Source organism: Lolium rigidum, chromosome 2 (genome assembly GCF_022539505.1).
Source record: "Lolium rigidum isolate FL_2022 chromosome 2, APGP_CSIRO_Lrig_0.1, whole genome shotgun sequence".
Lineage (NCBI taxonomy): Eukaryota > Viridiplantae > Streptophyta > Magnoliopsida > Poales > Poaceae > Lolium > Lolium rigidum.
Genome location: NC_061509.1, coordinates 239,442,797 through 239,545,834, shown reverse-complemented (window position 1 = coordinate 239,545,834; position 103,038 = coordinate 239,442,797). Strand labels below are relative to the sequence as shown.

Here is a 103,038-nt window from a genome sequence, read left to right as displayed (position 1 = left end):
TTTTGGGGCCGATCACAAGGATCAGACTTGCCACGTTCGTCCATCGACGTTTGCTTTGCTACACGGTCAGGCCGGTGGATAAAACTAGCCTAACCCCGTTCTTTGTCACGTCGATGCGCTCGCGATCGTCCAAATTGATGCTCGAGAGCGGCTCTTGGCCTGATGTCTCCCAAACGTCCATGCCGGCTGTTGAAACCTCGGCTGAATCATACTGCGTGGACGACTTCTACTTCATCTCCATCCCATTGTATTAGGCATTGGTGCATCGTGGATGGGATGCAACAGTTGGCGTGGATCCAATCTCTCCCTAGTAGGACAGCGTAGGTACTCTTGCTGTCGACAATAAAGAACATCGTAGGGACAGTTTTCCTTCCTACGGTCAGATCCACATTCAGAACACCTTGCGCGTCAGATGCTTGGCCGTTGAAATCGCTCAGTGTTACATTGGTCTTGATCGGATCCGAGACTGGAGCGTCCCAACCGACGTAGCATGGAGTATGGCATAATGTTAACTGCCGCTCCGGTGTCCACCAACATCTTGTTGACAGGCTGCCCATTGATGTAACCTCGCAAGTACAGGGCCTTCAGATGCCTGTAACTTCTTTCTCGTGGCTTCTCAAAGATGACCGGCCGTGGGCCGTAGTCCAATTGCGCCACAGGTGCTTCATATAACCTTGGAGCGCTAAACTCCGTTGGAAGAATGAAGACCATGTTTGTGCCAGCCGATGTATCATCATCGGCTTTCCTTTGCTTGGGGCGCCACTCTTTTCTTTGTGGCCGACCTTCTTCGTCCAGGGTTCGCTGAATTTTGGCGGCCAGATCAGGCCGTGCCTTCCTCAACGTGTGCAGGTACAATCTTTCAGCTTCTTCCAACCCGCGCAGACGCTGAACCCTTCGCTTCTGGGAACGGCTGAGCCCATCAGGGCACCACACGGGCCGATGATATTTGTCTTCTTCATCATCGTCCTCTAGTTCCTCGAGATCTTCCACCCGAGCGGACTCGGCATGCTTGTTCCGAGGCGGGAGAGGCCCTAGACGCTTGAACACGGACACGTTAGCGGCATCCTTTTTCCTTTGTTTGCATTCGGGCAGTTCTCGATTGTTGGCAATCGGCTCATTCCCGAGTCCCGGCAATGTTTGAAGAAAGGACAGTCCCGAGTGCCTATCCATGTCATCCTGCCCCCTTGACCTTCCTTCGGCGCGACGATTGCACCCGTCGTTGTTTCTATCATGCCTGACGGTACCTCCTCGTCCCTCTGCATCAGACCGACAATTTCTCTCATCATTTACGTCGTAGCGCCGACGTCGGCCGTACTGCTGCTCGTATTTGTTGAGGAGATGCTCGGAGAGTGGACGTTGATACCGCACGCTTCTCACTTCCTCCTCTGTCAGGTACCGTCTGTCATCATCTTGGGGCCGGTCGCGTGGATCGGCCTCCTCTTCATCCTTGCCACGGGAATGGCTGCTTTCTGCTTCATCTTTTCCATGGCGGCTTGCAAGCCCTGCCATGTTGACACCAAAGGAGAACTCTGGCTGGCATATGGAGTGGCTGAGACCCACCATGCTGACGCCAAACAACGGACGTGAGTTTCTATCAAGCTTGATACCGTGCGGACGGGTCTTCTCAAAGGAGCCGATGAGTTCGGCTTCGAGGGTTGCCTTGATCTCGTCATGTTTCTTCTTGAGTTCATCGGGCAGATCCTCGTACTTGACCGGAGTGCCTTCCGCCATCTCGGATGTAGATGGCGATGTTGTGGATGTCGAAGGTTGTCCCACCGGGCGTGCTGAGAATGTGTTGACGTCGAAACCCCACGGCGGGCGGAGACGGGCAACACGGTAGAGCCGGGAACAACTAGGGCTGCGGCTGGCCCCGGTCCCTCGGAGCGACGGCCCGCAAAGCCTCCCGGTCGCACGTCCGATGCTATCGCAAGGGCGTGCCACCTGACCTATACCTGGTCGGGAAGGTGTGGATGATGCCTCGCTTAGTTTCCTGCATGGCATACACGTAAACATTAAATACGAGCCTCGATCGGCTCTCAGGTTATCCTGTGAATCGGCTCAAAGAGCCGATCCACCCATGATTCGAACGAGGTGTCCGAATATATGGTGGTACTGCTTGATCAAGATAAAGCTAATTAGATCTACGACGATTTAGGGTTTTCACCGCATAATCGGATCATCCTACTCACGATTGGGCCTCGCGCTCGCGCACGGTGACCGTAAGCCGATCCTAGACAGGGCCTAAAAACCAACACGAGGTTGATCCCGGAACATCCTTTCTAGGGCTAGCAAACGTCACCCTACACGCCGCTGGATCCTCCAACCCTTTGTAGGGCCTAACTAATGCAGATGTTAAACTAATCCTTGATGAAACAAGGAGCAATCGTAACGGATCAGATCTACTAAACTATGATCAAGCGGGGTGCCGCCCCTACACCTAAGATAGGTGTAAGGGTGGCTAGATGCGCAAGGGTTGCATAACGAAAGCATGTAATTCGAAGAACAATGCTAACCCTAACACATCTAAGATAACTACGTTGCTCGCCATCAAAAAGGCTTCGGCACGAGCAACGCATGAACAACGTGTGCGAGGCTTGTCTTGCCTAGATCGCAAGATGCGATCTAGGCAGCATGGTGCTTACCGGAGAAACCCTCGAGACGAAGGAGTTGGCGATGCGCCGAGATTTGTTTGTGTTGAACGTTGGTTGTTGTTTATTCCATAAACCCTAGATACATATTTATAGTCCAGCGGACTTTCTAACGTGGGAGATCCCCACCGTGTACGAGACAAACTCTAACTTTTAACCTAGATACAATCTACTGTAATTAAAGATACACGGGCAATCTAGCCCAAACTCTCCGTGCAAGGCCGCTTCAGAGATCTTCCACGTGTAATCTTCCAAGCCCATCTTGTTCGCGGCCCACCTCCTGATTTAACCAAAATATGGTGATAACACAAACTCAACAATAAAAGTATCACATAAAACATCTTTATTCACATGCATAAAAGTATCATTACCCTCCACATAAGCATAGTCAATTTTATTGGTAATAGTGGGAGCAAATTCAACAAAGTAGCTATCATTATTATTCTCATCATCAAATATAGGAGGCATATTGTAATCATAATCAAATTTATCCTCCATAACAGGCGGTACTAAAAGACTACTATCATTATAATCATCATAAATAGGAGGCAAAGTATCATCAAAGTAAATTTTCTCCTCAATGCTTGGGGGACTAAAAAGATCATGCTCATCGAACCAGCTTCCCCAAGCTTAGAACTTTCTATATCATTAGCAACAATGGTATTCAAAGTGTTCATACTAATATGTTCCATGGGTTTTTTAATTTTCGCATCAAACCATCCATGTCTTAAATCAGGAAATAGAATAAGAAGCTCATTGTTGTCCATTATGCCAAAATAGTGTAAACAAGAAACAAAAAGATGCAATTGCAGGATCTAAAGGAAATAGCTTCGAGTACTTACAACGGTGCCGGAAAAGTGCTTAGTAGCCGAGATCCGGAGTGTGAGTACCTTTTACCTTTCCTCCCCAAGCAACAGCGCCGAAAAAGTTCTTGATGTCTACGGGTGCTTCTATTCTTGTAGACAAGTGTTGGGCCTCCAAGAGCAGAGGTTTGTAGAACAGCAAGCAAGTTTCCCTTAAGTGGATCACCCAAGGTTTATCGAACTCGGGGAGGAAGAGGTCAAAGATATCCCTCTCAAGCAACCCCGCAACCACAAAGCAAGAAGTCTCTTGTGTCCCCAACACACCTAATAGGTGCACTAGTTCGGCGAAGAGATAGTGAAATACAGGTGGTATGAATAAGTATGAGCGAGTAGTAACGGCGCCGAGAAAAGTGCTTGTCTGGCGTGTGGTTGATGGTGGTAATATTGCGGAGAAGTACAGATGCAGTAAAAACGAGTAAACAAGCGACGATGGCGGTATTTAGGAACAAGGCCTAGGGATCATACTTTCACTAGTGGACACTCTCAACATTGATCACATAACAGAATAAATAGATAAATGCTAGACTCTACACTCTCTTGTTGGATGATGAACACCACTAACTGTGTAGGATTACACGAACCCTCAATGCCGGAGTTAACAAGCTCCACAATATTCGATGTTCATATTTAAATAACCTTAGAGTGCATGACAGATCAACATAACCAAACCAAGTACTAACATAGCATGCACACTTGTCACCTTCACACTACGAAAGGAGGAATAGATCACATCAATACCATCATAGCAATAGTTAACTTCATAATCTACAAGAGATCACAATCATAGCCTACGCCAAGTACTACACGATGCACACACCTGTCACCATTACACCGTGCAGGAGGAATAAACTACTTTAATAACATCACTAGAGTACCACACATATAAATTGTGATACAAAACACATTGCAATCATAAAGGGATATAAATAAGCACTTCACTATGCCATTCATAACGGTGAATAAGTATTCTCGTGAAATATAGCCTAAGAGACCCACACGGTGCACACACTGTCACTTTTACACACGTGGGACAAGGAGTCTCCGGAGATCACATAAGTAAAACCCACTTGACTAGCATAATGACATCTAGATTACAAGCATCATCATATGAATCTCAATCATGTAAGGCAGCTCATGAGATTATTGTATTGAAGTACATAGGAGAGAGATGAACCACATAGCTACCGGTACAGCCCCGAGCCTCGATGGAGAACTACTCCCTCCTCATGGGAGACAGCAGCGTTGATGAAGATGGCGGTGGTGTCGATGGAGGAGCCTTCCGGGGGCACTTCCCCGTCCCGGCGGCGTGCCGGAACAGAGACTCCTGTCCCCCAGATCTTGGCTTCGCGATGGCGGCGGCTCTGGAAGGTTTTCTCTGGTTTCGTCGAACGTGATAGGGTTTTCGCGACGGAGACCTTAAGTAGGCGGAAGGGCAGCCTCGGAGGGGTCCTGTGTGACCACACACTAGGCCGGCGCGGCCGGGGCTTGGGCCGCGCCGCCCTACCGTGTCCCCACCTCGTGGCCCCACTTCGTTTCCCCTTCGGACTTCCGGGAAGCTTTGTGGAAAAATAGGACCCCGGGCGTTGATTTCGTCCAATTCCGAGAATATTTCCTTACTAGGATTTCTGAAACCAAAAACAACGTAGAAAACAAAGAATCGGCTCTTCGGCATCTCGTTAATAGGTTAGTGCCGGAAAATGCATAAATATGACATAAAGTATGCATAAAACATGTAGATATCATCAATAATGTGGCATGGAACATAAGAAATTATCGATACGTCGGAGACGTATCAGGCGGCTCTGGAACTTTTCTCGTATCGTGGCTTATTACCCTCGAAGTTTTAGGTCAGGACGGCTTAAATAGGCGAAGAGTCGGAGTCGGAGGGGGTCTGGAGGCTCCACACAACAGGGGGGCGCGGCCCCCCACTTGGCCGCGCCGCCACCATGTGTGGTGGCCCTGGGCCTCCCCCCTGGTCCCTCTTCGGTGTTCAGGAAGCTTCGTGGAATTATAAGATCGTGGGCCTTGATTTCGTCCAATTCCGAGAATATTTCCTTACTAGGATTTCTGAAACCAAAAACAGCAGAAAACGAGAACTGGCACTTCGGCATCTCGTTAATAGGTTAGTTCCGGAAAATGCATAATAATGACATATAATGTGTATAAAACATGTGAGTATCATCATAAAAGTAGCATGGAACATAAGAAATTATAGATACGTTTGGGACGTATCAAGCATCCCCAAGCTTAGTTCCTACTCGCCCTCGAGTAGGTAAACAATAACAAAGATAATTTCTGAAGTGACATGCTATCATAATCTTGATCAATACTATTGTAAAGCATATGAGATGAATGCAGCGATTCGAAGCAATGGTGAAGACAATGAGTAAACAAATGAATCATATAGCAAAGACTTTTCATGAATAATACTTTCAACACAAGCATCAATAAGACTTGCATAAGAGTTACTCATAAAGCAATAGATTCTTAGTAGAAAGCTTTGAAACAACACAAAGGAAGATATAAGTTTCAGCAGTTGCTTTCAACTTCAACATGTATATCTCATGGATAATTGTCAACACAAAGTAATATAACAAGTGCAATAGGTAAACATGTAAGAATCAATGCACACAGTTGATACAAGTGTTTGCTTCTAAGATAGAAAGAATAGGTGAACTGACTCAACAATAAGGTAGAAGATAGGCCCTTCGTAGAGGGAAGCATGGATTACTATTTTTGTGCTAGAGCTTTTCATTTTGAAAACATAGAAACAATTTTGTCAACGGTAGTAATAAATCATATGTGTTATGTATAAGATGTCCTATAAGTTGCAAGCCTCATGCATAGTATACCAATAGTGCTCGCACCTTGTCCTAATTAGCTTGGATTAACATGGATTATCATTGCATAGCATATGTTTCAACCAAGTGTCACAAAGGGGTACCTCTATGCCGCCCGTACAAAGGTCTAAGGAGAAAGCTCGCATTGGATTTCTCACTTTTGATTATTCTCAACTTAGACATCCATACCGGGACAACATAGACAACAGATAACGGACTCCTCTTTAATGCATAAGCATTCAACAACAGATAATATTCTCATAAGAGATTGAGGATTGATTGTCCAAACTGAAACTTCCACCATGGATCATGGCTTTAGTTAGCAGCCCAATGTTCTTCTCTAACAATATGCATACTCAAACCATTTGATCATGAAAATATCCCTTACTTCAGACAAGACGAACATGCATAGCAACTCACATGATATTCAACAAAGGTGTAATAGTTGATGGCGTCCCCGAAACATGGTTACCGCTCAACAAGCAACTTATTAAGAAATAAGACACATAAGTACATATTCTTCACCACAATAGTTTTTAAGGCTATTTTCCCATGAGCTATATATTGCAAAGACAAAGGATAGAATTTTTAAAGGTAGCACTCAAGTAATTTACTTTGGAATGGCATAGAAATACAATGTAGTAGGTAGGTATGGTGGACACAAATGGCATGGTTGTTGGCTCAAGGATTTGGATGCACGAGAAGAATTCCTCTCAATACAAGGCTAGGCTAGCAAGGTTGTTTGAAGCAAACTCAAGTATAAAACGGTGCAGCAAAACTCACATATGAACCTATTGTAAGTATTATAAGACTTTACATCGTCTTCCTTGTTGTTCAAACACCTTAACCAGAAAATATCTAGACTCTAGAGACCAATCATGCAAACCATATTTTAACAAGCTCTATGTAGTTCTTCATTAATAGGTACAAAGTACATGATGCAAGAGCTTAAACATGATCTATATAAGCACAACAATTGCCAAGTATCAAATTATTCAAGACATTATATCAATTACCACATGCAGCATTTTCTGTTTCCAACCATATAACAATTAACGAAGCAGTTTCAACCTTCGCCATGAACATTAAGAATAAAGCTAAGAACACATGTGTTCATATGCAACAGCGGAGCGTGTCTCTCTCCCACATAAGCATGAATTTATTCAGAGAATGAAAATAACAAAACGAAAATAAAAGCACACGGACGCTCCAAGTAAAGCACATAAGATGTGACGGAATAAAAATATAGTTTCACTAGAGGTGACCTGATAAGTTGTTGATGAAGAAGGGGATGCCTTGGGCATCCCCAAGCTTAGATGCTTGAGTCTTCTTAAAATATGCAGGGATGAACCACGGGGGCATCCCCAAGCTTAGACTCTTCACTCTTCTTGATCATATTGTATCATCCTCCTCTCTAGACCCTTGAAAACTTCCTCCACACCAAACTCAAAACAAACTCATTAGAGGGTTAGTGCATAATCAAAAATTCACATATTCAGAGGTGACACAATCATTCTTAACACTTCTGGACATTGCACAAAGCTACTGGAAGTTAATGGAACAAAGAAATCCATCCAATATAGCAAAACAGGCAATGCGAAATAAAAGGCAGAATCTGTCAAAACGAACGATCCGTAAAGACGAATTTTTTAGAGGCACTGGACTTGCTCAGATGAAAATGCTCAAATTGAATGAAAGTTGCGTACATATCTGAGGATCACGCACGTAAATTGGCAGATTTTTATAAATTTTCTACAGTAGGGGCGGCTCAATTTCGTGACAGCAAGAAATATGTTCCTGCGCAGTAATCCAAATCTAGTATTGACTTTACTATCAAAGACTTTACTTGGCACAACAATGCAATAAAATAAAGATAAGAAGAGGTTGCTACAGTAGTAACAACTTCCAAGACTCAAATATAAAACAAAATTGCTGTAGTAAAATAAAAACATGGGTTATCTCCCAAGAAGTACTTTCTTTATAGCCATTAAGATGGGCTCAGTAATTTTAATGATGCACTCGCAAGAAATAGTAGTTGAAGCAAAAGAGAGCATCAAAAGCAAGTATGAAACACTTTTAAGTCTAACCCACTTCCTATGAAAGGGAATCTTGTACACAAATAAATTCATGAGGAGCAAAGTGACAAGCATAGGAAGATAAAACACAAGTAACTTCAAAATTTTCAGCATATAGAGAGGTGTTTTAGTAACATGAAAACTTCTACAACCATATTTTCCTCTCTCATAATGATTTTCAGCAGCATCATGAACAAACTCAACAATATAACTATCAAATGAAACATTCTTATCATGAGTCTCATGCATAAAATAATTACTACTCCCAACATAAGCATAGTCATTCTTATTAATTGTAGTGGGAGCAAATTCAACAAAGTAGCTATCATTATTATTCTCATCATCAAATATAGGAGGCATAGTATAATCATAATAAGCTTTATCCTCCATAGTAGGTGGCACCAAAATACCACTATCATTATAATCATCATAAATGGGAGGCAAAGTATCGTCAAAGTAAATTTTCTCCTCCATGCTTGGGGGACTAAAAATATCATGCTCATCAAAACCAGCTTCCCCAAGCTTAGAATTTTCCATAGCATTAGCAACAATGGTGTTCGAAGCGTTCATAATAATATCATTGCTACTAGCATGCAAATAAGGTTCCATAGGTTTTTTAATTTTCGCATCAAACAATCCATGTCTTAACTCAGGAAATAGAATAAAAAGCTCACTGTTATTTTCCATTATGCCTAACTAGTGAACAAGAAACAAAAAGATGCAATTGCAGGATCTAAAGGAAATAGCTTCGAGCACTCACACACCGGCAACAGTGCTAGGAAATAGCTTAGTAGTCGGAGGATGTGAATACCTTTTACCTTACCTCCCCGGCAACGGCGCCGTAAAATAGCTTAGTTGCCGGGGTCCGGAGTGTGAGTGCCTTTTACCTTATCTCCCCGGCAACGGCGCCAGAAAATAGCTTGATGTCTACGCACGCTTCTATTCCTGTAGACAGTGTTGGGCCTCCAAGAGCAGAGGTTTGTAGAACAGTAGCAAGTTTCCCTTAAGTGAATCACCCAAGGTTTATCGAACTCCGGGAGGAAGAGGTCAAAGATATCCCTCTCAAGCAACCACTGCAATCACGATACAAGAAGTCTCTTGTGTCCCCAACACACCCAATACACTTGTCGGATGTATAGGTGCACTAGTTCGGCGAAGAGATAGTGAAATACAAGTGGTATGAATGAATATGAGCAGTAGTAACGGTGCCGAGAAAATAGCTTGTCTGGCGTGCGGTTGATGGTAGTAATATTGCGGGAAGTAAAGATGTAGTAAAACGAGTAAATAAGCGATGATTGCAGTATTTGGAAACAAGGCCTAGGGATCATACTTTCACTAGTGGACACTCTCAACATTGATCACATAATAAAACCACTCTACACTCTCTTGTTGGATGACAAACACCATTAATTGTGTAGGGATACAAGAGCACCTCAATGTCGGAGTTAACAAGCTCCACAACATTCGATGTTCATATTTAAATAACCTTAGAGTGCATGATAGACAAACGCAATTATACCGAGTACTAACATAGCATGCACACTGTCACCATCAAGCTATGAAAGGGGGAATAGATCACATCAATACTATCATAGTAACAGTTAACTTCATAATCTACAAGAGATCACAATCATAAACTACGCCAAGTACTACATGATGCACACACTGTCACCATTACATCATGGAGGAGGAATAGACTACTTTAATAACATCACTAGAGTGGCACATAGATTAATAGTGATATAAAGCACATTGCAATCATAAAGGAATATAAATAAGCACTTCACTATGCGATTCTGAATTACTCTTTGGCAAGATAACGAACACTAATTCATCATGTAGGCAAACCTTAAAGATGTATTCCCAAGTACTAATAAACACCCCACGCTGTCACTGTGAGCATTCATAGGAGGTACTAACACACCACAATTTCATAGAGACATCCAACTCAAATCATAACTCGGTGAATAAGTATTCTGTGAAATATAGCCTAAGAGACCCACACGGTGCACACACTGTCACCTTTACACACGTGGGACAAGGTGTCTCCGGAGATCACATAAGTAAAATCCACTTGCATAGCATAACGACATCTAGATTACAAAGCTCATCATATGGATCTCAATCATGCAAGCAACTCATGAGATCATTGTATTGAAGTACATGGGAGAGAGATTAACCACATAGCTACCGGTACAGCCCTTAGCCTCGGGGGAGAACTACTCCCTCCTCATCATAGGAGACAGCAGCGTCGATGGAGATGGCGGTGGTGTCGATGGAGATGCCTTACGGGGGCACTTCCTCGTCCCGACGGCGTGCCGGAACAGAGACTTCTGTCCCCCGAATCTTGGCTTCGCGATGGCGGCGGCTCTGGAACTTTTCTCGTATCGTGGTTTATTCCCCTCGAAGTTTTAGGTCAGGACGGCTTAAATAGGCGAAGAGTCGGAGTCGGAGGGGGTCTGGAGGCTCCACACAACAGGGGGCGCGGCCCCCCTCTTGGCCGCGCCGCCACCATGTGTGGTGGCCCTGGGCCTCCCCTATGGTCCCTCTTCGGTGTTCTGGAAGCTTCGTGGAATTATAAGATCGTGGGCCTTGATTTCGTCCAATTTCGAGAATATTTCCTTACTAGGATTTCTGAAACCAAAAACAGCAGAAAACAGGAACTGGCACTTCGGTATCTCGTTAATAGGTTAGTTCCGGAAAATGCATAATAATGACATAAAATGTGTATAAAACATGTGAGTATCATCATAAAAGTAGCATGGAACATAAGAAATTATAGATACGTTTGGGACGTATCATCGTGGCAGGCCTTTCGTAGGTGCCCCTGAAGTGCTTCTCGAAACCGTTCTTCAGGTCGAACCAGCAAAAGATGGAGTTTTCCTCGAGGTCGCTGAGCTAGATCCGGGCTGGACCCACAAGGTACAGCTGGAGCATGCGGCAGGCTATGTCAGGGGTTCCTCCGGCGAAGGTTACTGCATTGTAGTAATCCTCGATCTAGGTATCCGACCTTTCGATGCCGTCATAATGCTTCAGGTTTCCGGGTAGCTTGAGGTTCATCCTTCGCTTTGGTTCCTCTCGGGTCATCCTGCCAAAGCACTTTGGGCCTATGTAGTCAGATCTGTATTCGTTGAGACATTCCCGCGCGTCACGGGAGCCATTGCGGGGGGGATTTTGTGTGTGAGCGAGATCTCCGGCCTCCGCCTCCGCCTCCACCTCCTCCTCCACCGCTAGGTGGTGGGGAGGGAGACCTGGCGAGGGGGCCGATGCGATCTCTTGCTTCCGCCTTCAGATTCTCCTCGTCCCTCGCGTTGCTGACTCTGGCTTCGGTGGCTGCCTTCACCATGGTGACGGTCGCCTCCGTCGTTCCGGCTTCTGCGAGGCTCCGGCTCGCGCTCCTCGTTCCGGCTCCGGCGAGGTTCCGACGTGCGCTCCGTGTTCCTGTTCCTCTGAGGAACCACGTTGTCGCGGATGTTGATTCCACCAGGCCCATGGGGCCTAGTGTTTCCGACTGGACTACGGCGGCGAGGAGGTGGAGGACGCGGGTACCCGTTGGGTGGGGGCGACGGGTTTCGGTACTTGTCCCTGCCAGTGTACATCGCATCCTTTCCCTTCTTCGGGTCGGACGGAGGCATCTTTGACGGTACGGGGATCAGATTTGGGTGTTCTCTGGTTCTCCTTCCGCGCTCAGAGGATCCGGTGTGTGATTCGTCGTCACGGTGCTTGCTTCCGGAGGCGTCCTTCTGCGCAGTGGACATGCATAACTCTGGGTTAGATTCCAACTTGCGCGAAGTGTCTGCCTTGCTCTGCTGCTGCATTCCTGAAGCGACGAGTGTGCGGAGGTGGTTGATGTTGATTTCCTCATTCTTCTTGGTCAAAATCTCCGCAGCCTTCTGCATGTTTTCCTTTGGAGTAGTGAGTGGCTGCTGGTCAGAGGTATTCGCAAAGGTGATCTTGCGGGGGTCAATGGCATCCCGTCGGATCTTGTCTGCTTCCTTGTGAGCATCTTTCATCATGGACTCCCAGTGTTCTCGGAGCTTTTTGGCTTTCTGCAAGGAGTCAACAGCTTCGCGCTCTCTTTGGAGGAAACCATCCATTACTCTTGAGCCTCTTGCCTTTCTTCCAGCATTGCCGCTGCGGTGGTGGAAATTCTCTTGGCGGTAGCCAGCATCTCCTTCCTTGCTATCTCTAGAGCTACTGGATCTGCGGCCTCCTCCGGAGTTATAGGCTTATTGAGGACTTCTGTGTGAATTAAGGCTCCTATGCCTGCTTGCTCCACGAGCTCTTCCGGGGTCAAGTAATCCTTGCCCCCGGATTTGGAGGGCCCTGCCTCCATGGGGTCGGAGGGAGTTGCTTCCTCGTCGGTTTCTTGCTCTAGCCCAGTAATGGTTGCAAAGACCTCCTTGGGCGGAGCAGATTCCGCTTCAGCTTGTTCTTCATCCTCCAAGTCCTTCATGGCGCGATTGTACTCTTCCGTGTCCATAGTGGAAGCGTCGTCGGAGATTGGGCTTAAGTTGCCTAGGATCGATTCTTCTTCGTCTCCGGCATCCTCTTGCTGATCCGGTGCGTTGCTATCTTCGACATCCTCTTGCTGTTCCGGGGCATCGCCGGCTCCGGCAGCCTCATCCTGCATAGGTCCGGCTTCTTCCTGAGGAAGAGCGGTATGTGCGAGGAAGTGCACAAAGTGACACCTTTGCTTCTCTAACACCTGGGAGACCCAGGCGGATCTGCATTGGTCTTCCACCGTTGTTTCCTGCTCAGGGGCGGATTGGGTGGGTTTCGAACTTTCCAGATCTAAGGCGGAATCTTCCTTAGGAAGTTCCTGCATCTCAGATCGGATCTTCGCGACTGCGTCCTGCTCAGCGGCGGTCGCGTCAGCGTTACTTACCAGTGCGTTTCCGTCGGAATCGACGGTCTCGCCGATGAAGATGTGTATCCCGCCAATCGGGATGATGGAGAGCTTGACGGGGTTTGTCTTAGCCAGAATCCAGCACTTGTCCTCAGGGACGATCGAAAGGTTTCCGGCGTACATGACGCGCCCCATGGCGATGGTGTCGCCGATGCCTCCGAAGGTAGAACCCTCCCGGTTCCGGCCTCCAGGCGCCACAGGCCCCACGGTGGGCGCCAACTATCGTTGCCTATTCGACGGTACCTCGGAGGAGGGATCCTCACGAGGGGGAGAAGAAGTAGGGGCCATAGGGCGGAGAGTCCTCGGGACGGTGGTACGCGATTTACCCAGCTTCGGAACACCTGCTCGAGGACAGGGCCTACTGCTGCTTGTCTGGAATTATCTGGGTGCTTTCGCGTTGTTACAATGAGTTGTGGTTGTCCCTCTAGGGCTCCCGGGATCCGGCTTATAAAGGCGCACAGATCTAGGGTTTACATGGAGAGTCCTAGCCGGAATACAAGTTTCCTAACTACGGTACAATGTCTTGCCGTGTACGTCAAGGATCCGCCTTCCATCTATGTCGTACTGGATCCGGATACCTTATGGGCCTCCACGGATCCAGCCTCCTTCGTAGGTCGGTTGGGATCCGGCTCCCTGCTCCTGGGCTGAACTTCATCCTTCATGATATACACAGAACTGGGTCGCCCGATGGGCCACATGCCACATCACCATCTGTGGGCCACCCGGGATCGACGGATCTAGGTCATGCCGTTGATATACCCATAAAGTATACCCACAACACAACTTCTTAGTAGAATTGGTGAATGTCATTAGAAGCTCCACATATCCTATACTAATCACTGGAGATTTTAATATGACCAGAAAAGAAAGTGAGAAAAATAAGCCAGGGGATATAATAGATGGAGCCCTATGTTTAATGTTGTAATTGAACAGGGTGGTTTAATGGAGATAAACCTCTCAGGTAGGAAATTCACTTGGTGTAATAACCATGAAGATCCCACTTATGAATTACTAGATAGAGTCGTTGTTTCTCCATCACGGGAGGAAAAATTCCCACTGGTGTGTAACAACTCTACCCAGTGAGTTATCTGACCATACTCACATTTTGATCAAGTCAGGGGACATGCGCAAGAGACAGTCTATTTCCAGATTTGAAAATTGTTGGTTCTTGAGACCTGACCTCAAAGAAATGATTAAAAGGGTGTGGAACAAAACATACTTGGGGGACAGGAACATTGATATTTGGCAAAAAAAGATTTGAATGCCTGAGGAAAACTTTGAAAGGATGGAAATTAAATATTGAGGGAGAATATAAGAGGAAGAGAGGAGCTTTAGCAGTTCAACTAGATGAAATTGATAAAAAGAGGGAGTTGTATGGTTTATTACATTCAGAGATAGAGGTTAAAAAGATGTTACAGAATCAATTAAAGACCATTATTAAAGAAGAGGAAATCAAGTGGATCCATAGAGCAAAAGAAAAAGAAATACTAGCAGGAGATAATAATACTAGATATTATCACTCCAAAGCAAATGGGAGAAGGAGGAAAAGTTTGATTATAAGTTTAAATCAAGATGAGGGTTTGATAGAAGGTCAGGGAAATCTTAAGAGATATATCACTGACTTCTACAAAAACTCTTTGGTAATCCAGATTTAAATCACATTCGTTTTAGTGATATAGGAATGGAAAATTAAATGAAGAAGACTGTGAGCTTTTAATGAAAGAATTTACCATGGAGGAGCATAAAACTGATGTGTTTGAAATGACAGCTAATAAAGCAGCTGGGCCAGATGGATTTAATGCAGAATTCTACCAGAAGAATTGTGAATTGGTGAAGCAAGACCTTTTTAGTCTGCTTAAAGATTTCAAAAAAGGAGAATTGGACATTGCAAGATTGAAATATGGGTTAATTACCTTAGTTCCAAAGGGGAAATATGCAGATATGATTCAGAAGCACAGGCCCATATGCCTCTTGAATGTTTCCTTCAAAATTATAACAAGGGTTCTAGTTAATAGGCTCTTTCAAGTAATTTGGAGGATTGTGCTCTTGAACCAAACTGCTTTCATTAAGGGGGGGTATATAATGGAGTAAATATTTTGCATGAGATTTTGAATGACACACAGAAGAGGAAAAAGTCGGGTGTCCTTTTCAAGATTGACTTTGAGAAAGCCTTTGACAAGGTCAAATGGCCTTTTCTCCATCAATCAATGGTAGCAAAAGGGCTTCCATCCAAATGGATAGATTTAATAATGAAAACATTGACTAGTGGAAAAGTGGGGATCAATGTTAATGGTGAGATAGGGGCCTATTTCTCCACACATCAAGGAGTAAGACAGGGAGACCCACTCTCACCCATTCTCTTTGACCTTGCTGTAGATATTCTTGTTGTTCTTGTTAAAAGAGCACAAGAGGAGGGTTTGTTGACTGGTCTAGGTACAGATCTTGTGGAGTGGGGTGTGGCTATTCTACAATATGCAGATGACACCATCCTCCTCCTAGAATATAACCTTGACCAGGCAAGAAACCTGGAAATAATTCTCTATCTGTTTGAGAAGATGTCATGACTGAAGATTAATTTCCACAAAAGTGATATATATTGCCTGGGGCAAGCTTCAGATAGGGAGGGAGACTTTAAAAGAATCGTCACTTGTAAATCTGGTTTACTCCCAATGAAATATTTGGGAGTACCAATTAACAAAAAAAAAGGTTGAAGAACTCTGATTGGGATTCTACTGAGGAAAAAATGAGAAATAAACTAGGGCCTTGGCAAGGGAAAATGTTGGTGATGGGAGGAAGATTTACCCTGATCAAATCATCCCTGACTAGTGTCTCTCTATATATGCTCTCCTTCTATAGGATGCCCGCTGGTGTGAAAGAGAAAATGGACAGAGTTAGAAACATTTTTTTGTGGGATGAAACTGAGGAGAAAATGAAATATCACTTGGTAAACTGACAGACACTGTGTATGCCAAAAGATCAAGGTGGTTTAGGGGTCCTAGATTTGGAGAAAATGAATATTGCCTTATTAGCTAAGTGGATATGGAAGCTTTTTAATGAAGATGGAATTTGGCAAAAAATCTTTAGGAAAAAATATCTCCGAAAACAAACTCTTTGCCAGGCAGTAACCAATAATGGAGATAGAGCAAAAACAAGTTCTTGGGAGGACTAATGGATAGGTTCTTCCTGTCTGGCTAAGGCCTTCCCAAGATTGTTTTTGGTATCTATGAATAGGAATGTAACAGTCAAAGAAGTTTTTGATGTAGGTGTGGAAAGGCTTAGATTTAGGAGAGCAATGGTGGGAGGACTTAGAGAACAATGGCTTGATTTAAAAAAAAACTGTTAGAGAGGGTTACCCTGAATAATGAACCTGACAAGTTAATTTGGAAATTGACTAACTCAGGGGAGTTTTCAGTTAAATCTCTGTACCAACAATGCAATTTAATGAAGTAGTTCCTTATAATTTCATGTGGAAAGTTAAGATACCCCTTAGAATTAAGACCTTATTGTGGTTGATGCTAAAGAAAAGCATACTAACAAGAGATGTGTTGTTGCAGAGGGAAGGTAAATGTGAGAAAAAATGTCTTTTCTGTGGGTGTAACTATCCAGTCATCTTTTCTTCAAATGTCCCCTGACTAGATACATCTGGAATATGGTACTTTTGGTTTAAAATTCTAATTTGATTCTGGTGATCATTGCATTTCCAATTGGTTGAAAGGTTTTAGGGGGGAGAAAAAGAAATTCTTGCTGTAGGGATTGCAGCTGAAATCTGGAGAATTTGGAAAACAAGAAATTTGGCATGTTTTGAGAAAAAATGGCCTGATGAACCTTATGTTGCCATTTTGAAAATTTGTTACTATATTAACTGTTGGAGTTTGTTGCAGGTGAAGGAGGACGCTAGGAGCAGGCTGGAATTCTGTGCAAGGGTACTAGAAAGAGTAGCAATGGAAGTGTTTGGGTCAAGAAGAAGTTGGATCTCCTGGACCCCAAGGATGATGATGTAGGAATACAAAAGGAAGGAAAAAAGGGAAGAGAAAGTTGCATTCTGATGCAAAAAGAAGGAGTAGTTTGGTCTTGGATAGTGAGGGTGTGAGGAATTGGCAGCAATGGTTTCTCCCCCTCCCTGTCTTGATCTCTATCCGTTTGTATCTGCATTTTCTCCTTCTTTTTCTCTCTTCTACTGTCAAGAACTAGGGTTTCAGTTTAAGACCTGGTATGTAATCTATCTAAGTACTTGCTTGTGTTGTGTTGTGAGGTGTGGATGGTACTCTGTAGCTTCCGATTTCCTTAATGAAATCGGGGAATGACTCCCTTTTATCTAAAAAAATCTAGCTTCCGTTCCACCTCATCGTTTGGTTGGTGATTATAATGTCGCGAATCAAAAAGTAGTGAAATTTCGTCGGAACTGTTGTAGCTCCGCCTTGACCGGTGCAGAGTATTGGATGATGAACTGTTTTCACCCAAATCCCCGTTGCATAATGCTCAACAAAGCACCAGCGCCGAACGAGGCCTTACTAGACAGCCGACCATGGAAGATTTGGACCATTTATTTAAGTCAATGTCGCACATGTGGACAACACGTACTTACTCCAATCGCCAAGAAAACGGGGGCATGCAACTGCGTAGCACGGCATAGCTGAACAGCTGATGCAGCCATGCATCCAGGGGTTCATAACACCCTCCTGCTCTTCCGTATCAAGAGCGGAAGAGCACACTTGTAGTCCGGGAGTAGCATGTTTCGGGTACTAAATATAAGTCCCGCTCAAGATTACGTCTTATACACACAACTTTCTCCAATTGGGCAGTAATAAGCCCTGCAAGAGTAGCATGTTTTAGTGCTGTTATTTTTACCATTCTGTGCTAATGATCATTCCAACTAAGCTTATCATTCTCAGCCAATTCTTTTTACCATTCGCTTCTCTTCCATGTATTGTAGTGCAGACATGTGGTTCAATTTACTTCTCTTTCATGTATTTCTTTTAAAAAACAGTAGGTTTAAGGCATGCGTTAAATTAATAACGCCCGAAAGGGCAGACAGTTACAAGATGATGATGGATCAGCTTACAAGACAACAACCACACAAGCCTGGAGGGAGCCCGCCGTCGAAGAGATACCATCTCAGGCATACTCCAAAGTGCCAGTTGCCATGATCCATCTCCAAAGCCGAAGAGAACCCCTGCTCCATCGCCCTGGATCGAAGGGCGCCGCACCGGCCGGAGTTGCTCACCCTAGAGCTCAGACGGAGATCAGGGCCATTGAAACCAGAGAGCAGAGACCAAGCATGACCACCAAAACAGCTCCACCACCAGACCTGAGAGCTCATCCGGTCTAACGCAGGCATCTGGTGCCACGAAGGAACAACAGCTCCAACAAGATATAGCACCCTCGCCCTGCCTCAATTGCCGAGTCGGACACTCTGCCGGGGGTGGTTTGCCATTGAGGCCTTTTTCTTTTGTTCACTCAACCTAAATCTAGAGATGAGTTTGTTATTGAAGGGCCCGTTTGGTACCCTAGGCCAATTTGTTGCCTCACTGCGCCATTGAGAAGAACACCCCTACGTGTTCACGACGGGTCACAGTCCAGAAATGGCCTGTTTTTTAGTCGTCTGGGCCACCTATTTCTGCACCAGGTAGGAAAGTGAGGCCTCATTGTTTGGTTCCTCGTATGATTTTCCTAGCCTCACCTATATAGCAACATGGTGAACTTACCTCACCCATCACAAGCATTCGCACGTCGCCGACCACGAAGCAAGCGACCACCATGGCACCGCCGTTCACGTCAGTCACAAGCATCACCATGACGCCGACCACGAAGACGACGACCGCCATGACACCGCCGGTCACAAGCATGGGCACGTCGTCGACCAGGAAGATGCATACCACCATGGCACCGTCGTTCACGCCGGTCACAAGCAACATCACGGCGCCGACACGAAGACGAAGACCGCCATGACACCGCCGGTCACAAGCATGGACACGTCGTCGACCACGAAGATGAAGACGACCATGGCACCATCGTTGCGAAGGTGAGGCCACCAAACGTGCCCGAAGTTGCCCTAGCTTGCTCGCCCTGCCTTGATTGCCGAGTCGGACACGCTGGTAAGTAATTTACGTGGTTGTCCAAATTCAACGAAAGCCAAGCCGTCATAGTTGCATTCTTGAGTGACCACGTTTGGCCCCGAGCCTTCAGGAAGCCCGAAACTTTCAGAGATACTTCAAATGCGTTTTTTAAAAACTGAACTTCGTTCTCACGTGCTCAGTTTGGTTTTCAAAATTTTGAAATAGTCGCGGGCTGACGGGAGCCGAGATCTATTTTTCATACATCTTACTACAGACCGAAGCATCAGATTGGAGTATCTGAACTGTGATGCAAGGTGCACACATGGGAAAGATGCTACAGACCATCAGAGTAGTGCGTCCATTCCAGGACACCTGCAAGCCTTTACCACTGTTATTTTGTCTGCTTCGTCACCTGAACGAGAAGTACCTGCATTCTTCTTCCTTTTTGCCGGAGAAAAGTACCTGCATTCTGCTCACAAGAGCCACTCGCAGAAGAGAGCAGATGACATCACCAGCACAATTCCAGATGACGATCTGCCCCTGATAAAAACCAGATGACGATCTCCATCACAATGCCCAAATTGGGAATTCAAAACACATGTTACTGAAAACAAAACAGGAAGAGACAGCACTAAGCACAGTTCAGGACACTGGTCATGATTCCAAAGAGCAAAACCTAACACAGCCACACATACCTAAACATGTTACAGTACATTCGACTGGAGGGACATCGTCAATATCACAAAATCACATCACAAATACAAAGAGGCAGCTACAAGTTACTATGGGGCTTACCCATCACTCTGCTCCTCCTGGGTGCTAACATGACTACAACCTAGCAGCACTAAATAGTCATATCTTGCTCCGAGACCAACCTAATTAGGAGCAATTCTAACCAGGACAATGCCAATTAACAGATACAAATTCTCGGATCAACGTTACAGTGAGGGAGGTTACTGGCTCTCTTCGTCTTCGTCTTCCATCTCCTCCTCATCTTCCTTATTGTCAGAGTCGCTGCCACTCCCGGTGCCCGTCGCATCAGGGCCGACATTGTTCTGGTTGTACTGGTAAGAAGGGCGTTGTGAGGCATGAGGATCCTTAAAACGGTACCGGACACGATGATTGCTGCTGGTTGCAACTTCGGTTGCCACAGAGTTTCTCCTGGAAGAACCGTTGCCATCGGCAGCACCGGCGGCCGCGGTGGGGACTGAATTGCCAACCATAGCAGCCATGGCAAGTGAGATAGGGAGTGTGGCACCGTTGTTGGCCTTGGAGAATTCCGTCTGCATCTTGAGGAAGAACTGCACACGTTGTTCCTCCAGCTCGCGTGCAGCTTCCAGGCGGTCCTGCTCCATCCGGAGCTCATGCTCCCTTTTCGAGGACTCCACACGCTCATACACCTCCCCAAGCCGCCGAATGGCTTGCGCCAGGTCGCGCAGGCCCTGCACCCGGTTGCTGCTGTCCGCTCCATTGGCCGACTCCTCAACGCGATGCCTCTTGCCGTTCACGGCCTCAGCCACTGGTTCCGGCGGGAACCCGTCAGAAGACTCTGACGACGCTGCATCCTGTTGCGGCGATGGCATCCTCCGCTTCATGGCTGACGAGGGAAAGGCCGTGCGGGTGCGCTGAGGGAAGTTGACACGCAGAGACATGGGTGCAGTGCTCCGGTTGCTGGGGTTGGAGGAGCCGGAATTCCCCGCCGCCCCGCCAGAATTGCCGGCGAGCTTCTGCAATGGGGCGAGGAGGTAGTCGAGGCGGTCGAAGAAGGGCCACGAGGAGTCCGACTTAGCCTTCTCGACCTTGTACTTCTTCTTGAGGGTGTCGATGCGGTTCTTGCACTGCACATCGGACTTGACCGGCTTGGAATAGCCGTCGCGGGAGGAGACGACCTCGGCGACCTCCTGCCACTGCGGGTGGCGCAGGCTGCCGCGGCCGAGCGCGACGAAGCGCTCGCCCCAGGCGTCGATCAGCGTGGAGGTGGCGCCGTCGCTCCAGGCGTCCTCCCTGCCCCCTCCGCCGCCGCCGCTGGAGGAAGCATGCTTCTGGATGGGGATCGCGAGGGCGAGGTGGCCGGGTGGCACGGCGGCGACGGTGACGGGCTCGGCGATCGGAAGCGGCGAAGGAGAGCGCGACTGGGAGCGCGACGGCGAAGGCGAAGGCGACGGGGAAGCGCCGCCGTCGTCATCCATGGTGCGAGATCTGGACGCCGTCGGCGGCGGCGGTGGGCGAGGGTTTGGGGATATTTCCGGGATGTGGGTAGTGTGGGATGCGGAATTATTCGGGGCTGCTTAGCATTTTGTGGCGTGCGGTGGCCGTCGTGTCCGGCGGCGATGGGAGCTGCTTACCTGGTGCTGCGACGGAGCGGGGACGCCTGTTGGGCTGTTTCTTGTTCAGAGATGGGCCTCTGGGCTGGCCCGCTTCTCGTTATAATTGGGAGACCATCCGTAATCTGTAAAAAAAAGGAGACCACCGCCGCCCGCCGGCCTCGACTAGCTCTGTTCCATCGCACCGGAGATGGCCGGGGCAACCTCGTCGGTGGTTCCCGCTCTCGTCATCTGCTTTCTGTCGCTCGTCCTTTTGCTGCACAGGTTAGACTCTAGATCTCCCCCTCTGAACCTATGGGGGATTCGTATATTGAATTACATTCTGAAGAGAGAGTGGCTTCTTAGCCTTTCTCTGTCATAAACATCTCTCAGATTTCATGGACTAGCATGCTCGCCGCGACAGATCCGAGCAAGATTTCGCTCCTAATCATCACCTTCATACCTAGGTCGCCGCGCCGCTTGCTTACTTGGGATAATTTTGGTGGGGGTAATGATTCTAAATGTTCTCGGGGCTAGCCATAGTAATTCTTAAAGTTGAAGCAGGGTTCATACTTCACTGGAATCGAATTGAATCCAGTCTCATTTTAGGAATGCTTTTGTGGCGCATGTAGTCGCTGGAGGAAGTGCATGTGTACTCTTGTGTAATCTGAATCACGTCCACATGAATGTGTGGTGAACTGACAAGTGATGTGGGGGACTTGGTTTCTGATCAATACAGGTGCCGGATCTGTGGGGCTGTGGATAGAGAGAGGACGCTGGCGATGATCAAGCCGGATGGTTTGTCTGGTAACTACACCGACAAAATCAAGGAGGCCATCTTGGAGTCTGGATTTGACATCATCCAAGAGGCTGTCGTCCTGCTGGATGCAGAGAGGGCATCCCTCTTCTATGCTGAGCATGCCGAGAGAAGCTTCTTCGACAGCCTATTGAAGTATATGACGAGGTATGCTGTTCAAACGGCTTGTGTATTTTGTTCCTCTCCTATGAAAACGAAGGACAGTGTGAATCATATGATATGTTTTCTTTGTGAATGAAATGTATCAAGATGCTTAACTTAATGTGTGATGACGATTATCGTAGGAATTTTTTATGTATTTTTCCATCTCATAGCATGGTAGTTAGGAAAATGCCACTCAGAATGTTGGAAATAGTTGTTTTATTGTGCAACTTCTCTTTTAAGGTGTGCTCCATCAGTACCCGGCACTGAGCTGAATTTGTTTCTTTAGTTGCTTTGTATGAGAAAACCAAGCAGTATCTGAAAACATGCCCACTTCATCCTGATGGTTCTATCTGGACGAGCATTTCGTTGCATAATTCGGTAAGCATGCTCACATTGCATCATAGTAAAATCAGACAGTAGTTCACATCAGATCTTGCTTCACTGAAGTCTGAGCATTTTGGTTTCTTGTCTCATTTGACTCTCTGGCCTAACATCCCTTAACAATGCAAGCAGCCCGTCACATGATTGTTTATGTTTGTTCTGATATTCAGTGGTCCAGTTCATGCTATGGTTCTGGAAAGACATGATGCGGTCTCACACTGGCGAGCTTTGATAGGGCCAACTGATGCAACAAAGGCTAAAGCTTCACATCCTAACAGGTTAAGAACTACCGTCTTCCTTTATTTGTTGATAGCACATTGTGTGAGATCAATGGTAACTCCAGTGCAATATTATTAGTAACTACTAGTAGCAATGTTCCATGGAAACCTTACCGTACTTTTTCATCACCCAAGTGTCTGTGATACATGTCTCGTAGCACTGAGATTAACCTACTGGCAAACCTTAATGTGTTCACTCTTCTTTCTATGCTGGTGCCTTTTATGTTACTCACGAACACCACACTTCTCATTACAGCATTAGAGCAATGTGTGGATTGGACTCTGAAAAAAACTGCGTGCATGGCTCAGATTCACTGCATTCTGCAGCCAGAGAAATTTCATTTTTCTTCAGAGATGCTAAATCTGGTAGAGTCTTTGCTTTTGTATCAAAAGTTATGGAGGTCACCTTGAATTTTCTGACCTTTATTACTATAATAATGCAGAAACCGTGGAACATGACGAGCTGTAGACAATAGAGGTGTGTCCTCCAGAGGCATGTAACTTTGAAAGTTTGAGCGGCCCTTCAAACTGTTAATCGATGAAAACTTCTGTGCATCAAAATGAGGCTAGTCCACATCAAACTTCTCCACTTGGTAGCTTCATGTCTACAGACTGGTTGCCTAAAGCTACGAAGTTGAAATCACCATGAAGAATCTTTTTCGAGCATCCCCATCCATCTGATTGAAGTGCCCCCCATGAAAAATGTAATCGGCTGTACTAGATTCTATGCATTTAGTATTAATGCTGAGCGGCTTGATCATTACAGTGTTGTTTATCAAATACTGTCACTTGTTGGTGCTCAGAATGCAAGTCCAGATGCCATTTGCTGAAAATAACATGCTTCAGTACCATCAAATTATCTCTGCTGTAGATTATCCAAGGGTACTATTTTACCTTGTCCTCATTGATAGTACTGAAAATAAGTGAACTAGTATGAGTGTATGACCTGTAGCTAATGTTGATGAACAGTCTGGGCTTTACTGGTCTGGACTGGTATCAACGAGCTTGCATCGTTACCTTGTTGATGATGTTTTCTTCGTCCCGATGTTCTGGCCTTGATTGGTTGGTCTTGACATCTAGCCAGAAATCAAGGCCACTTGATCTTGACATAATTAAGACCACTTGATCTCGGGAGCCAAAAATCTCCACTCTACATTTAACATGCATTTTGCAATGGACTTGGATATAACCAACAACTTTAGATTAGCATCCCACCAAAAAGAGCCAAAAAATTGGCCCTCAGAAACCCAGAAATATTGCCATTTGAATAATAGGTGTTCCAGCCAAGATTCACCCAAGTTGTGTTCACCGTATTGAGGAATTTATGTAGGTTCTTTAGCTTTGTTGATGTTAGAGCATCTCCACCGGCAGCCCCCAAATAGGCGCCGGCAGGGCGCCGGCGCCCCGCCGGCACCTCCGTTTGGGGGCGCCGACAGTGCATCTTCCATTTAGGGAGGCTGCTTCCACACCGACGCCTCCCAAACGGCGGTCCCCAACTTTTTTTTACAATATTTTGTAATAACGTATCAATCACATTTTATTCATACAATCACACAAATAGAATTAAATTATTCATACAATCAATCAAACAAATATAATTAAATTATTCATACCATCAATCAAATAAATAGTACTTCAATTATTCATACAACCCAACAAACAAATAGTACTTAAATTATTCATACAAGCAAACAAATATTATGCATTGTTGGCTGCTCCTCTCCTCGCCCACAATGCGCAGCTAGATCCGTCTTCAGATGTGCATGGACACCTGCATCTCGAATTTCATTGTGCATATGAAGAAAAGCAGCAAATTCTTGGGGTACATGCTCTACCTCAGCTAGTGACCCTTGATAATCAAATGGATGATCATCCTACACAGGTGTGTCGCGCTCGCTCTCAATGATCATGTTGTGGATGATCACACAGGCGTTCATCACCTCCCACATCTGTGCCTCATATCAAGTGAGAGCAGGGTACCTAACAATGGAGAAATGTTGCTGAAGCACCCCAAAAGTACGCTCAACATCCTTGCGTGTTGCTTTCTGTCATGTTGCAAAATAGGCTTCCATCTCGTTTGATGGAGAGAGAATTGTCTTCACAAATGTAGCATACGTCGGGTAGATACCATCAGCTAGATAGTACCCCTTGTTGTATGCGTGGCCGTTTACCTCAAAGTTCACGGCAGGAGCTTGTCCCTCAGCTAGCCTAGCAAACACCGGAGAGCGCTGCAGCACGTTGATATCATTGTTTGGTCCTACCATGCCAAAAAAATGCATGTCAAATCCAAAGCTCATGGTCTGCAACCGCCTCAAGACTGACACTGCACTCACCAGTATGCCCCTTGTAGATCCCCTGCCAAGCAAAAGGGCAATTCTTCCAGCCCCAATGCATACAGTCAATGCTTCCGAGCATCCCAGCTGCATTTTTTTGCAGGATCCGAGCTGTATCATCTTCTCTTGGTGCTCTCAAATAGTCTTTAGCAAACACCGCTATGACGGCTCGGCAGTTGTAGTCTGTAGAGAGTCTCTGTACATCTCGACTCTGCCATCCGTAGGTAGTCATTAGTTGTATCTGGAGGAGCTCCGTATGCAAGACAGCGCATTCCAGCAGTGCACTTCTGAATTAAGGTGAAGCCCCACAAACCTGTGCAATCTTTCTTGGCCATGAAGTACTTATCGTACTCCCTGACGCCGTGGACAATCTTCAAGAACAGCTCCTTGTTCATCCTAAACCGGCGCCGAAATTCCTTCGGCGAATGAGTCGCGTCGTCGTTGAAGTAGTCGGCGTCAAGCAGCATTGCACCGACTTCACGATGCCGGTTGATGTTCCTCCTCTTGCCTGGCTTTGAGCCGCCGCGCCGAGGCACGACGAAGAAAGGCTGGCGAACGCGCATCATGTTCGTCAGAATCAGCTGTTGCTGTTGCCGCCGAACAACCTGAGCGTTCTGCTCCTCCGTGAACAGCTGCACCATCATCTCGTCATCGCTGTCCATCGCGACAATCGGACGAACACCTTGCGGGCGGGGCGATACTATCGCGGTGGCGGCGAGCTCTATTCCGGGCGAAACAGTGGCCGCCGATCGAGGGGGTGGCGGCCGTGTCGATGGACGACGGTTCCTAGACAGTCGGCGGTGTCTATTGCAAGAAGGGGGGCCGCAGCGGCGACGGCGACGGTGGCGATCTAGAGGGGTGGGAGTCGGCTCGGGCGTGTGTAGGAGGTGGAAAATCGATGTATCTGGCTGCCGGCGAAGGGGCCGGCACGGGGTTGCCGGCGATTCTATTGAACTCCAAAATTGGCCGGCGCTGTATGGAGCACGCCGATGCGAGCCCATTTTCGCTCCCGATCTCCAAATTGCTATCAGGACCACTATCGGGAGGAGCGCAGGTGGAGATGCTCTAATGATTTATTTCCGTACTATGTATATCTAGCAACATGTCGCTTTGAGTTGGATTCGGCCACTGTCTCAGTTCGATTTGAAATTAGGAGTAGAAAATCTGAAAGTTCCGACTTCAGACTGGCGGACGCAACACGCGCTGAACGGCTGAAAAGGAAGTGGAAGGAGGAAAGAGGAGCCAAAACGACCTAGGCCACGGGAGAGGAACTAACCCTAGAATAAATTTCCCCATCGATCCGCCGCGGGGGTTTATCTCCCAGTACCCGAGGATTGCGGCCATCTGATACGATCTGCCTAGGTGAACCCAGACTTCACGCTATGTCTTGGGCCGGCCCGGATGAGCTCCTCCTCTCCACCTCCCTCGCCGGCTTCTTGGACAGTGAGATCCTTCCCTTGCAGTTTCTTCTTCGATTCTCTCCCCGTGTCCCTACTGCTGGTTCTAGGCTGTGTTGCGGGAGTACTTTTTAGCAAGATTTAGCCTTTGGGGGGTATTTTAGTGCCAGTTCGTCTAGTTGAAATCGATAAGATCTGATTGGAATATGTGATGTCTATGGTTCCATGCCATGGTCTGTGCCAGCATTTGATTTTGTTGTCTTGCTCGAAACGAAATTTAGGTGCTGCCTACTTGTTGAAGGTTCAAAGCATCCAGCTAGTTGCGCATGTACCACCATACTTGAAAATACAAAGATCTTGATACACAATCTACCCTAGTAGCAGTTAATTACCTGCACCAGTTCTTCAATTAGTTTCAGGTGATATGAACCCGTCCAGTGGGCGGACCATATCAAATGAAACTAGTAGCAGCATGGTCAAATAGCTGATCGAAGCATAATCTACGAAGACCAATTTGCCTTTTGACTGCTATGTGATACAAAACAATAATGGGAACATTAATTTTGAATTCTGATGTGGAAAGTGCAAAGGATATTATTTCTAAGAGAGAAGCATTTGCTACAATTTCTTATGCATAATATTGCATTGTAAATTTGTAATTTTCTGTATGAATTTGATCAATTGCGTGGTTGCTACGCCGAGTACATCTTGCTATTTGTGTTTGCTATTCTGTTGCCAACTTATGCATATTCCTTCTTACAGAGAAACTCATAGTCCTATTACGAGACGGAAGGAAACTGCTTGGCACCCTGTGTTCATTTGATCAGTTTGGTATGCCACAATGAGATCCATGTTCCTAGTGATTCTGATCCTTAAAATGTCGGCCACCAAGATTGTTTTTACTTAAATTGTTACATCCACAGCAAATGTTGTTCTCCAAGGTGCTTGTGAACGAGTGATTGTTGGAGAACTATATTGTGATGTTCCTCTTGGTCTTTATGTCATCCGGGGAGAGAACGTTGTTTTAATCGGTGAATTGGTAATGATCACTTTTCGCACAATAGATGACCCTACATAGAGTTCATATATCTAATATTCATGTATTCGATATTGAATTGAGCAGGATAGTGAGAAGGATGAACTCCCTGCTCACATGACTTGTGTTCCGGAGGCGGAAATAAGAAAGGCAAGTTATACTCTATTGATAAAACTCTTGTCTGAAAGATATTCAAGATACAATATTCTCCTAGTATTGTTTTAGACTAAGTTTTTTTTGGGCCCCTTGCTGATTTTCGCAGGTACTCTGCTCTTTTTTCCCTCTAATGTTCTCACCTCAGTTTTCCTTAGATCTTAACTAGTCTTGATGATAATCTTTTATCTTAGAAATACTCAGTTTTTTTACAATAATCCTCCAGAAAAACGGTCATCTTAAAATGCTCTTCTAGTCCCAAAGAATCTTGTGTATCATCATTGGAAAAAAAAGAGTTGCATTGCATATAATTTTAGGTAGTTAATTAATAGTCTGAGGCAAATGAAAATACAAAATTTTTGATGTGTTAATTGGACTGTCTTTATTGCCTCTCTTTGGATTGCATGAGGCCATCAATCATATATGATTTTGCATCAATGGCGGCATAAACCATATGATAAGTTTTCTACCTGGTCAGCCTGCCAGTAGTTCAGGTTGGCATCATATAAGATCCTTGATAGATAAACCTACCAGCTCTTAGAAAAAGGTCTAATCAATATTCTGAAATGTGCCTAACCTGTAACCTAGAGAAATTATACCATCCGTAATGGGCTTTAGATTCACCCTTCAACTTGTGCCTTTTATCTGGTCTGAGTAATTTTACGTAGTTGTTTGGTAAGACCATGGGTCCTTCTCAAGTACCCATGACTTCATTGTTTAGTACTACCTCTGTTTCGATGACTAAGGGGCACGCGTATTCCAATACGAACTCTGACCGAAAGAAATGAGCAACAAAATCTTGATTTAAGTGTACGTAATGAGTATTGTTGGATTCGTATTGAATTTTTTTTCTAATGATGCTAGTTTTATACCAACAAAACTTTCTAATGATGCTAGTTTTATACCGAAAATATTTTTATATTTAGATTAATTCTTGGTCAAAGAAAAAATACGGAAAAAGAGGGTGCCTTATTCATTGGAATAGAGGGGGTATATGATCATCAGTACTAACCTAGAATGTCTGTTTTCCATAGTTCCAGTTCCATTATCAACCAAGTACATTTTTTTGTTCCTTTATTTCTGCAAGTGTATTTGCTATTGTTCCTTATATTTTTTTGTATGCTTAAGCAGAACGGTGTCTCTTTCTGATAACCGTTTCCTATTTTTGCTAATATTATCTCTGCCTCCACTCAGGCTGAAAAGGCGGAAAGAGAAGCAAGAGACCTCAAGGGCTCAATGAGGAAACGTATGGAGTTCCTGGACTTTGATTAGAAGCATCCCATTGAAAGGTAGATCGAAGCTGTGATGTTTTTAACTGGCGGCTTCTGCTACATGGAAACATAAACCTTATTTGACCCTGTAGTTTTCGGCCTCGGATCCAAAGCTTTTACCTGTCAAATCCTCCTTAGTAACTTGATGGTGCTGTACAACTCCTGAGCCATGGGAAGTTTCTATTACAGTTCGTAGTTTGCAGTTGTAAAATGGTAAATTGTTTCACATCTATAACTTAGAGACTGATGCTTTCCATTTCCATGACTGTTCAATGTTAACGACCCATGTACATCTCAATTTACGAAGTGCATGTTCTCTACAAGGTTGTGAGCCAAAGGAAACTGTGTTTGTGGTTCTAGACTGCTGCCTTCTTCAGTGCTGTCATGATGCTTGGGTTTGGACTTGATGGTCTCCGTTGGCAAGTGTTCCGCCAAACTGTTGATATGCAGGGTAGGCAATTGTGTACTCATTTTACCAAGCCACTTTTTAATTTTGGCAGTTTTTGTAACTTCTGTCAAAAAGTTGTTCAAAACTTTTAAAAAAATGTAAAAAAATCTGTAGTTGAAACTGTATCTAGTGAGTAAAATGGGAAAATTGTAGATCATTTAGTCGTTTGATTTTTAAATTTTGTAGTTCTTGTAACTTTTGGCCAAAACCTAATCTTACGGAAGGTATCAAGAAAAAATCTGAAAACAATGACAACAGCTCAAAGTTCACCGGCAGAACGAAATGCTACAATTTTTCCTGCTTTTCTTAATGGCTTTGAAAATGAAAACTGAAAGTTGCAAGGACTGCGAAAATTGAGAATTACTTGGCAAAATAAGTTCTGAAAAATCCAGTTTACTCTGTACATGTAGCTTGAATTAATATTTTTTCTTTTCCTAAAATTCTATATTATATGTACGAATTTTGGTTGAAAGTTTGGAAAATGTAAAATCTTTCAAAGGCCAGAGAGCAATACAGTCTTCTCAGCCACGTGGCACATGACCGGTGGGACCGAGCTGTCTAACACGCTGTCAATTTGACCAAATTTCAGCATTTGGAATAACTTACCCCAAAAAATTGATGTTTATTAAACAAACCGCGAAACGAATTTGACAGTTGAGTTGCAGGTCCAAAAGCGAAACAGTAAATTTGCAGTGAGCGCCCACGAGTGTGGAAACTGCACCAAGAAGACTAACGTCCTGCAGATAAGGAACCGCTCCCACGAAAAGACAGCGGGCGATCTCTGCCGGCAAACTACACCGGCCAGCCGCCGGTCCCTGCCTCCTTCATCGGCCATTTTGGCGACGGGAGGGGGTGGAGACCCCGGAGTATCGGCTCCGGCCAGTAGTTAGGGTTGGCAAGTGTTTTCTTGGGGCGTCGTTCTATGGAGAAGATTGCGTCGCGTCGGAATAATTTGCCTCTGCTTTTTCTCCATCTCGGCGTCGCTCTAACCGGTGATGTCGGAGGGCAGGTGGCCTGGTCTTCTCGCCGGTCTTCGGATCTGGTGAGCTTCGTGTCTGGCGGTTGGCGTTCGGCACTTTCGCGGGTGACGATTGCGTTGGCTGTTGCAGTTATGTCTGGCGTCTTGCAGTTGGGTGTGAGGATGACGGCAGGCGGCAGCATTTGTCTTCTTCGACTGAGCCTGAAGAAGATGACGGTGTTGGGATCTGGTGACCACGGGGAAGATCCTCGGCCGACGTGCCACAAAGTCTCGGGCTCGTTCTCTGCGACAATCCAGTTCATCGGCTCAAAAAGCATCATTGAATGCGATGGTGCTCTCCCAGATCTAGGTGTGGTGGTTGTTCGCCTCTTTTTTTCCAGCGCTACCATGGTGGCAGTGGAGGAAGATGGACGATGTTTCGGCGAGGCACATGTTTCTCCAAGGGTGAACTTGTAGTTTTACTTCTTGTGAGTATTCTTATGCAAAGTTACTTGATGCAAATGTTTGTCTTGTGTGGTGATCATATGTGTAATCTCAGATTGTCTGATGAAATATATGGTTACATAAAAAAAGACTAGAAGCGGTTCTTAAACCATTTCCATCTGCGTCCCCCCTCCCCCAAAGCGTGTCGCTTTTAGGGAGGGTCTGCTTTCAGTCGTGTTTTTAAATAGAAATTTAAATTTGAACGGAAAACTTTAGAAGTCATTCTAATTTATTATATATTACAAGAATTTAAATAAACTTTAACTAAATTTAAACTAAAATAAACTAACGGTGCTTGCGGCAGCGGAAGCGGAAGCAATCGTAGTACTTGAAGAAGTTGTAGTCCTCGTCGGCGGGCGGCTTGCCGCGAGGGTCAGCGGGCTCGTCGTTCACCGCGCCGCTGGTAACAGCTTCGTCGTTGTTGCGTGTGAGGTCAACGAGTGGCCTGCCAATGTCACGGATGGACATGGCGATCACGTCCTCGATGTTGCCCTCCCATGCGTTGTGTTCGTTCAGCGACGACAAGTACTAAGCGTTGTGTCGTCGGGGTCATCGATGCTTGCGATGCGGCGTTGGTGGCAGAGGAGCGATGTCAGCCCGTCCTCTTCCTCCTTCACCTCTAGCTTCGGGACGACAAGGGTGGCTACCACGGCTAACCCGTTGCGTCGGCTCGTAGATCGATATGCCGACGCCACTGCCACTTCCACGTCTGCGCTGGGGCACCGGCGTACTCCTCCTTCACCTCGCGCATCGGCAAGGGGTAGGGGAGATGCGGTAGTACGAGGAGGACGACGTCGAGCGCGCCAGCCCAGACGATGAGGAATGTGAGGAAGAGGTAGCCAACCTTCTCGGAAGCCAGCGCGATGGCGATGGCGGCGGGGACAGCGGCATCTCCAGCCTAGGGCCACCGTTGTGGATTCCGTCAAGGAGGACAGAGATGTTTTTAGACTTGCAGTGTCTAATATGTTTTCCAATCTCTACAAGCATTGTGATGCCCTCTACTAATAATTTTTGCTGGAAGAAGTTCCGAGGAATTCCTGATTGCTAGAGCGAGGTATCGAGAAAATTTAGACGATAAGAGAAACATATGAGGATTGAGGACACACACGAAAGAAAAACCGAAGAAGAAAGGAACCATGATGGTTGGAAGGGAAGAACACATACTCATACATGCGTTGATTTTACTAGTATCTTTTCTCTTTAGACCCACACGAAATTAGGAACACATTGACACTAATTATGCAGTTTGCCTGAAAGAAAAAAGAAAAAAGGGCAAGACAGAGTTTTATGCATGCAGACGACGCGAGAAGATGAGCGCTACCGGCCACCGCGCTTCGGCGGCTACTACACCGGAGCTTGGCGCGTCCTGGCTGATACCGGACTACCGGGAAACGGAAGGGAGTTCCTGCCACGTCGCCGCCTGCTGAGCCGAGAGCGCCCTCACCAGAAGGGGCGGGCGTTGGGCACGAAGGGGGTGGCGAAGCAGGGCTCGATGCCGATCCACGGCTGGCATGACGACGACGCGCCGTGCGGCCCCGGCGGTGGCTGGAGCGCGGCCATGTAGACCTCGGCCAGCTTGCGGACGGCGCGGAGGAGCCAGCGCAGCCGGAGCCGGCGCAGGAGCCCGCGCCCGCGGACGCGGCCGCCCCCAGCCCCTGCTGCCGTGCCGCCGCCGCCCAGCCGGACGATGGGGAGCCTCCGGCGCCGGCCGAGGCCGCGCCACAGCAGCGCCCCCTTCTGGCGTCGGCGCGGCGTGACGTTGCATGGCGCGTCCCCCATCCTTGGGCGCGCGGCTGCTCTCTCTCTCTCTCTCTTGTGCGCTCGGTGGCCACGGCTATGGCTTGTATCTTGCCTTTTGTTTGGGCGTCTTCCGTCGAGTATCGGTGTATGGTGGACATATGTCCATACATGCTGACCCTCCTTTGCCTCTGGTCCTGGCATATATGGTGGCATATGGACTTGGTCGATCACGTGTAGTACAAGGCTACAAGCACACCATGCATCAGGGCTCCATGAGTGAACCGTTTACGACGGAGTCAACTTTAGGTTTAGGAAGAACCGGCCAAAACCCCAGGTACTGCTACCGATAGAGTTTGCGTCATGCAAAGCCTTTCCCACCGGAAGTAGAGTCACTGATGACGACGCCTACGTGCTCTATCTATCTATCTATCGCTAGCGGCATTGCGTGCCTCACCCTGCGGTTGCAGCCTTTCTCGACGGGAGTAGTGACTGACTATCATCCATCCACCTTTGGGTTTGGACGCTTTCCCTGCTCATCACGTCGACGGGGCGGCCATTTATGGCGCATTCCTACGTGCGTGCGTGGTTCACCGATGAGACGCGCAGGGCAGGGGATGCCAAGCCCGAACCGAGCCGGCACGGCGGCACGCGTTGCGCTTGTGGCTATGCGTGTGAGTTCTTTTGGCGTGAAAGCCTAGTGCTACTGCGAGCTCTGGTGCACTCGGGCAAACGTTTCTGTTTCTCAAGGTTTATACATCACTAGTGGAAAACGGGGCTATAGGCCCGGTCCATTTGGGCCTTCAGTCCCGGTTTTCAAACCGGGACCAATAAGGCAGGACTAAAGGGTTCCGGTTCAAAGTTGCACCGGGCCTAAAGGCGGCGCCACGTGGTGTGGCCAGGAAGCTCGCGGTGGATGGCCTTTGGTCCCGGTTCGTGGTACGAACCGGGCCTGTGAGTTCTCGCCGCGGCGCAGAATTGCTATTTCTCTGCCGCGGCACAGGTTTCGGCTGTAGCAGCGTTTCTCTGCCGCGGCAGAGAAACAGGGCATTTCTCTGCCGCGGCAGAGTTTCATTAATGCATATATATCATTCAAAAAACCACAAAATATCGTCGTGAATATATATATACATCGTCAACAGTACACGTAATGCATGCATATTTACAATATAAAGCTAGTCGGATCTCTTTACTAAATCTATTAGCCTCTACGGAGTTCCTCCATATCTATGACCTAGCATAGTGCTCTCCACCTTGGGTAATGACCTCGGTAATAAAGAATCCCGCGATTTCCTCTTGAATTGCTCGTATTTGGGCATCCGTTATGAGAGTGTCCCGCAGGCGTTTCATCTATATTTAAAAAAGGGAGATCAATATATGAATGGAACTCAATACAATAGATGGTACTAATTAAGATAATTGTGAGGATTTGTTATCGTACACGAGTGTGGTGTATACGGGCATCCCCACCCTTGGGACAGGCCATGTCACGAATGAAGGTGCAGACGTAGTATCCACATAAGTTATTCCCGGGTTCCTGCCTCATACACTTTTCCAAAAAATAGTTCCATCAAACTAATAATCAAGCATCGTATTGAAAGTAAATATCATATATATAGAGTTTCACGGACATAGATATATAGTACTACTTACAGGGTAATCTTGAAATGTAAGCTCCGGTTTCCATGTACCCGGAACAGTATTGATGAGCCGTTTCCAGGCCCTGCCCGGCAAGAAATAATGAGTAAATGAGTTATTGATTAGTTGATGAAATCGTCGAATTAGAACAGATGAAGATGCCAATACGAAATTGATTGAAATTACCTCTGGAGGATGGCAGCCATGTTCGCCCATTCCGCATATTCTTTACGTTTCGAGTCCATGACATTTACGACTCCTTTGTGAAGATCAATGATTAGGAGAATAAAGTGGAATCTGCACAAGCATAGCTCAATGATTACGAGAATAAAGTGGAAGGTGCACAAGCATAATGTATGTTATATATAACACTCACTTGAAGTTGTAGGGAAAGAATATATCCTGTTTGTTTGCTTGCTTCACTAAAAACATTAACATGTTGTCCTCTGTGTCCTTGGGGTAGTCTCGAACCGTAACTTCATGAACTGTGTTTGGGTCTATGAACCCCAGCGGTAGGAGCTTACCTCTTTTGTATTCGAGCTTCTTCATTCTGCATAATTAAATATATAGCGTACACAAAGAATATAGTGAGGATAATTGTTAGTGCAAATGAATGAGCGCTGAGCTACAGACTTAATTACATAAATAAATCACTTACAGGCAGTAGCAGCGATGACGGCTTTGTCGAGGGCGTCTTGATTGAATAACTGAAACAGTTCTTCTAACTCAAGGTTTATCTCCTCGACCCCCGGAAGTAATGCTCATCTCTAAGATACACCGTGAGGTAGCGATCACCTCTTCGACGAGGCTTTCAGGTACCGGTCATGCAACCTTCGCATCCGAGTCCCTAGACGCGCGAGCTCGCCGGGTTTGACGAGATCTTTTCCGTATTTATACTTGTTTACCACTTGAGCCGTTGGATAGTAATCTTCGTACTCAACCGATGCTCCCCGAGCTCTAGCATCCCGTTCGATCATCGATGCCGTCTCCGGATCATGATAGGGCTCCACGACGAAGTGGGCTACGGCCTGAATGTCCTGCTTGTCCAAGGCCGGGCGACTTTTTTGCTTCTTTGCTCGCTCTAGAGGACTGTCCAAAAGAGCGGTCATAATCAGCTCTCAGCTCAGGTCTCTTCATTCTCGTCTCGGCAAAGTGCTTCACTTTATGCGGTGGAATAAACATCTTCTTCGGCGCAAGAAACGCCTTTTGCTCTTCGATCTGCTCATGTGGTAACAACTGCGGAGTCCGTGCCCTCATCGGAGTTGATGATCTCTTCGGAGGCTGTAGGAGGTGCCGCGGTTAGCTTCCTCTTTTGCTTAAGTGGAGGCGGCGGAGTCTCCTGACGAGGAGGAGGCGGCGGAGTATTCTCACGCGGAGGAGACTGCTCATGCACATGGGAATAATCATCGTGCAGAGGAGAATCATCACGCGGAGGAGACTGCGCAGGTGGCGGAGGAGGCGGACAAGTTGGCCTGCTTGGTGGCTTCTCACCTGGAAACACAATGTTCTCCTTCCGCCATTGCACGGTGGTTCTACGGGCTTCTCCCAGTTCTTTGATTTCCCCATCTTCACTGCGGGGTGCTCAAGCACCAACCCCTCATAATCTGTCAACACTTCATCCACCATCACAACAGACAAAGTCGTCTTGGACCGGACGGCAATGGTAAGACCTTGTAGGTAAGAGGATGCCGACCGCCGCCTTGAAGGATAGGTTGAAAACTTTAACATGCAGCTCACAAGGACGGCTCTCAGTGAGATCATTCACGGGGGGGGGGGGTAGCGAGGAGGCTCGACCACCTGGTCATCATCATCTTTATCCACCTGCTGACTGGAAGCCACGCTGCTTTTCCGGTGTTGTTGAGATTGCAGCGGGACGAGGGCATTGAGCAATGCAGGATCTACAGCCTGCCCCTGAGCCATCTGGGATGTAAGTACTTGGGTTACCATGGTTAATTGGGCTTTCATGGTGCTCATACCCTCCTCTAAGGAGGCTATGCGGTCTGTTTCCCTTGCCTTTCTCCTCTCATGGCTTTTATCAGGAAATCTCTTCCTTTCCGCAGGAAAGCCATACTTCCACGGAACGGAGCCTTCCGTGCCTCGTGTTCGTCCGCCGTGTTCTTTGTTCCCAAGGGCGCGTGTCAGCTCATCGTTCTCTCTTTCGGGCTGGAACCTTCCCTCCACCACGTCCTTATGTGCTTTTTCCAGGGCTTCAATGGGAAACTTCAGATGAGCTTTCTTATAGATGCACTTCCCTGTTTCTGGATGCAACGTTCCCCCAATCCCGTAGAACCACTCCTTACACCGTTCGATCCAACCGTGTGTCCCTAATCTGATCCCTTTCCTGGTCAGTTCCGCCTCAGCTGCCTGCCACATAGGACGGTTAGCTCTGTCCACCTGGACCCAGAATTTGGTGATATAGCTTCAACGCAACATTTGCCTTATTTGTTTCCGACCTTTTCAGAAATTCTTCTGACTCCGTGCTGTACTTCACGAATTCGTCCCAGTGATTTTTTACCTTCTCACTGTCCGGAGTCTTCTTTTTCTTGATAAGGCCGCGCAATCTTTTCTTGTGGTTCTTGAATAGTTCGGCCATCTTCTTCTTGGCAAACTCGCGGAGGGCCTGCTCCATCTTGGCCTTTTCAGCGTCATCCGCCTCTTCGGGTACTATGTTGAAATGTGCCATGAGCTTGGTCGAATGTTGTTTTTGGCTACCTCATCGATATAAAGACCTTGAGCTTCTTCCTCTGCGCAGACAGCACTAGTCCCTTCGGCTTGTTCCATTCTCGAACGGTGATCGGGACGTGGTCCCTAACAAGCACTCCGCATTGAGCTATAAATGCCTTTGCACCTTTCTCCGGAGCAATCGGTTTACCATCCTTAGCGATGTGGGTGATGTCGTGCCTAACACCGTCGTCCAACTTTTTGGCCGGGCCTCGCTTCCTCGACTTTACGGAAGAAGTGCTCGATCCGGAGGGCTAAAAAAGAAATAATTCATAGTCGAGTACAATTTAATTAGTTAATGCATCTAGTCGATCAACATCGGCTTAATTAATTTATATACCTGGGTGGTAACTACGGTTCCGGAGCCATTATGATGATCTTCTTCCTCACCGGCGCCATTAGGATCTTCTTCCTCAATATTCTCCGCTCCCTCACCGGAGTCATTCAAAAAAGTTGCGGTGACATCGTCATCGCCATCTGGAATAACGTCGTCGTCGCGATCATCCAGAGTACCGTGGGCTATGAGGTTCTTGATGTCTACGGGTGCTTCTATTCTTGTAGACAGTGTTGGGCCTCCAAGAGCAGAGGTTTGTAGAACAGCAGCAAGTTTCCCTTAAGTGGATCACCCAAGGTTTATCGAACTCGGGGAGGAAGAGGTCAAAGATATCCCTCTCATGCAACCCCGCAACCACAAAGCAAGAAGTCTCTTGTGTCCCCAACACACCTAATAGGTGCACTAGTTCGGCGAAGAGATAGTGAAATACAGGTGGTATGAATAAATATAAGCAGTAGTAACGGCGCCGGAAAAGTGCTTGCCGGCGTGTGGTTGATGGTGGTAATATTGCGGGAAGTACGGATGCGGTAAAACAAGTAAACAAGCAGACGATAGCGATATTTAGGAACAAGGCCTAGGGATCATACTTTCACTAGTGGACACTCTCAACTTTGATCACATAACAGAATAAATAGATAAATGCTAGACTCTACACTCTCTTGTTGGATGATGAACACCACTAACTGTGTAGGATTACACGAACCCTCAATGCCGGAGTTAACAAGCTCCACAATATTCGATGTTCATATTTAAATAACCTTAGAGTGCATGACAGATCAACATAACCAAACCAAGTACTAACATAGCATGCACACTGTCACCTTCACACTACGAAAGGAGGAATAGATCACATCAACACTATCATAGCAATAGTTAACTTCATAATCTACAAGAGATCACAATCATAGCCTACGCCAAGTACTACACGATGCACACACCTGTCACCATTACACCGTGCGGGAGGAATAAACTACTTTAATAACATCACTAGAGTAGCACGCAGATATATTGTGATACAAAACACATTGCAATCATAAAGAGATATAAATAAGCACTTCACTATGCCATTCATAACGGTGAATAAGTATTCCGTGAAATATAGCCTAAGAGACCCACACGGTGCACACACTCGTCACCTTTACACACGTGGGACAAGGAGTCTCCGGAGATCACATAAGTAAAACCCACTTGACTAGCATAATGACATCTAGATTACAAGCATCATCATATGAATCTCAATCATGTAAGGCAGCTCATGAGATTATTGTATTGAAGTACATAGGAGAGAGATTAACCACATAGCTACCGGTACAGCCCCGAGCCTCGATGGAGAACTACTCCCTCCTCATGGGAGACAACAGCGTTGATGGAGATGGCGGTGGTGTCGATGGAGGAGCCTTCCGGGGCACTTCCCCGTCCCGGCGGCGTGCCGGAACAGAGACTCCTGTCCCCCGGATCTTGGCTTCGCGATGGCGGCGGCTCTGGAAGGTTTCTCGTACCGTCGCTTTTCCGTATCGAAGTTTTAGGTCAGGGACCTTTATATAGGCGAAGAGGCGGCGTCAGAAGGTCAACGAGGCGACGACACAACAGGGGGGCGCGTGCCCCCCCTTGGCCGCGCCAGGGTCATGTGTGGTGGGCTTGTGGCCCCCCTCTGGCGACTCTCGGGTGTTCTGGAAGCTTCGTGGAAAAATAGGATGATGGGCCTTGATTTCGTCCGATTCCGAGAATATTTCCTTACTAGGATTTCTGGAACCAAAAACAGCAGAAAACAGGAACTGGCCCTTCGGCATCTCGTCAATAGGTTAGTTCCGAAAAACGCATAAATATGACATATAATGTGTACAAAACATGTAGATATCATCAATAATGTGGCATGGAACATAAGAAATTATCGATACGTCGGAGACGTATCAGCATCCCCAAGCTTAGTTCATGCTCGTCCCGAGCAGGTAAACGATAACAAAGATAATTTATGGAGTGACATGCCATCATAACCTTGATCATACTATTGTAAGCATATGTAATGAATGCAGCGATCAAAACAATGGTAATGACATGAGTAAACAAATGAATCATAAAGCAAAGACTTTTTATGAATAGTACTTCAAGACAAGCATCAATAAGTCTTGCATAAGAGTTAACTCATAAAGCAATAAATCAAAGTAAAGGTACTGAAGCAACACAAAGGAAGATTAAGTTTCAGCGGTTGCTTTCAACTTGTAACATGTGTATCTCATGGATATTGTCAATATAGAGTAATATAACAAGTGCAATATGCAAGTATGTAGGAATCAATGCACAGTTCACACAAGTGTTTGCTTCTTGAGGTGGAGAGAGATAGGTGAACTGACTCAACATAAAAGTAAAAGAAAGGTCCTTCAAAGAGGAAAGCATCGATTGCTATATTTGTGCTAGAGCTTTTATTTTGAAAACAAGAAACAATTTTGTCAACGGTAGTAATAAAGCATATGTATCATGTAAATTATATCTTACAAGTTGCAAGCCTCATGCATAGTATACTAATAGTGCCCGCACCTTATCCTAATTAGCTTGGACTACCGGATCATCGCAATACACATGTTTTAACCAAGTGTCACAAAGGGGTACCTTCATGCCGCCCTGTACAAAGGTCTAAGGAGAAAGCTCGCATTTTGGATTTCTCGCTTTTGATTATTCTCAACTTAGACATCCATACCGGGACAACATGGACAACAGATAATGGACTCCTCTTTAATGCATAAGCATGTGGCAACAATTAGTGTTCTCATATGAGATTGAGGATATATGTCCAAAACTGAAACTTCCACCATGATTCATGGCTTTAGTTAGCGGCCCAATGTTCTTCTCTAACAATATGCATGCTCTAACCATTAAAGTGGTAGATCTCTCTTACTTCAGACAAGACGGACATGCATAGCAACTCACATGATATTCAACAAAGAGTAGTTGATGGCGTCCCCAGAAACATGGTTATCGCAACACAAGCAACTTAATAAGAGATAAAGTGCATAAGTACATATTCAATACCACAATAGTTTTTAAGCTATTTGTCCCATGAGCTATATGTTGTAAAGGTAAAGAATGGAAATTTTAAAGGTAGCACTCAAGCAATTTACTTTGGAATGGCGGAGAAATACCATGTAGTAGGTAGGTATGGTGGACACAAATGGCATAGTGGTTGGCTCAAGGATTTTGGATGCATGAGAAGTATTCCCTCTCGATACAAGGTTTAGGCTAGCAAGGTTATTTGAAACAAACACAAGGATGAACCGGTGCAGCAAAACTCACATAAAAGACATATTGTAAACATTATAAGACTCTACACCGTCTTCCTTGTTGTTCAAAACTCAATACTAGAAATTATCTAGACTTTAGAGAGACCAAATATGCAAACCAAATTTAGCAAGCTCTAGGTGTTTCTTCATTAATGGGTGCAAAGTATATGATGCAAGAGCTTAAACATGAGCACAACAATTGCCAAGTATCAAATTATTCAAGACATTTTAGAATTACTACATGTAGCATTTTCCGTTTCCAACCATATAACAATTAACGAAGCAGTTTCAACCTTCGCCATGAAAAATAAAAGCTAAGAACACATGTGTTCATACGAACCAGCGGAGCGTGTCTCTCTCCCACACAAGCATTTATTCAAACAAAAACAAACAGACGCTCCAAGTAAAGTACATATGATGTGACCGAATAAAAATATAGTTTCAAGAGAAGGAACCTGATAATTTGTTGATGAAGAAGGGGATGCCTTGGGCATCCCCAAGCTTAGATGCTTGAGTCTTCTTAAAATATGCAGGGGTGAACCACCGGGGCATCCCCAAGCTTGGAGCTTTCACTCTTCTTGATCATAGTATATCATCCTCCTCTCTTGACCCTTGAAAACTTCCTCCACACCAAACTCGAAACAACTCATTAGAGGGTTAGTGCGCAATAAAAATTAACATGTTCAGAGATGACACAATCATTATTAACACTTCTAGACATTGCATAAAGCTACTGGACATTAATGGAGCAAAGAAATTCATCCATCATAGCAAAAGAGGCAATGCGAAATAAAAGGCAGAATCTGTCAAAACAGAACAGTCCGTAAAGATGGATTTTATTGAGGCAACAGACTTGCTCAAATGAAAATGCCCAAATTGAATGAAAGTTGCGTACATATCTGAGGATCACGCACGTAAATTGGCATATTTTTCTGAGCTACCTACAGAGAGGCAGGTCAGAATTCGTGACAGCAAAGAAATCTGTTTCTGCGCAGTAATCCAAATCTAGTATGAACCTTACTATCAAAGACTTTACTTGGCACAACAAAGCACAAAACTAAGATAAGGAGAGGTTGCTACAGTAGTAAACAACTTCCAAGACTCAAATATAAACAAAGTACTGTAGCAAAATAAACACATGGGTTATCTCCCAAGAAGTTCTTTCTTTATAGCCATTAAGATGGGCTCAACAGTTTTTATGATGCACTCGCAAGAAATAGTATTTGAAGCAAAAAAAAAGAGCATCAAGAGGTAAATTCAAAACAAATTTAAGTCTAACATGCTTCCTATGCAAAGGAATCTTGTAAATAAACAAATTCAAGAAGCATAATGCAACAAGCATAGAAAGATAAAACAAGTGCAGCTTCAAGATTTTCAGCAAAAAGAGAGGTATTTTAGTAACATGAAAATTTCTACAACCATATTTTCCTCTCTCATAATAACTTTCAGTAGCATCATGAGCAAACTCAACAATATAACTATCACATAAAGCATTCTTATCATGAGTCTCATGCATAAAATTATTACTCTCCACATAGGCATAATCAATTTTATTAGTTGAAGTGGGAGCAAATTCAACAAAGTAGCTATCATTATTATTCTCATCATCAAATATAGGAGGCATATTGTAATCGTAATCAAATTTATCCTCCATAACAGGCGGTACTAAAAGACTACTATCATTATAATCATCATAAATAGGAGGCAAAGTATCATCAAAGTAAATTTCCTCCTCAATGCTTGGTGGACTAAAAAGATCATGCTCATCAAAACCAGCTTCCCCAAGCTTAGAATTTTCCATATCATTAGCAACAATGGTGTTCAAAGCGTTCATACTAATATGTTCCATGGGTTTTTTAATTTTCGCATCAAACCATCCATGTCTTAAATCGGGAAATAGAATAAGAAGCTCATTGTTGTCCATTATGCCTAACTAGTGTAAACAAGAAACAAAAAGATGCAATTGCAGGATCTAAAGGAAATAGCTTCGAACACTCACACAATGGCGCCAGAAAAGTACTCTTACCTGGGACCGGAGTATGAGTGCCTTTTACCTTTCCTCCCCGGCAACGGCGCTAGAAAAGTGCTTGATGTCTACGGGTGCTTCTATTCTTGTAGACAGTGTTGGGCCTCCAAGAGCGAGAGGCTTGTAGAACGGCAGCAAGTTTCCCTTAAGTGGATCACCCAAGGTTTATCGAACTCGGGGAGGAAGAGGTCAAAGATATCCCTCTCATGCAACCCTGCAACCACAAAGCAAGAAGTCTCTTGTGTCCCCAACACACCTAATAGGTGCACTAGTTCGGCGAAGAGATAGTGAATACAGGTGGTATGAATAAATATAAGCAGTAGAAACAGCGCCAGAAAAGTGCTTGCTGGCGTGTGGTTGATGGTGGTAATATTGCAGGAAGTACAGATGCAGTAAAACAGTAAACAAGCAGCGATAGCAGTATTTAGGAACAAGGCCGGCCTAGGGATCATACTTTCACTAGTGGACACTCTCAACTTTGATCACATAACAGAATAAATAGATAAATGCTAGACTCTACACTCTCTTGTTGGATGATGAACACCACTAACTGTGTAGGATTACACGAACCCTCAATGCCGGAGTTAACAAGCTCCACAATATTCGATGTTCATATTTAAATAACCTTAGAGTGCATGACAGATCAACATAACCAAACCAAGTACTAACATAGCATGCACTACTGTCACCTTCACACTACGAAAGGAGGAATAGATCACATCAACACTATCATAGCAATAGTTAACTTCATAATCTACAAGAGATCACAATCATAGCCTACGCCAAGTACTACACGATGCACACACTCGTCACCATTACACCGTGCAGGAGGAATAAACTACTTTAATAACATCACTAGAGTAGCACGCAGATATATTGTGATACAAAACACATTGCAATCATAAAGAGATATAAATAAGCACTTCACTATGCCATTCATAACGGTGAATAAGTATTCTGTGAAATATAGCCTAAGAGACCCACACGGTGCACACACTTGTCACCTTTACACACGTGGGACAAGGAGTCTCCGGAGATCACATAAGTAAAACCCACTTGACTAGCATAATGACATCTAGATTACAAGCATCATCATATGAATCTCAATCATGTAAGGCAGCTCATGAGATTATTGTATTGAAGTACATAGGAGAGAGATTAACCACATAGCTACCGGTACAGCCCCGAGCCTCGATGGAGAACTACTCCCTCCTCATGGGAGACAGCAGCGTTGATGGAGATGGCGGTGGTGTCGATGGAGGAGCCTTCCGGGGGCACTTCCCCGTCCCGGCGGCGTGCCGGAACAGAGACTCCTGTCCCCCAGATCTTGGCTTCGCGATGGCGGCGGCTCTGGAAGGTTTCTCGTACCGTCGCTTTTCCGTATCGAAGTTTTAGGTCAGGGACCTTTATATAGGCGAAGAGGCGGCGTCAGAAGGTCAACGAGGCGACGACACAACAGGGGGGCGCGTGCCCCCCTTGGCCGCGCCGTGGTCATGTGTGGTGGGCTTGTGGCCCCCTCCGGCGACTCTCGGGTGTTCTGGAAGCTTCGTGGAAAAATAGGATGCTCGGGCCTTGATTTCGTCCGATTCCGAGAATATTTCCTTACTAGGATTTCTGGAACCAAAAACAGCAGAAAACAGCAACTGGCCCTTCGGCATCTCGTCAATAGGTTAGTTCCGAAAAACGCATAAATATGACATATAATGTGTACAAAACATGTAGATATCATCAATAATGTGGCATGGAACATAAGAAATTATCGATACGTCGGAGACGTATCAGTTCTCCATGAAATTTTCTTGAATTTCATCTCTGTCCATGCTTTCTACAACGACCTGCAAGCTATATATAGGAACCATCATATGATCAAATTAAGGATAATGCAGAAAACTGAAAATGGAGTTACATATGTAGTTCTTAACTAAGGATCGATAATATAGTGCTAAAAGCGAGATAGTGCAGTTACATGCATACATAGATCGGGTTCATGTTTATTTAACCCTAATACATCAATCACTACTACAACCTCTCAACCGCGCCGACCGGGTCCTATAACGCGCCGACCGGGTCCCGAGCCGCGCCGGGTGAACCCCCAAAGCCACGGAACAGGTCACGGGAGCATAGCTAACATGAGATCCCCGCATAACGCTCCATCCGGTCCTATACATGTTGTCTAACGCATACATGTAACGGCGAACGTGCTCGTCCTCCGCCGCAATGCGCTGAGCTACCTCCTCTGGCGGGGCCGGCTCCCTCTGAAACGACCATGGCCCATAAGACCTCCACCATAGAATATCCGGGTCGACGACGGGACCCGGATTCCGCACCAAGGTGCGCGACCCGGAAGCTAAGACCTCCCGAGTGCCACCCCGGCGGAGCCCGGTCCCGGACCTCCCCCAGCCGCTCGCAACTCCTCTAGAAGAGTCAGACCACGGCGCGGCGGCTGTCGCGGCATCGTAGCTACGAAAACAAATCATATATATATGTACCAACGTTAACATATATAAATTAAAAAATAACTTCACTACTTTTATGTTAGTCGGCGCCGGCACTACCATTTGGGGGGCGCCGGCACTACATACTCTATTTTGGGGGCGCCGGCAGGGGCGTCGGCACTACCGTATTTTAGGGGCGCCATCGCGAGCGTGGTGGTTACCGGCGCGGCGGCCCTCATAAACACTAACTATATTTTTCTAACACTAACACTAACTATTTTTCTAACACTAACACTAACTATTTTTCTAACCCTAAACACTAACTATTTTTCTAACACTAACACTAACTAACTATTTTTTCACTAACACTAACTAACTAATTATTCACGAAATTTCTAACTATTTTCACTAACACTAACTAACTATTTTACTAACTAACTATTTTACTAACTAATCTAACAATTAACCTAACAAATTAACTAATCTAACAATTGAATAAAAAAAGGAGAAGAGCGGGGTGGGCGGCGCCGGCGCTTACCGGCGGATCGAGGTGGCGGCCGGGGGCGCGGCAGACGGCGAGGAGGCGGCCGCGGGGGCGGCAGGTGGCGGGGGCGGGCGGTGGGCGGGCGCGGCTCGGGCGCGGCGGCGACGGCGGGCGCGTGGTGAGGCGGCCGCGCGGTGGAGGCGGCCGCGGCGACGGCGGGCGTGGGCGCGGTGGAGGCGGGCGCGGCGACGGCGGGCGCGGGCGCGGTGGCGACGGCGACGGCGGGCGGTGGCGAATTGGGCAGCCTGGCGGCGTCGTCCGTTCGTCTCCGCGCGATTGATCTCCGTGTGGAGACGAAGGAGCAGTTATATACTGCCCCCCTTTGGTCCCGGTCAAACCGGGACCAAAGGCCAATTTTTTTTAAAAATTTCATTCCCGCCTTATTTCAAATATAAAAAAACACGTACTGGCCACCGCCATGCCACACGTGTCCACCGCCGCCGCCGCCATGTACTGGCCACCGCCGCCGCCGCCACCGCCGCGTGCGGCCACCGCCGCCACCGCCACCGCCGTGTGCGGCCACCGCCACCACCGTCACCGCAGTGTGCGGCCACCACGCGTGCCACACGTGTCCACCGCCGCCGCCGCCATGTATTGGCCACCGCCACCGCCGTGTGCCGGCCACCGCCGCCACCGCCACCGCCGTGTATCGGCCACCGTCACCGCCGTGTGCGGCCACCGCCGCCACCGCCACCGCCGTGTGCTGGCCACCACCATCACCGCCATGTGCGGCCACCGCCACCGTGCCACACGTGTCCCTTCCCCGTGCCACGTGTCCCTCCGCCGTGCCACACGTGTCGCTCACCCGTCGACGCCGTCGTGCGGCGTGTAGCCACCGCTTCCACGTGCCTCACCCCGCCGACGCCGGCGTGCGGCGTGTGTAGCCGTGGCTTACACGTGCCATGCCCCGCGTGCGCTATATAGAGCGACGAGTGCGGGCGCAACCACACGTCGCCACCGCCTCCGCTCATTCATCTCCGGGATGCCTCCACGTCGTCGAGGAGCGTCCGGTTTCCGTGGCGTTCGAGTGCGTCCGAGCGGTAGGTTCACCGCCGAGATACGCGCCGGTGGCTTCCGCCTCACCCTCGGCACGTACAACACGCCGGAGCTGGCGGCACGCGCTTACGACGCGGAAGCGTGGCGCTTTCGGCGGCCAGGGCGAGACATGAACTTCCCGGATGTTGAATCGCTAGAGGAGGCGGAGTTCCTCGCGCCGCCGCCATGCCTCATCCACGACGAGGACCATCGCCGGCACCGCCAGGTGCAGCGCAGGATCGCCATCGCCGAGCGCGACGAGCAGTTGATGCGCCAGTGGAGGGCGCAGTTCCCCAACGATGCCGACAACACCGACGCGTTCTTTGCTAACCTTAGGGCACAACGCAGGTCCGACGGGCGCCACCGTCGGGCCGTCGCCGCCTTCGAGCTCGAGAACCCGAATACAACTTGGACCGAAAACGACCCTCGGTGGGAGGACATTTGGACGGAGACAACCTCCGACGACGAGTAGAGACTAGACTAGTAATTTATCTATTTTATTGTAATTTCAATAAAGTCGTTGTCGGTTCTATTAGTTTAAATTTAGTTTATAAAGTCGATGTCGGTTGGTTTTGTTCAATAAAGTGGTTGACACGAAATTTATTACGATTGAACTGAAATTAAAGTACAGAGCTCCTCGGAGAAAAGTTTCCCGCCACATACATGGAATTAAAGTACAGAGCTCAACTGAAAATTAATTAAGATACATCGCCAGATTCGACTGTTCTAGTCATTCAGTCATACTCGAGCCTAGCCCTATAGTACTTGCCACTGTAGTCGTCGTAGTCGCCGTCATCATCATCGCTGGCATCGGGGTCGCGGTAGTCGAACCTCGACGGGACAGCACGCGTGGGCTAGGACTGAGGGTAGCGCAGGCGGGGGCCACGGTAGGCCATGACGCCCTGGAGAGTCCGGCCGCACCACCACAGCCGACGGCCGGCCTCGTTGAAGTCCGAAGGAGGCGGGCCGCCCTCCTCGTGCCTGGCAAGCGCCCTCTCACGCCGATTGATGAAGAAGCTTTCCCAAGTCGGGAGGTAGTCGGGATGCCACCGGGGATTCCTCCGCCGCTGCGGCGTGAGCTCGAAGTAGTAGTGGTTCGTGATGGCCATCTCGCGCGCCACACCTAGAGGGACAGGGAGGGACCGGTACGCCTCCGACGCTCGAGCAACCAGCCGGTCGGGACACGGTAGCCCGGCGGGCGAGGGGTAGTTCGACGCGCAAAGCGCCTCCGCCTCCCGGAGGGTTAGAGATACGATGGAAGCCATGGGACGAGTGATGAGGTTTGCGAGATATGAGTCTAGATGTGATATGTAAATGGAGGCCAAGCCTACATATATATATAGTGAAAAAAATGGCGGGAGGACAGAGGCGGGAAGCAGTGGAAAGCGCGGGAAGAAAAATAAGGTGGGAACGCAGTGGAAAGCGCGGGAAGAAAAATAGGCGGGAACGCAGTGGCGCCGAAAACATTAGTCCCGGCTGGTGGGTACAACCGGGAGTAAAGATCATTTTTTTGTCATATCTAACAAAACTGTCGGTGGGATAAAGACGTGTGGGTCCTTTAGTCCCGGCTGGTGGGTACAACCGGGACGAAAGATCCTTTTTTTGTCATCTAACAAAACTGTCGGTGGGATAAAGACGTGTGGGTAACCTTTAGTCCCGGCTGGTGGGTACAACCGGGACGAAAGATCCTTTTTTTGTCATCTAACAAAGCTGTCGGTGGGATAAGGACGTGTGGGTAACCTTTAGTCCCGGCTGGTGGGTACAACCGGGACTAAAGATGTCGGCGAGGATAAGAACGCATGGGTGGACGCACCTGCTCGATGAGATAAAGCATGTAGCGCACGACGCCCGTCGAGTAGAAGCGGTGTTGTGCCTATAAAAGGAGCATCGATACGGCTTGCCAAGCGGATCAACAAGCCAAGCGAGAGATTCATTCCCATGGATTGGAAAATCTCCCGTGGCGCAGCTTCTCGAAGATGTTGTTGGTGCACACGCCCTACGGCATCTTCGGAAGCCGCGCCTCGGAATTTTTTCCCCGCAAGCCCGTGAACGACTACATCTCCTCTAACGGTGTTGGGGAAAGGGTTGGGAAATCTCCCGTGGCGCAACTTGTCGAAGATGTCGTTGGTGCACACGCCCTACGGCATCTTCGGAAGTTGCTCCTCGGAATTTGTTCCTGCAAGCCCCTGAACGACTACATCTCCTCTAATAGTGTTGGAGAAAGGGTTGGGAAATCTCCCGTGGCGCAGTTTCTCGAAGATGTTGTTGGTGCACACGCCCTACGGCATCTTCGGAAACTGCGCCTCATAATTTTTCCCCTGCAAACCCGTGAACGACTACATCTCCTCTATATATATGGTACAAAAAGCCAACCACATCTCCACTTTTCATATCTTACATACAGTTAAATGATTACACAAAAATAAATGGGAAATTGATTGCCATGTTGAGATACTCATTTGTGCCATGGAGCATCTTCATCATTTAATCTTCTTCAGCCTTAACCATGGAGCATCTTCATCATTTAACTTGATGCTTGGATCAATGTTCACTCTGAAGGGTGGAATTTCATCAAACTTATTATAATCTTCTGACATGTCTGTCTTGTCCTCCACTCCCACGATGTTTCTTTTTCCGGAAAGAACTATGTGGCGCTTTGGCTCATCGTTTGATGTATTTGTTTCCTTATGTTTCCTTTTTCTTGGTTTGCTAGACATATCCTTCACATAGAAAACCTGGGCCACATCCTTGGCTAGGACGAATGGTTCGTCTCTATACCCAAGATTGTTGAGATCCACCGTTGTCATTCCATACAACTTGTCTACCCGAACCCCGCCTCCTGTTTTGTTGACCCATTTGCACCTAAACAAAGGGACCTTAAAAGAAGGTCCATAGTCAAGTTCCCATATATCCTCTATGTAACCATAATATGTGTCATTTGGGCCTTCATTCATTATTGCATCAAATCGGACACCACTGTTTTGGTTGGTGCTCTTTTTATCTTGGGCGATTGTGTAAAATGTATTCCCATTTATCTCGTACCCTTGGAAAGTAACTACGAGTCGAAGATGGTGTCCGGGACGACAAGTACGAGCTGATCTTCAATATCTTTGTTATTCAGGGAGATGTTTTTGCAACCAACCGCCGAAAGTCGACATGTGTTCACGTCTAATCCAATCGTTCGACCGCCCCGGGTTCTGGGAGCGTAGAAAGTTCTTGTGGTCACCGATATACGGAGCCACCATGGTGGAACTTTGTAGAACTGTGTAGTGTGCTTGAGTCAAAGAAATCCCGTCCCTACATATCATTGATTTCCTTCCTAGCGTGCCTTTTCCACTTAGTCTCCCTTCATGCCGCGATTCAGGAACACCAATCGGCTTAAGGTCGGGAATAAAGTCAACACGAGAATTCAATGACCCCTCTCGTTCCATAGCCCTTGGAGATGCTTCCTTCCGGCCTAGCACGGTTATGAACATATTTCTTCAAGACTCCCATGAACCTCTCGAAGCGGAACATATTGTGTAGAAACACAGGACCGAGAATGGAAATCTCATCGACCGGGTGAACGAGGAGATGTGTCATAATATTGAAGAAGGATGGTGGGAACACCAGCTCAAAACTAACGAGACATTGGACCACATCATTCTGCAACCTCGGTAGAATTTCTGGATTTATTACCTTCTGAGAAATTGCATTGAGGAATGCACATAGCTTCACAATGGGCAGTCGAACATTTTCCGGTAGAAGCCCCTCAATGCAATCGGAAGCAACTGTGTCATTATCACGTGACAGTCATGAGACTTCGGGTTCCGGAATGTTTTCTTCTCCATATTTATTATTCCCTTTATATTGGAGGAGAAGCCGGACGGGACCTTGATACTGCGTGGACATTCAAAAAATATTTCCTTCTCTCGCTTTTGTAAGAGCGTAGCCGGAGAAATGACGTCCTTTAACTCTCTCATGCAGCTTTTTGGGGTCTTTCCAACGTTGTCTGGTCCTCCCGTGCTTCCGGTGTATCTTTTGTCTTCCCGTACACGCCCGTAAAGCCTAGCGAGGTTAACGCAAAGATTCTTCGTCACGTGCATCACATCGATTGAAGAGCGGACCTCTAAGACTTTCCAATATTCTAGCTCCCAAAAAATAGATTTCTTCTTCCACATGGGCGCGTGTCCGGCATCGTCATTCGGAACTGCACCGTCCGCCGAGACCCTTTCCAAATATTACATCTAGATCATTGACCATACCAAATATATCAACACCATCACGATGGGAGGCTTCCTCCGGTGATCAGCCTCACCGTTGTAATGCTTGCCTTTCTTTCTTACGGGATGGGTAGTCCTAAGAAATCGACGATGCCCCGTGTACACGACCTTCTCGACCTTTTTCCAAATAATCACCTTCGAGCTCATGTAAACGGTGCGTGCATGCATTGTATCCCTTGTTTGACCGTCCCGAAATGTTACCAAGAGCAGGCCAGTCATTGATGGTTACGAAAAGCATTGCTCTTAGGTCAAATTCCTCCCGCTTGTGCTCGTCCCACACACGTACACCTGCTAGGGACCACAGCTTGTAGAAGTTCTTCGACTAATGGCTTCAGGTACACATCAATGTCGTTCCCGGGTTGCTTCGGGCCTTGTATGAGCACCGGCATCATAATGAACTTCCGTTTCATGCACAACCAAGGAGGAAGGTTATATATACAAAGAGTCACGAGCCAGGTGCTATGGCTGCAGCTCCGCTCTCCAAAAGGATTCATGCCATCTGTACTTAGACCAAACCTTAAGTTCCTTGCATCGTGTGCAAAGTTTGGGAACTCTCTATCGATTTTTCTCCATTGGGATCCATCAGCAGGGTGCCTCAACATCACGTCTTTCTTACGGTCTTCTTTTTGCCATCGCAACAACCTAGCGTGCTCTTTATTTCTGAACAAGCGTTTCAGCCGTGGTATTATAGGAGCATACCACATAACCTTGGCAGGAACCCTCTTCTTGGGGCGCTCGCCCTCAACATCACCAGGGTCATCTCGTCCGATCTTATACCGCAATGCAGTGCACACCGGACATGCATCCAAATTCTCGTACTCACCGCGGTAGAGGATGCGATCATTAATGCATGCATGTATCTTTTGCACATCTAATCCTAGAGGGCGGACAATCTTCTTCGCTTCGTACGTACCGGCGGGCAATTCGTTACCCCTTGGAAGCTTCCTCTTAATTATTGTCGGCAACTTTCCAAATCCCGAGTCGGTGACATCGTTCTCTCGCCTTCCATTGCAACAATTCCAAGTGTGTTGCCTAGCTTTTTATGGCCATCTTCGCAAGTTGGGTATAACAATTTGTTGTGATCTTCTATCATCTTGTCGAAGGCCAACCTTTCCTTTTCAGTTTCACATTCTCTCCTTGCATCGGCAATGGCCCGACCAAGATCATCATCGCAGTGCTCATCCGGTGCCTCTTGATCTTCTACTTCATTGTCTTCATTGCCTTCTCGCAGTATCATCGTATTCAGGGAAATTGGGATAACCGTCATCATCCTCTTCCTCTTCTTCATTGTCTTCCATCATAACCCCTCTTTCTCCGTGCTTGGTCCAACAATAGTAACTGGGCATGAAACCGGATCGCAGAAGGTGGCTGTGAATGAGACTCGAGTGAGCGTAATTTACTGTATTTTTGCAGTTCACACATGGACAATACATGAAGCCACCATGTTTGTTTGCCTCCGCCACGGCCATAAAATTATCCAGGCCCGAAGTGAACTCGTCAAACCGTCGGTCAATGTACATCCATTGCCGATTCATCTGCATGATATAATTTAGCTGATCAAAACCATTACGGAACATCACGATGTATATATACACATGCATTTTATCAATTACAGATGAAAAGGATAAAGTTGTTAACCTCGATGAAGAAGAAAAAAACAAGTTAAGTGTGGCTTGATTTGTGTAAACTCAAGTGGCAAATCCTCTTAAGCATTTCATCAAACACCTCTTGTGCATGTGAAGAAGAGAGGAGAGCAATACACCCCTCTTGTGAAGAAAGTGAAAAAATGGCCAAGTGTGGCTCACACTTGGGCAGGGCAAGGTAATATAGCCAGATTGGGGACCTTGTCCCGGTTTGTAACACAAACCGGGTCCAGAGGGGGGGGCTTTGGACCCGGTTTGTATTACAAACCGGGACTAAAGGTTTCCCACGCCTGACACGGCCTGCCGCGCCCTGCCGTGGACCCTTTAGTCCCGGTTTGTATTACAAACCGGGTCCAAAGGGCCACTACCGGACAAGCTCTGGGCTAGTGGGGTCGCCCTGGGCAAAACGAACCGGGACCAATGCCCACATTAGTCCCGGTTTGGTTCTGCACTGGGACATTTGGTTGGGACCAAAGGCCTCTTCTCCACTAGTGCATGCTGCGAACTCTTATATATGCAACATTTATTCTTATAGTTTTGGATTACTTCTTCAAATTCAAATACTTTTCATGTTTAAAGTTTTGTCTGATTCGAAAGTTCAGTTATTCAAACTTATACATATTTTAAAAAAGAACTTAGTTTTTGCGCAAATAAAAGATCTTTAGTCCCAAATGTGCTCGGCTTGCCGGTCCCACCGCTGACCCTTTAGTTTCAGTTGGTCTCATCAACCGAGCCTAAAGGTCTTAATCGAACCGAGATTAAAGGTGGCCGCTCGTCCTAGCCGTTGGAACCGGAACTATTGCTAACAATAGTCCCGATTCAAAACATGGCAGGGACTAAGAGCATCTCCAGCTGTCTCCCCGACGAGACCCCCGGCAGTCTTTTTTTTTATACATCCGGACGGCGTTATTCGGCCCAGCCGCGCTCTCGACTCCTTGTGTTCGTCAGACACGCCCTACAGGTGTTCGTCCAATTGTCTGGCCGGACATGGACTCCGACGAGGAGGAGCAGATGTTCGCCGAGCTTTTTGAAGAAGAAATGGCCGCCGCCGCCCAAGACGGGGAGCACATGTTGATCCTAGCTTGCCTGTCCGGCTTGTACGCCGAGTCGGCCATTGGTCGCCGTGGTGGGTTGGCACCAGGTCGCCGGAAGTACAAGCCGATGCAGCGAACGGAGGGCTACTGCATGCTCTACGCCGACTACTTCGCCGATGACCCATTGTATGGTGAGGCTGTTTTTAGGCGTCGTTTCAGGATAAGCCGGAAGCTCTTCCTGAGAATTGTGTATGCCCTTCGGGAGTACGACTCCTATTTCAGATGCAACTTGGATTGCACTGGCATGGCAGGGTTTTATGCCCTCCAAAAGTGCACGGTGGTTGTGCGGATGCTGGCATATGGAGTCCCTGGTGATTCTACCGATGACTATCTTTGGAGTCCACCGTCCTTGATTGTTTCTACCGGTTCTGCAGGGCGGTGATAGCAGTGTTCGGGAACATCTACTTGAGATCACCCACTGTCGAAGACACTGCTAAAATCCTCGCTGTCAATGAAACTCGAGGATTTCCAGGGATGCTTGGAAGCATTGAGTGCATGCATTGGAAATGGAAGAACTGTCCACTTTCCTGGTAGGTAATGTACAAGGGTTACAAAAAAACTACACTGTGATACTTGAGGCAATGGCTACCCATGATCTCTGGATTTGGCACTCCTTTTTTGATATGCCGGGATCCAACAACGACAACAAAATTTAGGGGTTGTGTTTGGAGGACACGACTGGCCAGAACCAGCGCAGATGCGTTGTTAGTGAGTCGAAAAAATTAAAGGCCAGGCGACACAATTCGTTGCCAAGGGGATTGTTTCCATGGTAATTGCCAAGGCTAGCTAGCACCTGGGGAAGACCCCTTTCAGTTCCGGAAGCAAACTTCCTCGCCAAAAATACGCCGCACTTTCTCGGCTCGGTGTGCTGAAAGTTGAGCGAGCGTGCGTCAGGTTCTGTTCGTCCCAAGAACCATACCTGAAGCGCCTATCCACTCATTCCCGGCATGCTCGAAGCAGCCAAGAAATATCCACCAACCACGCGAGCTGCAATGGTGAGCCTGCGACAGATATGTCTCGCAGTGAAAATCGGCGTCAGTGTGTTTGTAGCCGTCGAACCACATCAAACTATGTATTACATCGGTCGTAAATTTAGAGGTTGTATAATGTAACCTCGAATTATTTTCACTAAAGGGGTGGTGGCGCAGTTGGCTAGCGCGTAGGTCTCATAGCTATCAGCGAGTGATCCTGAGGTCGAGAGTTCGAGCCTCTCTCACCCCACCTCATCTAAAGGTATGATTGTTGCACCCCCATGGGGCTCTCACAGCGATTTCAGCTTCGTGGCCGTTGGATCTTGCTAGCTGGGTTCACTTAGTCGATCTCGTCCATTCATTCCGGGCCAGACCTTCCTAGATGAAGCCATGTAACAGCCAATTTCTACCCGCCTCCTTCTGTATTTGGGACCCGCAGCTCGTCCGGTCCACTCGTCAGTCGCTTGGGTGGGTTTCCAGTTAGTTACGTGTGGCTGCGGGCGTAAGTCTCATAGCTATCAGCGAGTGATCCTGAGGTCGAGAGTTCGAGCCTCTCTCACCCCACCTCATCTAAAGGTATGATTGTTGCACCCCCATGGGGCTCTCACAGCGATTTCAGCTTCGTGGCCGTTGGATCTTGCTAGCTGGGTTCACTTAGTCGATCTCGTCCATTCATTCCGGGCCGGACCTTCCTAGATGAAGCCATGTAACTGCCCAATTTCTACCCGCCTCCTTCGTATTTGGGACCCGCAGCTCGTCCGGTCCACTCGTCGGCCGCTTGGGTGGGTTTCCGGCTAGTTACGTGTGGCTGCGGGCGTAAGGGGTTGGCTGCCCACCCAATCCCCACTCACGTTTCTCTCTCCCCCAATCCCCACTCACGGTTCCTCTTCCCCAATCCCCATGGTTCTTCTCCCAATTCCTCAACCCTAGGCCAATCCCGACCCCGCCGCCGCCGCGCTCCTGCCCCTCTCTCGTTCCTCGGCTCCAATGGAGCGAAGCCGGCGACGCGACGCCTCCTCCCCTTTCCACGGTTCCTCGAGCAGGCGCGCACGCGAGCGTGCAAGGGCATGCGGGGCGGGCTGGTGACCAAGGCGAGGCCAGCAGGTGACGGTGGTGAGGGGCCTGTGCGCGGCGGGCTGCTGCTGTGCTCCGCCTCTCCATCCCCCCATCGAGGCGGAGGACGACATGGCATCTCGCGCGCCTCTCCTCCCTCACGGCGCCGCTGATCCCCGCTCCGGCTCCTCCCCTGGCGCGGGCGACCTCCGGCAGGCGCCGCCGGCGCGGGCAAGGGGCGGCGCGACCGGTCCTTGTAGGGGCGGCGTGGGAGGCAGCGAGGGCGACCTCCGCAGGCCATCGAGCGCGCGGGGAGGGCGTCGACGTGCTCTCTCGCGCTCCCAGCACCTCCGAGCTCGTCAGGCAAGAGGGGCTGCTGGAGCTCCGCCCTCGACGGCGATGGCGGACAGCGACGGCGATGGAGCGGCCTGCGAAGGCGCGCGGGGGCGCTGGCAGCGCCTCGACGTACCGCCTTCCGCGTCGAGCTTCACCTTGATCTTGCGCCGTCATCCTCACCGGGAGCAGCGCCGCCTCCGCTTCGCGCGGCCAACCTTCAAACCCATCCCTTTCACCCTCTCCCCGCCAAGGTCATACTCGACCAACACAAGCCAGGTAAGGGCACTCGTAGCCTCCTGTGTAATTTTTCTGCTGTTGATTTGTCTCCTCCCCTCTCCCATCCACTCCCCATAATTTCTCAGATTTGCTTGTGTAGATGTTTTGTATCTATGCATATAAGGTATTTGAGTAAAATCCAAGCACTGCAGGTACAGATTGGTTCTTTTTATGCCATATTGTATACCGTGAGAGATTATCACTGTCATCATGGCCCCAGCTTCTACAAACAGGAGCTCCTCGACGCCTCTCTTAGTCTTTGATACCATGTCTCGACATGACTTTTGCATATGCAGGTTACATACTCTCGTGATAAGTTTTTAGCTCCATTCTTTCTCACATGTCATGAATCCAGATTGGTTATTTGGCTGTTTTTTTGTGCATGATTTTTGTTCAGAAGTTCCTAATTGTTTGATCCAAGTGGACCTTTTCCATTTGTATTTGAGAGCTTCATTCTTCTCTGAAATTTGTTGCAAGTATCATTTACATCATGTCCCATACAGTTTTGTTGTACCGCTTAATGTGTTGGAAAGTTTGGCTCGTGAAATATATTTAGTAGTCATATTTTCACGTGCACGGATGAATCTCTCTCCTTTGAAGATGGCTATGAAGAAAAGAACTAATCAGTTGTAGGATGGTTACATTACCACATGGGAGAGAATATGTTTGTTGTTGTGATGTGCGCAAGTCCAGCGTTAATTTATGATTATGGTGAGTTCCATCTTTTCAATGCTTGTCATCTCTGAAATTACATACAATTTGTTCCCTAATACAGTAATACTGTACAAATTTAGAAAGCGGCTGACATATGATTTCTTCCTGGGTGTTTACATAAGATTATCCATGCAACTTTGAGGATTGTTTACCTTTTGCAGACCAATTTATATTTGTTAAAATTTTAGATCTAATTTTATTGTTAATTCTCTCTGCTATATGGCAGGTATACATGCATGATCTATTTAGAAAAATGGTTATTTGCTTGGCCACCGAGGCCATGCTGCTGCTGCGCTCTATCTTGGTGATATTTAATTTTGTTAAAGTATGATAATTTTTCCCTCTTGGTGGATATTTAATTTTGTTCGGGTCATTTGATTACAGAGACTTATTTATTATTGTAAAGGATTTTCCCAGAAATTTGCCCTCCAAAGTGATAATTTGCCTTGAATGTAATTAAATATTGTTCACCATCTAATATGTTTTGTACTGGATATGGCAGATACACATCTGCACAGGAGATAAATGATAGCCTTATGGACTACCCCCTATGAATGTATGCTCTAACTCCAATCAATGATCTGCCAAGGCCTTCTGACCTGCTGACATGTACTTATATGGTTTCAGAAATATAATGTCTATACCTGACCTATTCTTTATATTTCTGCTGATGTTTGCATCAAGGCCTTCTGACAAAGATTGAACTTATATTTCTGAAGTTTATATTACAGTATGGTCAGGTATAGACAGTAGATGAGAGCATGCACATCTAGATGAAAGTTTCAGGTTTGGTCAATAGCATGAATTACAATCCGGTAATTCAATCATTAAGATTCGTGAATCATGGTTGTTATTTTGTACAAGTTTTGCATTCTCCAATTTATGGGGATCCCCTTTGAGAAACTTCTTTGCCCTATTTTATTTTTCAGGTGCATAAAAAGAATTACAATGAATGGTTATTCAGATATGACCCTTCAAAGCTATTGATATTCGTATAGGTAAATGGGCGACCTAATTATAATTTTACTTATATGTTATTATTTCTTCACTTACGAGCTTTATGAGCTCTTCCTATCTATATGCTAGCTTATCTGTATCACGAGTTTGTTACTAGAGCAATTTCTGACCTGTTTGTATAGTTTATATAAGTAGCTCACGCCTTAGTTTGAATTTTGATTGAGAATAAGTTGGCATATAATGTATTTGGGGTTAGTTGCGCCTCTCTACCGCTGCTGCTCCCCAACCTGTTGTCCCCCTTGACTGCAGAGACAAATAGCACATCTCTTTCACCATTCCCCTCATCTCTGATTATTTTCAGACCTGATTTACCTGGTTGTTACCTAGATATGGTTATTGGTTGCCAAAATCATTGATTGTTTGTGTTCTAGATCATACATAAATGTGGGCTCTATCAGCTGGATAATACTGAACTGATGGATCTTCCATTTCTCTATCGTTTTAGGTACGTTGTTTAAGTACGTAAAGTGTTTTAAGTACGAGAAAGTGGTTGGTATTTGTTTCCTATTTTGGTACAAGAAAAATCTTCTAACTAATTCTCTCGTACAATCTTGCATGTTGTGTATTACATTTCAAGCATATATAATGTCAATGATATACTATGTTTTCGGGACACCATATTTCTTTGTATGCCATGCTCAAAGGCATATATTATTTCTCCGACTTGGTTTCGACATGGTGGAAGCAAAGTCAAGCTAGATATGCATGTGTCGACGAGGTGACAAGCTATCTCTTGGTTTAATGCAAATATATTTTCTCCTTTCCCCCTACTATAATCGACTCAAAAAATACATTCAGGCTGCCGTTGTTAAACTGAGACACCTCATGCAATTTATCGGGAGGATGAACTATTGCCTAAATTATCTCGAGACCAACTTAAGTACAGGGAATGATCCAAGTTTCCGTTGCACACGTAATTGAAAATCTATCATGGAATTACTGGAACTGACCATGGGTCTTTCTTCCTATTTTCCAACTCCATTGGCTTGCTTATTTCTTTGCCTTCTGCCTTACACTTCTTTCTTAGTTTGGCTCTATCTAGCTACTAGCCAATGCACTCGATTTAGGTTGTTTGTTCTCGCAATGTTTTCTCTTCTTCTATTTACTTTTTACCTCGCATTTCTTTTGTAATTTGAATCTTTTCGGTGGCTTATGCGTAGGTTTAGGTTAGTCACTCTAATATGTCGATTCTCCGCATTCTCCAGGATGCAATTTCTACCAGTTGTTCATGCCTATTGGAACCGATCGAAAATATTATGCTGTCAAAACCTAGGAAAGTGGCAATGCAAGCAATCTGAGTGAAAGAATTCATACCTCGAGGGTCTCGGAGGAATGTTGTTGTGCGCATATCCCGGATCCGGGAGAACATGGATCAAGAACAAAATGTCTCTGAACTAGGGTTCATTATTGTGGAGCAAACTGGTACCTTCTGAACATTGAGATACTCGATCCCTCCATCATTACCTACACATGAGGTCCATGAGTTAGCAACTTAGCATGGCCTTATCATCAAATTATTTATCCATACTAACTCATCCTTTAGATAACGAAAACTATAACAAGCATATATCATCAAAGCTCCTTTATATATCATCGAAAACATGGATGAAGTGCAAATTTTTCAACATGGACAATTTACTCTAGATACTGGATATGAATGGTACAAGAAAGGTACATCTCATTTAATTAAATAGTGGATGAGCAAACTATTTGTTTTCATATGTGGTAGGATGTCCGTTAGTTCATATTGGAAAGATGTATATAAAGGTTGAGTGTTCTACTCCGCACTTCATAAGCTAATCAAAGGATGCATACTTATCTTTGGAATGCTAGCTTAATAGTTAGTGTCTTTATGCGACCAGTGTATTAGTATGTCCTGAAAGAAGAGCAGAAACCACTCTTATTTATGATTTTATTGTTTTTACTCTGTAATGTCTTGCTTGGTTTGCGAAGTAACAAAATTCTTTATGGTTAAAAAAAGAATTCATCAACTCTGTTTTTCCACACCTCGGTCTGCTTCATATGAATACAGATAAATGGGATACACACAGTTTTGGATATTTAGTTTCTCCATTTTGTTGTTTGCTAAATTCTGGGTTGTGATTTTGTTGTCCAATAAAGCGTATACTGATGCATGAAATACTTATGCTCCAGACCAGGGTTCTTGCACATCAGTAAGCACTAAGAATTATTCATCTTGTTCTCTTCGAAGAAAAAATACCTACTTATTTCGTGTACCTGCGTATTACCTGCTTATATATGTGCTAAAATTACAATGGATTTTGTCGGCCATTGCTGAGTGTAGTAGAGTTCTCTACATTCTCTAAGTATACTTGTTCGTTGACCGTTTATCGTCGATTCTCTAAGATGAATGGACATCCCCAAAATGGCCATGAGATTTTGTCTAATCGGGTGGATGGAACAACCGGATGTATTTCATAAGTATGGAGGGAAGAGTAATAGCTTCTTTCAACAAGTTTGCCTAGAATGCAAAGATAAAGTTAGATCCCATGTGGATGACGAGGCTCTAAGCTACTCCTCGTTTCCACCTGGTAACTTATCTTTTACCGAACAACTATTATGGTTCCTGCATTGGATGTTTATCTATTATTTATCATAAGCATTCCATTAGTTTACTTACGGGATTGTATTTCCTTCTATATTTATACTTGTTTTTCATGTGTCGTGCAATGATAGGTTGAGAAGCCAACCTTACAATTTTATGGTCTTCTAAAGGGGTTTTTGGGCACTTGTTTATGTCAGCAGAGGCTGTTCACATATTCAGACTACGCAACTTTGGAGAAGAGATGAATGGTACTTATCCGGTATATTTTTTTCAGTTCTGAAAGAAGAAACTATCCGACATGATTTATTTGCAGACTGTGCATGTCACTTGAAGCATTGGTTTATCTATAGGCATCTCCACCGCGTTAATCAAGAGAGGTTTGAACTGTAGGTATGCGTTTTACGTTGTTTTCTTACCGGACTCATGGTGTGCAAGCTAGGTATCAAGTCCTTGTAGTTCCACACTTCGCTTGACGGCCAAGACCCAAAGATAGTCCAAAATTTCTTAACAAACCAATGGATCAGCTATCACTCATGGTCAACATTGTATGTTATGTTCAAATCAACATGACCAATTATGCACAAAAAGAAGTAAGAATAGAACTGTCAGCTAGAGCTGCAACACAAGAAACAAAGGGGAAATACCTGATTAGTTTCACATGTTAATTACATTGTTTTAGGCTACACTGAAGTTGCAAATACTATTAGTTTGTTGACTTAGACTTTGATTTAGCAAAAGTGGTGTCAGATAATTAATAATACCTTGTCATGGAAGCCATAATTATTTGGCAAATGATTCTGCATATAATTTTTTTGTTTTCCTATGTGAATCGCTGGTTTTAGTGCCATCCAAATGTCAACTATCATTGTTTACCTATATTTGGAGCTATACAGTTTTTATATGTTTTAGTGTCCTTTAAATTGTAGCATCGTGTTCTTCTAATGCCGCCTGAGTTATTCAAATTTGTTGAACATTACTGTTGTGCTATTATATTGATTAGTCCGCTTACGGATATATCATGCAAGTGAAGATATGGCTGATGACCTAGCTAGAATGTTGGCGTTCTCGGCCTCGTCGACACCTGTCGGAACCGAGGAATATGGCCCGAGAAATCAGAAATGGATAAACATATATGCCACAACGTATGGCAATGCTGGTCACACAGGGCGTCCTTGACTATGCAAGTTCAAATATTCATTTTTTGCTACTACTCGAGTTGTCTCCTACCGCTTCATACAATAAATCAGAGAGGATGTTGATGCTGGATATAAGTGAGTCACTATTGTTTATCACAAGTCACCAGATCTATATGTATAATATCCCCACTCTGTAATAAAGTATGGGATGCTTTTCCATTTACTGCAAATTGACCTTGTGATATCACAAGGTTGAAACGTTGTCGACTGACTAATATTCAAGCAGAGGGGTTTCTGCAGACAATGAATCACTTGGTACATCTTTTCTGGAACATTGTTGTACTATTTTCATGTTTGAACAGACTGTTCTTGACACTGCAAGTGTAAGCAGTTTTTTAAATTTCATCTTTGTTCGTTTAAAGAAGCAGATTGGTTTCATAAAAAATAAGAGTGAGCTGGTTTGCATTGATACATATGATTGTTGATTTCGTTTTATCTTCCAGGTTCTAACGTCGTGGAATTTTGAGCATATTTTCGTGAAAACTTGGTTCATTATGTTATGCATCTACTATGCAGATACTTGTGTCTTGCGGAAGTTTCAGAGAAAAAACATACTTTTATGTCTGATCGTAGCTTGAGACGCATCTATAACATGTGACATCAATGGAAAGAACAAGCCTGTACCTGTAGTGTTGCTGCTGTAGCCAAGAAATCTCTGTATTCATTAAATGTAGTGCTTTCTTTAGGAGCAACATCTGAAATCCGTGTACCCGAGTGTGTAGCCTGTAACTTCAGATCACAAGTTAATGGTTACACATCTGAAGGTTTCCTGGAAATGCTTAACTGCCAAACAGGGCTGTAATTAATGCATAAGTCTAAATAGTGTACAAATTCATGATACACTAATAGGGGATCAGTGGTCGGTAATACAAATACATGATCAGTGTGTGAATTAGAGTATAACCTTATTGGTGAGCATGTAAAGACCAACAACAGCAATATAAAATGTGGAACGGAAGTTGCGTTTCATGTTCAGGTAAAGACATGACTCTGGCAAAATCAGGATACTACGAATAGAGAAAGCTTTGCTCATCTCGCATCAACAAACCGATTTATCAAATCAGTGAAAAAAATTATGAAATATATAACAAAACTGAAAGGTCTAGAAAGCCTTGCAAGGACTGAACAGACTGCTCTTCCTCCAGAGTCTAACCAAACCGACTGACGACAGTTTAATCTCTAGACTCGAGATGCGCCAGAAAGAACTATCAGCACTCACCCGGTGGTCTCAGAGGAGGCGGAAGCGGCGGCCAGGCAGAGCGGCATCCTCTTGGAGGCTTGGGAAGGGATCATGGCGACGGGGAGGAGGACGGCTGGGCGGATCTGCCGGCCCCAGACGAACTAGGCGCGGTTGTGGACGGGGCTGACGCTTGCAGCCACTGGCAGCAGGGACTTGAACGGGTGACCGTGATAGAAGCGGAGCAGGCCTGGAGACACCACCATTGGTGCAGCAGCGTTGGAAGCTTTGGATGGGAGGAACGATGCAAACCCACCATTAGAGCAGCTACCTCCGCCCCAGCACCCTCACGAGGCCGCACGGCGGCGCAATTCCATGGCGGCCTCGGGAAATCGGCGCAATGCCGCTTCTCCCCGCATATTGCTCCCCTTTCGCTATCTTGCCGACGAGGCCAGGCCTTGAACATGGCGACACGAGTTCTAGAGAACGACGAAAAACACATCGCCAAGGAGATGGGAAGCATTGTCGGTTAGCTAGAGAAAAAGAGGGGATTCCCTTCCCAGTATTTGTCGACAAGCTGCAACACTTTAGTTCCTTTTCTACGGCTAGCTCTTTTCGATTCTCCGGTGCTGAACGCAAGAAGAAGTGAATAGTGACCAAGCAAAAAAAGAGGAGAACAACGTATAGACTATTTTATTCAGCCTGCCCCATCAATATGGCCTACCAACGAGAGAAGAAGGCCCAATATTATTACTATAGCTAGGCCACTTTATTATAGATAAAGAATAAAACTGGCCTCCTCCTGTTTCTTTTTCTTCAATTAGTTATTTTTAATATAAACATTCAGCATCCACCAGGCCGACTCACACTTTATTACATGCATGTTGCTTTTTTTAGAAACACACTTCAGACATAGATGCTCACATACATGCACATACACTCACCCCTATGAATGCACACACATCCTACCTCTATGAGGATTGAATCTTGAAATTGACGAAGTCACCACATGCATCTCGCATGTCGACGGGAACTTCGCCTCCCACTCGAATGAATATTTCCGCCTTATGAGACACACGGATGTCAAACCGGGGTTTGAATTCCGGTGCTGCTTGGGGTACAACCACCGTTCTAACCACCCAACCTCAGGTTGGTTCTCTACATGCATGTTGCTTTTGGCATTCTTTTGTGCTCAATTGTCCGTGTACTTCCTTCCATTGAGTTCCATACGACAAAGTTGTTCTTCACTTATAGCTTACATTCACTAGATTCTCATGCACGATTAATATAACGATTTCTGAATCGTTTTTTCGGTGCGGAAGTTAGGAAACATGCGCCAAGGTTGCTAGAAGAAGAACACTATAGAGAAAGAATCTTACTAGAGGCGGGTTTCTTGTTGTGAGGTGCCAGGGATGAGACCGCATTGACCCAATTTGGAACAAATTCCTTATTAACTTGAAGACTTGAGTTTCGGGCTTAAACATTCTGGAAAGCATTTGGAGAAAACAAGAAAGAATTACTTCTCTCAGATCAAGAGCCAACGTAGATAATCGTGATTTTATTGTACCGAACATGAGTTAATCTTCTACTCTTACCATTTTTTATCTTTTATTTTTCGCACATTTAATTGTTGGTTAATTTATCTTCTCATTTGCAACCGTGTTAACATTTGGAGGTGCAAGTATCTATTAGAACTACATTTTGTAAGTGTCGTGGCCTCTAAAGACCATGCTGCAATAATCTTATGCAGATGTTGCTTTTGTTGTTCTTTCCTTACTTCTATTGCTCTTGAAAAGAACCATCCTGTGTTAGTTAATGTAATATATTCCTAAATTCCTCCGATTGTATAGAACCGTTTGCTGCTTCGTTCGTAACTTCATGTGTTTTATCCTAATTTCAACCTATTAATTTTGTTTTGTAAAACCTAAAAAAAAGTTCTATATTTGCACACCTTATTTTCATCGTTGTTAAACTAACTGTAAATCAGCGTGAATTTTACGGGGTCGTGCGCCAAGGCGCACATCTAAATCTAGTTCCAAGTAATGACGAAACGCTCAAGTGGCATCTTTGGGTCGCCACTATGTAGCCTGTTCATTCAGATTCATAGAGCACATCTGAACTTGGTTTTTTTTTATTTAATCCAGCTTCATGTGCAGCGCCGTCATGAAGGTTCCCAGACATTACCTTGTTTCTCCCTCTCTTCGCATACTGGCTCAATGTTTTCAAAAAAAATAATTTGCAAATGATTTTTTTTTCCAAATGAACTTGTAGTTACTCAAAAGAGTTACAGGGATGAGTTCTAGCATAATTACACACAAATGACTGTTTTTAAAATCCATGACAAGTCCTTTACTTCATGCGTTATTATTGATACTAGTAAATAACCGTGCTTCGCCACGGCTCCTAACCTTACACTTGATGTCATCCATGTTATACGGGTGAACAATGCATGTAAATATTGGAGGTATATATAAAAAATAATCTTGGTAGTATTTCAATTTTTTTCTCCAAATGAACTTGTAGTTACTCAAAAGAGTTACACGGATGAGTTCTAGCATAATTACACACAAATGACTGTTTTTAAAATCCATGACAAGTCCTTTACTTCATGCGTTATTATTGATACTAGTGAATGACCGTGCTTCGCCACGGCTCCTAATCTTATATTTGATGTCATCCATGTTCGGGTGAACAATGCATGTAAATATTGGAGGTATATATAAAATATAATCTTGGTAGTATTTAAAACATTTATAGAATAAAACGTGGAACATATATTAGATAAAAACTCAAATACAATACTTTGTCGACGGAGAGAGTAATATTAATATAAAAATAAAGGAGAAAAGTCAATACTTTGTCAAGTTCATAGAGCACATCTGAACTTGGTTTTTTTTATTTAATCCAGCTTCATGTGCAGCGCCGTCATGAAGGTTCCCAGACATTACCTTGTTTCTCCCTCTCTTCGCATACTGGCTCAATGTTTTCAAAAAAAAAATTTGCAAATGAATTTTTTTTTCCAAATGAACTTGTAGTTACTCAAAAGAGTTACACGGATGAGTTCTAGCATAATTACACACAAATGACTGTTTTTAAAATCCATGACAAGTCCTTTACTTCATGCGTTATTATTGATACTAGTGAATGACCGTGCTTCGCCACGGCTCCTAACCTTATATTTGATGTCATCCATGTTCGGGTGAACAATGCATGTAAATATTGGAGGTATATATAAAATATAATCGTGGTAGTATTTAAAACATTTATAGAATAAAACGTGGAACATATATTAGATAAAAACTCAAATACAATACTTTGTCAAGTCATCATTTGTGCGACGGAGAGAGTAATATTAATATAAAAATAAAGGAGAAAAGTCAATACTTTGTCAAGTTCATAGAGCACATCTGAACTTGGTTTTTTTTTATTTAATCCAGCTTCATGTGCAGCGCCGTTATGAAGGTTCCCAGACATTACCTTGTTTCTCCCTCTCTTCGCATACTGGCTCAATGTTTTCAAAAAAAAAATTTGCAAATGAATTTTTTTTTCCAAATGAACTTGTAGTTACTCAAAAGAGTTACACGGATGAGTTCTAGCATAATTACACACAAATGACTGTTTTTAAAATCCATGACAAGTCCTTTACTTCATGCGTTATTATTGATACTAGTGAATGACCGTGCTTCGCCACGGCTCCTAACCTTATATTTGATGTCATCCATGTTCGGGTGAACAATGCATGTAAATATTGGAGGTATATATAAAATATAATCTTGGTAGTATTTAAAACATTTATAGAATAAAACGTGGAACATATATTAGATAAAAACTCAAATACAATACTTTGTCAAGTCATCATTTGTGCGACGGAGAGAGTAATATTAATATAAAAATAAAGGAGAAAAGTCAATACTTTGTCAAGTTCATAGAGCACATCTGAACTTGGTTTTTTTATTTAATCCAGTCTTCATGTGCAGCGCCGTCATGAAGGTTCCCGGACATTACCTTGTTTCTCCCTCTCTTCGCATATCGGCTCAATGTTTTCAAAAAAAAAATTTGCAAATGAATTTTTTTTCCAAATGAACTTGTAGTTACTCAAAAGAGTTACACGGATGAGTTCTAGCATAATTACACACAAATGACTGTTTTTAAAATCCATGACAAGTCCTTTACTTCATGCGTTATTATTGATACTAGTAAATGACCGTGCTTCGCCACGGCTCCTAACCTTATATTTGAAGTCATCCATGTTATACAGGTGAACAATGCATGTAAATATTGGAGGTATATATAAAAAATAATCTTGGTAGTATTTCAATTTTTTTTTCCAAATGAACTTGTAGTTACTCAAAAGAGTTACACGGATGAGTTCTAGCATAATTACACACAAATGACTGTTTTTAAAATCCATGACAAGTCCTTTACTTCATGCGTTATTATTGATACTAGTGAATGACCGTGCTTCGCCACGGTTCCTAACCTTATATTTGATGTCATCCATGTTATACGGGTGAACAATGCATGTAAATATTGGAGGTAATATAAAAAATAATCTTGGTAGTATTTAAAACATTTATAGAATAAAACGTGGAACATATATTAGATAAAAACTCAAATACAATACTTTGTCAAGTCATCATTTGTGCGACGGAGAGAGTAATATTAATATAAAAATAAAGGAGAAAAGTCAACTCTTTCCGCCTCCTCGATCATAAGTCTGTATGATTGAAAAAATATAAATGCCATAATGAAATGAAGAGATAAATATTTATAAGCACAAAGTAATAAGACCGAGAAAAAATAATGTGAGATAATAGTACACTTCTCGCGGTCAAATCCATGGTGAACAACTCAAAAAAGTATCCATGGTGAACTATCACAAAGCCTACATGCTTTTCTGAATCAACAACGAAGGAATATAGTCCGCATTTGCCACCACCTATTATACCACACCTCCCCTATTTGGCGCTCCCCTGGCCTCGGTTATCCATGCCCCATGCGCTCGGATCGGACCTCACGAGTTCCATCTTCCGGCCGGTACGCCCTCCAGCGCCGCACCGTCAAGAAATCTCGCGCCTCCCTCCACCAACTCCCACGTACCCCATCAACTGCGCACCCAAACCAACGCTAAAAACCGATCCCAAGGCAATAGAAATAACAAAATCGCACAAGTTTAGACAAAATTTTGTGGGCCACGTTCATGGGCAGGACCCATCAAAAGCTAGGGCCATGCTCTCTCTCATCATTAATGTTCTGCTTGTTCACGCGCCCGCAAACCTGCCTCAAATTTAATCTCGGTTTGTGGTCATGCGAACAAAAAAAAAAAGGACATTTATATGTTTGACGATCACCGTTAGATCTTATTTTTAGACCACACGAATCCCGATGAATACGATCTGTTTGTATGCGATTCTCCGTTGGAGATGGACTAAGCTCCTAGGGAGGGCTTTGAAGCGCTATGGTTGCTCCATGGTTCGGCCCTTCTTGCCGGTCACCCCGTGCGTTTGAGCCTCTATGTGCCTACATATCGACGCGGCTCAGGGTCAGTTTTGTTCTCTCCTTTCGCAGTCTTTCCCTTCTTCTCGCGGCCTAGAGCGTGCGAAAACTCTTTTTTACCGGCAATCGACATCCAGCAAAAATTATGCTTTGAGATTGGTGACACTACATGTTCCCTTTTTGACAAAATTGAAACACAATCGAAATAAATTTGAACAACAGAAACATGTGAGAAAGATATGTGAATTTTAGTGAAACATACTTTGAATAGTGAATAATTTTCACAAGTTATAGACATGTTTCACAAATTTTAGATATATTTCATAAAGTTTTAGAACCTATAGATCAGAACACTCCAAGTACCTACCCTAGCCGGTAAAATCGCTGCTTTCCTCGAGCACGTCCCTGATGGCCGCACCCCCTTCCCTGCCGCAGCCCGCAGCCGGCCGCCGGACGCCGGTAGCTACGCCGCCCGCTGCTCCACCCCGGACCTCATCTACGCTCCGCTCTCCACGCTACTTGAGTACTCCTCAGGCCTTCTTCGCGCCCAGGCAAACGGCAACGGGCTCCCGTTTTCTTCCTCACGCGCGACTGCGCGAGCAGCCGCCGGGCCGTGCCGGCTCGCGCAACACCAAACCACTGCCTCCCTCACGCCCTTCTCCTCTGGTGAGGCACGAACCTTCCGCCGTCCCCTTTCCCAGTCCTCTCTCTCGATCGTGTCTGGATCGAAATTTTCCTCCGTTGGCGACGCTATCCTGTCCCTTTGGTACGACATCCCCGCCCAGCAGGCCCCCCTCCCCTCCTCCCCCGCATTCACCCCATCATCCCCCACACTATAGCGGCATAGAGCCGGTTCACCCCATGACGGCGTGATCCCTATTCCATCGACTGTCCGCGTTGAGGTGGTTCCCCTGTCGAACCCCATTTTTTTCGACAAAGAGAGGTCGCATCCCATGTGGGCACGCTCGCTCTTACTCTATTCCTCGTCGACAAGAGCGCGCCACTGCGCCATGTCGATGAGCAAGTGAGTTGTCCGTCGAGCTCTTCTCCGCCCTGTTCCATTTACATCGGACCACATCGCTGCCTGTCAGTCTTTGTCGCCGCTCCCTGCATGTCCATAAAGGTACACAAAATCTTATCCAACTCTGGGACGAAGCTCTGCTCGGCCAGTCTTGCCAAACAATGGTATCACTGAGGGATTAGCTTAGCATTGCGGTTTAGTGGGGCAAACACTGGACACTGGGCACTGGGCAGAGTCCAACTAAATAGGCCTTGCCTAGGCTATCTGTTTGGCTCCATTACTGATCCAACTCCATGACGCCTGAATGAGTCCTGAATGCATTAGAGTGTAGCTTAAATACTGCAATTCATGGTTGCAGCTGAATGTGCGGATGAGACAGAATCGTGAATCCTAAGGCTAGTGCTAGAGTAATGTGAGGCACCATTGGACAGTGGTCTAGTGCTAGAGTAGTGCCCTGGCACGCGACGCGGATTCTCTGATTTCAAAGAGCACATTCAGCGGCTAACTTAACCTTGTTGGATGCCGTCCATTTCTCATCCAGAGGCTGATTTACCTCTCAGCTGAAATCAGACTTAAAAAGTAAGTTCCATTGGTCGTAAATTTAGAGGTTCTATAACTTATGTCGAGATCAAATCAACAAAGGGGTGGTGGCGCAGTTGGCTAGCGCGTAGGTCTCATAGCTATCAGCGAGTGATCCTGAGGTCGAGAGTTCGAGCCTCTCTCACCCCACCTCGTTCCAAGTAATGATGAAACGCTCTTGTGGCACTTTGGGTCGCCACAATGTTGTCTGTTCATTCAGACTTTAAAAGAGCACATCTGAACTTGGATTTTTTTTGCAGATGATTACATTGCATGGGAAAGAGGTTTCAGTGATTTATTGCAGGTTTCAAATGTTCGAGAGGAGTTGTCTCAAAAACCCGTTGACTCAACCGTTTAAAAACATTATTTTCTTCGCTCCACGGTACAACCGCGCAAGTAAGTAGAGTTTGCTGCAAACTCATTCTATAATTTCTAGTAGAGTGTATGGTGAAGTCATTTTTACGTTGATTAGAAAATCCGCACATCATTCATTGGTTTTGACTTTTGAGTCAGTCCAAGTTCAATCATATAGATATCCAACTGAATTCCTTTGCATTTCCTGCTAACTGAATATGAAGAATACATTCTATCATGGACATATGAAATTATGAATGATCTTGACAGTAGCGCTACAACACACCAACATTCTCCTAGTGATGATTTTGTTCAGATTAATCGGCATCTTTCTTCTATTGCTAGTAGGAGTATATATGCAGTGTCTCAACTAATTCTGGCTGACCAAACCATGAAGGCGATCGAGGCGTGCAGTCAGTTGCTCACTTCATTACCTGTTGGAGAAGATGGCCTCCAGATCCTTGTAGAGTGCATTGGACTTGGGCCTCCACTCTCCCTTGGCCTTGGCGTCCGCCGACTGCGACGTCACGGAGGAGCTCCGGCTTCGCTTCCCCTTGTAGGCGCTGCTGGTGGACGGGTCCTCGCCGTCCCTGCTGAAGCTCGCCTTGGCCATCTCCCGCAGCTGCCCAAGCCAGGACCGCTCGTTCGAACTCCTCAGCGCCTCGCCCTGCACCCCCTGCCCACCACCCGAGCCGCTATCCGGCGTCGACTGGTCCGTCGCCGTTGTCTGCAGGCGGTCGCCCAGCGCCGACGAAGGGAGGACCAGCAGCAGCAGCCCGACGGACGCCGCCTTGGCTCCCTCCAGGAAGGAGCTCCGGTCCGCGCTGAGGTACTGCACCTGCCGGTACAGCGCGTTCCACTCGTTGCACACCTGCGCCGCGAACGCCAGCGCGAACACTCCGAGCATGGCGATCCCCACGGCGCCGCTCTCCTCGACGTCCTCGAGCTCGCCGCTGTTCCTGTCGATGAGCACGAGGCATGCGGCGAAGACGAACACCTCGCTGGCCACCGCCACGATCTCCACCAGCTGCACCCGCTTCTTGATGAATGGCTTCTTGAGCAGGATGAAGAAGAGCTGGAAGGAGGCGAGCGCCAGCACCACCACCGCGTGCGCCCGCGACGACCGCCCCGACGACGCGTGCGCGCCCGCCACGATGCCCAGCGCCACCCGCTTCACCGACTCGATGAGCGTGTAGTAGATCCTCAGGATGCCGAACACCTTCTGCAGCAGCGGCGCCTCCGCGTCCTCGTTCTCGTCCTCCGACGCCATGATCCGCTGGTCCGCCGCCGCGCGCTTCCCGCTACTGCCGACGACGATCTGCGTCAGCATGTACTTTGGCGGGCCGCGCAGGTCCTCGAACAGCGGGCCGAGCTTGACGAGCCGCGCGGCGCGGGCGGGGTCCTTCCACGTCCACTGCCCGCGCTTGCCGGGGCCCAGCGTCCTCCTGATGATCTCCTGGTACCAGTGGTGCTCCTGCCCTTCCTGGTGCACCTCCTTGTACTGGAGGAGCCTGCCCGTCGTGATGCCCAGCGACAGGAACAGCAGCAGTGCCACCAAGAACGCCGTCAAGACGCCGATGAGCACGATCCCGACGGCGAGGCCTCCGGTAGTCCCACCTGATCGATCGATCGATTATCCGGTTATCCCAGGAAACCAGTTAAGTGCTCATGTACTGGATCGGAGGTCTGAGCGAACATTGGCAACGATGAGCTTGTTTATGTGTGACGTGGCATACCTCTGATGAGTGCAGCAGACGCCTGAGATATACATGGCATTGCAAGAAATGCAAGCATGATCTCAAACCTTGGGTAGGACGAGCGCTCCGTAGCTTCCGGTGCCTCCTCTGAATCGTATTCTCAAGTAGAGGAGGAGAAGAAGATGTAGCAGGATCAGGCCTCCCCCAATCACAGCAAGCCAAAGCATGTTTCTTCCAAAGTATTTCCACCTGTACCATCCACATTTCAAGAGTATAATTCAGTCAGTATCTTGTCACTTCGTCAGTTATAGAACTTGTCATCAGTGAGCATTACCCGTCCAAATCTTGCAGCTTCATGATAATCTGTGCTTCAGGCTTCATGTCCTGATTCTGCATTTTCAGCCATGCCGTGCTCATTTAGTATATGTGAGTGGGGGTAATCAGAATCGAATACAAGGAAAAGGAGGAAACCAGTTGGTGTATGTGACCTCAAAGAATGCTCGGTACTCCATGGCGGTCAGCGGCTTCCCATCCAACGCCGGGATCTGCAGCGGGATCGCCCCGTCTGCCGGTATCTGCATCGGCATAATCTGCTGCTGAGCAGCTGGTGCAGGTCGAGGGTTGTAGGCATCAGCCTCTATACCAATCCTGTCCACCAGCTCCGAGTACGCAATGGCAGGCATGGTGGAGTACCCCACGAATGGATCTGCAGACGGGCCTTCCCATGGAAGGCGAATGTAGGGAATGGTCCACTCGATCCCCTTGGCCAGCTCGTAGTACTCGACCGGCAGGTTTATCGACAGCCATCTCGACAGAGCGAAGATCTGGATGTGGCAAGCCATTCTCTGAAGAAAATAACACAAACATCGATTATCGGATCATACGCATGTTGAACTCTGATCTGTGTGCTACTACTAACAGAGATACTGCATGCCCACGCTGATTACCAGAATGTTTCTTGATGGTTCGGAGATCGAGTATGAAGAAGGCCTCGTTATGCTCCCGGACGCAATGAGCGATGACGTAGAGACGGTGAGGAGTGTGGCGACGGCGGCGGTCGCCGCGAATACCACGGTCGCAATGATCGCGATCGATGACGACGATGCAGGGACAGAATCTGCATGTGCAGATCATAGTAAGAGACTACATTTGTGATTCCAGCCGTACGTTTTATCAATAAATGAGCAGCAATAATCACAAAATGAACGCTCGTACTAGTACATACAGTGTCTCACTTGGAGGCGGTCTGACGCCAAGTTGAGATTCCCGGCGACGTCCTGAGCTGAGCTCTCAGCGACCTGGACGGAAACCAGGTTGTCAACTGCCTGGATCTGCACCGTGTATATGCTCTTACTAGCTTCATGGAAGCTGAAAGCAGCAAAAACAAGAGTATACACGTACAGCAAGCATTACATAATTATAAACCTCCTAAGATAAAAGTAATTTGGTTTATTTATTCAGATGTTCAGGTACTGGAATAGGTTCTTGCCTCAATAGTTTGCCCCCAGAAACCTGAACCGCGGAGGAACTGAAGTTGAACACGGGCTTTTCGAACTTGATCAACACCGGGATGTTGTGAGAACTTGTCCTCACGGTCGATGTCGCGAGTTTAACGGAAGGCCTTTGATTATCTGTATATATGTGATGCATCAAACTGAAGAACATAATTTTTCGAGATCAATACTGTATTAAAATGAGTGTATACATAACTGAACAGGCGTACTATACAGCACTGCAGTGAGCATATACCGTAGAGAAATGTGAAGGGTTCTGCAGATGAATAAACCGGACTCCCCTGTCTGCTGATTATGGAACTCGCATCGACCGCAACGGTCACAACGGCGGTGTCTGATATCTTGCTCACCTACACAGAAATTGAATGAGAGATCTGCAGAGTTGGGTCCAATGAAGCAGGTTTTCTTTTCCTTTTTTGAACAAGGCAGTGGCCCAGGAGGGCCTAGCTGCAGCTAATAACTGAACCATCGACAATTAACTTACGACGTAGCCGAACCGACGGTTGCCGAGCGTGGCCCTGTTGGTCGGCGTCAGCACGGCGCCGGTCGCGCTGAGCGCGGCGAGGATCTCCGCGGAGGAGTTCATCACCGGCTCGGCGAAGGACATGTATATCCTCAGCTCCCTGTCGTCGTTGGTGGCTTGGACCAACCTCGTGGCGCCCTCGATCTGCAGGAGCTTCTCGGGGATGGTCGCCGTGATGTTCATCGCGTCGTTCCTTCTGTCTGAAAATCAAGTTTCGGGTTCAGGTCATGGCATTACGATGTGAGCGGCAGAAGGAGGAGGAACGGAGCACGTACCGAACCGGAGTGTGAAGCTCGAGTTGGAGGTCCTCCTGAAGTGGTGGCCGGCGACGTCGGTGCAGAACCCGCGGCGCATCACCAGGATCAGGCGCCCGTATTCCACCTCCGGCGACGCCGACACGGCGACGGAGTACTGCAGCCCCGGCACGACCTCCTCCAGCGTCGACGGCTCCACGCGGCCGGGCCCGTAGACAAGGAGCTGCAGATGCAATGCAGACATGAGACATTAGAACGTTTCAGTCGTTCAGGTGCAGAACGGAGTCTGAAGAGAGAAGAGTGGCACGACGTACGTTGCAGTAGGTGGCGTTGCAGGTGAAGCCGCCGGCGCCAGGGCACGGCTCGCTGAGGGTGATGAGCACGGAGACGTTGGACGCGCTCGTGAACGCCGACTCCGCCGCCACGGCCGCCGTCGGCGGAACTGTGTCTGCGCACGGCACACAATCGCGGATCAGATTAGCTGGGGACTACAGATTACAGAGTGGAGATTTTGCAGCTGGGCAGGGTTTAATGCGTTACTCAACCAACATCCCAGGCGTAGGTGGCGCAGGTCGTGTCGGCGCTCCCTGATGCCGGCGTCGCGCACGCCGAGAATGTGTGGTTGCCGTCCTTGAGTCCTGCGTAGCTCACCACCTCCGTGCCGTTCCCGTTTCCGGATCTTCCCCCGCAATCAGATGCAGTTTCACCGTCCAACTGCGTGCATGCAACAAATATAACTGATTAACTATGACAAGGAGCAAGCAACATTTGGGAGCACCTGAATTAGGCTGCGTGCAGACATGTGGAATCCAGTTGGTTATGTTTTTGTTTTGTTTACCGTGCCAGTACCAGTAGTACCTCCTCCTATTGAAAATGTAGTATGTGTCTTAGACCATTGGGTCAGTCTTCATCATACAAATTTTGACCATTAGTTCCTAATCAAACATATTGCCTCATACAAAAACATTGCTACAACATTTTTTAAGTAAATTCCAGCGATAAATAAATTTGATGATCTATTTTTCTTTTGAAAAGTGGAGCTATCCAGTCCCAAGTTTCGTTTCCATCAAAATTGGTTTTATGTTTTGAATGCTAAACTTTCAAATGTTTAACAAGTAAAACTTCTAAAAAGGCTCATTTGCCACGTGTCAATTGCTGGAGTTAGTCCACGGAGATGAATTTGTGGACCAGGTCCCATAAAATTAGTGTCCTATGTTTTGGACTAGAGATGGCATTTTTCTTTGGAAGTGCCTAAGTCTAGGTATATTTTATAATTAGTTCATACAAGTCTAGAAAAAAAGTCAGGGTGATGTAATAATTTGTTCATATTTTTTTGCATGAACCTCAACGTTGGATCGTCGGCTCTTTGTGTCAATAGAGTTTAATAAATTCTCAGTGAACCGAGGATTATCAAAACCATTTTTACTTTGAACACACAACATGTGAAAACTGAAAACACAAATGCTTCTGAAAGACAGCCCCAAAATGCAACAGTCTAAACTGTATCAATCAGTGTATTTCTGTACCAGTAGTACTCCGTTGTAATGGATTACATGATATTCCAGTCCTATGCAGAACCATTCATCTTGTACTGTTTAATTCAAGGTCATCTTTATGAAGTACTTAAACCACACTATTGCAAAGAATGTACTTCGAATCTATCCAGTTTATTCACTGAATTTTTTTGCTTTGTTTGAAAGAGGACGCACAAGCTACTTTTAAGTGTGCGTAACACTTTTATCAGCAGGGGCGGCCTAAATGACATGAGCATTGAGCATGACCATTTGAAAATGAGCTGGATTTTTTTTGGAAGGCCCGTCCCCGGTGCCCATGATGCTAGAACAGTAGGAGCATGGGCGCTTGGAGGTACTGACCTTGCAAGTGATGGCGCAATCTCCGCAGGTCCAGCCACTGCTCTGCATAGCTCGGAAGGCGAACACCGCCGCCGCGGACCTCGAGATGCGCGGCGGGGCGCTGGTCAAGGTGAGCGAGACGTCGCTGGCAGCAGCAGCGCCGGGGCAGAGGAGCGCCGGTGACGCCGCGAGGAGCAGCGCGGCGCTCAGTAGCAGCCTCCATCCCCAGCTCTTCCACACCATCGATGTCGATCCTTCTATGTCTACCTTGGTAGATTCGGCTAGCTGCACCAGCCGTTGCAGAAGCAGGGAAGAGGACGGCAGCAGACGCACTGTGCTGAACTGAATGCGTGCGTGAGGAGGGATGGAGGGAGGAGGGGGCGCTGGGCAGTGAAGTGAATGCACGGCGCAGTGTGCATGTGTGCAGGCTACTAGCTGGGGAATGGCGAGGATGGCTTGCTATTAAGGCTGCCCCTGGACACTGGTAGTGAGCAGTACGCACTGAATACTTCACTGAGGTATTATCGTGTTAGCTAGCGAGAAGGTAACAGTGGAGCTGGAGCTCAAGTGAAACTGGGGACAACAATGAGGGACAGGAGGAGGGAGAAGGGGAGGAGGAAGGGGCCGGATCGAATTAAGGCAAACCAAACCGGCAGTGGCATGTGATTGTGGCCGTGAGGGCGGTTTGTTTCGGGGTGGAGGAGATGATGCACATGAGGACCAGAACAGCCAAACTGTCCCTTGTTTCTACTAGCAAGTTTTTCTGCAGGTGGGAAGAAAATAAAGATCGCTTCCCTTTTGCATAGCCATAATCCGCTTTGTATGATCTCGTGGCTGTGACTGCGAGGCTTAGCTACTCGCTTGGATGCGGTTCTTCCTCGGTTCCTCCCCGTCTCTGTCTTGACTCTTGAGGTGGCATCAACTCTTGAACACACGACGAATGACTTTGCTGAAAGAAACAGATCCATGTACAGAGACTGATGCTGCGATAGTACATGACAACACCTGCTGCGGACAAATCCTGAGCAATCACGGGGGTGCTCGAGTTTCAGACTTCCAGTGTTCACCTGCCATATGATCCAGTGATTGAGGATATGATGATGATGTGTGGATCATATGTTTCTTATTCTGAGTGTAAATAACCATCTGTCATTTAAGCTCCAAGCCTCGAGCAGTAACGTTCGTGTTAGTAGTACATAGAAGAGGGCACGCATTAATTACAAAGTGGGGTACAAAACCTGATGGTGCCACATGCTGAAAGGAATAAGGAACATACCTGTATGCTGTTAATCCTAAATAAAACTACTGCAGGTCCTGAAGCAGCTCAAGTATAAAAAACAAAAATCCTTTTGGGAATCAACTTGCACCGGGAACTGAGATCTGTCTCTTGCACATGCACATGCACCAGCTGCCACACCCCATAACCACATTGCAGGTTAGCTAATTCCCTCTTGTATTACTCCCTCCTGTAATCACCCTCCGTTCCAGGTTTAATCAAACCTAAACCTCTTCAAGTTTGGTAAAATATATAAGAAAAAAATTAACATCTATAATACTATGTGCATTTAATAGAAAATATGTTTTATGATGCTTCAAACAGTATCTATTTTATAGTGTGAATGTTGGTATGCAGTTTAACTTTGACTAAACCAAGAATGCAGAGAAATTACGGAGAGATAGAGAGGATCCACCATCACCTATATTGAATGTATAAGCATATTACCATATAATTTAATCCGAAATAACAGTAGATACAACATGATCATAAAAAACAGTAATTAAAGTAATCATACAAACTAAAATAATAGATAAAAAAATTATATCTAAACATCATAAACTGATCACATCTAATCCAAATGCCAGAACTAGAAACCCTAACAAGATCTGACATAGAGAGGGCTGAATCACATGCGGTGCAGTTTGAGCATACCACCATAGGTCGGTGTTGTCTCCCATGTTGAGGTTGCCTAAAATGTCGTCGACGTCCGGCATAAAGTCATCATTGGGGAGCTTGTCGTGGGACGCCATCATGTTGCCACTAGTCGCACTAGAGCGCTCCCAAAAACATTTGGAGATAGTGCCCTAGAGCATATAATAATGAGTACTCCCTCCGTTCTTTTTTAATTGACTCGAATTTAGTACAACTTGTACTAAATCCGAGTCAATTAAAAAAGAACGGAGGGAGTATTTATTAGGGATTTCTATTTTTCAACCCTTAGTTTCTTAGTTGTAATCAGTTTTCTCCATGCTTTGAACTTTTCGTCACTTTTGCCTTTACGCTTGTCTTTACTGTCACAAAGAGCTCGAACGACAGTTGCCGTCAGGTTGATCGATATGCTGATGTGTGGGGCCGCTTCGTTTGGGATCATGTGGGGCCGGTAGGACGGGACCGCGTTCGGTAGTTAGTTATGTGCGCATGAGTGGGTTATATCTCTCTCGGCCAAATTGGTAGTTTTAGAGCGCCTTTTTCCTCTCTCTTATTAACAATTTTATTTCTTTTTTGCCCAAATTGGTAGCAAATCTAGAGCAACTTCTCTTCCTGTCCTTCTTCACTCATTCGTTCCTTTTGGCCCTCGTTTTTGCCCAATCTGGTAGCAAATCTAGAGCAACGAATCTAGAAAAAATCACACCAACAACATAAACTCAGAAAACAAAACAAATGTAGATAAGTTGCTTACAACAACTAATCTAGTATATAGATATATATACACAATGATCCAACAATAGTATTTAAATGAGGTTCACCGGAATCACTTCCAATCAACCAAACACAACATAAAAACATAATATAAAAGTAATGCCCACAAGTATAGGGGATCGCTGAAATCTTTGATGGAAAGTAGTACCCAAATTTATAGTTCGATTCAAGGAGAACACAAGAATACCAATAAGACTTTAGCAATTGAAACATCACTCTCAATCACACCTGTATATCAATAAACTCACAAAGCAAGTGGTGATTTTATAGAAAGTTGATTCAAATAGTAAAAATCAAATAGTAAATAGTATCAATAGATTTCCAGTTTTCACCAGAAATAGTATTATGTAACTTTCAGTAGCTAAAAGCGTAGGCATGAGGTAGTAGTGGGGTGTTGTATGAATGATATTGATCATATAATGTAATCCAACTAACATAGCATCCATCTCTAATTCATTTGTGTGTAGGTGTGTGCTCCAAATATAGCTACGCATACTAACAAGGAGAATTTGCATAACCATCATTTATCTTGCTTCCCATTTTACCAGGGCCGACTTGGAACTACAAGCAATTAAGGTCTATCCTTTCGAATATCCCGGAACAAAGCATTAAGATTCATGAACACACAATATCCTCAAACTATCACATATTCCCCTTGTTTTCCCCTATATGTCACCTTAGGTATTCGCAAGATCAACATAATAATAAGCAATACACCTTGCAAATAGATACCAACATCATATATATGATAAAGCAATATAGGTTCAGTACTGAAATCATGTCACTCGGGCCTTAGTTAAAAAACTTAAACATGCAAAGGTGTACAAACACCTCAAATCTCGATACATATGGATGATTACATGATCAATCTCATCCAAACCCAATCCACCTCTTAAACCTACGGAGAACTATTCACTCATGGTGATGGAGTGAGCCCATGGTTGTTGGCGATGACGTTGGTGGCGGTAATGATGAAGAAGCCCTCAAAATCTCTCTCTAGGGTGAAGAGCAGGATCAATCAGGCCCCCGAAACGAAGATCGTGGTCTCGACGGCGCTCTGTTTCACAAAACGTCTCGTCCTCCCAGAGGGCTAGGTTTTCTAGGTATATAAAGCACCACACGAAGGGGGAGGTGAGGCGACGACCAAGGGCCAAAAGTCCCTGGGTGGCGCGCCCTATGGTACTGGGTGCGCCACCTGGTCCCTTTTGAGCCTCGTGGCTCCCCTATCATGATCCAAAGCTCCATGACCTCTATTTTGATTAAAAAAAACTCCCCTCGTATTTTTCTTCGATTTTATTTCCTGCGAAAACTGACAGAAACGAGACTTTGCTAAAAACAACGTCAGATTCAACAGTTTTTATGTATGGTGAGATTCCAAAGCAAATCTTTGAGCAAAGTGCTTGAAAAAGTAGAAACACATTTGAGATGTATCAACTCCCCCAAGATTAGCTTGTTGTTTGTCCCCAAACAACTCAAACATAGTGCAGAAGCGATAAAAGGCTTTGACAAGAACTTTGCTCTATGCATGCATAAACAATTTAACATGCCAAGTATTTGATACATAGCTTCACAAATAAATGGCAAAGTGTTACTAAATATGCACTATGTTCATGTTCCTATATTCATGCATGGTGTAAAAGAGGTATTATATGGCAACGCTACTTGGACATGATTAATTGATAGTGGCAACAAACAACATTCTCACATCACAATTGATTGAATCATTCACAAAGTTTTTGAGACCTCTGATTCTTTCATTTGTTGACTAGTAATTTCATTATGCTTTCATTGAAAACCAAAATAATGGGAGGATGTCGTATCCTTCTAGTCTTTTAACATTCACAATCTCATAGAAGTATCATACATGAGTAAGTAGCTAGTATCTTCAGTTGAGAATATAGTGAAATGGAAATGGCATAGGTGTTCGCTTCTTAGCTTTTCATCTTATGAGTGGCAGGGGTTCTTCCCCTTTGGAACAAAATAGCACTTGGCTTGGCTTCGGGCACTTCTTAGCTTTAGACCTTTCTTTAATATCATAAAAATACCCGACTCATTGGGTTCTAACTCTTCTTCTCTTTCTCTTTAATTTTCTTTCTTTTCTTTTCTCTTCTTTTTTTTGCATTTTCTTTTCCCTTTCTTTATATTTTTCTAAGTGGTGGCTCAAAGGCTAGCGAGAGATTGGTTTGTCAACTAATGACACTACCATCCAACTTATGTATGCTTCGACGATGATGTTACCCATTTAAAAGACTAGACCGTCACACATACATCAACCTTCATATTTTAAAGACACATAGGAATGTAATTCATCATTGAATATGTGCCAAGTCCGCAATAACAAGCATAATGGGATGCGTAGACTTTTATTTAAAGCTACTATCTCTCAATCATGTATAAGTAGTATTCTTGAATAATATCTCATTTGCATCATAAGTAAATAGGAGAACACAAAGATAGTAGACATCTAATATCACTTCCCCAAGTATTGATGAAACTATGCCCAAGTATTTGCTATCGTTAAATTCCATACATGAATATAGCAAAGGTGTCATACCTCTTTTATCGATCCTCACATACAGTTTCATCATTGTTGTTCTTCCTCTTCCAACTTGGATTGCACAACATGCTCACATATAGAATTGAGAAATTTAAATTTGGTTCACTCAAAGCATCTTATTATTACAACAACAATCTAAACAAAATGATGTTAATATGATGTCTCATATGGTTGGGATCCATATAGAATTATAGCAATCATTTCGAACCATTAGCAAGTTCAACTAGCCACTTTTAGCGATGAAAAGCAAAATCTGCCAACAAATTCTAGCAGCTATGCATGCAAATTTCACCCTACTTAAACATCCCAGGAATTTTTGCCAATTTCTATGAGTGTGGGGGATGAAAAGTTATAAGTCCTGCCAAAATTTCATCCCAATCGGAGTTACATGCTAAGAAATAAAAATCAAATGGTGGACAACATCATGCATATTTTGTTACTCTCTTTCATTGTTTTACTAAAACGAAAATATTTTTGGTTTATTGGGTTTTTGTTAAAATGAAACTTACACGTGGAAACAAAAATAGAAGTCTTTTGGGTTTCTAAAATTAAAAATTAAAAAGAACTACAATGCACTCAATGGAAATGAAAACTAGCATGGCAATATACAATGGAGAAGAGGGGAAGAACTCATACTCCAAGCTTGGGGTGAAGCTAGTTGCCGGGATAGTCGGGGTTCGGCCCCCAACAGTATGATACATCATCATAGAAGGGCCCTTTCCACCCCACTGTGAATAAGCACGCTCATTTCCCCACTTGAAAGAAGATCCTTCCCTAGGGTGGTAGTCAGGCGCTGCAGGTGCATTCCCCCATGCGTCCAGTGCTGGAGGTGTAGGCACATACCATGTGTCATGTGCAGGTGGTGCAGGTTCGTACCATGCCTTCTGAGGTGGTGCAGGTACCTCCTCCAACACCTCCTGATGGGGAGGCTCAGGCACCTCTTTCGGCCATGCATCATTCGCGGGAGCTTCAGGAGCCACCTCCCATTCATGCTCTTCTTGCTCAATAATCCACATGCATGTCCTGTCAAAATATTCAAGGCAGGGAAGCATAGTGTAGGTGAAAGTACCATGCCTAACCATGAACTTATACATCCAAAAATCATTGTTCCATACTCTAACAAGAATATCCATTTTAAGCAACATTTCACAATCCAACAAGTTGGACTCTAGGACTTCAGTTCCAATATTTCTAAATCTTCGTTCTTCTTTTATGTGCTCATAGACCATAGTGGCAATGGCACCAGCATAGAGTGGGTTAGATTCATTGTGAGACACAACATAAGACAAAGTCCTAGCAAGAATTACACCCAAGTTAAAATTAGGATTTGTCCCATCTTTTGCACACTTTAACAGATAGATAATGAGACCAAAGCAAGCAGTTGTATTCTTCCTAGCTAGGAATCCCCTAACTAGGAACAAAGCAAAGTACCTAAGCCCTGGATGTTGAATATGATAAAGTTTAACCCTATGGACATCCAAATGAACATCCACACTAATAATGCTCCTCCAAAATTCCCGGAGGTGTGCATTAGAATCACTAGGAATTTCTTCCCAGCTCCCAACATTTGGGACATTAATAGCCTTGCAAAATTCATCAATGGACATAACAAACCTATGTTGTTTCATAACAAATTTAACATCTAATGTGGCAGGGATGCCCTTACCTTTCTTACCTACCCTTTCCTTGGTGTGTGCAAACATGAATGTAGCGAGAAACTCGCGAGTTATCTCTGCATATGTCTTGTAGGGGCGGCTTGCGAATCCATCCAGCATGGTCCTCTCCAAGAAGAAGGAAAAGTGTTCCTCTATGTGCATCTCCTTAAGCATTCTTGGATGTTGCCGCCTTATGGTGTGCACATCCATATCTTCTGCCTGATAGATCATATCATCTTCTATTTGTTGCTCATCATCCAAGTTGATGACAACTTTAGCATTCCTCCTTGATCTTAGGCCACTGAATAGCCATTTTTCTTTCTCCATGAGAGTAATACCTTGCAGAACTCTAATAAAAACAACTAAATAATTACATGTAGCAAGTAATATATGCTCAAGAATACTCATAAAGGCTCTACCAAGCACAACTACTAGTTATTTCACCCTGAAATTTACAAATCCAGGGATTTCTCATGCATAATATATGACACAAAGAAGAACATCATCCTCAAAATATAAAGCATCATATCAAAAATAAATTGGATAGGTGGGAGTCACATACCGAAGAGAAATTCCTCCAGAGGAATCTGCAAATGGCTACCCAAATTGATAGATCGAAAATGGAGCAGAAACGGGGCAGAGGAAATTTTTTCGAAGGATACCTGGTCGGGTTTTGAGTCGAGGGGAAGGACCTGGGCACTTGCCTCTCACCTAACACCTCCTGTGGGGCCCACAAGGCTAGGTGGCGCACCCTAGCAGGGTGGGCACGCCACCCAGGCTCTTTTCTCCATTGTTTGTTGTTTTGTGTTGTCCTTTTGCCTCATGGATCCTCGTTGCAGAAAAATGACATGTGTATTTTTTGGGGATTTTTGGAGAATATTTTCTGTGTAAAATTTTCAGAACTCAAAACTGCTAAAAAACTTGAAGAAAATAATTAAGGGAATTAAATGCTATGTACAAAAATTACACGAAACTTTAATACTAATGCAGCAATAATGTAAGAGGGATCATAATATTATCATTATCATGTTAAGAATAAGGTTGATCAAGTCTTATTATTACTCTGATAAAAGATAGAAACACTGATTCAATAATAGTAAAAGAAATTTCAGGGTACCTCATAATGGATTGGAATTGTTCAAACCATTAATATTTCGTACTTTAGCTTTAGAGGAGGAATTAGTATTTCAAATCTTCCAATTTTAAGAAACTTTGGTTCAATAGCATTTACACTTTTCTTTGGCATCTCAATAGAATTCTTCTTTGGGAAATGTATAGTGTGCTCTTTTTCTTTTACATGGAAGGTGACCTTGCTTTCAATGCAATTTATAACAGCCCCTGCAGTATTTAGAAAAGGTCTACCAAGAATAATAGATAGAATAATAGATAAGTTATCATCTTCAGGTATTTCTAATATCACAAAGTCCGTAGGAATTTGCATATTAGCAATCATAATAGGAACATCTTCACATATACCAATAGGAATAGTAGTGTATTCTTCAGTAATTTAAAGAGAAACCTCAGTAGGAACTAACTTATTTAAGTTGAGCTTCTTATAAATAGAGAATGGTATGACACTTACCCCTACTCCACATAAAGCATACTTCACATATGTATTCTGAATAGTATAGGGAATAGTAGGAATACCTGGGTCTCCACGCTTTTCTGGTAATTTTCCCTTAAAAGAATAATCAACAAGCATATAGCAGTAATAGCTTCATTAGGTATTTTCCTCTTGTTACTAACAATGTATTTCATATATTTTGAATACAGAGGAATTTTAATAGCATCAACAAGAGGAATTTGCAAGTATAAACTCTTTATCAATTCAGTGGACTTCTCAAATCTTTCATTATCTAGAGTTTTCATTACCTCTTGGGATATGGTATAGTTCTATGAATCCATGGATCCCTTTCTTTACCTTTTGGTTGAGGTGGAGCCTTCTTCTTTTTACTTTTCTCCTTGGAGGATTTAGGATCTTCATTTATTATAAGCTTAGGTTCTTTATTAGCATCATATTCAGGTGATTCTTCATGTGGTTGAGACATTTCCACATCTTCTTCATTGTTATCATCTTCAATTGCAGCATCAAAAATAGATATATCATTATCTTGATCTCCAGAGTTCTCATTTTCTTCAGTTTCATTGGGGGATTCTCCTGCAAAAGATTTTGGTGAGGTGAGAACCACTCCTGCACTCAGACCTTCTTTAAGTTTGGATCCATCAAAGTGCATCTTCCAGTAATCCACATCCGGTTTAGGCGGCTTGTATTGCATCTCAGCCCAATCAACCAGGAAATCTGCCAAAGCTTGTGATTTTATGGCATCTCTTCTTTCGTAGGCCGGTACGTATGGTGATAGCTTAATTGCCCATTTGGCAATCCGGCCGCTGGCATCTTTGTTGCCGATGATTTCCGAGATAGGTGCCTCGCTCACCACTTTCATCGGATGCTCCTCGAAACAGTGCTTGAGCTTGGTAGCGGCCATGAAAACGCCATATGTCATTTTTTTGAAGTGCGGGTAGTTTTGTTTTGAGAGGGAGAGACCTCGCTCAGGTAGTATACCGGCCTCTGCACGGTTTTTCCTTCCTCCTCTCTTTCTACCACAACCACAACGCTCACAACCCGGTTTGTTGCTGCTATGTAAAGCAACATGGGTTCCCTTTCCAAAGGTGAAGCCAATACCGGTGTTGTGGCTAGCATTTTCTTTAGCTCTTTGAGCGATGCGTCTGCCTGCGGGGTCCAGATGAAAGTATCCGATTTTTCCGGTAAACTTTTGCACATCCTTAAGTTCTTGAGGTATGGTCATTCTTTCGATGGCTCGAATTTTTACCGGATTCACCTCTATACCACGGCTCGATACCAGGAAACCGAGTAGCTTTCTGGCAGGAACACCGAAAGTGCATTTTGCCGGATTAAGTTTCATCTGGAACCTTCGCAAGTTGTCGAACGTTTGCCTCAGATCATCAATTAAGGTGTCTTTCACCTTTGTTTTTATCACAACATCGTCCACATAGACTTGCACGTTTTTACCGATTTGATCGTGAAGGCATTTTTGCATACAACGCTGGTATGTTGCGCCAGCGTTTCTCAAAACCGAAAGGCATAGTGACATAGCAATAAGCCCCGTGCGGGGTAATGAACGCAGTCTTTATTTGATCTTCCTTTTTCAACAGAATTTGGTGGAAACCGGAATAAGCATCCAGAAAAGACAACAGTTCACAACCAGCGGTGGAGTCGATCACCTGATCAATCCGGGGTAGCGGGAATGGATCCTTGGGACAGGCCTTGTTCAGGTTGGTGTAGTCAATACACATGTGCCACGCTTTCGGAGCCTTGGGTTCTTCCTCTTTTTTCTTCTCGACCAGCACCGGATTGGCCAGCCACTCAGTGTGCAGTACTTTCACGATGAAACCGGAAACCAGTAACTTTTTCACTTCTTCTCCAATGATCTTCCTCCTATCTTCAGCAAACCGGCATAGAGGTTGTCTCACCGGCTTCGCATCCTTCCGGACATTCAGAGAGTGCTCAGCCAACTCCCTCGGCACACCCACCAAGTCATCAATAGACCAGGCGAAGATGTTCCGATTCTCACGGAGGAAGTTGACGAGCGCGCTTTCCTATGCCTCACTCAGGACGGCACCGATGTGAACGGTGCGCTCTGGGTAAGCCGGATCCAGCACGATGTCCTTTGTTTCCTTTGTCGGCTTGAAATCCGGTGTGCCAAGTTGGCCGCTCATTGCCGCTAAGTTCAGCTGGGAGGACTGAGCCAATGCAACATCGGTTTGAATTCTCCTTTTTTCTACCACTATCACCAGTGACTCGGCCAGATTTGATCCGACGGACGCGGTTTCGAGTGACACTTTGTAGTTTCCCACCACAGTTAAGGGTCCTTTGGGTGCCAGCATCTTCATCTTGAGATAGGCGGTACGAGTTGTGGCCATGAATCTTGCCAGTGCCGGCCTCCCCAACAGTGCATGGTAAGGGATGTCGAGATCAACCACTTCGAAGAGAATATTTTCAACGCAACAATTTTCACGCCCCCCGAACAGCACATCAACCCGGACTTTGCCCATTGGCGAACATGACAGTCCCGGAACGATGTCGTGGAAAGTTGTGTGGTCGGCTCAAGCATGTTTGGAGTTATGCGAAGCGTTTGCATGGTGTGCCGGTACATGATGTTTATGCTACTTCCATTGCCCAGCAACACTTTGCTGAATCAGACTCGCGACGATGGCCCGTGCATGATCGGATCCACAACTAGAGCATAACCGCCCGGATTCGGCATCACTTTCGGATGATCTTTAAACAACCAAGTCAGTTCCTGATCTGACCACAGTATGTATTTCGGTACTGCCGGTATCACCGCGTTCATTTCCATGGAACGGCGGTGCACACTTGATGGCGTGCAAGACACACGTCCGTTGGGAACCCCAAGAGGAAGGTGTGATGCGTACAGCAGCAAGTTTTCCCTCAGTAAGAAACCAAGGTTATCGAACCAGTAGGAGTCAAGGAACACGTGAAGGTTGTTGGTCGCGGAATGTAGTGCGGCGCAACACCAGGGATTCCGGCGCCAACGTGGAACCTGCACAACGCAATCAAAGTACTTTGTCCCAACGTAACAGTTCTCACCGGCTTGCTGTAAACAAAGGATTAGATGTATAGTGTGGAAGATGATGTTTGTTTGCGAAGAACAGTAAAGAACAAGTATTGCAGTAGATTGTATTTCAGATGTAAAGAATGGACCGGGGTCCACAGTTCACTAGTGGTGTGTCTCCCATAAGATAAAGCATGTTGGGTGAACAAATTACAGTTGCGCAATTGACAAATAGAGAAGGCATAACAATGCACATACATATATCATGATGACTACTATGAGATTTAATGAGGGCATTACGACAAAGTACATAGACCGCTATCTAACATGCATCTATGCCTAAAAAGTCCACCTTCAGGTTATCATCCGAACCCCTTCCAGTATTAAGTTGCAAACAACAGACAATTGCATTAAGTATGGTGCGTAATGTAATCAACACAAATATCCTTAGACAAAGCATTGATGTTTTATCCCTAGTGGCAACAAGCACATCCACAACCTTAGAACTTTCTCGTCACTCGTCCTGCATTCAATGGAGGCATGAACCCACTATCGAGCATAAATACTCCCTCTTGGAGTTACAAGTATCAACTTGGCCAGAGCCTCTACTAGCAACGGAGAGCATGCAAGAACATAAACAACACATATATGATAGATTGATAATCAACTTGACATAGTATTCCATATTCATCGGATCCCAACAAACACAACATGTAGCATTACAAATAGATGATCTTGATCATGATAGGCAGCTCACAAGATCTAACATGATAGCACAATGAGGAGAAGACAACCATCTAGCTACCGCTATGGACCCATAGTCCAGGGGTGAACTACTCACACATCAACTGGGAGGCGATCATGGTGATGAAGAGTCCTCCGGGAGATGATTCCCCTCTCCGGCAGGGTGCCGGAGGCGATCTCCCTGAATCCCCCGAGATGGGATTGGCGGCGGCGGCGTCTCTGGAAGGTTTTCCGTATCGTGGCTCTCGGTACTGGGGTTTTCGCGACGAAGGCTTTAAGTAGGCGGAAGGGTAGGGTTGGTGGCGGCGCGAGGGACCCACACCATAGGGCGGCGCGGGCCCCTCCCTGGCCGCGCCGGCCTATGGGTACGGGCCCTCGTGGCCCCACTTCATATCCCATCCGGTCTTCTGGAAGCTTCGTGGAAAAATAAGACCCTGGGCGTTGATTTCGTCCAATTCCGAGAATATTTCCTTTGTAGGATTTCTGAAACCAAAAACAGCAGAAAACAACAACTGGCTCTTCGGCATCTCGTCAATAGGTTAGTGCAGGAAAATGCATAATAATGACATAAAGTGTGTATAAAACATGTTTGTATCATCATAAAAATAGCATGGAACATAAGAAATTATAGATACGTTTGGGACGTATCAAGCATCCCCAAGCTTAGTTCCTACTCGCCCTCGAGTAGCTAAACGATAACAAGGATAATTTCTGAAGTGACATGCTATCATAATCTTGATCAATACTATTGTAAAGCATATGAGATGAATGCAGTGATTCGAAGCAATGGTAAAGACAATGAGTAAACAATTGAATCATATAGCAAAGACTTTTCATGAATAGTACTTTCAAGACAAGCATCAATAAGACTTGCATAAGAGTCAACTCATAAAGCAATAAATTCTTAGTAGAAAGCTTTGAAGCAACACAAAGGAAGATATAAGTTTCAGCGGTTGCTTTCAACTTCAACATGTTTATCTCATGGATAATTGTCAACACAAAGTAATATAACAAGTGCAATAGGTGAACATGTAAGAATCAATGCACGCAGTTGATACAAGTGTTTGCTTCTAAGATAGAAAGAAATAGGTAAACTGACTCAACAATAAAGTAGAAGATAGGCCCTTCACAGAGGGAAGCATGGATTACTAATTTTTGTGCTAGAGCTTTTCATTTTGAAAACATAGAAACAATTTTGTCAATGGTAGTAATAAATCATATGTGTTATGTATAAGACATCTTATAAGTTGCAAGCCTCATGCATAGATTACCAATAGTGCTTGCACCTTGTCCTAATTAGCTTGGATTAACATGGATTATCATTGCATAACATATGTTTCAACCAAGTGTCACAAAGGGGTACCTCTATGCCGCCTGTACAAAGGTCTAAGGAGAAAGATCGCATTTGATTTCTCGTTTTTGATTATTCTCAACTTAGACATCCATACCGGGACAACATAGACAACAGATAATGGACTCCTCTTTAATGCATAAGCATTCAACAACAGATAATATTCTCATAAGAGATTGAGGATTGATGTCCAAACTGAAACTTCCACCATGATTCATGGCTTTAGTTAGCGGCCCAATGTTCTTCTGTAACAATATGCATACTCAAACGATTTGATCATGAAAATCGCCCTTACTTCAGACAAGACGAACATGCATAGCAACTCACATGATATTCAACAAAGGTGTAAAAGTTGATGGCGTCCCCAGAAACATGGTTACCGCTCAACAAGCAACTTATAAGAAATAAGATACATAGCTACATATTCTTCACCACAATAGTTTTTAAGGCTATTTTTCCCATGAGCTATATATTGTGAAGGCAAAGAATAGAATTTTAAAGGTAGCACTCAAGTAAGGAGTTGTCATTCTCAGATGCAGGAGTTGTCAGTTGCGCCTTCAAGCCTTGTTCCTTCTTCCGCTTCCTCTATCTAAGCCTTTTCCTTTGTAGACGGATAAGTGAGTCTGTAACCTTAGCTTTTCTCCTTTTCCGAACTTTTTTTCCAGTTCCTACTCAAGGATTTGGATGCACGAGAAGAATTCCCTCTCAATACAAGGCTAGGCTAGCAAGGTTGTTTGAAGCAAACTCAAGTATAAAACGGTACAACAAAACTTACATATGAACATATTGCAAGCATTATAAGACTCTACGCTGTCTCCTTGTTGTTCAAACACCTTAACCAGAAAATATCTAGACTCTAGAGAGACCAATCATGCAAACCAAATTTTAACAAGCTCTATGTAGTTCTTCATTAATAGGTACAAAGTACATGATGAAAGAGCTTAAACATGATCTATATGAGCACAACAATTTACAAGTATCAAATTATTCAAGACATTATACCAATTACCACATGAAGCATTTTCTGTTTCCAACCATATAACAATGAACGAAGCAGTTTCAACCTTCGCCATGAACATTAAAAGTAAAGCTAAGAACACATGTGTTCATATGCAACAACGGAGCGTGTCTCTCTCCCACACAAGGGATGATAGGATCCGATTTTATTCAAACAAAAACAAAAACAAAAACAAACAGACGCTCCAAGTAAAGCACATAAGATGTGACGGAATAAAAATATAGTTTCACTAGAGGTGACCTGATAAGTTGTCGATGAAGAAGGGATGCCTTGGGCATCCCCAAGCTTAGATGCTTGAGTCTTCTTAAAATATGCAGGGATGAACCACGGGGGCATCCCCAAGCTTAGACTTTTCACTCTTCTTGATAATATTGTATCATCCTCCTCTCTTGACCCTTGAAAACTTCCTCCACACCAAACACAAAACAAACTCATTAGAGGGTTAGTGCATAATTGAATATTCATATATTCAGAGGTGACATAATCATTCTTAACACTTCTGGACATTGCAAAAATCTACTGAAAGTTAATGGAACAAAGAAATCCATCAAACATAGCAAAACAGGCAATGCGAAATAAAAGGCAGAATCTGTCAAAACAGAACAGTCCGTAAAGACGAATTTTTCTGGGGCACTTAACTTGCTCAGATGAAAATTCTCAAATTGAATGAAAGTTTCGTACATATCTTAGGATCACGCACGTAAATTGGCAGATTTTTCTGAGTTACCTATAGAAGGGGCTGCTAAATTTCGTGACAGCAAGAAATCTGTTTCTGCGCAGTAATCCAAATCTAGTATTGACTTTACTATCAAAGACTTTACTTGGCACAACAATGCAATAAAATAAAGATAAGGAGAGGTTGCTACAGTAGTAACAACTTCTAAGACTCAAATATAAAACAAAAGTGCAGAAGTAAAATAATGGGTTGTCTCCCATAAGCGCTTTTCTTTAACGCCTTCACCTAGGCGCGAAAGTGTGAATCAAGTATTATCAAGAGATGAAGCATCAACATCATAATTTGTTCTAATAATAGAATCATAAGGTAACTTCATCCTCTTTCTAGGGAAGTGTTCCATACCTTTCTTGAGAGAAAACTGATACTTAATATTACCTTCCTTCATATCGATAGTAGCACCAACAGTTCGAAGAAAAGGTCTTCCCAATATAATGGGACAAGATGCATTGCATTCAATATCCAAGACAACAAAATCAACGGGGACAAGGTTATTGTTAACCATAATGCGAACATTATCAATCCTCCCCAAAGGTTTCTTTATAGCATGATCAGCAAGATTAACATCCAAATAACAATTTTTCAATGGTGGCAAGTCAAGCATATCATAGATTTTCTTAGGAATAACAGAAATACTTGCACCAAGATAACATAAAGCATTACAATAAAAATCATTGACCCTTATCTTAATGATGGGCTCCCAACCATCTTCTAACTTCCTAGGAATATAAGTTTCAAGTTTTAGTTTCTCTTCTCTAGCTTTTATGAGAGCATTTGTAATATGTTTTGTAAAGGCCAAATTTATAGCACTAGCATTGGGACTTTTAGCAAGTTTTTGTAAGAACTTTATAACTTCAGGGATATGACAATCATCAAAATCTAAACCATTATGATCTACAGCAATGGGATCATTTTCCCCAATATTTTGAAAAATTTCAGCAGTTTTATCACAAGCAATTTCAGCAGTTTTAGTAGTTTCAGCGGTTTCAGGCAATTTTGCACGCTTTGCACTAGGAGTAGAAACATTGCTAACGCCAATTATTTTACCATTGATAGTAGGGGGTTTAGAAACATGTGAAGCATCATCATTACTAGTGGTGGTAATAGTCCAAACTTTAGCAACATTATTCTCTTTAGCAAGTTTTTCGTTTTCTTCTCTTTCCCACCTAGTATGCAATTCAGCCATCAATCTAATATTTTCATTAATTCAAACTTGGATGGAATTTGCTGTAGTAACAATTTTATTATCTTTATCTTCATTAGGCATAACTTTCAATTTTAAAAGATCAACATCAAAGGCAAGACTATCAACCTTAGAAGCAAGAATATCAATTTTACCAAGCTTTTCTTCAACATATTTGTTAAAAGCAGTTTGTGTACTAATAAATTCTTTAAGCATGGCTTCAAGACCAGGGGGTACACTCCTATTATTGTTGTAAGAATTACCATAACCATTACCATTATTAGAACGATATGGCCTATAGTTGTTACCAGAATTATTCCTATATATAAGCATTGTTGTTGAAATTATTATTTTTAATGAAGTTCACATCAACATGTTCTTCTTGGGCAACCAATGAAGCTAAATGAACATTATTAGGATCAACATTCGATCTACCATTCACAAGCATAGACATAATCACATCAATCTTATCACTCAAGGAAGAGGTTTCTTCAACAGAATTTACCTTCTTACCTTGTGGAGCCCTTTCAGTGTGCCATTCAGAGTAATTGATCATCATATTATCAAGAAGATTTGTTGCCACGCCTAAGGTGATGGACATAAAAGTACCTCCAGCAGCTGAATCCAATAGGTTCCGCGAAGAAAAATTCAATCCTTGTAGCGTGTCTTGATCTCCCCGGCAACGGCGCCAGAAAAAGTTGCTTGATGGCGTGCAAGACACACGTCCGTTGGGAACCCCAAGAGGAAGGTGTGATGCGTACAGCAGCAAGTTTTCCCTCAGTAAGAAACCAAGGTTATCGAACCAGTAGGAGTCAAGGAACACATGAAGGTTGTTGGTCGCGGAATGTAGTGCGGCGCAAGACCAGGGATTCCGGCGCCAACGTGGAACCTGCACAACACAATCAAAGTACTTTGTCCCAACGTAACAGTGAGGTTGTCAATCTCACCGGCTTGCTGTAAACAAAGGATTAGATGTATAGTGTGGAAGATGATGTTTGTTTGCGAAGAACAGTAAAGAACAAGTATTGCAGTAGATTGTATTTCAGATGTAAAGAATGGACCGGGGTCCACAGTTCACTAGTGGTGTCTCTCCCATAAGATAAAACATGTTGGGTGAACAAATTACAGTTGGGCAATTGACAAATAGAGAAGGCATAACAATGCACATACATATATCATGATGACTACTATGAGATTTAATCAGGGCATTATGACAAAGTACATAGACCGCTATCCAACATGCATCTATGCCTAAAAAGTACACCTTCAGGTTATCATCCGAACCCCTTCCAGTATTAAGTTGCAAACAACAGACAATTGCATTAAGTATGGTGTGTAATGTAATCAACACAAATATCCTTAGACAAAGCATTGATGTTTTATCGCTAGTGGCAACAACGACATCCACAACCTTAGAACTTTCCGTCACTGTCCCGCATTCAATGGAGGCATGAACCCACTATCGAGCATAAATACTCCCTCTTGGAGTTACAAGTATCAACTTGGCCGAGCCTCTACTAGCAACGGAGAGCATGCAAGAACATAAACAACACATATATGATAGATTGATAATCAACTTGACATAGTATTCCATATTCATCGGATCCCAACAAACACAACATGTAGCATTACAAATAGATGATCTTGATCATGATAGGCAACTCACAAGATCTAACATGATAGCACAATGAGGAGAAGACAACCATCTAGCTACCGCTATGGACCCATAGTCCAGGGGTGAACTACTCACACATCAACTGGAGGCGATCATGGTGATGAAGAGTCCTCCGGGAGATGATTCCCCTCTCCGGCAGGGTGCCGGAGGCGATCTCCTGAATCCCCCGAGATGGGATTGGCGGCGGCGGCGTCTCTGGAAGGTTTTCTGTATCGTGGCTCTCGGTACAGGGGTTTTCGCGACGAAGGCTTTAAGTAGGCGGAAGGGTAGGGTTGGTGGCGGCGCAAGGGACCCACACCATAGGGAGGCGCGGGCCCCTCCCTGGCCGCGCCGGCCTATGGGTACGGGCCCTCGTGGCCCCACTTCGTATCCCCTCCGGTCTTCTGGAAGCTTCGTGGAAAAATAAGACCCTGGGCGTTGATTTCGTCCAATTCCAAGAATATTTCCTTTGTAGGATTTCTGAAACCAAAAATAGCGTAAAACAAAGAATCGGCTCTTCTAGCATCTCGTCAATAGGTTAGTGCTGGAAAATGCATAATAATGACATAAAGTGTGTATAAAACATGTGAGTATCATCATAAAAGTAGCATGAAACATAAGAAATTATAGATACGTTTGGGACGTATCAACACTTTGCCGGTCCATCGGCTCTATTACGAACACAACACAACACATATCCAGATCGTGGTAAACAATCCGGCCCAAAGGTTCCGGCGGTGGAGCTTGGTTGTTGCCCTGTGCCACCTGGTGAACTTCCTGCTGCTGCTGCGGCCGGTTTGGCTGAGCGTAAACCGGTTGCGCATTTGGCCCGGTTAGCGGTGGCGGTGGCGGCAACTTTTTGAAACCTTGGTCTCTGGCATCTTTCATCATGCCTCTCTCCATCAACCTCTTGGTCCAGGAGCAATCTTTTGTTAAGTGGTTCGCCGGCCTTGCCGGATTCGGTGTGTGCCAACGGCACGGCTGATCCATAGAGGATTCCATGGTGTATTTTTCCTGATCTTGCCACGGTTTCTTCTCAACCCACTTCTTCTTCGGACCCGCCCATGGCTACGATCCGGTTTTTTGTCTTTGGCTTCCGACGGCGCCGGAATTGTCCTGCACCGCGACCACTTGTTGCATTCCGTATCTCCTATCCGGAAAGTATTCCCTTGTTTTGTTGTGGTGGTTGTTCCGATATTGATCCTGTTGTGGATGGTGTTTTGACAAAGGGTCACCCGCGATTGTCGGTTGCATTGGATCTCCCAACCCGTAGCTATCAGCCACCCGGATCATTTCAACCAAAGTGGTTGGCATGTTTCTCTGTAGCTTTTGCCATAGTGGCGAACCTCTTCGGCACCCATTACAGAACCAGGCAATTGCTTGTGCTTCTATCACGCCTTCGCAAGAATTTATCGTGGAGTTCCACCGGGTTAAATAATCCCAGTCTGTTTTGTTCTCGCGCTGCTGGCACATAGCGAGTTGTTGCGGTCTGTTCGGCCTCCGGTACGTGCTGCTGAAGTTGCTTACGAATGCCTCTTCAAAATCGAGCCAGCCATTTATGCTTCCTTTTGGCAAATTGTTAAGCCAAATGCGTGCTAGTCCCACCAGGAAGGACGGTATGATTCTCACCGCCCAACGCCGATTTCCTCCGCCAGCAGCGGTTCCTCCACCTCCAGCAACGTATACCGCTGTCACATAGTCTGCTAGCCAGTCTTCCGGCTTCGTGGTGCCATCGTATGTTTTTGTGTCATGGGGCACCTGAAAGTTGCATACTGGTAGTTCTTCCCTCATGATCCACGGGCCAAAGCATTTCGGACCCGGCGGACCTTCAGCCTCAATCAATTCGGATAGATATACTCTGTCCAGCCTATGCCTCGCATCCCGTTCTGGCAGGCATCTTTCTCCAACATGTTCCCCCAATGGGTTCCGGTAAGCTCCGACCCTTTCCATTCCGGAATCGGCTTCGTCGTATCGTTCCGGTATCACAGCTTTTCCTCGCTGGTACCTTGGTGGTGGCATTTCCTCGTCAGCATAAGCTGCTCTAGCCGCTCGATAATTTTGCCCGGTTTCTCCCTTACCGGCATAAGTGTTTCTGGCGTAGCCATTTCCTGCATAGCCACGGCCTGCCCCTTGCCTTTTTCTGCCGGCATCATGTTGTCCGGCTTGCTGTTTTCCGGCCAGAACCAGATCATACACAGTCATCTGTTGTGCGTTTGCATCTTTTTCTCTTCTGTTGGGATGTGCGGACGTTGCCTGCCCCTGTGATGGCGTGTATTTCACACGTTCGTTGGGCAACCCCAAGAGGAAGGTATGATGCGCACAGCAGCAAGTTTTCCCTCAGAAAGAAACCAAGGTTTATCGAACCAGGAGGAGCCAAGAAGCACGTTGAAGGTTGATGGCGGCGGGATGTAGTGCGGCGCAACACCGAGATTCCGGCGCCAACGTGGAACCCGCACAACACAACCAAAGTACTTTGCCCCAACGAAACATTGAGGTTGTCAATCTCACCGGCTTGCTGTAACAAAGGATTAACCGTATTGTGTGGAAGATGATTGTTTGCAGAGAAAACAGTAAAAACAAGTATTGCAGTAGATTGTATTTCAGTAAAGAGAATTGGACCGGGGTCCACAGTTCACTAGTGGTGTCTCTCCCATAAGACGAACAACATGTTGGGTGAACAAATTACAGTTGGGCAATTGACAAATAAAGAGAGCATGACCATGCACATACATATCATGATGAGTATAATGAGATTTAATTGGGCATTACGACAAAGTACATAGACCGCCATCCAACTGCATCTATGCCTAAAAAGTCCACCTTCAGGTTATCATCCGAACCCCTCCAAGCATTAAGTTGCAAAGCAACAGTACAATTGCATTAAGTATGGTGCGTAATGTAATCAACAACTACATCCTTAGACATAGCATCAATGTTTTATCCCTAGTGGCAACAAGACAACACAACCTTAGAACTTTCTCGTCATCGTCCTGGTGTCAATGCGTGCATGAACCCACTATCGAGCATAAGTACTCCCTCTTGGAGTTAAAAGCATCTACTTGGCCAGAGCATCTACTAATAACGGAGAGCATGCAAGATCATAAACAACACATAAGCATAACTTTGATAATCAACATAACAAGTATTCTCTATTCATCGGATCCCAACAAACGCAACATATAGAATTACATATAGATGATCTTGATCATGATAGGCAGCTCACAAGATCCGACAATGATAGCACAATGGGGAGAAGACAACCATCTAGCTACCGCTATGGACCCATAGTCCAGGGGTAGACTACTCACTCATCACTCCGGAGGCGACCATGGCGGTGTAGAGTCCTCCGGGAGATGATTCCCCTCTCCGGCAGGGTGCCGGAGGCGATCTCCGTGATCCCCCGAGATGGGATCGGCGGCGACGGCGTCTCGGCAAGGTTTTCCGTATCGTGGCTCTCGGCACCGGGGGTTTCGTCACGGAGGCTTTAAGTAGGCGGAAGGGCAAGTCGAGAGGCGGCACGTGGGGCCCAAACCACAGTGCCGGCGCGGCCAGGGGTGGGGCCGCGCCGCCCTAGGGTTTGGCCACCCCGTGGCCCCTCTTCGTCTCGTCTTCGGACTTCTCGGAAGCTTCGTGAGAAAATAGGCCTCCGGGCTTTTATTTCGTCCAATTCCGAGAATATTTCTTTACTAGGATTTCTGAAACCAAAAACAGCAGAAAACAAAGAATCGGCACTTCGGCATCTTGTTAATAGGTTAGTTCCGTAAAATGCACGAATATGACATAAAGTGTGCATAAAACATGTAGATAACATCAATAATGTGGCATGGAACACAAGAAATTATCGATACGTTGGAGACGTATCAGCATCCCCAAGCTTAGTTCTCGCTCGTCCCGAGCAGGTAAAACGATAACAAAGATAATTTCCGGAGTGACATGCCATCATAAACTTGATCATACTATTTGTAAAGCATATGTAGAGAATGCAGCGATCAAAACAATGGTGATGACATGAGTAAACAAGTGAATCATAAAGCAAAGACTTTTCATGAATAGTACTTCAAGACAAGCATCAATAAGTCTTGCATAAGAGTTAACTCATAAAGCAATAATTCAAAGTAAAGGTATTGAAGCAACACAAAAGAAGATTAAGTTTCAGCGGTTGCTTTCAACTTGTAACATGTATATCTCATGGATATTGTCAACATAGAGTAATATAATAAGTGCAATAAGCAAGTATGTAGGAATCAATGCACAGCTTCACACAAGTGTTTGCTTCTTGAGGTGGAGAGAAATAGGTGAACTGACTCAACATTGAAAGTAAAAGAATGGTCCTCATAGAGGAAAAGCATCGATTGCTATATTTGTGCTAGAGCTTTGATTTTGAAAACATGAAACAATTTTGTCAACGGTAGTAATAAAGCATATGCATCATGTAAATTATATCTTATAAGTTGCAAGCCTCATGCATAGTGTACTAATAGTGCCCGCACCTTGTCCTAATTAGCTTGGACTACCTGGATTATCACCGCAATACATATGCTTTAACCAAGTTTCACAAAGGGGTACCTCTATGCCGCCTGTACAAAGGTCTAAGGAGAAAGCTCGCATTTGGATTTCTCGCTTTTGATTATTCTCAACTTAGACATCCATACCGGGACAACATAGACAACAGATAATGGACTCCTCTTTTAATGCTTTAAGCATTTGACAACAATTAATTCTTTTCTCATTAGAGACTTGAGGATATTTGTCCAAAACTGAAACTTCCACCATGAATCATGGCTTTAGTTAGCGGCCCAATGTTCTTCTCTCACAATATGCATGCTCAAACCATTCAACTCAGTGTAGATCGCCCTTACTTCAGACAAGACGAACCTGCATAACAACTCACATGAAATTCAACAATGAGTTGATGGCGTTCCCCAGTAAACATGGTTATCGCTCAACAAGCAACTTAATAAGAGATAAAGTGCATAATTACATATTCAATACCACAATAGTTTTTAAGCTATTTGTCCCATGAGCTATATATTGCAAAGGTGAATGATGGAATTTTAAAGGTAGCACTCAAGCAATTTACTTTGGAATGGCGGGAAAATACCATGTAGTATAGGTAGGTATGGTGGACACAAATGGCATAGTGGTTGGCTCAAGTATTTTGGATGCATGAGAAGTATTCCCTCTCGATACAAGGTTTAGGCTAGCAAGGCTTATTTGAAACAAACACAAGGATGAACCGGTGCAGCAAAACTCACATAAAAGACATATTGAAAGCATTTTAAGACTCTACACCGTCTTCCTTGTTGTTCAAACTCAAAACTAGAAATTATCTAGACCTTAGAGAAACCAAATATGCAAACCAAATTTTAGCATGCTCTATGTATTTCTTCATTAATGGGTGCAAAGCATATGATGCAAGAGCTTAAACATGAGCACAACAATTGCCAAGTATCACATTACCCAAGACATTTATAGCAATTACTACATGTATCATTTTCCAATTCCAACCATATAACAATTTAACGAAGGAGAAACTTCGCCATGAATACTATGAGTAGAAACCAAGGACATATTTGTCCATATGCAACAGCGGAGCGTGTATCTCTCCCATAAAGTGAATGCTAGGATCCATTTTATTCAAACAAAACAAAAAACAAAAACAAACCGACGCTCCAAGAAAAAGCACATAAGATGTGGCCGAATAAAAATATAGTTTCATGGGAGGAACCTGATAATTTGTTGATGAAGAAGGGGATGCCTTGGGCATCCCCAAGCTTAGACGCTTGAGTCTTCTTGATATATGCAGGGGTGAACCACCGGGTGCATCCCCAAGCTTAGAGCTTTCACTCTCCTTGATCATGTTGCATCATACTCCTCTCTTGATCCTTGAAAACTTCCTCCACACCAAACTCGAAACAACTCATTAGAGGGTTAGTGCACAATATAAATTGACATATTCAGAGGTGACACAATCATTCTTAACACTTCTGGACATTGCATAATGCTACTGGACATTAGTGGATCAAAGAAATTCATCCAACATAGCGAAAGAGGCAATGCGAAATAAAAGGCAGAATCTGTCAAAACAGAACAGTTCGTATTGACGAATTTTAAAATGGCACCATACTTGCTCAAATGAAAATGCTCAAATTGAATGAAAGTTGCGTACATATCTGAGGATCATGCACGTAAATTGGCATAATTTTCTGAGCTTCCTGCAGGGCAGTGGGCTCAGATTCGTGACAGCAAAGAAATCTGGAACTGCGCAGTAATCCAAATCTAGTACTTACTTTTCTATCAACGGCTTAACTTGGCACAACAAAACTCAAAACTAAGATAAGGAGAGGTTGCTACAGTAGTAAACAACTTCCAAGACACAAAATAAAAACAAAGTGCTGTAGGTAAAAACATGGGTTGTCTCCCATAAGCGCTTTCTTTAACGCCTTTCAGCTAGGCGCGTAAAGTGTGTATCAAGTAACATCGAGAGATGAAGCATCAACATCATAATTTGTTCTAATAATAGAATCATAAGGTACCTTCATTCTCTTTCTAGGGAAGTGTTCCATACCTTTCTTGAGAGGAAATTGATATTTTATATTTCCTTCCCTCATATCAATAATAGCACCAACAGTTCGAAGAAAAGGTCTTCCCAATATAATTGGACAAGATGCATTGCATTCAATATCCAAGACAACAAAATCAACGGGAACAAGATTATTGTTAACGGTAATGCGAACATTATCAACTTTACCCAAAGGTTTCTTTGTAGAATGATCAGCAAGATTAACATCCAAATAACAATTTTTCAGCGGTGGCAAGTCAAGCATATTATAAATTTTCTTCAAGATAACGTAAATACTTGCACCAAGATCACATAAAGCATTACAATCAAAATCTTTAACCTTCATCTTAATGATGGGCTCCCAACCATCTTCTAGCTTTTTAGGAATAGAGGCTTCGCGCTCTAGTTTCTCTTCTCTAGCTTTTATGAGAGCATTTGTAATATGATGCGTGAAAGCCAAATTTATAGCACTAGCATTAGGACTTTTAGCAAGTTTTTGCAAGAACTTTATAACTTCAGAGATGTGGCAATCATCAAAATTCAAACCATTATAATCTAAAGCAATGGGATCATCATCCCCAATGTTGGAAAAAATTTCAGCAAACTTTATCACAGAGCGCTTCAGCAGCTTTAGAAGTTTCAGCAGCTTTTCGCGCTTTGCATTAGAAGTGGAAACATTGCTAACACCAATTCTTTTATTAGTATGAGTAGGAGGTGCAGCAACATGTGTAGCATTAGCATTACTAGTGGTGGTAATAGTCCAAACTTTAGCTATATTCTTCTCTTTAGCTAGTTTTTCATTTTCTTCTCTATCCCACCTAGCACGCAGCTCAGCCATTAATCTTATATTCTCATTAATTCTAACTTGAATGGCATTTGCTGTAGTAGCAATTTTATTTTCAATATCCCTACTAGGCATAACTTTCGATTTCAAAAGATCAACATCAGAGGCAAGACTATCAACTCTAGAAACAAGAATATCAATTTTATTGAGCTTTTCCTCAACAGCATTTGTTAAAGGCAGTTTGTGTACTAATAAATTCTTTAAGCATGGCCTCAAGTCCAGGGGGTGTATTCCTATTATTGTTGTAAGAATTCCCATAAGAATTAGCATAACCGTTACCATTATTATAAGGATATGGCCTATAGTTATTGCTAGAATTGTTCCGATAAGCATTGTTGTTGAAATTATTATTTTTAATGAAGTTTACATCAACATGTTCTTCTTGTGCAACCAATGAAGCTAATGGAACATTATTAGGATCAACATTAGTCCTATCATTCGCAAGCATAGACATAATAGCATCAACCTTATCACTCAAGGAGGAGGATTCTTCGACAGAATTTACCTTCTTACCTTGTGGAGCTCTTTCCGTGTGCCATTCAGAGTAGTTGATCATCATATTATCAAGAAGCTTTGTTGCTTCACCAAGAGTGATGGACATAAAGGTACCTCCAAGCAGCTGAATCCAATAAATTCCGCGAAGAAAAATTTAGTCCCGCATAGAAGGTTTGGATGATCATCCAAGTAGT

At 45.0% G+C, this 103,038-nt stretch overlaps 4 protein-coding genes and 2 non-coding genes across 6 annotated transcripts; 4 read left to right on the top strand and 2 right to left on the bottom strand.

Moving 5' to 3' along the window:
• Positions 1-19,996: 19,996 nt before the first annotated feature.
• Positions 19,997-21,718, bottom strand: LOC124688393 (trihelix transcription factor ASIL1-like). The gene has a single exon (XM_047222079.1). It carries the CDS (start codon positions 21,578-21,580, stop codon positions 20,345-20,347), a length of 1,236 nt encoding a protein of 411 aa, XP_047078035.1. The 5' UTR covers positions 21,581-21,718; the 3' UTR covers positions 19,997-20,344.
• A 155-nt stretch (positions 21,719-21,873) lies between these two features.
• Positions 21,874-24,263, top strand: LOC124688392 (probable nucleoside diphosphate kinase 5). Its single transcript, XM_047222078.1, has 5 exons — positions 21,874-21,979; positions 22,434-22,658; positions 23,207-23,314; positions 23,571-23,680; positions 23,758-24,263. The coding sequence occupies exons 1-5, from the start codon at positions 21,906-21,908 to the stop codon at positions 23,781-23,783; spliced, it is 543 nt and encodes a 180-aa protein (XP_047078034.1). The 5' UTR covers positions 21,874-21,905; the 3' UTR covers positions 23,784-24,263.
• Positions 24,264-26,832: 2,569 nt separating this feature from the next.
• Positions 26,833-29,802, top strand: LOC124688390 (sm-like protein LSM1B). The gene is made up of 5 exons (XM_047222076.1): positions 26,833-27,090; positions 27,807-27,875; positions 27,968-28,083; positions 28,168-28,230; positions 29,428-29,802. Exons 1-5 carry the CDS (start codon positions 27,030-27,032, stop codon positions 29,503-29,505), a joined length of 387 nt encoding a protein of 128 aa, XP_047078032.1. The 5' UTR covers positions 26,833-27,029; the 3' UTR covers positions 29,506-29,802.
• Positions 29,803-55,291: 25,489 nt separating this feature from the next.
• On the top strand, positions 55,292-55,379 carry TRNAM-CAU. Its single transcript is given in 2 exon segments — positions 55,292-55,329; positions 55,344-55,379. It is a non-coding gene; the product is annotated as a tRNA-Met (tRNA).
• Positions 55,380-70,622: 15,243 nt separating this feature from the next.
• Positions 70,623-70,710, top strand: TRNAM-CAU. Its single transcript is given in 2 exon segments — positions 70,623-70,660; positions 70,675-70,710. It is a non-coding gene; the product is annotated as a tRNA-Met (tRNA).
• Positions 70,711-71,089: 379 nt separating this feature from the next.
• LOC124693169 lies at positions 71,090-77,511 on the bottom strand. Its single transcript, XM_047226635.1, is given in 14 exon segments — positions 71,090-72,531; positions 72,651-72,723; positions 72,725-72,860; positions 72,946-73,001; positions 73,100-73,456; positions 73,559-73,728; positions 73,837-73,979; positions 74,101-74,242; positions 74,361-74,475; positions 74,610-74,848; positions 74,924-75,125; positions 75,217-75,350; positions 75,448-75,616; positions 76,777-77,511. Coding segments are annotated over 14 exon segments (3,345 nt in total). The 5' UTR covers positions 76,999-77,511; the 3' UTR covers positions 71,090-71,344.
• Positions 77,512-103,038: the final 25,527 nt, after the last annotated feature.

Coding starts and splice junctions, on each gene's coding strand:
- LOC124688393 (XM_047222079.1), bottom strand. CDS start 21,580: ATGGATGACGACGGCGGCGCTTCCCCGTCGCCTTCGCCTTCGCCGTCG.
- LOC124688392 (XM_047222078.1), top strand. CDS start 21,906: ATGGCCGGGGCAACCTCGTCGGTGGTTCCCGCTCTCGTCATCTGCTTT. Junction 23,315..23,570: donor AAAGCTTCACATCCTAACAG/GTTAAGAACTAC, acceptor TTCTCATTACAG/CATTAGAGCAATGTGTGGAT. Junction 23,681..23,757: donor CTTCAGAGATGCTAAATCTG/GTAGAGTCTTTG, acceptor ATAATAATGCAG/AAACCGTGGAACATGACGAG.
- LOC124688390 (XM_047222076.1), top strand. CDS start 27,030: ATGTCTTGGGCCGGCCCGGATGAGCTCCTCCTCTCCACCTCCCTCGCC. Junction 27,091..27,806: donor CCTCGCCGGCTTCTTGGACA/GTGAGATCCTTC, acceptor TCCTTCTTACAG/AGAAACTCATAGTCCTATTA. Junction 28,084..28,167: donor TTGTTTTAATCGGTGAATTG/GTAATGATCACT, acceptor TGAATTGAGCAG/GATAGTGAGAAGGATGAACT.